The sequence below is a fragment of the Chinchilla lanigera genome, unplaced genomic scaffold, assembly GCF_000276665.1.
Source record: "Chinchilla lanigera isolate Chin_1 unplaced genomic scaffold, ChiLan1.0 scaffold00038, whole genome shotgun sequence".
Lineage (NCBI taxonomy): Eukaryota > Metazoa > Chordata > Mammalia > Rodentia > Chinchillidae > Chinchilla > Chinchilla lanigera.
Window position 1 is genome coordinate 13,804,205 of NW_004955439.1, and position 144,179 is coordinate 13,948,383.

General features: G+C 36.6%; 1 long non-coding RNA gene across 1 annotated transcript; it reads left to right on the forward strand.

Moving 5' to 3' along the window:
- The first annotated feature begins 21,553 nt into the window (after positions 1–21,553).
- On the forward strand, positions 21,554–78,554 carry LOC102018860. The gene is made up of 3 exons (XR_001235173.1): positions 21,554–21,649; positions 65,734–65,826; positions 78,468–78,554. It is a non-coding gene; the product is annotated as an uncharacterized LOC102018860 (long non-coding RNA).
- The last annotated feature ends 65,625 nt before the right edge of the window (positions 78,555–144,179 follow it).

The following is a 144,179-nucleotide window of genomic DNA, read 5'->3' on the forward strand; positions in this document are numbered from 1 at the left end:
AACATGACATCCAAGACTAAACCTGACAAAACTATTAAAATATATATTTTCAGGACTCTGGAAAGTAGCCAAATTTTGGTAGCAACCCGGAAAGCTTTTGTGCAAGACAAACTGCTGAATATTGGTAAGAACCGCAAGCTTTGCAGTGTTTTAACTTACCTTAGTCCCTTGTCCCAGTCCACAGCTTATCCAGTCCTGGAGGCAAAAAAAAAAGGAACCTACACTGTCAGTACCAGAAGGCCCAGACTAGAACTTCATTCCCCAAGAGGTAACATCATTTGATTTGTCTGATGATTCCCTGTAGACCCAGTTGGAAAAGCCTGTCCTTACTTGACCTGACTCAAGCTTGCCCAGTGCCAAAAGCCTTTCCCCAGAATAGGCATTTACTGAAAATATTTGCAAGCAGGTGTTTAATATCATGATACTGGAGGCAGTGGCTAACAGTTGAGAGAAACAGTAAACCAAAGGGCTTATAAGAAGAAAACTGAGAAATGAAGAATCCTCAGGGGCTTTGAAAACCCTCTCACATTCTTGGGCATCTAGAAGGTAACATACATGTTTAGGACTGTGTGCTTTCTTTGGAAGGATCTGAAAAGGACTTGAACTCCTAGCTCTGGCTCCCTAGAAGCCCTGCAGAAGCAGGAGGTAGAAACAAAGACAGAGTTGGAGATGTGTCCTAACATATGCACAAAGCCCCTCAATAAAGACTGGTTGGTTTATTGATTCTAGGTATTTAAGAAATTTCTATCCAGGGCTGGGGATGTAGCTTAGCAGTGCAGTGCCTGCTTGGAAATCATGAGGCCCTGAGTTCGATTCCTGATACAAAAAATAATTCTGTCTAATCTTTAGCTGATCATTAATCTAGCTGAGTAAAGACATTATTGGCCATACATGACAAAGAAATAAGACTTTACAGAATTAGTTCAGAAGCATTATTAAGCAAAAAATAATAATACATGGTGAATTCTATCAAACATTTAAATAATCATTAAAATTAATCAGACATAAACTTCCTTACCCTTCCCCCAAAAGGGAGAAAATATTCATTCTGAGACAATTCATACCCTGACAACAGAACCAGGCCAAAAGAGCACATGAAAAGCAAACTACACACCAATATCTTTTATAAATATAGAAACAACATCTCTAAGAAAATGCTACCAAACCATTTCCAAAACATATAAGAAGTATAAACCCTGACCAAGTGAGATTTATATTTACAACTGTTTTGACCTATGAAGATCAATCAATATAATATTACTTATTAACAAAATAAAGATGACAACAATATGATTGTCTTAACAAAAAAAAGTAGACAGTTGAGGCAATCTGATGCCATTTTAGGATAAAACATTCAGCAAACTGAAGATTGAAGGGAACTTCCTGAACTTAATTTAGGGCATCTTCCCAAACTTGTATTTAATACAACAGTCAAGATGAAAGACTTACTCTTTCCCTCTATAATCAAGACAAGGTTCTCTACTCTCACAACTTTCATTTAACATTGTATGAAGTTTCCAGTCAGAGAGGTAGAACAAGAAAAAGAAAAGTATCTGATGGGAAAAAATACTTCTCTTTACAAATGACATCATCTGGTACATAGAAAACACTAAAAATGCACAAACAGTTTAAAGCTATGAAAAGAGCTCAGCATTGATATGTAATACAGGATCAATACACAAAATCAATTGTATTTTTATACAATAGCAATTCAAAATCCCAAAATGAAACTCCATTTACAATTGCATTGGAAAGAACAAATATTTAAGATCAAGTTTACCTAAAAATGTATTTAATGTGTACAATGAAAACCAGAAAATATTGTTGAAAAATAAGGAACTAAATAAATGGAAAGACAAACTATGTTCATGGGTTATAAGGCTGGCTATTATTTAAATGGCTACATTTCCCAAACTGATGTATAGATTTAATGCAGTATCTATCACACAGCAGCTCTTTTTTCTTCAGACATGTAGAAGCTAATTCAAAAGTCCACTTAGAAATATGAAGGACCCCAAATACCCAATAATACTTTAATTAAGTAAAATTGGGGGTCTCATGCTTCCTCCAGGATTTACTACAAATTGAGTTTCATAATCTAAACACCGAAAAACCAAAATACTCCAATATCTGAAAATTTTCTTAAATGCTAGCATGACATCACAGGCAGCCAGAATGTAAGGATACTAAAAATATTGTTCCTATGTATGTAAGGTATATATTAAATAAATTTTTTGTCTAGAGTTGATATATTTCAAAGATGACACATTGTATAAAAGCAAATATTCCAAAATCCAAGGAATTCTCTTGTCCGAAATACTGTTATTTCCAATATCTCACATAAGGGAGACTCAATCTGTGCAAAGCTATAGTCATTAAGATGGTAGGGTACTAGTTAAGTGTAGACACTCAGATTGATTCTGTTATACTGAGACTTCAGAAATAAACACACATATGTAAGGCTAATTCACTTTTGATAAGGGAGCCTGGATAATTCAATGGGGGACAGGAATTGTATTTTCAATTGAAGATCCTGGGACACATGGATTTTCATGTTTTAGAGTATAATTGATCCCTTTGTTACATCACATACAAATATTAACTTAATATGGAGCAAGTCTATAAGCAAGAGCTAACATGGTTGGTCACTTAGAAGGAAGCATCGGAGTGAATGTTCATAATCTGAGTTTAGGCAGAAGTTTCTTAGCCATAATACAAAAGCATGAATCACATAAACAAATACATTTGATATTATCAAAATTTAAAAATTTGCTCCAAAAACATTATCCAAAAATGAGAAAGAACATGGAATGATATGTGTATTATATGTCTGATAAAGCCATTGTGTTTAGAATATATGAAGAACTTATGCAACACAATAAAAAGACAAATGTCCTAGTACAAATATGGGCAAAAGATTAGAACAGATATTTTCCTAGCAAACTTTGGCAAATGTCTCATGAGCACATAAAAAGATGTTCAACACCATTAGTCATCAGGGGAATATGGATCAAAATAAAAATGAGTTTGCAATCACTGGGATGGCTATGATAAATAATAATGATAAAAGGAAAAATAATAAGTGTTGTAGAGGATAAGGGGAAATTGAAACTCTGATGTAATCCTAATACAGTGAAAAATTATGATAACCACTGCAGAAAATATTTGGCAGTTCCTCAAACTTTGAGCACAGATACTTAGTGAAATATGTGTATATATATATATGATCTCTAAGAAAATGAAGAAATTGTATTCATATAAAAAGTTGGGCAGGATCATTTTAATTGTTTTTCATTTTCTTTAAAATAAAAAAATTTTAAAAGTTGGACATGAATGTTTATAGGAACATTATTCATAATAACCAAAGACAGAAAAAACCTAAGTGTCTGTCAACTCAAGGGTAGATAAATCTAAAAAATGGTATGCTAAGTAAAACAATCCAGACACAAAAGGGCACACACTACATGATTCTGTTTCTGTAGAAGGTCCAGACTGGGAAAATCCACAGAGACAGAAAGTAAATTAGTGTCTACCAGGTCGGAGAGAAAGTCAAAGAGAAAGGAGTACTAACTACTAACAGGTACAGAATTTCTTTTTGGAGGTGTTTAAAATGTTCTGGTATTAGATATGGTTGTCCAACTATGACATAGAGAGTGAAGTATATATCTTTACATCAGGATTACAGTATAAAAAACCTGCTACTTGATATTCAGGCTGATTGAAATGAAAGGTTAGATACCCTTTTTAGAATTGCAATAGTATCTCCAGTATTTTTAATATTTACATAATATTTAGTTTTTTTCTTGCTGTTTTTCTTTAGCTTGATCTTGAGATTCATTTCATATTTGTGCCGACCCAACTAGGACTTTTCAAATTGTTATTTTTAACATCTGTTTATATAAATCCTTTCATGCTAATAACAAAGAATCAATGTATAATTATGTATATTTAAGAAACTGTTATACAGTAGATTTTTCTGTCTATAGTTTGTTAAGCATAGATTATAATATGACCTCAGTTTTAAGTGTGACATCAGGTTTCAAAATTGTGTTTAATTAGCAATTCAGATTTTTTTTGGCTTGTATAAAAAGCTTATCCCCAATACTCAGTGGCTTAAGCACAAAACAACAATTGTTCCCTATGTTTCTTTTTTTTTTTTTTTTTTTTTTTTTTTTTTTTTGTGTGTGTTTTTTTTTGGTTTTTCTCCGGTACCGGGAACCGAACTCATGGCCTTGTGCATGCCAGGCAGGCGCTTTTGCCGCTGAGCTAAATCCCCAGCCCCCCCTATGTTTCTTTGAATGGTTCTTAGTCTGGCATGGTTGGACGGGGTTAGAACTCATTTACATACCTAGGGTCCCAGGGACAAAACTAGCTACACAGTCTGTCCCTGAATGTGACCTTTCAGCCACCAGCAAGTTTGATGGTTAATCTTGATTGTCAGCTTGATTGGCTTGACATATGTGTAGGAATTTAGGAAAGTATACTTCTGGATCTGTCTGGGTAGGTCACGGGCCAGTGACTGTGGCGTCTATATCCAGTACTGACTCCTTCCTCTCTGGTGCTTTTCCTGCTCTCTGCTTCTTGGCTGTGATGAGGTAAAGCAGCTTTTCTCCACGGTGTTTCTGCCTTGGAGCCAGCTGCTCATGAACTTAGAAGTCTGAAACCACGAGACACAAATAAACCTCTCTTTCTTTAATTTGCAGGCATCAGGTTTTTTGTCCCAGCAATAGAAAGCTGACCGGTAACATAGACTCACGTGTGTCTGTTGCGATCATGAAGGAAGAGTATGGTAGAAAGAGAAAAGAACCCACTGTATGAGCACTGAGATGGCTCATTTTATGTGACAGTGTGACTGGGATTTGGAGTGCCTCTGTGTTTGATTAAACACTATTCTGAATGTGTCTGTGAGGGCATTTACAGGTGACTTATTTGAATCAGTGGACAGAATAAAACTGACGGTCTCTGCAGTGTGGATGGGCAGAATCCATTCAGTTGGAAACTAGAATAGAACAAAAAGTGGGGTAAGGGAGAATCCTCTTTGAATATATATATACTTATAATTATTCTTTTTCTACTTGTATCACATTTGCTGTTATCCCACTGACAAAAGTCAGTCATACACCCAGGTGCAGAGTCAGTATGAGGGATTGTCCATTGGAACAGGAGGGATACTGTCAGCTATATTGTCAACAGTTCAACAAATTAGAGAAGAAATCCTATTGAGGCTCTGAGACTGAAAACTAACTCCTGCCAGGCCAGACTGTCAGGAAGATAGGGCCTGCCACATGAACATGCAAAGAAACATACAAAATAATATCGGGGCAATAGAATCTTCTACTAGGTTTGTCACTGTGAGGATGTGTCTTAGTATTGTATCTTTTCTCAGATATACAGATACAAATTTGTCATGTTTCCAAAATGGAAGGGTAGTGGGTGAATACTCTTACACTGAGTCCCATTGACAATATTTAAATAAATATATATACCATTGGAAAAAAAATTGGTCTCCCCCAATTTCATTGTCTTATTAATTTCTTGAACTTGTGTATAATTTTAAACTTAGAATTTATTGAAGAAAATCATACACAGATTTGGAATAACCCATTAGAATGTTACTTTATGTTAATTTGTAGAATGGACTTCAATCTTACTAGAATTGAATTAATACAAAATAATTCTGTACAAAGTACCTTTCTAAGAAGGCTATATTTAAAAATAAATATTTTCAATGTGCCTGATGTGGAGATATAACTGGCAGAAAAAAGAAAAAGAAATATGGGTATGAGCTCAGTAGGACGGATTTATTTTAGAACAAGATTGAGATGGACCACTCTGGCACTACAGGCCAAACCAGCTAACTCTTACACAGGCTATAAGACCTTTATAGGGTCATAAGTATAAAAGAGGCTAGTTATGGCAGGAAAAGGTCGATGGGACTTTCAAGCGGGAGGGTTCATTACGAAGGAGTTGTGGCTATCTGCACGGGACAGGGCTTGTTGCATGCCGTTCTTCAAGAGCTGAGCTGAACCACGAATGAGAATTATAGCATATTGCTGTGATTTCTGGGCCTTATCAACGCATGACTATATATCTGCATAAAAGCATGGCAAGGGGAAGGGATTTAAAATGGTCTCTGCTCAGACCAGGGTGGCTGTGGTCAGATTCCTTCAGGTACATCTTTTGAGCTTTACGTATCTTTAAAGCTCTATTAAGACGTCTTCTGTAAGTATAATAACGTCATACTGTTATTACTGAGAAATGTAATGAAAGCACATCAATTATGTTGTAGATGAAAACATAAAATTACAGAAGTTCATTTTTATTACATATAAGTTCTGAAATGCTGCTTCAGAAAGATCAGTCTAGATTCATCCATAACTGGAGTACATGTTCCTCCAAATATGAAATATGAAATTGTGTTCTAAAGTTCACATGCATTCAAGAGAATTAAAATAATTGAAAAATTTCAAATACCTATTGCTTATTTGATATTACATTGCATACCTAAACTGTTTTTCTAGTAGGGGAAAGAAACTTAAAGGTCAAAGTTAAATGTAGAGCCACATATCTGTTTTAGCAAAGCAAATATATGACTCTATTTACTAAATTTCAGAGCAATATAAAGAGTTTTGCTTTAGTTTGCTTTAAGGCAGGACAGTGAAGAAAGAAAGTGACAGTCCCTCACCGGGGAGCCAGGTGGATAACTTTTGTAAAAAATCAAAGAAAACAGTGCAGAAGGGAAACATTATACCTGGAGGGGAGAAATAGAGAAAGATGAAAATGGAAGATACAGGAAAAGCCAAAGTGAAACAGGAGAGAGAGCAAATAAGGAGAGTGATCCATACTAGGGCTAGAAAGGGAAAGGAATTTCATGGGGAGACAGAGGGGAATAAAGATGAACAAAAAAACCAATGATATCAGAAAGAGGTGTGGAGGGAAGGTCCTTATCTAGAAATCTACATTTCAACTTCACCCTATAAGGAAGTTGATCAAAGTATTACATTTATATGGGAGAAAGGACAGTCTTTTCAATAAATGGTGCTGGGAAAATTTTATATGCACATTCAGAAGAATGAAACTGAACCTGTATCTCCTGCCAGTTATAAAAAAGAAATCAACTCAAAATGGATTAAAGACTTAACTGTAAGATCTAAAGCTTTGAAACTACTAAAAAAATAAGGAAATGCTTCAGGATACTAGAGTGGCCAAGTGTTTTTTTTTTGGATAATGCACTAAAAGTACAGGAAACAAAAGCAAAAATAGACAAATGGCATTACATCAAAATAAAGAGCTTTTGCATAGCAAAGGACATAATCATCAGACTGCAGAGACAACCTACAGAATGGGAAAAATATTTGCAAACTATGCATCTTACATGGGATTGATATCCAGATAATAGAAACAACTCTAAAAACTCGGTAACAAAAATACAATTAAAAAGGGGCAATAAATCTAAGTAGACATTTTTCACAAATAAAACTATACAAATAGGCAGCAAGAACATAATAACCTGCTCAGCATCGCTAATCATCAGGGAATGCAGTCTAAAACCACAAAGAGATATCACTTCACCTCAATAAGAACAGTTGCTATCAAAAATATTGACGATAAAAATGCTGGCGAGGATGTGGACAAAAGGGAAAGTTTTGTTGTTCTGAGAAGAGAAGAGCCGATACACTAAATAAAATGATGGCTTGTGTCACCAAATTAGATCAAAGTTGGCTCAGCCTTGTACAGACACACAGACATTTGGTATGGGGGAGAATCACTGGATTTAGGAATGGATGAGTTTGCCTTTGAGCCCTGGTTCTGCTACCAAATGCCTGTGAGCTCTTGAAAAGTAAAGTTTGTCAGTCCTTCCTTCTGCATTTTCATCTGCCTAATATAAGTCCACAGCCATGTCATTATGTATCTTAGAGTGTTGTGAAGAACAGTAAAATTCTAAGTTATGCTGGCATTATACTGATAGCAGATTCTACATAAGCAAGACCTGAGAAAAATGAGAGGAGATAGAAACTTGGTGGATTAATAAGTGCCGCCCTAGATTAGTAAAGCACAGTTCTAAGTTTGTCTCTGTGCCAGAGACAACTGACAGGTAGGCAAACAAATCGAGGGCAGAGGACCCACTCTGATTGCGGATGGCACCATCCAATGGGCCCACGGGCTGTATGAAAGGAAAGAGGAAGGAAAAACTCCACTGCATTTTTGGAAGCTGCATTTTACTTGAACGGTGCCTTTTGCTGCTGCTGTTTCCTGTGTATATCAGATTCTAGCTTCTTCAGCCTCCAACCCAGACTCATACCAGTAACTGTGCAGGGAGCTGGGCCTTCAGCCTTAGACTGGTGGTGTGTCCTTGGTCCCCCTTATTCTTTGGCTTTCAGCTTCTTGGGCTGAGGAGCTACTGGATCCTCTGGCTCTCTTGCAGGCAAGTGGTCGTGGTGGGCGCTCCCACCTCTGATCTTGTAAGCCTAATAAATCCCTTTGCATAATTATACATATATTTTCTACTGATTCTGTTCCTCTAGCGAACACTAACCAATACAGAAGTCAGTTTAATTTGTAATTTCTTACATTGTTGATAGGTTTTCACTAATTAAAATGGGTAACTTGACCGCTGGCCTTCATGTTAAGGAGTGATGAATGATAGGGTATTTAGAGCATTAGGAACTGCTGATTAAATGTAAAAGCCACTGCCATCTACAGATTTCCTTTAGGTAAATTGAAGTGAGTGTAATGCTATTGAATATACCACAAGCAATTCCAGGAAGTTCCAACTTTAAGAAGATTCAACATGAATTAAATCAAGGGTATGAGTTAGACTAGGGTAACTTGAAGCAGTCACTGGGGACATTCGTTTTCACCAAGTCCTAGTGATTAGTAGGTACTTCTTGTTCTAATGGCCAACTAAGTTAGAAAAACTTAGTAATGTTGGTTTTTATGTTTAATATAATAGCTGTCATTAATTTTTCTACTTTTCTCTATTATTAACATCTTCCATTTGTACATTTACATGGTTTATCTGTTACAGTTATGAAAAATATTGATAGTGTTTTAAATAAAGGCTGTAATTTTTCTGATTTTTTCAAGTTTTTCCTGATGCTGTTTGTTTGTTTGTGAGAATCCCAGGTATGACATCTAAAGTTCTCGTGACAGTTTAGGCTCTTGCTGGCTATAACAGTTTCTCAGACTTTCTTTGCTTTTTTTTATGACTTTGACCGTTTCAAGAGTGCTAATCAAATATTTTATACAATGTCCCTCAATTCAGATTTGTCATTATAAGACTGGGGCTTGTGGTTTTTAGAGGAATATCAAACAAGTAAAATATCATTCTATTGACATGATGTATTACTGTTGATGTTTACTTTGACCCGCTGGCTGGGTCAGTGTTTGTCAGATTTCTCCAGTGCAAAGTGATTCATTCCTTTCCCTTTTATTTTATTTTTTATTTTTTTTATTTTTTGTTTTTTTCCGGTACCGGGAATCGAACTCATGACTTTGCGCTTGCCAGGCAGGCACTGTGCCACTGAGCTAAATCCCCAGCCCCTTCCTCTCCCTTTTAATACTACTCATTGAAAGCAGATCACTAAGTGCAGCCCACACTTAAAGAGTGGGGAATAAACTCCTAACATTGCTGGGGACTAGGCTACATAACTGAGGTCTCACACCATCTCTTTCAGAGCAGAGTGATTGCACAGTTATTTTGAAATTCTTTTTTGAAGAAGATTTTCCCATTCTCCATTATTTATTTATTGATTGATTGAATTATTTATCATTATCAGCATAGACTCATAGATACACTTTTTACTTAGGATAAGTGAATACTATATTTTATTGTTTAAAATTCTGGTTTTGAGATATTAAGGCCCCTCTTAGTTGACTACTATGTGCATTCTACATCTCATTCACTGTGGTTTCTGTCTTTTTTGTTGTATTCTTCCTTTTTTTTCCTGAGACCACAGGTACTAGAAACCAAATCCAGGCCCACTCTACCACTCAGCTATAGCTACATGCTCTTTAAAATTTCTTTATTGTTATTATTTAGAATTTCTTTATCTTCTGGCACTATTTATATATTTCTGCACCATTCTAAGAGCCAGCCATTTCTCCAAGGAGCCCAGATTCTTTTTTACTGGAAAATAGTATTAGAAAACAAGATCTAGGTGTTAGATTTTCTTCATGAGTTTTCATTACCTCTTGGCCCTTTTCACAGACAGATATAGGAAATGTGTGTGTGCATAATAATTAATATATACACACATTTCATAATTGTTTCTATATGTGACCATCTGTATTTATACTAAGCTAAATGTTGGTTCATACAATGTCTTAGCTCTAATCCATTCTCCCGTGGATCATTGGTAGCTTCTTCACCTTGCTTGTCTGTAGTCTATTACTACAGCAGCAAAAATCCTGACTCGTGCCATTGTTGGGGATGAGGCTACATAACTCAGGTCTCGCAGCTTGGAGGTTGGTGTTATCTTGCTTCAGGAACAGGGAAGTATACAGAAGGCTGCCTGCCCCTGGGTATGGGCAGAATGCTGATACAACCCAGCATCTGCTGAGGACAGTTGTCAAAATACAGGCATCTGGGTACAGAGAACCTCTGATTCCTCATTGATTTATTCCTTGTCTACCAATTCTCTATAGTTACTGTTCCATTATACCCATGCTACCCCTCCCCTTGTGCTTTTTGCTGGCTAATGATAGTGGGTTGACCCTGAGGTAGTGAGTCAGTCTCCTAGAGGCCAGCTCTCCTGGTCCCCTAATACCCTGAAAATTGTCTCTGTGTCTTTCTTTAAACCCTGTTGCCCTCCCTACAGGTATTGGGGTCTGATCAGCCCCTGGAATATCATCTTGTACTCATTTACTGAATCAGTTCTAGTAAATATGCATAACAGTATAATTATTAGCCATATATCTATGAAGAACAATTTTATCAACTAGATTGCATGGCTTATGTACAATTTATTTTGCTTTTTGTCTTATGAGCTCTATTCATTTCCAAAGTTATTTGGATCACCCTTCTTCCCCCTTCATCAAGGTTATTTCACACATTCTTAATACCATTACATTTATTTTATATATCTGTCATCCAGTTTTATCACATTCCACATTGTATCCTAGGATACCCTGATCTCCCAAATAGTTTTCATTTTAAAACTTACATAGAATAAGGATATAATAATGTTCACTCTATATTCCCATTCTGTGGGTTTTGGCAAAAGTATAGTGCCATGTAGCCATCATTACAATATCTTACTACCCTGAAAACATCTCCCATACTTCACATATTCATCCATCATCAAATTCTGCTGAAAGCCCTAGAAACCACTGATACTTCTTACCACTGCTATAGCTTTTAATTTTCTAGAATGTCAGATGATTGGTGTCTTTTTCTTCAAAAGTATAATTACTGGATTACATTTATTCTGTATTCACTATGTGGGTTTCACTATGCTATGTGTTGTTCAGGCATTATCTTTTTTTTAATTCTCTGACCAACCATAAAATAGAGATACAGCGGTAACATTAATTTACAGGCAAAGAAACGTAGAATTCCTGTATACTATTCCTGAAGTTGTATACAGCTACTAAAAGGATTTGTCATTTTAAAAAGAGGGCCATTTGGATCCCAAGCTTGTATCCAATCAACATGTTACGCTGTGAAATTTAAACTTGGAATTGATAAAATTAGAAACACAGTGACTGGCTTTGCAATGCTTCTTTATTTTGTGTTATGGCTTTTATCTAGATGTCCCTCCAAAGCTTTATGTGGTCATAGGTGGAGCTTTTCAGAGGGGGATAAATCTAGAGTCTGCGATGCTTGTTTAAGGATATGATGCTGGGATTGGTTCATGATATGATGCTAGGATGGAGGGTGCCCCTTTGAATGCTACCTGCCCTGAGGGGGGAGTCCTGGATAGAATACAAGGGACAGAAAGAGGGCTCTTGTTGTCATTGCTCGTTCCTTGCCCCTTGGTGCGTTCTCATTACTTCACTGCTTTTCTACCTTCCTACCTTCTGCCTGCTATGAACTTTTTCTCCTCTGCCATGCCCCTCTGCCATGCCATCTGCTTTGGAACCAACTGATTATGGATTGAAACCTCTACAAAGTGGGAGCTAGATTAAATATTTCCTCCTTTATCTTTGGGTGTTGGGTATTTTGTCTTAGCAATGAGAAAAAGTAACTAAGATGGTTTGTTAAACTTTGATAGTTCTGTATACAAAACAAAGGGACTCCTTTATAAACCCCAACATATAATACTGTGCTTTGTGGGGAAAACATATCAAGGTTAGAAAGGGAAGAAGACAATAAGGGAGGGAGAGAGGGAAAGAAAGAAGCAAGAACGAAAGGAAAAAAGGAAAGAAGAAAGGATGGAAGGCAGGAAAAAGGGAAGCATGTTGGGTCCAGAACTGAGTTCAGTGGCTCTGTTAAGTATCACTGAAAGAAAGTCATGCTTTTCCCCAAATAATCCACAGTAGAGACCACTCTGCTGGCTCAGAACATCCCTCGGGTTGCACTTGCTCTGGAAAAGGTAAGTCCAGAGGCACACATTTGTTTTAGGACTTTTTCCTTAAGGGGATTGGACTGTGGTATACAATACTAAAATATTTTATTCACATGGTCGATTTACTCAAGAACAAAGTAAATGTTTAATGTTTTAGTTCTCTACATTCTTTGGTACTGTGGCTATTAATGCTGATCTCAACTATGATTCATGCCATGATTTTGTCTTCACAAAACCTCAAATAAGGTTTTTCCACCACACTTCCCATCAAAGCCTTTAAAATAGGCCAGTAGATGAACTATTGATTACTGTTAAAGCAAATCACTTTTTTGATATTTGAGAACATTTCAATGTGAATTTGACCTATGAACTGATAGGTAAACAATCATTCTGAGTATTTGGACATGCCCTGGAAGCCAAGAATAACTATATTAAATGATCACTTAGGAATCTGGTGTTAGGTTTTTTATAGATAAACCAGCATGTTCCCTAGAAAAAAAAATAGCTTTTTAGCAAAAGCATATTAGGAAATACAAAATGTAATACCTATGCAAAACTGTTTGCAAGAATTTCATGTGGGGCTATGAAGTCACTACTAGAAGATCAATCATCTAGCTATTGTCATTGTGAACTCGTTCTGAGGCTGTATAGCCATCACACCTCATGAAAGATACTGTTAGATTTACCTTGTTCATTAGCAAGAGGCTTGGATTATTGTAAGATTTCTTGAAAATACTTGTATTAGTTTTCTGGGACTACTATAAACAAAATACTACACACCAGGTGGCTTTAACACAGAAATGTATTATTTTCTAATTCTCGAAGGTGCTAACTGTGTTGACTCCTTCTAAGGGCCTGTGGAGAATATGTTCCATGCCTCTTTCACAGACCATGGTAGTTTAGTGGCAATCTTTGACATTCTTTGCTTTGTAGATGCATCACCCTGATTTCTGCCTTCATCTTTATATGGCCTCTCTGTGTCTATCATAATGTCATTCCTCTGTCATGTCAGTCTCTGCATCCAAATTTCCCTTTTCTTAAACATATCAGTCTTATTGGATTAGATTCATTAAATGATGTCATTTGAGCTTAACTACTCCTTTAAAGAAGCTACTTCCAAATAAGGTGATTTTCTGAAGAACAGGAAGTTGGAAATTCAACATGTATCTTTTGGGAGTCACTATTTGATCTATAACAATACCACAAAAGTTTCTGTTGCTAATACAAAGCTCAAAGCCTACTCTTTGCCATAATTATGTTTTTTTTTCTGATTCTCATTCATTCTTTTCACAAACAACACCTCTTTTGAATGCCTGGCCAGCAGAATGAAGTAGGGGAGAATGAAGTTTGTATTTATATCAAGCAGAAGGCTGAGACAGTATGAGGCTAATTAAAAACTCAGAGAACATAAATTTACTGGAAATTTATATTAATTTGTGCCTGGACAGGAAAAGAAGTAATTACTGAAAATACTCTGTAATATACTGCTAAAGAGGGCACATTCTGGATTTGGATCAGTTTGGTAAAAAACAAAATGTACCATTTCCTTGGGAAGATTATTTAGCAATCTTGAATTTCAGTGCCCTCATCTTTAAAACTGGGATATTGATATTTATTTCATAGACTTGTTTTGAGAATTAAATGAGGTAAGCTATGGAAAGAAATTAGGACAAACTTTTTTTATGTAATAAATGCTCAAAAATGGTTTTCTGTTATTGGTATTTTGGGGAGTGGTGATGGGAATTGAACTCAGGACCTCACACTTGCCAGGTATTTTATTTGTTATTGAGGATTTGATTTTTTATGGTGCTGGGGATTGAAACCAGAGCTTCATGTGTGTTAGGCAAGTTCACTACTGAGCTACATCCCCAGCTCTATTTCATTTCTTTCTTGCTATTTTTGTTGCCCAAACATAGACTCAAATTTCACTCTTAGATAAGCTTACATTTTATGAACTACAATTTGAATATAGATATGACATTTTCTTTTAATTCTCCTTTCTCTCCTTAGTCATTATTTCTCACTTTTCTTGATTCTCTCTCTCTGTCATCAAAAGCTTGGTCTCCTGTGTTTCCACTGCTTACATTGTACTTCTATATGTATTACTCCCCATTGCTTACCTTTAGATCTACTTTTGTAATACATATCATATCCTACCTTGGATCGGCATTATCTATAGCCACACACATTTCTCATTATGAGGAATCAAAGTAAATAATATTTGAGTCACTCACCGTAATTAACAGTGTACTGGTATGCAGTAGGTGCACAGTAAATACTTGGGTATGGGTGGATGACTTAATGTCTCAGAATTTAGAGTCAATGTAGATGATTTAGGACTCCAAGTAACATTCTGACTTAAAGGGATAAATGACTATCTTTCCTTCCCTATGTGCTTTCTGTCTTTTGACAAGCAGCTGGTCCTTATTTTTCCTCATGTTTATGTAGTTATGGAAGCAGAGGCGTTAAATGTTTTTCTCCTACCCCCTTGACCACAGGCCAAGGTTTGTTTTTTTGTTTATTTATTCACAGGTGACTTTTTAAAAATTGCTGTATTACCTATTTAGGCTTCAACAATCTTCCCTGAACTTTATGGACATAGAGGGAGAAAGAAAAGAAAGAGTGAGAAAAGCAAGCAATTGATAGATACGTATGGTTAGGTAATTTTTACTTGATTGGGGTGCCTGATCTGGTGTAATGGTGGAATGGAAATTACAGGTGGTTTTGTCTTTACCTACCACACAGAAGTAGGCTGTCTGCAGTTATAGAAAATCAGGCAAATGCTCAGGGAAAAGGAAAGTGAGTCATCTGGATCCAGCTGTGACTAGAACTAGATTTAATAATAGTCTTCCCAATTATATCAGTCAATGAATTATCTTTAATTTTGCTTAAGCTCGTTGTGAGTTAGGTTTTTCCCATTTACAATTAGAACATTAATACAAATAAGAACTTTTATTTCTTACTCTCTTTGCCTGAATTATTCCATTGAAAGTCGCATATATAACAAGTAAACTATTTCTTCTGTGCAGTCAAGTAGCAAAATCTTATTCTTTGCTGTGTTGTTTTATGAGTCTTTAGTCAAAAATAGAAGGATCCAAGTCTGTAATGTTTCAATGAAACCATATTCACGTAATTACTGTTGAAAATATTTGCTTTGTAAACTATTTGAATAAACTTTCCTTGTCCTAGGATGTGGCGTCAACAAATTTTACTAAGCACCACATACATATGTGACCTAGAAGATGGCCTGTTCTTTCAAGAAGCTCACAAGTTAGCTGAACATACATACACGAGAAAATTAGACTAGTACAGGTATCCTATCAATAATTCATGCTGGACTTAGAATAGAGTTTAGAATAACAAAAGGTAAGAGGAAGTGTGGAAAGGGGTTAGGAAATTTCAGTGGTGACATGGCACACACAAAAGCAAAAAGATGGAAAAGTAAAAAGCAAACATATATTTATAGATCACTGATTCATCCATTTGGTTTGAGAAGTTATTCCAGCAGGGAAGTGAAGTATCCTAAGGCTGAGCAGTTAGACTGTGGTCAGAGTTTAAAAGCTTGGCCTTGCAGCTAAAGAGGCAGATTTCATCTTTCTGGCAAGGAGATTAGCTAAAGTATTTGGGTGGGTGGGAGCTGTAGATCCATTACAGATTTTTAGTTCTTATTTTTTTTCCCCACTAAAAACCCTACTCATGTTTTCAGTTATCAGTCTATACTTATCTATCCTAGGAACTCTTACAGTAGAATCTGAAGGAGCAAATTGTTGCAGGAGGTGTTAAGATATTTGAAGCACAGAGGGATTAGTTCACAAATGCAGTTAGTGGCAAAGAGAAGGGGAGGAAGAAAATACAGGAGGAAGGGAGGTAAATTTGAAGAAGGGGTAGAACTGTGAGCTAGACTGCATGAGAGAGGTGAAACAGTAGGTTCTTAGCCGAAATGAAAGGTAGAATTTCGGAGTGTGAGAGGGCAGAATTAAAAAATTTAGGAATTGTACTGTCTGACTAGACACTGCTGCAATTTTACATTTATTTGTGTTGTCCTTTGATGAATGTCTTTCTCCCATTATAGACTAATTGGAGGATCATTTTAGTACTTGGTGTAGTTCATGCCTAACATTTTGCACAGTGCCTGAGCCACAATAGAGGTCAATAAAAATTTGCCACATGACTGAATGTTTTGCATGATTTATAAATGATGATGACAATACACATTAAATTATTAATATATTTATTAGAGCTGATATAATATAATAATTTAGAATATATTAGAGTATTAAAGCAAGTCTCTAGGAAAAGAGCTAATATCTTTTGAGCTCTACTGATAATGACTGACAAAATTTGCATTTGTTTAGGGTATATGTTGCAATGTTTTCATATATGTATACATTGAAAAACAATTATTATCATTAGTTCATGTAAAATATCTACTACCTCATTTTTTGTGGTAAGAACATCAAAGATCTACTCTCAGCAAATTTCTAGTATAAAATATGTAATAATGTTCATTCACATTTGTTAACATAGAGTTATTATTAACTCTAGTCACCAGACTATACAGAATTTATAACTGAAAGTTTGTACTTTTTAATCAATCTCTCCCCATATCCCCTATACTCTAGGAGTATCTCCCCTGTATTTCTAGGAGTTTGACTTGTGTAGATTCTACATGTAAGTGAGGTAGTACAGTATTTGTCTTTCTGTGTCTGGCTTACTTCCCTTGGCAAAATGTTCTCAAGGTGCCTTCATGTAGCAATTGACAGGCCTTCTCCTTTCTAAAGGCCATATTAAATTCCATTGTACACACAGACACACACACACCCCCAACACATTTTCTTTATCCATTTACCTGTCCACAGTTTGTTTCTATATCTGGCCCATTGTCAACACCACTGCAATGAATATGGAGCTGTCTCTTTGAGATACTGATTTTATTTCCTTTAGAAATATGCACAGAAGTGCAGTTATTGGATGGTATGTATGATAATTAATCTTGGTTGTCAAGGTGATTGGCTGGAAAAGTTAATAAAGCACATTTTTGTGTATTTCTAGGCAGGTCATACAGGAGAAAACTATATTTGATCCCTGGCCCTTTCCTCTCCAGTACTCTTTCCCTGTGCTTTGCTCCCCAGCCACCATGAATGAAATAATTTTGCTGTCCCAAGCTCTTCTACTATGATGTTTCTTCTTTGGAGCCAGCAAACCATAGACTCTAATCTGTGAAACTGTGAGCCAAAATAAACCTCTCTTCTTTAAACTGTAGTGTTAGATAATTTGTTACAGCAACAGGAAAGCTGACTGACTTAATCATGATATATAACCTTCACTGGATTAAGAAATGCCTATCACATTAGTATAGTATTCTTCTGGATGTTTCTGGGAGGTCATGGAGGTGTGACCTTGGGTACTATATACAGACTCCAGCTCCTCCCTCTCTGGCACTTTTCACCTGCTCTAATTTCTGACTACCACGAACTGTACATCTTTACCTTGCCATACTCTTTCACCATGATGTTTCTCCCTTGGAGCCAGCTGATCATGAACCAAATCTCCTGAAAGTCTGAGCTAAATTGAACCTATTATTTGAACTGTGGGTCTCAGGTATTATGTCTCAGTGACATGAAAACTGATATAGAAAATTTGTATTGGAGAGAAGTGGTCATTGTTGTGACTGTACCTGACCATGTCACGTAGAAGTCTTTGGAAATGGTTTGGGGAAGTAGTTTGGAAAGTTTGGGAGATGCAGGTTAGAGAAGCCTAGGCCCAGAACCTGATGGATGATTCTGGCCAGAGCCCAAAGGACTAGTGTGCTGATAGGAATGGGGGTCGTAAAGGCCAGGCTCAGGAGAGTTCAGTTGGGTACAAGGGCTCCACTGGCATTGCACAATGTTAGGTAAAATTACCAGCTTATTATTGTATATGTGAAGATGAAGTATGATTTAAGGAAGTGTGCTTGGTTGTCAAATTGACAAGGGGTGGATTGTGACCATTAATTGTGATATGTAAATTTGACTGGATTAAGAAATGCCTAGCAATTAGTAAAACACAGTTCTATGTGTGCCTGTGAGGTGTTTTGAGAGATGATTAACTTGTATACTGGTAAACTGAGGGGAAAAGAACCACCCCATTTACAGGTGTGTTATGGTTTTGTTCTGGATGTCCCCCCAAAGCCTTATGCAGTCATGGAGCGGGCTTCTAGAGTTTATGATTGATCCATTGTCTAGTGCTGGGGCAGGTAGTTTGGATACAATATAAGGGAGGGAAAGAGGCTTGCTCTCTGCTGCTCCTCCCTTGTACTGTTATTGCTTTTGCTATCTTCTACCACCATGAACTGTTGCCCTCTGCCATGTGCCACATTGCCTTGGAACCAGCCAAGTATGGACTGAAACCTCCATGAACTGTGACCTAAATAAACTTTTCCTTCCTTAATTTTGGGTGTCGGGTATTTTGTCCCAGCAATCAGAGAAAAGTAACCAAGACTGGGAGACACTAACCAATAGCCTTATAGTCTGGATTGAATTTGTTTTTTAAAAAGGAAAAGAGGAAGAAGTTGTTCATTTGAAGAGCTCCAGTTTGCTTCAGTGGGTGTTTTATTTATGTCACCTTTGGTCACTAGTGTCTGGTATCTTCAGCCTTCCAATGCAGACCAATAGCAGTAACTCTGCAGTGAGTTTCCAGGCTTGGTGCTGCACATGCTTGGTCCCTCTTGTTCTGAGGCTTCCATATTCTAAGACTGAACAGGTTCTGGGTCCTTAGTCTCTACTGCACTGATGACAATTGTTCACTCTTGAGCCTCTAGAAAGCCTATCTAGGAAATCCCCTTTCATAGTTATACATATATTTTTTACTGATTCTGCTCCTCTAGAGAATTCTAATCAATACGCTGACCAATGTAATGTTTTAGTTTTTGATTTTTTGAGTCATCCCTACACTGTTTTCTGTAATACTCATACTAATTTACATTCCCACCTATAGTATACAAGTACCGTTTTGTCTGCACATCACTGCTAACACTTGTTATCTTTTGTCTATTTGATGATAACCATTCTTACTGGACTGAAGCAAGATCTTATTGCAGTTTTGATTTGCATATCGCTTTTGATTAGTGATGCTGAATATGTTTTTATATACTTATTGGCCATCTGAGTATCTCTTTTGGAGAAATATGTATTCAGGTATTTTGCTGGGGTTTTAATTGAGTTATTTATTTATTTACTATTGAGTTGTAGGTATTACTTGTATATTTAGATATTCACTGCTTGTTGGCTATATAATTTACAAATATTTTCTTCCATTTTTAAGTTGCCTTTTCATTTTAATGATTATTTGCTGTGCAGAAACTTTGCAGTTTGATATAGTCCCATTTTTTAGTTTTGTTTTTGTTATATATGCTTCCAGCGTCCAAATTCAAAAATAAAACAATTGTTGATAACAATGTCAAGGAGATTTCCTCCTTTGTTTTCTTTCAGGAGTGTTATTTTCTATGTTTAAGTCTTTAATTGTGTTTTTTTTTTTTTGGAACCGGGAGTTGAATTCAGGACCTTGTGCTTTCCAGGCAAGGGCTTGTGCCACTGAGCTATACCCCTGGCCCTAAGTCTTCAATTAACTTTGAGTTAATTTTTGTGTATGATGTAAGCATAAATGGATCTACTTTCACTCTTTTTATGTGGATATTAAGTTTTCCCAGCACCATTTATTGAAGTTTCTATCCTTTACCCATTTTATCGTTTCATTTCTAAACAAAGAAGAAAAAACTATTCAGGAAAACAGTTTCAGAAATGCTAAATGTTATACAAAGAGGAAAGTCAGTCATCAAAATTGTTTTGAAGTCAATGACAAAATTATCATTTGTATTCTGTTCTGATGACTTCTAACAAGAAATTCTTGTTCAATAAGATTATCATGCAATTTTCAATTTTTCTACTGTAACAGGGAATTACCTTTAATTTCTGTTTAAACATGATAAAAATTTGGAGTCAGCCCGAAGTTTGAATATCAGCTGTGCTCCTAACTAGCTATATGATTCTAGCAATCATTTTATCTCTTGAGGTTCAGTTTTATATGAGATGGGGAATACATGCCTGTCTCCCTCATTTTATAATTTGGAAGATTAAGTGAGATATCATATGTATTGTTTAGTATGGTCTGTGGCATGTGGCAGATACTCAGTATTTTTATTATTATTTGTGCCATTACTGCAATGATTATTACCTTTACGCATGAACTTTTCATTTTGTATCTTATACCAAATGCCCAAAACTTTGTAACACAAATACTTAGCTCAAGGATGTTTGCGAGACTGAACTATTACTGTCCTGTTCATGATGGTAGATTATATAAATAAGAGGTCTATGGAAGAAAGTTTAATCTAATTATTCTGTCATGTGCTTTAAAATTCAGGTAAAAAAATTAAAGGCAAATTCTTTCTAAGTATTATTTACTCAGGGAGGTGTATTTAGCTATCTGAGCTGGAAAAAATATTTTAGGGAAGTAGTGATGAACTTGTGCAATCAAAGAGTGATCTTTACTATTCCTTTAACAAATATAGGCTTCTGATCTAAAAATACTTTCACATATGCACCTGTTGATGTCATTTTATAATTCCTCTAATAAGAAAACTAGATTGGTATCATACCATTATGAATTTATGCTTAATAGGTTGTGTATAGCTTTAATTGACTTATTATAATGGGATCTGTTTCTGCATGGATCACGGATGCTTTTCATCAGGTCAATGGCATTGCTACTTCTATTGAGAAATTTTCATTTAAAAATAATACATGTATTAGAGAAATCACTTTCAATAATGACATTAAACAAAAATGTAAAATTTCTAGGTATATAATAATTACAAAACATTTTTTACATTCATCATTGTTGTCATTTAGGATGAAAAATGCTAGTTATTTTGCTGCTGTGCTGAAGTCCCCTTTTTTGAGCCTCCACTGAACCTGTAATACTTATGGAAAGTTACCATAGCAACCTATATTGATGTCACAAGCTCAGGCTTCTGACTTCATTGCATAATGCAGTAGCAACTGGATTTGCAGCAGAAACACCCTGCTAAAGAGCAAGTATCTTGATTCACAGCAAAGAGGACAAAGGAAAACAGCAAGTTATAGGGCGTTGAATCCTGGATTGTGAGTCAGACTGTCTGAGTTCTTATTTTAACCCTGCCTCTCACTTGTTGCCTTGTTTTGAGTAATTGTGTTTACATGTGTGCACTGAGATTTGAAGGAAAAATCCTCCTGTCTCTGGGTTGGGCATAGCAAAGAAAAGCCCAGAACAGCTAACATTTTGCATTGGTAAAAAGCTCAGTATAGCTGAAGCACCCTAAAGATAACTTGAAAAGAAAGGAATTACTAATGCCTTGTAATAGGTAACTAGCTAGCTCATAAGAAAAGAGGACACTTTGAATTTAAAGGCATCTAGGTAGACTTCCTATTTTTGCTTTTTTAAGTCATAGTGGACACAATTTCTCAGTCTCAATCTTAGTAAGAAATACAGGAAACTCAAATAAATATGTCACTATATCTATATATCTATACTTAATTAAAGATATTTTTATGCAAATGGAGAAGTAAAAGATTAATCTGTCTATTAATGGGTATGATACTTCTCATGATGATACTGCAAATATTATATAATAAATATTTCTTAATTTTCTCATGTAATTATTGATCTTCCTTAGAAAATAACTGAATAAGTGAAATGGTTTTGTTAATTTAAAAATGAATTTTTAAAAAAACGTAATGATACCTTTTTAAAAAGAAATACTGAACCTTTCCATTGGAATTGTATAACCCATCCATTATTTCCATTGGAGTACTATTTATTATTTACTAAGTTTCAGAATGGAGGTATGAATAATTTGGAATTTGAAAAGGCATTTTCCCTTGCTAGAAACTAAAGTGAAAATAAAAACATGATGTAGTTTTAAAATTTTTATTTTATGTAAGGTAATAAATTTGATCATTGTGGTAAAGAAAATTACAACCCTTCTACACCTTCTAGCCATGTGCACAAGCATTCTAAATTACCAGCAAAAATTTATCACTTCAAAAAACTTCATTAGCTTGTTTCCATTTTGAATAACCTTCATGACGGCATAATTTTTCAAGTCTTAGAAATATATTTGAAGTTACTGCTGACAAATGTAGAGGTATAAGTTGTGGGAATGTTTTTGAATAAGAATTTCAATGCAACTGATTTCCATGTACAAGCTGTGTAAGTATTTATACTAGTGTCAAAATCTTGTAGTCTTTCAAAAAACAGTTTGTTTTGTCTTTTTGAGACAGGATCCTGCTGTGCAGTTCAGGCTGGCCTTGAGCTCACTTTGTAGCCCAGGCTGGTCTCGAACTTTCAACAATCCTCCTGCCTCAGCCTCCTGGGTGCTGGGATTACAGGGATGCGCCACCACACCTGGGTCAAAAAACAATTGAGTATTCAGTGTTTTATAGAATATATAAAATAGAAATTATTTCTTTCATTATAGGCATCATGACTATTTAATTAGTTACTGAGATCTTTTCATTATACTGGTGAAAGCTTGTATGTTTATGTGAATATAATTCAATAGATTTTTACTAACATTAGCAACATGAAAGGTTTCTAAATATACATAGTAAAATTTGTAAAAGAGAAATAAATTTCCTGTATCTTTAAAATCCTTAAGCCCAGAGAACAGCACTGGTTCCTTTCTAAATTGTAGTTAGTGCTTTTGCTAAATTCTACCATCTAAGTGCAGCCCCTTAAAATAGCAGAGGTAAAACTTCTACTGCAAAATCATGATGATCAGGAATGATACATATAGAAGGAGCTTAGTTTATTTATTAAGCTGATCTGATGGGTTTAAATAACTTTCCCAGAGTTAATTGGTAGAAGAATTTTAACCTCAACCAAGTACTCGTTTTGATGTGTCAGACCATCTTGGTCCTGCCTGACGGCTTTCGTCCAATGTCACTTCTCTGCTTATTCTCAATAATGTCGCACCATCCATCTCTCAAGATCTGCTCTTTTGGCAGTTTGTGACTATGAACTAAATTAAGATACTGATAGCTGTTCAATTAAAGTCATGCAACAGTTTGAAATGTCTATGTGCAGAGATTTGTGGTATGCGAAAGTAGTACAAGAATATTTATAAAACTTTGCTTGGTTGACATTACTTTGAAAAGTAAAGCAACTTTGAAACAAAATCATGAAAATGCTGTCAAAACTGTATTCATAAGAGCTGAGAAGACTCCAGGAAAGGGTGTAATCAGAGGCTATAGATTTTTCCAAAGATGTTTTTTCCGAAGAAATTTTCTTGGTAGAGGTAATAATTAAAGTGGTATTTGTCATTCTGTCTTTTTTCTTTTTCTCTTTCACGTTCACTCACTTGTTCTCAGTCCATTTTTTCTCAGCACATAAATAATCAGCATTTATTGCTGAAACATTAAGCAGAATAGTTGAGCAAAGGTAAAATAAAAGAATAATCTCGTGTGTGAAAGGGTATAGTATCTTCTACATACCCTTCCTCAGAAACTTTAAGCTTATTTGTAAATTCAAGCATTGAATCTTGAAAATGAAAGCACACTCAGCACATTGCTTTGTAACTTATTCTTCTAACAGTATGGTGTAACTACTTTCCCGTGTTTATAATTAGAGATTTATCTGAATTTAAATTACATAAGATTCTACTCTATGGATATGTCATTATTTATTTAATCATTTTCCTATATTTGACCTTACTCAATCTCCAGTTTCTTGCTAACATAATACATATAATTAAAATCTACATATACATATATATAACCATTCTTATATATACAATCTTGAACACATCCAATTTTTTTACTTAATTGAAAATAATTTTGTTCAAATTTATTGAAGTATAAATTACATGAATTACATGTGAACATATTTTCTGATTGTAAAGCCTGAGAAGTGAAAAGCCTGGGTCAAAGGATGTAAACTGTGGTAAGAGTTTTAATGCATGTTGATAAGCTGATTGCTAGAAATGTGTTAGTTGATAACATCTAAGAATGAGAATGAGATTTATGTGTTCACTTGCATACTACTACTGACTATAAGGATAATTTTTAATCATAGAAAACTATTAAAGAAAACAGTCCTTTTAAAGTTTCTGTTGTTTATTTGGGTCTTGAGATGTTGAACATCTTTTCATATGTGAAGTTAATCCAATTCCATTTAAAGTGCTTCTTTTAATTGACTATATATGTCCTTCAATTAGCTACCAATTGTGCATTATTAGTCTGTTTCTTATGGTTTTGTAAGGATTACTTCTATATTAAAGTCATGATTGAGACATACTGTGTTAATTCTTGCCCTCATTAGTCATTTGCATGGTTTTTAAGTTCTTTTCATATGGCTTTCATTTGTTTTGTGTTGTTCCATATTTTTGATATATATAGTCTGTTAATTTCTCTTACAGTTTCTGCTTTTAGTATTGTACCTCAAAATGTCACATAAATGCATGCCATTTGCCTAGTAATTATTTTCTTTTCATTTATTTTTTCTGGAGTTTATGTTGACTTAACAAGTGAAATGAAGTTAAATTTTATTTGAAAAATTTCTCAAATGCTGTATTTTTCCTTACTATTATCGCAGGTTTTATGTAGTTTTTATAATTTTGTTATAATTTTGTTCAATGGTAGAACTAATGTCATATTTTTCTTATTAATTCTTGTTTAAAACTTTTAGTACCATACTTACAATAACTTTATAACAAGAGTTACAAAATGTATGATTTTTTAATGAGTATAGAGAAAGACAATATTGTACTCTGCACTTTGCTTTGACTTGCTATTCTTATTCAGGACACAGAATTTTCTGTTGTATCTAGATGAAATTAATTGATTTTAACTGCTATATGATATTTCTTTCATTAAATATAAATAATTTATTACCTTATCTTTTTAGTAATTTTCTCAAGTGTATTTCATGCATCTAGAAAGATGATTTTTCATTTTTTGTTCTTAAGGGATTAAAGCACTAAATTTCAGTGGCAGACATCCTATTGATACACTACTTGCATTATTGCATAAATTGAACATAGTCATGATATTATTTTCTATATGACTGTGTTCAATTTAATGATATTTTATGGAATATTTTTATATCTATATTTTGTAGGGAGGTTTTCTGTTCCATAATACCCTTAATTTTTGATATCAGGATCATATTTTCCTTAAGGAATAAGTTTGGATCACTCTTCTTTTTCCGTTTCCTGGAAAAGAAATTTTAACTGTTGTCTGCTCCTTATTCATGTTCACATTGCCTGTGAAATAGTGTGTGCTTTTATTGTTGTCATTTGTTTTGGAGAAATGTGGCTCCTTGAATTTTGGTGGACTTGCCTGTAATACTGTGTAAACTTTTGTTCTGGTTCTTGTTTTGGGATGGAATGAAAGATTATTTAAATTACTGATTTGAATTCCTTAATAGTTATAGTTCTACTCAAGTGTTAAATTTTTTTCTTAATCAGCTTCATTTGGTAAATTATATTTTTCTATGATTGTCTATTTTATTTGTTTCAAGTATTAATTTTATTTTTTGTAGTTTCATTCATTTTTCTTAGTACATGTTTGCAGTACATAATGGTTACAGTCATCATGGGGAGTTAGTACCTGTACATAACACATCGTAATCTTTTAAATGTCTGATCTATAGCCTTTTATTTAAAAAAGTCTTGATATTTGTGACGTGTGTTTTTAAAACTAATATAATTTGAGATAAGACACAGTTTCATGAGGCTTTTCAGAGAACAAATATTGGCTTTGTTTGCTGGTCTTTTTGTCTTTTGCCGTCTGATAAAGTACCCTCAAAATTTAGTAGCTGAAAACAGCCTCCGTTTCCTTATGTCTCATGATTTCGCAAGTCAGGAATTGTGGTACGGTTTTCCTGGATCATGCTTTTGTTTCATGTGCTACTGACTGGGTTTATATGATGGCATTCAGATGATGACGGTCTCATCTGGAGTCCAAAATAGCTTTCCTCCTGCACCTAGTGCCTTGGTAAGAACACCTGTAGGGCTGAGCCCAGCTTGGTTCCTGCCTCTGTCCATGCAGCACAAAGCCACTGCCAGGGCCTCTCCCACACAGTGGTCGTCAGGCTTCTTATGCTGCAATCAGGGCTCCAAGAGTAGTCCAAAAATGGAACGAACTTGCAGTTTCTCAGGACACAGAACTGGCAAAACATCCCTTCTTGGTCAAAATAGTCACAAAATAAAGATTCAAAGGAGCATAAATTGATCTCTCTTCCCACTGGGATAAGAATTAAAGAATTGGGGCCATCTTCATTCTTTATTTGACCCTATATTATATTTTAGCTTTCTATTGCAGTAATCTGCTCTTTTCTTTGTTTTAGAATTCTTCTGTTTTCTTTGCTTATATTCTGTTGACCCTCCATACCCCAACTTTTTAAAATGGATGTTTGGATCATGGTCATCGTTTCTTCTTCTAATATAGTATTGAGATATAAAATATCTGTCTGATTACTGTTTTAGTCACCTTGCAAAGTTTTAAGCACAGTGGCAATTTCCTTCTCATTGAGTTACAAGTAGTTTCAATGTCCAATTATTATTTCCTCTATGACCTACGAGTTCTGTAGAAACATGGTTGTAAAACTCCAATCATGTAGATTATTAATAATGTATTTCCTTGTGACCTAAGAGAAATATCCGTGAATTGCACTATATGACAATTGTTTGCATCCTGATTTGAATAAACAAACAAAACTATGACATCATCAGGGAAATTTGAACACTGTGACTAGCTATTTGAAGAATTTGTTAGAAAAGACATTGTGGCCATATTTTTTTAATAATGGTCTTTCCTTTATAGAATGACAGAAAATTTGATGGGTGAATTTGTTATATGGGTGGAAGTAGGTATACAAAGTGTGCCATATTGCCTAATTTAATAATTGTTAAAGCTGGCTAAACAGTACATTTATAGGCCATGTACTATTTCATCCACTCCTGAATGTGTTAGAAATTTTTCATGAGAAGTTAAATGTTTATCTCATTGATAATGATTTCATTTAATTGCATTGTGGTTAGAATCTATACAATGGAATACATACATATGCACACATATAGATGTATAGAGGTACATGTACATGCATATAAATGAGATGGCTTCTTTATAGCTTAATATACTCTATTTTGATAAATGTACCATGTGTGCTAGAGAGTAACATGGAATACATCTATGTATGTCAGTAACTATCATTTCTCAAATCAATTTATATATGATCATTAAATTTTTCACCTTAACTTTTCATGTTTTTAAAGATTATTTTCCTGCTTGAACTATTAATCAATAATGTGCTTTATTTTCATATTTTTCAATTTTAATGTGTTACTTTCTGTCTGTATTATATGAATGTTTTGCATTATATAATTTAAACTAAGCTCTAGGTTCATATCAAGTATCTAATTATTATATCTTATTGATGATTTGAAACTTTAACTTTTAGTGAATATCACTTCTTATATTTTTACATTGACTATGTAATATAAAAATAGCTAGTCTCAGCCTTTTTTATCCATTATTTGCCTGATGTATGTCTTTATGGTTTGCCTTATTTCTACAGTCTTGTTGTTTGTCCTTCTGTTTGTCCATTTTTTATGTTGCTTTCCTCATTTTTCGTTTTTCTTCTCTCTCTTACTCCTTCCTTCCCTCCCTGTTTTCTTTTTCCTTCATAGATTTCACTGTTTTCTTATTCTGTTTGTCTTCCTTTCTTGAATAGTTATATATTCCACTATATTACATTATTCCTGAGTAGTTATATGTTTCCCTATATTTTATTTTTGATTTCTTGACATTATTATTTGGTATCCCTTAACTTAATCATGTCTAAATTTAAATAACCATTTACCACACCCTTCCCTTTTGTGAAAATATAAATGTACTGTAAAAATCCAATTTCTTGCTATTATTTAAATTGTCATTTTACTTAATTTCTCCAAGTAGACATTTAATTATTATATAATAAAGTTTATTTAAATTAACCTACATGTTTACCAGTTTCTGTTTACCTTTCTTGTTAGGTCTTCGGGAATCACTTATTTTTTTTTATTGAAGTAGGTTTTGAAAATACTTATTTTGAACTTATATTATTTGTGTCTCAGATTTTGTATGAAAGTATTTGAAATATCTTTAATCCACTCTCAATCTTAACAAAATTTTTCTAGGTATAAAGTAATAGATTAACAGTTACTTACTTCAAATAATTTCTTAATAAAGGTACTCAAATTATTTCTTCAATAAGTTCTTAAAGAAATTATTTCATGGTGCCTGGCTTCTGTTTGGTATTGAAAAGTCTACTTCTAGAGTGCTAGTTCTTTACAGGTGATTTTTTTCCTCTTAGGTTTTGTTGTTGTGGTTGTTTTCAGTTATGGCATTCTACATTTTATATGTATATAGGTTTTAATATCCTTCATATGTCTTTCCAGAACCTTTCTTCGATTCGGGACAGTTCTCAGATATAATGTCTTGAGTATTTCCTCTCATTCATTCTATATATTGGTCTTTTCTGAGATCTCATTAGAGTCATCACCTCTCTTTCACATGTTGCATCTCCTCTCTGATTCATTCTGTAATTTCTTTAGATAAATCTTCCAATTTCATAATTCTCTTTCAGCTCTAACTCAGAATTTTTTCTGAGTTAATTTATTATATTTATTATATTTGTTTTCATATTTATATTATCTATCCTAAAATTTCTATATTTAAAGCAGTAGCTTGATCTTTTTCAATTAATTTATTTCTCTAAATATTTTGTTTATTTTACATTTTGTACCTGATAATTCTATAATTTGAAGTTATCGAGGACCTAAACACATCTGTATATTTCTAATTTCTATTTATGGTTGATTGACTTGTGTATTAATTAACTTTTTATGATGACTTTATAATCTGTGGTAATCTTGCAGTTGAAATTGAAAATGCTTCTCTGTAGAGAGAATTGCATTTAGTTCATTTGAATTCAAAGATTGCTGCTAACCAGATCCATTTTGTTCACTATCAACTTTTGTGCACTATCCATTTTGTGCACTTAGCTGAAGTCTGCAGTTTCAGATTCTGTAACTCAACATTAAGGGAGCTATCTATACTACATTTTATAAAAATTTCTCAAACTTTCCATTATTTCAAGGGAAATTTTCTATATCCCTTAACACAAATATCCTGTGCATTTTACCCTAAAACTGTTTTCCTTTGATGTCTTAATAGTCTTAGTAATACAGTTGTTAGAATTCAAGTAGGAATCAAATTGGAAGTCCACCAATTGGGTTTAAGAATTTTTGTTTGTTTGTTTGTTTGTTTTTTTCTGGTACCAGGAATTGAACTCACAACCTCACACTTGCCAAGCAGGCACTGAGCTAAATCCCCAGCCCCCCACAAATTGGGTTTAAAAAAGAAGATTTAAAGATGAAGTTCTATGGGGAAAAATAGCACAAAAATATTAAACGAACTTAATATTTATGGATTTATGGGCAGGGAGAAAACCTAATGTTTTACTTACTCCAAAAGTAACAGCTATTCCTTTTCTTGTAGAAGAGAAAATATGAAAGTTGCTAGATAAAAATGGCAATTATAAAATAGATGAACAAATGTACGAGGAGACTAAGATTAGGAAAACCAGTTTAGAAGCTCTTTTATAATAAACAAAATATGATAGGAAAAGGGCCAAAGGAAAATGATGAGTAGGATCTGCAAAGGAAAGCTATTTTCTAAGAGATGAAGTGTTTGTGGCATTCTGGAGTAGAATATGAGAAAAGAAATCCACATGCCAATAATAACGCTAATGATGTCATTACTGCTGTTGGAAAAATAATGTAATCTGGAAGGCTCAATGTTATTTTCTAATATATAAGAACATTTTTATTATTATTTTTATGCCACTGAGAATAAATTTAGTAGCGATGGGTCATAAAACTGAACAAGCTATGTCCATTATTGCTTTTGTATCCAAACCCTCTTCTACACCAACTCACAGTCTTTTAGCTTCATGTGTCTTGTTTCAACTGCTACTGAGGTAACCAGCTTTGCATGGGCTCATAGTGGTTGCACTTAGGCAGCAGTGGTAGTGCTTATTTTTAGGCCATTTCATTTGCCTCTCACTTTCCAACCTGGGAGTTCACTGTTGACACTGAGGTATAAATTATCTTGCTTAGTATCTGAGAGTCCACAATCTGTGTCTTAGTTACTCTTCTCTTGCTGAGACAAAATACCTGACACCCAAAGTTAAAAGGGAAAGGTTTATTTAGCTCACAGTGTGTAGAGGTTTCAGTCCATAATTGGCTGCCTCCAAGGCAGGGTGGCATGGCAGAGCAGCAACTGCAGTGGGGGAGCGAGATACCAAATGCAACAAGAGAGGAGGGAAGTGCAAGCCTCTTGGCCTGTCTTATATTGTATGCAGGCTACCTGCCCTAGAGCAAGGGTAGCCCCAGCATTAGGCCATGCATCAATCACAAACTCTAGATTCAGGCACCTCAGAAAAGCCCACCCCCATGACCACTTAAGGTTTTGTGGGAATATCCAGATACAAGCCATAACAATCTGTAAATTTAGAGGATTTAAGTACAGGAGAGTAAACCTTTGACTAATGTGTAATATGAAAAATTGATACTTCTCTCTCCTCACTTTCTATGGTCCTGAGATGTAGTTGGTGCAGCTTTCATAGCTCAGTCCTATGACACAAAGCCATCTAGATTAGTGTTAACTTGTGCAGCAACACATTCTCCAGCTTCCTCTTCCTTATCTCAGTTCCTTTTACACTCTGTCTTTGTTTTTGTTTTGTTTTGTTTGCAACAGTGTCTCACCATGTAGCACAGGCTGGCCTTGAACTTGTGTTCTTCTTAACTCAGCCTCCCAGTTACTAGGGTTAGAGATGTCACCTTGACTCCCTTAGTAAAAATAGTAGCTCTTAAATTCTTATGTCCAGACCTGCTTTCTGTGCTACTCAGGGTAGAGCATCTGCCCATATCCTATCCTATACTAAGGGGATGTGGCCATGTTGACCTGAAGTCCTCCTCCACACAGGGATGGGCACCAACAAAAAGACTGCCATCTCACTGCTTCAGCAGTAATTCCACTCTGCCTGTGGAGATGGGAATCTGTTCTTTCCTGTTTTACTTATCACTTCTGGATTATGAGCATCTAGCTAACAATACATATGTATGTAAGCTTTTTGAGATAGCAGGGTCCTCATACTCAAATCAGCTGGTTCACCCCCAATTTAGCTGAAGAATCACTGATTTGTTTCAATAATGGACGGAAAATGGCCTTCCTAAGAGATTGTTCTAGTGCAACGTCTTCCTATGGAATTTTCATAGCCTAAGAACTTCACTTTTAATTCCAACTTAGGGCCCATATGTAACTTGTGTGTAGAGTTTTGAGACATGAGAGGATTTCTACCAAAAAGGGTAAATGTTAAAAGAAAGAGATATGATCCTGAAGTCAATGTCACAATGAATTGCCTTATTTTCAACATTGGGAAAGGACAGAAGATACCCTAAGTGGAAAGGTATCATAGTTATTTGAAGACCCAATACTTTTAGGTGGAGAAATTCCTCCCTTTTCCTCCCAGCTAGTTCTTGATGTCTAGATCTTGCTTGGACTTCATTTTTGGATCCAGGTGAAGGCATTTGAGTGTCACCCATTTTCCAGCCTTTGGGCTAAAAGACTTTACATAGTTTATCTCATGAGAAATTCATAGCACCACCAAGAATTATTTTTATTACCAATTTACTGACTCAGAAATCAAGACTCTGAAGTATAGGTTATTTGCTCAGCTTAGGAACTCATCCTAAGGAGGAGAAGAAGCTAGGATTGGAATACAGATAAGTCTAATTGTGAAGCTTGGCCTCTTTTCAGCACACAATATTCTGTCTTTAATTTTTGAACTCTAGTCTTACTGGTTTCTCAGGGTTGACTTGGAGTTTCTTTTACAGGCCAAAAGGGGGTCACTTTCTCTTGTTACAGGAGAGCTCTTTCCCGAGAATCCATGAATTATGACTGCCAACTCTTTCCCACAGCATTGCCAAGAGGAGAATCAGATGGAGGGCTGGAGGCAGGGCCCTGCACTGAAATGTCTGCTACTCTTTCCTGGGTATTGATTCAAACCTTCTCAAAATTGTTTTTCTTACAGTTTTGGTGCTATTTACGTTGTTGCTATTTAGTTAAAGCCTCAATAGAAAGTAAGCGGTTTAGTTTTCCTGATGGAAGTTTTAATTCAGCTCTTCACCATGTTGCCATTAGCTTGTTTGTAGATATAATCATTTACTTAATGAGGATGCACCCTTCCTTTCTGAACATTGCCTTTAAAATGAATTTCCATAGATTTACATAAATTCCCTGGAGATCACTATAATGTGAGCAAAGAAAAAATTGCCCAGCTGTGCACTGATTTAATGGAATTATGAAGCTTGAGGGTGTGAGTCCTAAAAAAATATATCCAGGGGGAATAGTCACTGGAACTGTTGGAGAAATGATCCCTTAAATGAATTTACTCTCACTTCCATGAAAGGTTATCTCTGAAACCAGCATCAGCCCAGGGTTTTAAAAGAACTCATCCTAAGAAAAGCTTAGGAAAATGCTGTAAATTTCAGAAATCACTCCTTCTATTCAAGAATGATTATAGCAATTTTTTGAGGAGAGGCTTTTATTTTAAAATAGTTCCATTTAAAATGGAGAGAATTGTCAAATCTCTCTTGTCTCCTGCTGCCCAAACGAAAAACTAACAGCATCATCAGATACATTCTTTAAATGTAGTAGGAGGTCCCCAACCTTCTCTGTGCCAGAGTTTGTTACTAGTGGTCTCTATGTCCTTTATGCATTAATCCATGTCAAGAATTGGGAGAGACTTAAGGTATCAGAAGCCTCTGGAGTGCAGGGATTTTGCTATCGATAACTCTGAATCTTTCTGGATATGGTGGTGTTCCAAAGAATTATGTGGTTTCTGTGGCTGGATCTATAGGTTGGCTAGAGTAATAACAGCATGAGAAAGACCTTATGCTTTCCCTAGCTTTGAAATATAGCAATGTGAATTATGTTCTTTTCAAGAAAACACTTCAGCCTTAGCCAACTGTCTATAAATGCATATCTTTGCTCTAAGGAGGCTTATTTGAGAATATGAAGGAATCATTACTAATTTATAATCTGTGTTCAAACAGCAACCACTGATAGTGAATCAGAGGTTCACTTTTGGTATGGATATCCAAGTGAGTTTATCAGTATTTAATAATATATTTTTTTAGAAACTTGGGGAATGCAGGCAGAGATATTTTTCCACGATGTCAGGAGTGTTTACTGTCTGTATCAAAGAAAATAACAACAACAATAACGGTAGCTAAGTGTCTCCTACATTCATTAGGAGCTTTCCTTTGATTACCTCTTATAAGTTTCACAACCACCGTATAATGTAGACACTCTATCGCATTTGACAGATGAGAAAATAGAGACACAGAAAGTACAGAAAGGCCAAGTTACTTGTTTTAGAAGAATATGAGAGTGGTAGCCTTGACAATTTGACTCCAAACTTTATGCTGTTTTTCAAATCAAAGTTGTAATGATAAAACACACATTCCACAAAGTTTTCCATTTTAAGTTTTTAGTGTACAGTTCAAGGGCATCGAATACATTCACTCTGTTATGTGACCACCACAACCTTCTATCTTTGGATCTGTTTTCAACTTTCCAAACTGAAACTCTATGACTATTGAACAGTAACTCCCCACTGCCCCTGTCTCTGTAGCCCTGAAAGGCACCATATGCTTCCTGCTTCTATGAATTTGACTGTTCAAGTTACCTACATAAAAGTGGAATCCTGGTATTTGTTGCCTGGTTTATTTCACTTCATGTTTCCCCAATTCATCCATGTTGAAGCATTTATAAGAACTTTGTTTTATAACTCAGTAATATTTCACTCTCTATACAGACTGTATTTTATTTATCTACTCATCCAAAGATGGACTCTTGGGCTGCATCCACCTTTTGGCTCTTGTCAATGATACTGCTATGACCACGAATGTTGAAATTTCTACTTGAGCTCCTATTTTCAGTTCCTTAGGGTATCTACCCAGAAGTGGCATTGCTAAATGCCGTATTAATTCTAGTCTAGTGGTTTTTTGAGGAACTGCTATACTCTTTCCCTAGTGTCTGGACTACTTTACATTTCCCACCAGCAAATCACAACATTCTTACCACTTTGACAATCATCCTCTTAATGGTTTCTCATTGTGCTTTTGATTTGTATCTCCTTAATGAGTGGTGATTTGAACACCTTTTATTTATTTATTTATTTTGTTTTTCTTTTGTTTTTGTTTGTTTTTCTTCCGGTACCAGGAATTGAACCCATGACCTTGCACTTGCCAGGCAGGCTCTGTGCCGCTGAGCTAAATCCCCAGCCCCTGAGCACCTTTTACTGTGCTTACTGGCCACTTACAAATCTTCTTTGGTGAAACATTTATGTAAGTCTTCTGCTTATTCTTTTAAGGTTTTAATTTTTATTATTTTATTTTATTTTGGTAGCACAGGGGTTGAACCCAAGGCTTTCATAGTTAGTTAACATTCTCAGCTATTTTATTTTGTTTATTTATTTTGAGATAGGGTCTCAGTAAGGTGCTAAGTTGACAAAATTGGGCTCAAAATTTGGATCCTCCTGCCTCAGCCTCTCAGAGGAGTGAGATTACAAGCATGTGCCACCATGCCTGGTGACATGCTGAATTATTTGGTACTGCTCGTACCTTTGGATGAGCTGTGACTAAAGGTCTGCAGTATTAAGGGATGTGTAAAAGAAGCTGAGAAACCAGCACAGCATGCATGGGCTTAGCTCATGTTTTTCTAAGGGATTTTATTTTTTCATAAGAATTGATAGAAAAAATAATCCTGAGTGAACTGTGTGGCATCTCTATGCCCTTTTCCCTGTATTTCTTGGGCAAATTAAGGAATGGGAAGGTTGTGGAGGAGGTAAGGTGCCTGGTGGCAAATCCGGGTAGAGCCATTAATCTCTTCATTGCAGGTGCCTTGCCAGGATGTTTTCAGGCAGAAGTTTTAACGTGGTGAAACAGAACTTCTCTTCCATTTCCTTCACTGCCTGCCACTGGAAGCTCACTTTCTTTTGGATATTAACTAAGATAGAAAGTAAGAGAGAGAGAAAGAGAGAGAGGCAGAGAGAGAACAAGAGAGAACAATCTTTTCTCTTTCCTTTTTCTCTCTATCAAAGGCAGCATCGAACCCGGTTCCCTTGGTACTTGGGGCAGGGGATGGCTGGTGACTAAGCCTACACTATGCTCCTCCACCTGAAACGTCCTTGGATGTGTCCTGTGTCTCAGTGACTGAGCAGTGCTTCTAACTGCTTTCCGTGTTTGTTTTCTCACTGCCTTATAACTTAGCCTCTCTGGCTCTTTCTTTTTTAGTTTTTGAAATTGGAATGCCCTTCAGATGACTATCTTTTTCTCTCTATCATTAGTGAGGTATTAGTTGCATATCTCGGGCTCAGAAATTGGGCACAGACACTATCACAATAACAATTGGTATAGTATAAAGAATGTCTTCCTTTCTTGCAGTACATGAAGGTGCCTCCAACACTCACAGCACAGGAACATGTTTACTCTGCACTCTGAAACTTCTTTGTGTTTAAGGCAAACATAAATGGCATTTGCAAGTGCAATTTTTAACAGTTGCTGAACGGTCAGGAAGTTTGCAGTCAGAAGAGCCTTTTGTAAGACTCCTCAAAGCCTTCACAGCCACAGCATTAGATGCAATAGTTTCCTCTCCTTGCAATGGATTGGCTAATAGGGAGAGTCAGGCTTGAGTAATAGGGAGCACCATAATGTTGCTTGATGAGGAGGTGGTGTTGGGGTGATTATGAGGTGTGTTGGAACATAGGAGGGGCTTTGGCTCACCTGACTGTGATAACGAACTCCTAAACTGGAGATCCTGTGTTCCAGATATCACACTTTCCTCTACATCAGGGTCACCATGTTCAAATCATCTCCAGACACCAGATGACTTTATTCCACCTTTCAAGCACATTTCTAGCTTGATTTCTACCCTCTTGGGATCTCTGTTCTAGCTCAATGGTCAAGAAGAACATAGATTTTGCAAGATAGTTTTATTAGACATTGGATTTATATGGTATACTGGGTTTTTACCTATTTCATTAAATTCTGATCAGCACCATAGGCAGATTTTCCTATTGTTTTTTTGTTGTTGAGAGGAAACTGAGGCTGGGAAAGAGGAGTGAATTTGCTTATGGGACCTTGATGGTGGCAGGGAAAGCTCGTAGTCTGAGCAGGTCTTCCTGGGCTCAGAGCTCACCCTCTTCACTCCAGCTCAGCCTCTTCCTAGTTTTCTGTTGTTGGCTTTTAGTGTTACTTTCTTTTAAACTCATTAGATTTCAGTAAACAAAGGAAAAACAGGGATGATTCACATGAAACTTGTTAACTGAAATTAGAAACAGTTACCACCTTTGGGAGTAGAGAGCTGCTGCTTCCTCGGCATTTAGAATGACAACGTAAGACCAGATATAATACAAACATTAGCTGATGGTCCTGTTCTAGGGTAAGTGGATCTAGGAGCACTCCTGCCTTTGGTGGAATTGTTTTCTCTTCTACTAGCACAGTAGACTTAGGAGATGTTAGAGGCAGTTTTCGGCTGCTTATGAAAAGCACTGGGTGAAAGAATTGCTGCACAGGTGGAGATAATATCATTCAGCTTCTATGAGGGCAATTTGCAAGAGCATTGCTCCTGCTCATGCTGAGGCCAATGGCTGAGCCTTCGCTTCTCATTTTGTGGCAGAAACTACTTCCTGATATATTTTTTTCCTTCTGCATCTCAATTGTTGGCTTATTCTTGGTTATCAGAATAATGATTTCTTATGTTGGTATGCTTATTCTTTTGCCAAATCCAGTAACTATGGCAAATTAAGAGCATTATTTATTGACTTTTAGAGAAAACAGGTTGATTGTGCCTTAATTATTCTTGTACAGGTTAATTTGATGCCCAGAAAACCCCACTAGGTCAGAAAATACCACTAGTTATATATAGTTTGTGTAATAATTTAGGAAAAAAAAGTTATTTTCTTAAATATGGCAAACAAAGACAGGGTAGTAATCATTTTCAGATGATGTTTACAAAACAGCAAGGAAACACTAAAATTTGCCTGTTTGAAAACTATAGCAGAGGCTCTTGGCGTTAGCCTTCCTGGAAAAAGTAGTCAGGTGGAAAGTATTTAACTTAGCACCTGTCCTCAATATCCAGCACAGGATGTAAAAGGGGCAACCATGTACTGTTCTTAGAGGTACCAGCAGATGTGGCAAAGGGCATGTCCTTGAGCTGTAAGAACTTCTAAGGTTGGTGCCTTCGATGGGGAGTGAGCACTATCTTCATGAGCATTGTAACAGTAATGGCAAATATCTATACCAAGGTAGGAGGTCTTATTCCTAGCAATTCAAATGCAGTAATTTACTTCATCCTAGTGGCAACCTGAAGAAGTAGAAGTTATGGGCAGATGAGAATACTGTAGCAGAGAGTTAGATAACTTGCCCAAGATTACACAGCGATTAGGTGGGATGATTGGAATATATATCCAAACAACCATGTCTGAAGTTCATCCTCTTAACCACTCTCCTACATGGCAACATGTATTGAGGAGGTACTGTGCTATATGTTATCCAAGACACTGTGCCTGGCGAGGTTCCCTGAGGGGTAGACAGTCCAGTGCTCATAGATACAAGTTTATCTTCTTCCCATCTTGAGAGGTCATTTAAAAACCTCCAGGGGCATGGAAAAATTTCCCCTATTGCCAGTGATTTTTATGGCCACTAACTAAGAAGCATAGTTCTCTCCAGGAAGGAAGTGGCCCAAAGATGCCCTTTACTTAGAGTGAAGTGTACCATTTACTACTTAAGGAATGCTCCCATAAAGTAAGCATTATGCTAGGTGCTCATATGTGGTCTCAGAAAACACTCTTCCATAAAGTAAGCATTGTACTTGGCACTCACACAGTATTCTTCTGTAAAGAAAGCATTGTGCTGGATACTCACATATGGTCTCCTGGAGTGTTCTTCCTCAAGGTAGGTATTGTGCTCGGTAATCACATGGGTCTTCTGCAACACTGTTCCATAAGGCAGGTATTGTGTTGGGTACTCACATATGGTCTCCTGGAAGGCTCTTCCAGAAGGTAGGTGTTGTGCTAGATATTCACATGTGGTCTCTGGGGATACTCTTCCTAAGCCAGGTATTGTGTTAGGTGCTCACATATGGGCTCCTGGAGTGCTCTTCCATAACACAGTAGTGTGTTAGGTGCTCACATGTGGTCTCTCGGAATGCTCACAACTGTGTGGGCTAGCTCTTAGTCTGAATGGGGTGCTACTCTTGCCACTACCCCTGCATTTTTACTGTGAGGTCAGATTGTTGGTCTAACTCTCAGCGTTCTTGCCATGTGCTTGAGTCACAGGGAGGCAATGGGTGCTCCCTTGTTGGCTTCAGGAGTTCAGCTGTGAAACACTTCTTCTCACATAAAGCCCAGAAATCACACCCCACACTCAAGCTAGCCTGTTTTTATGAATTTTGTGGGGAAAGAAATCAGCTAATTTCCACACTCCCCTGCTCCTGTTATTTTCACTCTCACACTTCCCTGCATTTCCTTGTTTCAATTAGGCTGCAAACAATGTGCCAAAATTGCACAAGTGTCTATTCTCAGAGCGCTCCCTCTCCACCTCCAAGAGGAGGCAGCTCTTCCTCTCTCTCAGGAGCCCCAGGAGCTCAGCACACTTCTTCCAAACTGATCAAGCTTTGGGAACCAAGCTAAACACTGAGGTAAATAAATAGAACTTCAAAAGAAGAAAATTCAAGTGTTGCCTATGGATGCTTTTTTGTTGTATTACAGTGGCTAGAACTATGAAATATTAAGTTGGAGAGAGAGGGCTGTAAATAACTATGATTCATATTTGAAAAGCTAAAGATTTCATTATGATAGAGCCAGTTCTGTTAGACCCTCCATGAAATTAGGGTAAAAATATCCTAATTATGAAGACTCCCAACAACTCATCTTTACCTGTTGTAAAATCTCTGTATCAGGACTTTTTTTGTTTTCTGGTTGCTGGGGACTGAACCCAGGATTCTGAGGATGCTAAGAAGGTACTGTACCACTCAGTCACCCCAGCCCTCTGTATCAGGACCTAGCTTGATATATGAAAAATGTACACACTCAGGTAAAAGACATACAAAAACCAGAATTGAGGGAGAGTAAAAAAAGTGAGCATATTCATATTTTATTCTATATTTTTATGTATTGGAAGTTTTTAAAACAGTTACGTATGTCTTTTTAAATTTTATAGATACTTTAAAAATAAAGTACATTGTTCTAAAGTACTGTACTCAAAAGGAAAGGAACTTATACTTCTTTTGTTGAAAGTCAAGAACAATACACTCAAGGAATATAAGTCATTCTGGCTTAGAGGTTTGACCTTCACTTGAACAAATGCCTACATTTGCATAACCAGTTGCTAAAATAATTCTCATATTAAAGCAACTATTATTTACCTGCCACAATACATGACAAATTAGATTCAGAGTGATTTTATAATTATACTTTTCTGATGCTATGCCTTTGGCTGCCAAAAGTCAAATCTGACAATCCAAAGAACATTTTTATATTATTTTTATAGATAAGCAAAGACTAAAATACTGGATTTAAAAAGCTTTGTCATTTCACTGTCTCAGCCTTAGGCAAATCATAGCTCTGGAATGGATATTATAAAAACATTTTGATAGGGTATTTTTCTATAGCAGTATTGTATTCTTTTTATGCACATATCAAAAATATTTGGATCATTGACAGAATTTAAAAGGAAAAAATAACCTAAATCCTTTGTAATATTTTAATCAGATCTATTTCTCCTGATTATACAAATTCAAGAATACACAATTTTAAAAAAAGATAAAAGCAGGCGTTAAGTGTAAAAATTCCTGGTCTTTTCTGCCAATGTTGGGAGAAATCTTTAGCTAAGAAGAAAGTTTTGATAGTTACTCTTTCTGGTTCTAGGGTATTAATGCATCTGTGCATAAATACTGTCTTTTGAACTGTCCCTGATAACCTCATTTCCACTTAGAGTCTCATGTGGTATAGCATGTTTTCTTCCCAGGGAATGTATATATAAGTTTAAGGAATAAAGCTCTGATGGCTGAATATTGAACATCAAGAATCAGGAGAAAACTAGATCTTTTCCCAATGCCTCAGAAGAAATAAAATGAATATTTCTTATGGTCTATCAGTCTTGGATTTATCCACAAAATACACTTTGATAGTACTTTTAGAGAAAGAATATGAATAGTATGGGTTCTCTTTGTATTAAATTCTGGTAGTAACATATTTTGATATTCTCTTTGTTTCATTAATTTTTGTTCAAACCATTATCGTCATTTTAAAGTTCAGGTCTTAAGCTCTGATGATTTAAAATTAATCTGAATTTAATGAAAAAATAAAGTAGCTTCAATAATATTTTATTTTAATATATTAGTATTTAAAACATCTAAAAACTTGGAATCAACAAAGAATCTTTTTGAAATATTAAATAGTATACACAATAGCAAAAATATTTATTTAATACTTCAAATGTGCCAAAGGCAGGTTTCCTTCATGGATTTGATTTTTCCTTTTACAAGAGTCCTATGTTGCAGAAACTAATTTCTTCCTTTTAAAAGAAGGAAGCTGAGGCTGAGGAAGCCCAGATCATTGGTTTAATGGTCAGACTAGGAAGTGGCAGAATCCGAATCTGTACTTGGTTCTGTTTTGTTCCACAGACTGTTGTGCATCATTACACTGTGGCTCTGTTTGTGTGACTCGACCATCTTGTTAAATGCTGACTGTGTTCCAGGCTCTGACCTCAGATATACACGTAACATTACCCCCTCATTTAATCATGCTGAAGTGGCCTGGTCAATTTTACACACTTCATAAGTGGAAGATCCGGGGCTTAGATCCAGGTCCTGTGATCTCAAATTGAGCAGTATCTCTCCCACACGCACTCTCTCAATCAAGGCAAGCGTAATGGTGAACTCCTACCATCTTGTCTAGTGAAACTCTATGTTACCTCTAATGTTTTATCTAATAATTATTTTGTTATTCTCTTTAATGGTTTGAGCAATCTTCCATTCTTACATCTGGTAATCTGAGCAATGTAGTTGAGGATAGCGATATGTAATGTAACAACCGCTGTTAATTCGTATTATTTTGTCTTGAAACCCTGTAGCACTTTAAATGTTCTTGCTTTGATTTGTTTATCTTTGTGATACTGGTATGCTGCTGCTGTTCTATTTTTTTTGTTTATTTGTTTCTCACTTACTACTCTCTTTAAAATAAAAAAAAAAGATGTAGAAAAAAATAGAATTTTTGAGATTGACTGTTCAGTGACAATTTACTCCCCACCCCAAACCCCTCAAAACTACCAAAGGAAGTAATTCACTATTTTGCACTTACTGTGTCAGGCATTAATTCAAAATCATAACTGAACTTTATAGCTGCTTCATATCTAAGTTAAATGATATCTAAATTAAATGATATCTAGGCTTCATTTTACAGCACCTTCAAAGCAGTTATTTTGTTTTTAGCTGCTGGAAACTGATAGAACTACAAACCAATTCCTCCATTGATTAAAGCAATGTATTGGACATTAAAGTTGAGCTGTTTAGGGTATTTTGAATAAAGGATAAGGAACAGGAATATTCTCGTGTAATGGTATAATGAGTGAGAAGTCATTCTATGAAAAGGAGGAAGGGGGTGCTGAGGATTTAGCTCAGCGGCAAAAGCGCCTGCCTGGCAAGCACAAGGTCGTGAGTTCGGTTCCCGGTACTGGAAAAAAAACAAACAAAAAAAAAAAAAAAAAAAAAAAGAAAAGGAGGAAGGATTTAGGAAAGAAGGTGTCATTTTTCTTAACTAAGAAGCTAGCTGAATGTGGCAGTACAGGAAGAATAAAAATATTATAATAGGAGCAGATTGGTGACCCAAAATATCCCAGGTGCATCATTATGTTGATACTCATTCTCAAACTGGAAGACCGATAGCAATTCCAAGACCCCAAGCCTTCCTTCACATAATTGTGTGTTATTAAAGTTCCACTTTTTTTCCCTCTTGCATGTTGTCTCCTTTGTCCTCAGTTATTCACTTCCACTTTCCCAGCAGCTTCAGCAAGAGCCTCCACCTCTACCCCACTCATTCCCAAGCAGGTGTTGCTCTACTATGCTAGATAGCAGTTATGGTGAACCTTTTAGAGCTCTCAGTGATACAAAGAGCCCACTGCAGCATGTGTGCCACAGGTTCGCCACCCCCACTGTATACTAATGGATCTTCTCCAGCAGCCTTGGCTAGACCTTGAGAGCTCTCTATGGGAGGAGCAGGTAAAGCTCACATGGTGGAGGGCACTCTTGTGAAGGACAGAAGTAATGGAACATGAGATTTCTAATGATTCAATTGTTCAGATTAATTATATTCCAGGACATACTGATCCCTTAAGCAATCATACTTCCTAATGCAGTTTAAAATGTAGTAGCCATTGTGTTAGTTTTACAGGGTTCCATAAACCAGTACCAGAACCTGGATGGCTTAAAACAATAGCTGGAGAGGCTAGAAGATCAAAATCAACTTTTCATCAAGGCCATGCTTTCTCAGAAGGCTCTTGGGAGAAATCATTCCTAGGCTTTTCCAGCTTCTTCTTGTTCTCAGCCATCCCTGGCATCCCTCCTCATTCCTCAGCTTAGAGCTGTTCCTCTCCAGTCTCTGCCCTCTTCTTCATGTGGCCTTTATCCCTCACATCTGTGTGCCCCCTCTCTTCTTCTTACGGGGACATTATCGGTGGATCTGATGTACTCAATTACGTACATTCCGAGGTTCCAGGAAGACATGAATTTGGACACACTAACTGAACCATTGCAATGTGTTGGTTTAGGTCTGGCATTTACTTGGCACTGCAGACATGATGGAGAGCAAAACCTAACATGCTTTCTGTCCTTATGGACAGTACAGCCTAATCCAGGAATTAAGTATTCATTGAATGGTGTTAGCAAGATTGTTTAGTATTTTAAAGAACATAGAGTAGGAGAAATTGTGTCAGAAAGTTGAAAAAGCCTTCCTGGATAGTGAAGTTTGGGTTGAAATAGGAAAAATGAATGTGGAGTAGTTAGGAAGATAAACAAGGGAGAGAAGAATGTTCTAGGAAGACAGAATAATGGATGTGAGTGACCCATGCTGGGAAGGAGTACATTTAAGAAAGAGGAAAGAAAGAATGAAAGAAAGAAAGAAAGAAAGAAAGAAAGAAAGAAAGAAAGAAAGAAAGAAAGAAAAGAAAACCAGAAAAGAACAATTAAAAATTAGAGTATTCCTGAGCTGTGGCCTTTAAATACCATATACATACTGTACTACTAAAAGAAGCTAAGGTACTATGGTGAAATGTCTGGTTCCTGGTTTGGAATGGGAAATATTCTAGATAATTACCTTGCTACACAAAAAGTAAGGAAATCAACAAAGACTACTGGGATTGTATCAGGAAGACTGAGGAGGCAACATGAAAAGGCACCTACTGGCCAAAGATGAGACAACTTGAACACCAATAGGTAATTGATGAAACAGGTTAAAACACATCATGCTAAAATATATGAGTAAAAAATGATATTTAAAACTTCATTTTTAAACTTGCAAGGTATTGGCAAACTCACTCATTATTCAGAAAACACTAATAATTAAAGGAAAAAATCAAGCATTTAACTTGCTTTTCTCATATGAACTATATTCAAGATAACCACAGAGTTGAAGAAAGATTTCTATCCATAATCATGTCAGCTATTACATGATGAAGGAATAACAAATGTCACTAGACTTTAAACCCCTCATGAAATAATAATGGACCTAGGCATTTGTCATTGATGCCTAACACCATCAAAAGAGAAATAACTACATATTATGTGCCTCTACAAAATGTTCTACCTTAAATTTGAACCTGAATTAAATCATGCTTCTCTAACTACCAGTTTACAGGGATGCACTAAATGCATGGTAAAGATGCATTAAGCAGAATCTTAGAATATAATGACTCCTGCTGGAATATTCTGCTTTTCTTATCAAATGATTTGCCAAGAGAAAAATTGGGTGGAGGAAACTTGCAGTGAAATTGGTTAAAGAAACTGTCAAACAAATATAGTATATGGATTGTGTTTAGATCCATATTCAAAACAACCCAATGGTAAAAAAAGTAAGACAAATTTGGACATAGTCTGGGTTATTGCTGATATTAAGAGAATATTACTTTCTCTTGGGGAGGGTCAAGGATGCTGATGTTTTATGTTAAAACTTCTTATCTTTCTTTGACATGCACACTGAAATATTTATGGGTGAAATATATAATAACAGCTTTGCCACAAAATATCCCAGTTGTGGGGAAGGGTACAAGCGAGTGGGAGAGTAGGTGAGAAAAGCAAGTTCTCTCTATTGAGTTTGTAGCCAGCTGACAGGTGCAGAGGGAAATCATACTCATATTTCATTCTCTCTTTTTTTTTAATAAAAAGTAAAAAAGAAGAAAACACCAATCAGGATATAAGAAAGAACTCTGCTTTGTGAATGCCTGCTTCTCTTCTATGTCATCCCATAGAAGACTCTAGTCAACGCTTGCTGCCTCTAGCGTGGTCACCAAGGTAACCACTTTGTTGTGTCTCCAGGCAAGGATCATGGCAGAGTTATGAGGTCAGGATCCCTTGAGGTCTTTCAAGTGTGGGATTCCCGAGTACCACAAAAAACTGTGAAAGCAGATGAAGACCATGGGAAACTGAAGGAAGCCGCGTACCTTTTTCCATTTTTTTAAACTTACATGCTTCTTAAAGGAAAGATAATAGAGAAATCCACGGATTGATATACATGGCATACTACTTCAAAATGCAGACCATATTTTTCTCTCTGAAAATAGAAAATTTAAGCTAAAAAATAATTCAATAATTTCAAAATTTACTACTTGCTTAAACATTGTGTAAACACTGTTTTCGGGGGTTTTTGTTGTTGTTTTTAGTACTGAGGATTGAAGGTGGAATTCAGGGCCTTCACACAGAGCCACATCCCTACTCCTTTCTTTATTTTTTAGTTTTTATTTTTAGACAGGATCTCACTAAATCCCCTAGACTGGAGAATCCTCCTATCTCAGCTTCTCAGAGTGATGGGATTACAGGCATGCGCTACCTTTGAGAAAGCAACTAGTGCTTGCTTACAACACTGACTATATAATTTTCAGTGTTTTCCTTAAAATTAATGGCTACTTAAAACCTTAGTCAAATTAGAATTGAAGATCTATTTTTAAATCGTTTGCGTTCCTTCTACATTGTTTGATGAATCATTAAGAAATTAGATTTATTGTCATTTTAGAGTTTATCAGAAATATCTCTTACTGAAAAAAAATCCCTTATGGGTTTGTATACACTGTGAAAGGCAAAGAGGGAATGTGGTAGAAAAAAAATCAGTATTTATTATTACAATACATTAGGCACACATGGAAAGCAAAAATAAGTAAAATCATAAACTTATAAACTCAGATATGCCATCCATCTCTCTCTCTCTCTCTCTCTCTTTCTATCCTCTGTCTATCCCTTTATAAAATTTAACTTGAGAAAATTGTCAAGAAAATAAATATGCTGACAACATCCAAATATGTCTGCAGCTTTAACCTTTCTCTTGAGCTCTTAAATGACAAATTGACTTCTGGACATTTCCACCTGGGTGACCTTCCAAGAAGCAACTAAAAATCAATAGCCTTAATTGAGTTCAATTCAACATTTATTTATTGAACCCTTTTTAGAAGATGTATTGGAAGCTAGGAATATAAAGATAACTAAGATCCAGCCTTTGATCCAGAGAGGTCACAAATATATCACGATTATTTTTGCACTAAATATTTCACTTTCTTTTGAGCTCCGTTTCTTTGAGGATGGCAATATACAGTCCCCAAAGCTAGAAACATTGGAATAATTGACACATTCCCCCATAGCTGGCATTCAACCTATTTCCAATTATTTTTAATTCTACTTCTAAAAGTTCTGTGCTTCTGTCTCCTCCCTTGCAGTCCTTCTGTTAAGGATTTTGTGATCATGCTCCTGCAATAATGTCCTAATTAGTCTCTCTGCTGTCAAATTGTTCCCTTTCTGCCGTGCCCACCCATCACCTTTACCACTAAAGTTGCTTCATGAAACAGAGATTGGATTCTGTCACTGTCTTGCTTTAAAACCAGTTTTAAATTCATTATGCCACTTTAAAATCTCTAGTGCTTTCCACTGGGGCTGCGTGCTACCCTATGGTGACATGCATGCTATGTAAGGGAGAGAAGACCAGTGGGGACAGCGGAGGAGACCCCACGGGCTACCTAACCAGCAGACCTACTCAGTGCCAGTCCTGGCGAGTGCAGGCTGAGTTTTGCCTAAACTTCCACTCCTCCACACATCAGAAACTAGAACTCCTGGTTTTTAGGTGAAGTCTCTTGGTTTAAAATATTGGTTTATATTTAATTGATACCACTTTATGGGCCACACTGTGTCCTCAGCTTTTGTGCTTTGAACTTCTGGTCATTTTTTTTTTTCTTTTGCTGTACCAGAAATTGAACTCATGACCTTGCACTTGCAAAGCGGGAGCTTATGCCACTGAGCTATACCCCCAGCCTGAACCTCTGGTCATTTATGAGTAGCACAAATGCCTATTCATTTATGAGAACATAAATATCTCTCAGTCTCTGAGTCCTCAAAATCAATACCTCTCTACTCTAAACATCTGTACACTTTGACTGAACTCACCTTTAATAATAAGTGTAGTGTCATTGTTTTACACAATAGATTCTTATTTATTTTAAGAGATTTTTTACCGGAGAAAAATTCTGTCAGTGTCAAAGGAAAAAATAATTTCAATTTTCTCAATGTGATTCAAATTTATATGGATATAAGATCCAAAAGGTACAATAGATATTGTGAAAGGAAAAGAAACTGCTCAAAAGAAAACAACAACTAGGACGGGGGAAAGAGAAAAGAAGAAAGGGAAAGAATATGTATATGTACATACGTACAAGATAGCTAAGATAATTGTACTACTAATTTCTCTTAGTTCATTAAAAATGAATGGTTAGTGTTACATTCTTTGATCAAAGTTGCATGCTTGTATCTGGTAATATGAGCAACTACTTTGAAGATAATAATATGCAATATAATAACCATTGTTAACTTCCTATCATTTTGTTTCACTTTTATTTTTCTCTTTAAAATAAAAAATAAAATTTATAATCTAATGAATAAATAAAAACTTGAAAATAAATATTTTGGGAAAACAAGAGTTTGAAATAGGAGTAAAGGGTTCCACTGAAACAGAGTGAATCCTTGCTTCAAATGCCCCATCCTTGCCAAGCACCATGCAGTACTGGATATGACTTACGTATAACGACTCTGACGGTCAGAGGTGACGGCAAGCTTCCTGTGGGCAGAACGCTGAACGATACCTCTGGTAGTCTGCACTCTATAAAAGGAAAAGCCATTTTAAACATGGATCTGCAATGAGTTATGAGCTTGACTGACCGGGTATGGTTTTAAAAAGAAATAGTTTGGAAAATTGGTGCCTGGAAGGTCTGGGAAAGAGTGAATACCCATCTACTGGCATGGTGCAGAAATGAGGTGGCAAGATGACTTCTGCTGTGAGCACCAGCCCTTTTTACCAGCAAACGTGATGCTGGCCCAAGGAGCTCATTTGTAAAGTGGGCATGGCATTGGGGCAGGGGTGTTGTACAGTGGCTCGATGGCATGGATTTCTCCTTACCAAGCTAACTTGGCTACCACTATTGCTAAGTGACAATCTCTATAGCAGAGCCCCATACTACTTTCCACTACCACTAGTCTTTTCAGGGGAACCAGCCAGACTCCTAGCAATATGTTCCATATATTGTTCTCCTACCATCCTGGAGGGAGAAGCTATCCTCACATTGGATATACACTGGGTGCAAATTTGCCTTCTCTTCCTACATTTTTGTCGTTAACCTTGCCATCCATGCATCCCAGAGGGACCTACAAAGTGCCACATTGTTCCTTACAACATCATCTTCAACTACAAAACTTACTTCATAGTGCATAAAGTACAAGGCTCAGGTCCATGGAACATACTAGTCTTCTTACTTATTCATGATCTGGCAGTAGCTAGCTTGAAGGAGTAATTCAAAGGTCTAGTAAAGCCTGAATTATGATATCAGCTTGGAGACTGCCAGTGTGAGACTTTAGTGCTGTCCTATAGGAAATATTACAAACTTCATATCAGCAAGGTTTGCGATATTTCCCCTTAGCCAGAATATGTAACATGAGAAGCAAGGAGTGGAGTGGAGAAGAACCCTTGTTACTTAATCTTGAATTTCTGCTTCTCATTTTGGCAAACTTGGTCTTTGAGAGTTGGAATTTTTTCCACCTAGAGAGGGGTGTTTACCTTAGGTTAAGCAGTTTTGTTGCATTAAATTAAAGAGAACATCCACTGACATTTGCATTTCTCCAAGGCACTGAAGCAATAGGCAGAGAAGCAGAGACTAATCTTTATTAACAAATAGAATTTGGGTTATCGTTATGTAAGGGGATAAAAAGGACTAGGCTTGATATGTAGTCATGGGCACTTCTGACAGTCTTCATACTCTGGCATACTATTGGCAAAGGATAGATTTTAGCATGTCAATATTTTAGAGTGAATTTGGGCAGGTAGTAATTCATGAACCAGATGGTTGCAAATCAGTAGTGTTTCAGTGGTCCTGTGGTGGTGGTTGAAGGGAAATACTTCATTGGGTGAATGCAGAAGCAGAGCAAATAAGTGCTTTGATTGTTCAAGCTTGAGCAATGACCTCATTTGGATTATCCTAACAGGAAGATTAAAGCAATATAACTAATGCCAAATTGGCTGTCTGTGACTGGCTGGGCTTTAAGTTTCATTTTGTTTTAAATTAGTAGCTTAAAGAAAAGAAATCTTAGTGAGGGTTCAGTTTGCTTATTTAGGAATCCAGGGGATTGGAATCACCTCAGTTTAATGGCCTCCCACTGAATTGTTTTAACACTATATATTTGTTCTCGCTCTGTTAAACAGCAATCTCTATGAAAGTGGGATTTTGTCTATATTTTTCATTGCTATAGCCCTGATTCCTGTAATTTAATAGTTGCTTTATAAATATCAGTTGAGTGAAAGAGTGTGAAATTAGTTTATCAATTGAAAGTTAGAATTTTAGATGCTAGTCTGGGTTTGCACTTAAGTTCTGTTACTTCCTGCTTATTAGAGCTGGAGTACTTATGCCTTGCATACCAGTCTCATATTCACAAGTCCCAAATCCAAAACACTCTGCAAACCTTAAGTTGTAAATTTGGCACAAGGTCATCATTTGGCACAATCTGACCTGACTTGAGTTGATATGAGTTATGTATGGAGATTATTTTTCCAACTTAGCATGACTACTCATAGACTTCGTATAAAATATTAAGATGTTGATGTATGGGGTGCTTCTCCAGACCTAGTGGATTTTTTTTTTTTTTTTTAGTTTCTTTCCAGTAACAGGAATTGAACTCACGACCTTGCACTTTCCAGGCAGGCACTGTGCCGCTGAGCTAAATCCCCAGCCCCCGGACCTAGTGGATATTATACCTTATATGGCATATCTATTTTATTCCCTTTCTTTAAAATATCTGAATTTCAAGACACATTTAGTTTTAAGATCTTGAGTGTGAAACTGTGTTAGTCAATTTTGTATTACTGTGACAAAAGACTTGAGATAACCAACTTAAAATGAAGAAAGGTTCATTTTGACTCACAGTTTCACAGGTTTTAGTTTATTGACACTTGGCACCATTGCCTCTGAGCCAAGAGCAGGGCAGCACATAATGGCCAGAGGCCAATGTGGAGTGAGATACTTCTTTGTGACTACTAGGAAGCCAAGGGAGAGGGGCAGGAAATGCCAGAGTCTTAATATCCCTTGTAGGACATTCTGCCAATGTTGTAACTTCCTCCCATCAGTCCCTACCTCTTTAGAGTTTCTCAGTGACCCAGTTATGCCATGGAATGACGACCATGCATTTTTTTTTTTTTTTTTTTGAAGATAGGGTCTCGCTACACAGTTCAGGCTGGACTTGAACTCATTTTGTAGCCCAGGTTGGTCCCAAACTAGCAAAGATCCTCTTGTCTCAGCCTCCCAAGTGCTAGGATTACATGCCACCATGCCCAGCTCAACCATGCATTTTAAATAGATGGCCCTTTGGGAGACACTTATCCAAACCATGGCAAACTGTATGTCAATAATAGTACCCATCTCATTAGTTTGCTGTGTGGACTCAGTGAAAGAATTTATGGAGAACACTAGTGCTTGGCATACAGTCAACAATAAATGTTTTATATTTAGAGCTTATCACAGGGCTGAGCAATGTGTGTTGTTCTTGTTTTCTATTGCAAGAGGGTCAGGCAAGAGAAGAGCTTTTCAGGACTCATGGGACCCTACGGTTTGTGAACCTTTGGTCCAACACCTTTCTTGAAGTTTACCACAAATGTCTGAAGTCTTGTTGGAGGCTGAGGGAGTCGCCCATTTTAAGGTTGAGCCTGGAAACTGAGCTTAGGGTAGAGCACAAAGACAAGGTGTACTGGGATTTTACTTCTGTTTTGCTTGCATCTACTCAATTGTGATTCCTGTTTTTTAAAGAAGTAAAATATGAGGGATGAACCTATGACCTCATCATTTGCTGGGAGGGCGTAGCTCTACCACTGGGCTCTTTGTAGGTTCCCACCCTGGACATCTTCAATCTCCAAAGTCTCCTCTATTGATATTTTCTTTTCTTTGTTCTGCTGTTTTCCCAGACACATGTATTTTGTTGGGTATAATTAACCTTAGGTGATTGTGAGTATCCTGCTTTGTCTTTGAAACTTAGTTCTGTGCTGGGAAAAAAAAAATCATAACAAGACACAAAATAGTAAAGTCTAGAAATATACTTTCTGACTCCAGGAAGATAGTGGTGGGTTTTTATGTGTCTTTTTTTGGCACTCTATATACTTTCAGTAGTCTTCCTGCATTGGAAGGGGTGTGTGTGTGTGTGTGTGTGTGTGTGTGTGTGTGTGTGTGTGATATTGAATGCGTGGCATGCAGTCCCTCTTACCAATGCTAATTTAGCCATTGTTACTACTGTGTCGAACCTACCCACAGCAGAAGCCAAGACTTTGCTCTCAGTATGACCCTACTCTGAGGCAACCACCAGACTCCTAATGGTGAGTTGAACATGCTGTCTTCCTACCATCATTGAGGGGAAGCTATCCTTACACATTTCATATTCTAGATATACATTATGGTTCTCACACAGTAAGCCTGAGGCTTCTTCTTTTGTTTGTGTGCTACTAATTTATTTTTATGTCTTGTAAAATCGAAAGTTTATAAGTTTCTTTGGCTGTGGTGAGAGAGAGTCTGTGATGTTTACTCTGCCAATTTAGAAAATTCCACCTACTGCATCATCTACTTTAGTAAGAAAGTATGTTGCCCCACAGGGAAGTTCATAGGAATTCATGGATAAGGATAAATAGGCCGGGGCTAGTTCAGTTCCATATGCAGAAGAAAGCAAGGAGAAATTCCTAGAATTGGGCCCTACCAAGTACTACAGTGAGAAACCCTCATCAATTAAATTACACCCATCACTTCTTATGTATGTTAATTTGTTCTATGCAGAGTTCTTGAACATCTACTCTGAGCTGGAGTCTATTTTATAGTTCTGGAGATTGAACCCAGGACCTTGTGTATTGTAGACAAGTCCTCTACCATTGAGCTATACACCCAACCCAGAAGGTGACTTCTGAGAAAAAGTTTGAAGCATAGAGGAAGTAACTGATAGGTATTTCTGGGGAGAATAATATGGTAGTTGGAGGAATTAACAGGATAACCTTTTCCCCTGCTTTCCTAATCTTTCTTCTAGATATAGAATTCTTTAATCATCTAGGATGTTCAGAAAATTGTTTCCATTCTTTATTGCAACTTCTATTTGTAACATAGCCTGAAAAGACTGCATATTTTAAAACAATTATTAACTGTCAACAAACATGCTTTCTAGTAGAGTCAAATTGTTGCTTCTTCTCTGAATTAGCTCCTGTAGGCAATCAGAAGCCGAGGCAGAAGAGCTCCATGAGTTAACAAAACATTTGCCAGATTCTTTCAAGCAAGAGCCTCCTCCTCTTTGCTACTTGCATTCTCCCCTTCTTTTAACAGCCAAATAGTGGCCTGGGTTTGAATTACGATTTCCTCTCATCTCTAGATTGATCTGCTTCATAAAGCAGAGGAAAATGATCTAAAAGGAAACATAAACTTTTGCTTAAAGGGGCCGGATGGTTTTATTAGGTGATTTCAGTCTGAAAGCAAATTGTACTCTGGAGAATATATGATTATTGCCATTTTTTAAAACAAGAAAATACTTAACAAATAACTTTTAACATATGCCTAGTTCCACTTGACAAAGACATTAGTAAAACAGTATGTGAGATTTAGAACAATGAACTAAAAGTAGCTGAGAGACTATACTTCTATTTGGGGAAAAAACGTCTTGAAATTATTTATATTTTTATGAGCATTGCATAAAGCAACACCAATTCACAGTAACTCAGTATATTCACATAGAAATCTCCTGTCATTTTCAGCTCAGGACCCTGGAGACCTCATTATACTGCATTACAGACAGACCTGCAGCAAGCTGTTTGTCTTTGTGCTGTTGAGTTAAGCACGTGGCAGAGGGATCGCTATGCGGACACATTCACTAGTTGCTGGCACACAGGCAAACTTGCCCAGTTTACCACATTTTATGGAATAAATGTGATTCTGAATGGACACACTCTCTGCGCAGGTTTATCAGGATCTGCGACATTGAGAGTTCTTTGTGGAAATTCCCTGTTCCATCCCATCCCTATTTTGCTTTATCCTTTGAGGGGGAATGTGAGTGCTTTCTACCCCTAACCCACTTGCTTCCTTTGCGGGTAAGACTGTCTGCTGTGGAGAATGGCATTCTTGTTTGGAAAGTGTGTTGGCCCTCAGTTTGCTGGAGTGAGGGAAGTCTGAGTACTGCTCAAAGGCTTTCTTCCTGTGGCTTTACAGAATCCAGGCTGAACTTCAGTCTGTGGCACTTTCCAGAATGCTTTTCAGTTCCTTATCCTCGTATACTTTCCTACTTGGGACCTGTTGAAGACAAAAGTGATGACTATTTTATAATACCTTTTATATCGCTACTATTGGAGTAGATGGGTGAATGATTTAAAGACACTGTATGTTGAGAGATCAAAGTAATATAAAGTACGCTGGTCCTCAGGGATTTAAAATCTAATTAGCAATGGAAAGCTTACATAGGTAAGGAGGAAAAACAAATCTTTTATTAAAACAACTGTTTTCTAAGGAGAAGATACCTTACTCAGTGAGATACTATTTTATTTTGCTAAGCACCTTCATGAATGTGTATGTGCAAATGTAGGACTGATGCTGGTTTTGAGAGTCAAGACTGGAGGAAATGGAATTGCTCTGCAAAACTGAATTTTAAAAACTGGAGTTTCTAGAAGTTGCTCCAAAAGAGAGGAGAGAGGAGTTGAGGATGACAAAGGGGAATGGGTAAGAGGAGAGGGACATAAGCCAGCAAAGACACGAGTAAGGCTGGGCTCAAAAGTCCAGTGAAACTCTCGTCTCAAGTCCCCAGATTTGACTGTGAATTGTGCTGCCCTTTAGTATTATTGGGATGTAGATTTCTGCTTTATCTTTCTAGTTTTTCAGTAATGACTGTTGAATCCAGATCCAGGACTACAAGGCATATACATTGCTTTTAGAAAATGTATACGCTTGCATTTCTGAGTCAATGTAGTGCAGAATAGCAATTGACTGGACACTTCTGAGATTGTGATTAAATTTCTTCTACTTTCCAAACTTTCGGTTAAATCTATTGTTTACACAAAACCTTATATAAACTGAGTTGATTTTCTTATTATGGATTGGTTTCCTTTTGTGGACAAGAGGAGAGGGCTGACTGGAGAAAAGGAAGATAGTCCACATACTGAATTAGTGCCATGGAAGAAGTAGCTATGGACACATGTGCCCTCCAGACATTCTCTAGAATCTTGTTGCATGCGAAGGATTGGCAGAAGTGGGGTTGGAGACACACTTAGATAGATCTTAGTGATTAGACAGGCTCGGGCTGACACCTGAGTTACAGATACATGAAAAGAAGAAATTGAAATTGCAATGCAATATATTACAAATGTCAGATGAACGACAGATAAAATAAATAGTACAGAAGTTCAAAGTGGAGGATGTCGATTGAGCTGAGGCAGATGGAAAACTTGCTTGAGGGAATGTGGACTAAATATGAGTCTCATGAAAGATTTCTGATGGGAATTATTATCCATTTTATTTATTATGCCAATCCTCCCTTAATTTTCTTTTAAATATTTATTTAGCTTCTAAAAGATGTCAGACACCATGAGGGACTGTCCAGATGTAAAGATCAATGAGACTTGATCTTTACCCACAAGGAACAGAATGCCTACGAGCAAAAACAATTTCATAAGCAAGCAGTGATAATACCTTACAGTGGCATAAGCCTTATACTGGTGTATGAACAATGTCCTACGAAAGCACACAGATGGGGTTGATGCTTCCTGCTTGAGTTATTTCAGGGCAGATTTCACTGCGAGCATGGTATTTGAACTGCACCTTGAGGGATGCATAGACTATAACTAGGTAGTGAATAAGGATATTTCAATCAAAGAGAACAATGTGTGAAAATCTAGGAGAGTCAAAGTAGGTAAAATACAGCAAAGTTGAACATAGGGAGTTTGGGGAAGTCTGGAAGGTGACCTTGGGGAAGGGAGGTAAAAGGTTTGAATAGAATTATTTGCAGACAGCAGGGAGCCATCACAGTTCTTGAGCTGGAAAACGTGATTTGATTTATCTTGAAAAAGTAATTGCATAGAGAGGATGCCAACCAAAGTGGAGAATTTCATGGCTAACATTTGCCCAGTTACATTTACTTACCATACTTTGTGGTAGGTCCTTTCTCAGTGTTAGACACATTTCACTTATGATAGTAGGTTGGTCCTTTTATTAACTCCATTTTAGAGAAGAATGTGCTGCAGGTTACATAGCAAAGAAGTGGCAAAGCCAAGTTTAAACCCATTCAGTTGGACTGCAGAGTACATAGTCTTAAATGCTACTGTACAGCCTCTTAAAATTATGAACCAAGGCAAAAACATGAGGAGATTTTTAAAATAGGAAAATATGTACAAGAATGGTAACATGGAGACAGAGCCCCAGACCACTATGGGGGTGTGAGAAAAAGCAGCAAAAAGATAAATCAGCTTTCTGGTTTGGATTGCAAGAATTATGGAGAAGCCATTAAGTACACAAGACACAGCAATTTACTAAGATAATAAGGAAAATATAGCAGTTTTTCATTATATTATATTTTGTATGGTCTCAACAAGCATCTAACCAAATGGTGGCACTGACCATTTTAGTGGATATGGACAACATCAAATTAATGAAAAAAATTTTTGATGTTACAAACTGCCATATAAAATTTAAATATTATTAAATATTATGTAACCTACCAATCACATGTGCTTTCTAATTCCAATTATATTTCAGTCCTGTATAGTGGCAAGTTTTTCTGTTCAGCATTTTATATATTCTTACACTAGTGACTATATTAACTTATTATGGATTGGTTTCTAAAAATCTGGAAAACTGAATGAGTTTCACTTTTAATGTAGTTTGTTTGCCAATATGTAGCTGCTACATTTAAGAAATGAGGCCAGTCTCAGAGAAATGTATGCAAAAATGCAGGCAATAATAGCATCTGTGGCTGTTTCTGGATTGTAAAAACATTCTTAGCCTCTGGCATGTACATATAGATTGCTGGATTTCATGCAATAATAAAAATTATAATGCTTTGTATTGGGATAATAATTTGCAGAGTTTTCAACATTTTCTCAGAAAAAAATTACAGAACCAAATATGCATATGTATCTAACACGATTAGTTACATAGCAGTATGTTTGATTCTTTAATATTTCTTTTTGTGTCTTTTGAATGTTGATAGTGTATTCAGAATGGAAATACAAAGATCACAAGGAGTTCAGCAGAGTCAAGTTGCACATGTTTCGTTCCTTGTATATTTTCTAAACCAGCTGGGAGAATGTTAAGATATTTTATTTCTTACAGGCTGACCTATTTAGAAGACAGTCTCCCTTTGCTGAGCCCTATGCTTACACATTGCTAATACATTTTCTTCTTATTTAGTTTTGTAATTTGCTTATGCATTCAGTGTTCATTCTGTTGTGCCTGAATGCACTATTATGGTGTTTCATTTGAAGCCACAGAGGACAGAGACACCGTCTGCTCACCCAGGATGCACAGCATGCAGAAAGAACAGAGATGTGCTGGCCGAGTGACTGTTCAGTGTCAATGAGACAGTGATGATAGGTGAATACTTTTGAGGATGCCTAGAGAGTTATTTGGAATATATAGCCTACTGGTGTTAGCCATGGTATTACATGGTATTGCAAATATATCATATGATACAATATAAGACAACTGAACAGAAAGATACTTTTGTTTCAGTTCTGCCCAGGAAAGGGTAGACAGGTAAAAATCTATCCTGAAACATTTAAAGTATAGTACCTGACAGTTGTGGTTTTTACATAATGCTTGCTCCGCTAAGTACATTATAGGTCAAAGTACTAAGGACATTTAAAATTTCTTCATCTAATGTAAGATTACCAGCACCCTAAAAAGCGTGATTGCTCCTCTCCTTGAACTTAATACCTGTCATTCTGGGGAAGAATAGACCGGGGGAGGGATCTTTTGTCCCTCTTTTAGCTTGTTCTTTAAGCTTACTTACTCAGCTGTCTTGAAGCATTTGTACTCAAAAAATTCTCAGCCAAAGGGGCTGGGGATTTAGCTCAGTGGCAAAAAGCGCCTGCCTGGCAAGTGCAAGGTCGTCAGTTCGGTTCCCGATACCGGAGAAAAACCAAACCCCGCCCCCCCCGCAAAAAAAAGAAATTCTCAGCCAAATCATAACCTTTGGGTAAATTTTTTAGTTTGGGGATACACTTAACAAAAGTGAATACATGAAACTAACATACAATGGATAGATCTATTTTGAGGAAATAAGACAACAGATTACAAATATAGTCACTAGTGTAAGAATATATAAAATGCTGAACAGAAAAACTTGCCACTATACAGGACTGAAATATAATTGGAATTAGAAAGCACATGTGATTGGTAGGAATTTTGCAGAGAAAAAACTTGAATTTACTACACAGATACTTCATTTTTTCTATACAATCTGAGGTATTTTCCATTGTTTGCTATTTGTATCAGATAGAAAAAAACTAATTTTGCTGACATTCAGGTAAACTTGTTAAAAACCAAGTGTCTGTTACTGCTCTCAGTCAATTCACTGTTCTTCCTGTGTGTCCTTCTGCGTTGTGCTTAAATCCCAGGAAGTTTAGCAGTACTACAACATTCTTGCAGAGGGAAGGTCTGTCTTTATGTCCTTCTTGGACACATCATCTGGTTCTCATTGTTGGCTACTGGGATCTGCTCCTGATGTGACCAGCTCCAGGGGTCAAATCCAAATACTCTGGAGTTTTCCTCCTCAAAGAGTAAGTCCCACTCACCCTTACCTGCTTCTTCTTAGAGGCTCAGGAATGTTTCCTTACAGCGCTCTGAAGTACCCACGACTCTGCTATAAAGACAAGGTTTTGATGCTTAAAAATCTTATCCTTTAAAGAAGTTTGATTCTTGCACATCAAAAACACCTTGGCTTTCAAAACTATTGTTTTTGTTCTGAGTTTCAAAAATCTATTTATAGACTCAATTGACTTTTATACTCAGCAACATCTACCTTTCCATGGAGGAAACAAATGCCAAGTGATTCAGTGGGTAAAAATGTAGCAGAACAAGTAAAATGCTGAAAAAAAAATGCTTGATTTCCTCAGGATTTTATTTCTCCACAGTCAACTCCATGCTAAATAGTATTTCTGATGGTAGAAAAGTCAAACCACCTTCCTGCTTACTTCTCCACCCACACCTGAGCATCACTTCCAGGAAAATGAGGTCCTGGTGCCTGTCCAGAACTGTTTCTCCAGATGTGCACTCCCACACACAGATGTGGGACCATCTCATTCTCTGCCCTTGGCATTAGAGTGTCTCATAGAAAACCTGGTTACTGGGTGAAGTGCTCACTGCCCTCAGCCAAAAGCACTCTTTCCCTGAAAGGCCTCCTTTAATTCAATATGTTTTTCTAGGCGGCATAGACATTAGGGTAGGAACAGCTTCTCCACAATAGGCAAAGTGAAGAACTGCAGGCTTTTTGAAAAGCTGTTGTTTGGACCATCTCATTTGCAACACTCCTGGTCTTCTCATGCAATATCTTCCTCTACAGAGAGTTTGAGTCCGCTACACCATCCCTCCCTGGTACGGTGAACCTCACAAGGCTAATAAGATCTGTAGAATGATTCACAGTATTCCTATAGGCAAAGCAAAAACAGGAACTTGCCTTTCAAAGAGCCTTTAGAGGCTCTTTACATTTCTCTGGTAGACTAGGCTTTGCTCAGTGTTTACTGTGGGAACCAGGGATGTTGTACTTGTTCAGTATCATCTAGGGAGGAGATTTAGTTCTTTTTACTGTTACAGAGTATTTTGGATGCCCAGTTAAATGTAAGCTTCTCTTCACTTTCTCCCATCTCCTGAAGAAGAAGAGAAAGGAATATGTATCGTCAGAGCATCAAGAGTAGTAGTAGACTTGGCACTGGGGAGAGGGATCTGATTCAAGGTGTTGGAAATTTGAATTTGTGCATGGAACTTCCAGGGAGAGTTGCAATCTCTACTGGCCTTTGGTCTTTGCTATCCATCCAAGCTGGTGTCTGAGAGGTGATGGAAGATGCTTATACTGTGCATCTTCTATGTCACACCTACAAGTCCTCTTCAAGTCCCAGGTCTACTCTGCACCTCCTAGGAGTACAAGGATTTTCAAGTTTTCTAGTCCTTTTTCTTTCTTTCCCCTACATGCCCTCCATTTTTTGAGGAAGTTCAGTTTATTTTTCCTGTTGTGTTTTGTGCTTTTGGTGTCCTATCTAAGAATATCGTGCCAAGTTCAAGGTCATAAAGATTCACTCATTGGTTTCTTCTAAGAGTTTTATGATGCTAGATCTGATTTTTAGTCATCCATGCATTTGGAGTTTATTTTTGTATATTGTGTGAGGTAGATGTTCAATTTCATTCTCTAGAGTGTGAAATTCAGTTGTTCCAACAGAGTTTGTTGAAGATATTTTTATTTCCTCATTGAATAGACGATACAGATGTTAGACATCAATTGGACATAGATTTATGTATTTAGTTTTGAACATTTCATTCTGTTCCATTAGTCTATATGTCTATTCCTTGCTGCTGTATCTTCCCAGTCTTATCTCGCCATGGGCAAACAAACTACTCTTAAATCTTTTTGCTTTGTTTTCAACTCTATTGTTTACATGTGGGATTTTTCCTGGTAGCTTTAGTTTTTGTCCCTAATGTTCCAAGGCAAAATATATAAATTCAGTAATCTCTCTATTTCTGAAAACAATCTGGCTCTTTCAAGTCATATACTGTGTTCTCTATAACAAAGCTATGCTTTCCACTATAGTTGTTTTTAAGTCTATCAATAAAATAATTTAATTCTTTTAAAAATCTGAATTTAAGCATTTCTAGATTGTCTCTTGCCCTTCCTTCTTTGAAGCAAAGGAATGATTTGCAAGGCAATGGAGGCAATTAGAAGGGGAGAAGAAGCCATTAAAAAAACTGTGAAGGAGGTAGTGGTAGAAATTTTAGTAATTACTGTGAAGTTTGTCCCATAATACTATCATTTGCTTTGCTTTGATGAAAGGCCATGGGGGGGGGAGTGAGAAATAATTCCGTAGGACAAAATGAAAATATTAAAAAAAAAATAAAAGAAAAGGAAAATAGACTATTCTGTAGGATAGTCCATGAACAATAGCATCAAACTTTTAATATGAAGTGAAAATCATACCATTGTATGCCATATAAAGTTTAATAGGGATAAAACCTAATAGTATTATAGTTAAGAAATGACTATTGAAGAAGAGCATCAATATTTGCTTGATCTATTTGGGCAGAGTTTATAGCCTAAAAATATAACATTATATTTGCATGTATATAGAATACCCAGTTTGCCTGTTAGACTATAAATTATCAATGGATTAATTAGTACCTTTGTATCAAAGGCATGGTCTGAGGTCATATGAAAGTCTCAAGATAGAAATGAACTTTCTCAAAGTACTTGTGATACTTCTAAATGATAAAAATCTGAATCCAGAGTAATACTTAAAATTTTTAAAGAAACAAGGTTAAATTGTATTTTAAACCAAAAATACAATAAGATCTTTGATATTTCTGAAGGGTATTTGCCTGGTCCTTTACAACTGCTGACCTACAAGCAGGGTGTGTTGTCTGCACACATAGTTGTCTCCACCTCATCCTGGAGATGTGGGTGGGGCCTCAGAGAGTACCAGGGCAAAGACACTCCAGCCTGAGTGTGACTCAGTCACACTCACTCAGTCACACTCACTCAGTCACACTCAGGAGAATGACTTTTTTGGCACTTAGAAAAAGAAACTGCTCTAAATCTTAGACATTTATACTAATGTACTTTAAAATTTTGTATGTTTATATGGTGGGTGGGAGAAAAGATTTGGGAAATTTTGTAAAGGAAAGTAGAAATCAAGTGCTAGTGGTTTAAAAACAGATTTCCCATTATCTCCTGAATTTTTTAGAAAATACACTATCCAGAACAGAGATTTTCTCATGAATTGATGAATCTAAAAAGAAGAGTAATGGATAAGCTTCAAGAGTACCAACAATTACCTGAACGAGTATGAAAACATTTTGTTGCATACATGAATCTTTCCAGAGAGAAGGTTTATAGCTTTCACAGGAGATGAGACTACAGTAAACACAGCAACAAGGCTTTATCTTAAGCATCAAAGGAAATTTTTAAATAATGATTTCAGAGAACACTGCATTGTAGTCTCACAGGGAAGGATGACAAGGAATATCTATCAAGAATGTGTTAGGTAAGGGAAATGTTTGCTCTCCTTATCTTAAAGTGAGGTTTTACGCAGCACTTATCAAGGTTCTTACAGGGATTATTTAAGGCATATTACCTAGGATCTAAGGACAGTGTCTTATAAAAGTAATATTCCAGTTTAGCCTGTAAATGAATTTTAAGTTTGTCTTAAAAATATTTGCACATGGATTCAGGTTTTTACACAGTTTTCATTTGTTGATATTTTTTGCATATTGGAACCAGTTGTACTCCTTAAGCAGTATTTAAGGCATGTACAAATGTAGCATCAAATTAAGAAATATTCCATGGGAGCAAATTCAGTTGTTAAATGCATGAACACAGCTCTTGATTAGTTTAATGTAACTGTGAGGATGCATTAAAGAACAGAATTTGCCCCTTTGTGTCCATGACTAAGAGAAACACCGCGGATAAAATATAAAACTAAAACTAGCAATAGGAGGATTCATATTTGAAATAAAGTGATCTCCACACTTAGTACTGGCCAAATCACTGTCTGCTAATCATTCAGGGACCTGGGAAGTCCTTTGGAGACCTGGGAAACATAAGCAAATTCTCATCTCTAGTCAGTGCTCCTTCTTCCTTAATGCCGTAGAGGAGCTCAGATCTCAAAAAGGAGAGGCCTCTACCTCCACCCTCTCCTCTTAAGGGAAAGGGGAATTCAGAAGAGGACCAATGGAGACACAGCTTATTTTTAACTAAGGTTAGATTACATCTATTACTAATAAAGATTCTTGCCAGTGGCGGAGCACTCTGGAGATGCCAGTTTCCATTTAGATTGGAAGGGTGAGCACACTGGTGAGGATCTGGGGCAGCGGAGGCAAACCATCCATGTGAGATGTCAGCCAACCCACAGACACTCACTCATCACAAATCAGAGGCAAGACACCGGATTCGGTGCTGGGGACACAAAGCAGATGTAGACACTGACTTCAAAGCTTTCATAATCAGTAGGAACCCTAAAGGTGTATCCAGTAGGCAGCCACCATGTGAACTGCTGCCAGAGTTCAGTGGAATGGGACCTCAGAGCACACAGGTGCCCACCTGTCCTGCCCATTTGTCACTGGCTTCATTCCTTCCAGCCTGTGCTGAGGCCATGGGGGACTCCTCCTCCATTAAGGAGTTTGCAAAGTGGTCTCTGTTTAGCTGCCTAAGAAACCAGAGAGCATCCTCTCCTGCACCTTGTAAGGGAAATTGAATTCATATTTTTAGGCATTACAAGTATCTTATATAATTTGACTATTTATTTAACATAAGCACTCTTGAGTTCATCTTCATGGCGGAACATTTTAATGATTCATTGTCTTAATGAAGTGTCATGTTAATTTTATTTCCAGCACAGCCAGGCGTTGACTTGCTGCTCCAACAATAAATAAGCCTCTCCTAAGGATCAGTCAAATGGAAGAAAAAGTTTTATATATATAAAATTATATTTCTCTATATAATATTCTGTCTATATAATATTTAGTATGCATATGTATTGGCATGGTGGGAAGTGCATGCTAGTTAAAATGTATTTTATGCTTTTGGAAATGTCATATATCTTATCTAGTTAAATGCTATCAATTTGAAGAAGGCAAGGGAAAATCAGAGAAGAGTCAAAGACTTGTGGATATCTTGAAATAAAAATGTTTCCCCTACTAATTAGAAATTATTAATTAAAGTCTAGCAGTAATTCCTAGCTAGAAAAACAGGATGATTAATTACAGTTTTCAGTATGAATCTTATGTAATATTTTAAAAATAGTTCTTGAATCTATAACAATTTGTTACTAGACTAGTAACCGAAGGAATTCTACATGTCTCAAACCTTTTAGAGGATCTTGCAAGGAGGAAATTGCCGCTTGCGCATCTAGAGGTAACTGACAGCCACTTCCCTTTCACTCTAGGACACTTGGGGAACACTAGGGGTTGGGGGGCTGATATCTCTTCTAACCTCATGTATTCATTTCCTTCTTCCTCCCCTTGTCTTTCTTACACTGACAACTTTTCTGGATCCAGCCTTTTTTGGAGGAATGCAGGCAAAACCAGTTTTCAGAGATTATCAAGTATGTTTTCCATCCACCACGACCTTTAGGAGTTACATGTGCATTGAACAGTTAAAATGAACAGAGTCAACAGTGTGCAAATAATGCACTGCAATTTGGTTTGGCTGTCTCTGACCTCCGTCTGCCCCATTTCATTATTTAGCTTCTCCTGTACACAAAATGTAGCCAACCATTCATGCATGCGCATGGAAAGAAATAGGTTTGCAGCATGTTTGACAGCTCAGGGAAAGTGATGAAGCAATGTTGTCAAACAGCTACACAAAAGGCTTCAGAAGCTCGAAGGGAGTCTTCAATGAGTGATAACATCACTGTAAATTATCAAATCAAAACATCTTCAGTGTGAAATCATTCAAGTTCTACAATTCAATTACTTATAAGCCTAAGGATTTATTTAAAAATTAAACAGCCAGACCAACTGGAAAGAGTGCTGCTAACAAGATTTGTATATGCTTTCTACTATTTGTAGGCTCTGTGACATGGATCAAGTCACTGGGACTCTTTTTTTCCTGTTCTGTTAAATGTCACTGGTGTGACCTACCCACCTATCTTTCAGGTTTGCCATGAAGGTCAAACAGGTTGTGTGGGGAAATTTTTGTATACTTTAAAGTACAGTGCAAGTACTAGTCTTTCTAGCCAGACTTCTCTTCAGGGAACAAGGTCTCAATAAATGGTTAAGAAATGAATACAACTAGGTTCAGTGGCATAAGCCTGGGTGCAGTGGCACTCTGAGAGGCTGAGGCAGGAGGATTTCAGCTTGGGAAATTTAGCAAAATAGTGAGATTTATCTCCAAATTGAAAACAACAGTTAAAAAGGCTGGGATTGTAGCTCAGTGTGAAGGCCCTGGGTTCAACCCCCAGTATCAAAAAAGGAAAAAAGGTGTAATGAATGTATAGTATCTTAACACATTTGAAGTTCTGAAACCATTAAAAATCACAGTAGTCTCAATCATCATCATTCTGACTTAGAAAACCAATTTAACGTATTTTCAGGGAAAAATGAACAGGAGCAGCAAGTGGAATCAATATATTTTGGTTTCTCCAAACATCGTTGTTATAGATCATAGATCAGAAGGTCAATCTGACATGCAAACTTTGGATAGAAAGTGCCATTGTAACTTTGCAATGTTTCAACACAAATCGTGAAGTTTCTAGTTCCTGTACAATTTTTATTTCATTTTCTCATGGGTGAAAAAAAATCTAATTTGATCTACAAGTCAGCACATTTTCTTCTTAAAATTTAATTTTTAGAATATTTTATAGTTTTTTATTAGTACACATTTGTGATATGTATTAAGACATTCATCATGAGGGGTAATTAATACATTCACCATGAGGTACATACCTATCCCATCTTAGTCTTTTTTTACTTCCCTTTCCCCTTCACATTTTCAGCTGCATGTAAATTATTTTGCTTGGCTTTTTAGAAAATATGGCTTCTGGCCATTAGCAACTGGAAGCATCCCAAGCAAGGCAAGATATATACATTATTTAAAAAAGTGAAAAGTTAATTCAAACAAGTAGAGTGCAGGGATGATGGATACGAGGTCATCTGGAGAAGGAAAAGCAGCACAGATAGGGTTTGAGCTGAGGAGGAAGGAGCAGGGCTTGAAGAGGGTTGAACAAGGAGTCTGCTTCATGCTACTACTTCACGATGAATCTTCAAAAATATGTGCTAGGAGCATTGATACCTAGGAACAGGACAATTTCATGGTTCTGTGAACACTCCTGCTAACTGTCTTGCCCCTTGTTTTCACACTGGATAACTTTTTTAAAATTTTGGAATCAGTTCATAGAAATGTATGGCTTTGATTGAGTTTCAGTTGATCCAAGTTACTGGATTGGGATTTTAGAATCTTATCAATACTGGCATTTACTAGTATTACTGTAATACTGATAATATTGAGGCATTTCCAACTTTTAAAAAGTGTCAGTTTCATGTCTTCAGGGCTAACTTTACCAAGTTTTTCTCTGAACCTGAATTCATTGCTTAAAACTTCAGGGAGAAATCCGGAGTGAATGGAGGCAGCGCCCTCAGCAGCCCTTGCCCTTTGTTCTTCTGAGATTCTCTGGGAGCTCTGCTACCCTTTCAAAGGTATGATAGAACTCTAAATCATGGCAGTCCAGATGGGTGCTCATTACCTCTCTGGGAAAATAAATGCGAAATGGTTTGATTCTATTTCATGAATTCAACTTAAATTTGTGCAGATTCATTTCAATTCTGAGTTGTTGTATTGCAGTAAAAATCACTCTGGGTGTTTCACTGAAAATTCAGAGTAGGTACTCTTCTCTCCAGAAGTTCATAGCAACTGCCCACCACTCCTTTCTCCAAACTGTGCCCCACTGGCCTGGCAGGTTGCCAACTGCATCTCTCCACAGGGAATGCTGACTTTCCTCCTCCAAAAATCAGGACTCTCTTCTTTAGTAATTCTAGTAATCAGTTGTTCCTTATGTATGAAAGGACATGGCACAGAAACACCTTTTATTGCCAATTTTAGGTAAATCACTAAACTCAAGCACCAGGGACTCGTTCAGGTGGGGGAAGAGTGAGCAGGCAGTTAAGTCGAAAAGTACAAAAAGAACCTTAAGAGATTGAATCTGAAAGGGTCAGAGGCCCCAGGACAAATCAAATTCATGTTGAGGAGGATTGCTCCAGTTTTTCTTAGCTCCAAATCTCTCTCTCTCTCTCTCCTGTCTCATCTTTCTCTTGCTGCCTGCTCTGGTTCTTTGTAGATTTTTCATGTTTATTTTGTAATCTTTCTCTTCTTGCTTCTTCATGACTTGCTTCTCAGAGGCTCTTTTCCTGTAGTGTGAAAAAAAATCTCATTTGAATTTTAAATAATTATATTTTTAATTGACATTGTTGAGGTTACCTATGAAAGTTATCTTTAGTAAGAAGGAGGTTTGATCCTATCCTAGTTAATGATCTTGGTTCTCAGTGTCCTTATTTGTAGATGACACTACAAATAATTCACAGGGTTATTGGGAAGATGAAGCATCCTAATATATGTGAAACTGCTCTGTACGCTATAATGTGCTAAATAAAACTTACTTATCTGTCTAAGGAAGGCAGGTTTAGCAGTTGCCAATAGCTTTTGCTTGAAGGAAAAAGTCTGGCAGTTCCCTGGGGTTTTATTATTTACATGAGAGCAACATAAAGGGATTTGCTGGCAACACCTTTTAAATGGGACAGAACATGCTAGTTGAAATGGAACATTTCCCTGAGATGTCTCCCCAGGGCAGGCTGGTTCTGTTGTGGGAACGCATTGCCTACACAGGTTTCTCCTGTCACAGATGGCCAAGATACAGAAAGAGACTGAAGTTTATCTTCCATCAGTCTGGTTTCCTGAATACACTTGTTCAGTTCCCGTGTCCAAGCATTCTCCTTTGAAGTTAGGGGGCAAGTGGAGTTTGTGCTGCACAGATGTCCTGATTCTCTCTTCCTGGATTTAGACCTGTCTGCTAGTGACACAGTGTTCCTTTACCAGAGCTATGCTGGGCACACTGACAGCGCCAACAATGGGGGCACAAGGCCAGCCCTGGGAGCACTTGACCTACTTTGACTTGGCTTCAGTGACTGTGATTACCTGTTCTGCCAGTGGCACCTCAAGGAATATTAATGTTTCATTTTGTTTTGACTCTGTAGTTGAATCCCTTAACTTTCGTATTTTTTAATAGCTTTCTAAAACTAAGACATTTTCTTCCTAACTAAATCACGTGCTGTGTCTATGCAGTATTGTGTAGCTTGAGGTGTACAGAATATTAAATATTCTTGCCTGTACCTCGTGTGCTGTCACACACCCTTTATGTTCAGATACAAAGTGTTTCCAGGAGGTGACTTTTTGGGGCTATAAGGTTACTTATTTTTTAGGTACTGGGTCCACTCAGATGGCTTATTTACTATTGGCTGAGGTTGTTTTTTAGTAGTGCTTTTGAAATCTGACTCCCTGGATTTGAATCTCAGTCTTATTTCTTACTAAGAAAAACCGAGACACAGAATATAATGAATACAGCTCTGAAGTAGAGAGCTGGTGTCCTGACAGAAGGAAAGTTTAGCAATTTCTAGACCTTTCAAAATCTAAGTGGTCTTTTTTGTTGTTGTTTAATGTGGTGGGGGGGTGCTATCTATTTGGGATGCCTGAAAAATGTTATAACTGTATCCATTGCTTTCAAGTGTTTGGTGGACAGGAAGCTCATAATTTGAGGTGGATTTAGGAAGCAAATTCACTTAATAAACACAGATCAAGGGTGCTTTGTGCCTGCGCAGGCACTGTGACTCAGACGTGAGGAATATAAGATCCTTCTTGCTTGCCAAACTTCTTGCTTACCTTTGGGACACACCTTCTCCTGGAACCTTTCTGTGGCTTTGTCTGTCCTAACCTGCTGGGTGTTTTCAACTGTAAATGCAGCACTGTGAGGACAGCCTGGTGATTCCTACATTACATCTCTCCTTGCTCTTCAGACTGTAACCCACTATGTGATGTGATGCTGATATTCACATACAGTGTTTGCCAGTATTTCTTCCTTGATCTAGGGTGCAAAGGCCATGGGGAAACAGTGCGTTCACTTTTGCACACTACCTGTATGTGCTGTGAGTGCCATAATGAACTCTCAGTAAATGTTTTCCCAATGAAAGGATTCCTTCTTGTAGATCACAGCTTTCCAATGTGGGGTCAGGTGTTGTCACCTTTCAATATGTGCTTCGTGTACCCAGCTGCATTCTCTTTCTTAATGTGACCCTGTCATCCCAGGGCTTCTCTAGTGCATTCTGTGTTTGAAGCCACATGTGCATTGAGGTAGATGTTTATTCAGGAACTTTCCTTGACCTGAGGATCAGAGGCTTTGGCTTATACAATTCTATTATGAAGTGCTGTTTCCTTGGGAGGTGTTGTGGTCTACTTACATGATCATTTGCACTTAGAAATGAAGTCTCATTCTATCCATGTCCCATGTCAACCTAGAGCTGAATTGTGAGGTGCACATTTCCAGATGTCCCTTCCCGATGAGAATGCTGCCCTGGCAGTCCACACAAGGACAGTTCTGAGGACAAAAGTCGACTCTGATGAATTCCTTTGTATCTGTTAAGCAGCTGAGATGGTTTCACTTTGGTTGTGTTTTGTATTTCCATCACTTTCTTCTTTATGAATGGTTGTGAATAATTTTTGGTTGGGATTTCATGAACTGAAGTCTTTCATTCCTATTTTTATTCCCTCAAGTCTCCTTTGTTCATTACAAGACAATTTTGTGGAGGACAGGAAATGAGAAATGAGCATGTGGGAGGAAAGTAACAGTGAACCTCCTACACTAAAATTCTTATTTCCTCTGAACTTCATCCTGTGTTTGTTATAAAAATAGTTTTCAGACATCATTCCCTGTGGTGATGTTAATTACCGACATTTGTTAGTGTTCATCGTGTGGTAGTAACCACTAAATGTTTTACATGTATTATCTCAATTAATTGCCACAATAATCTGATGAGGCAGCTTATTATTGTCCCCATTTTAAGGATGGGACACTGCACAAGTTTGATGATCTAGTGACTTTCCAACGTTGCTTAGCTAGTTAAGTGTCTTGCTGGTTCTACATCTGTATTCCAACAAGTAAACTATGCCGGGACTTCTCTAGAGCCCACTGATATTCTCATGTATTTTAGGTGAAATATCGGTGTCAAATTAACTTTTGTGGTTCTCTTGAAGACAAGTATATGTTTTACGCCAAACCTTGTTAAAAAGACTGTTTTATAAAAGCTGCCCTACTTCCTATTAAGACAAATTCCTTAACAGCTAAAGCATTGACCATGAAGGGTCATTTTGTCTTTTTAAAAATTTATTTATTTATTTTTGTCTTTTGGAGACAAGGTCTCACTCTGCAGTTCAGGCTGGGTCTGAGCTCACTTTGTAGCCCAGGCTGGTCTCAAACTTGCTACTGTCCTCCTGTCTCAACCTCCCAAGTGCTGGGATTACAGTTCTGCACCACCACACCCAGTCGGTCTTTTTTATTTTTTCATTAATTTTTCTGTCAATTTTTGTCACCTCTACTAAAAAATTTAACTGAACAATGTAAGTAGAGCAATGCACTTAAAATGTAATTTTAAGGTTTCTTATCTATTCATATTTTCTAGAAGCAGCATTGGTTATGATGATCAAAGCACCAAGTATGACTTGGGGGCGGTGTTGTGCAAATAATCTTTACATGTGAATTTATTCAATGCATCACTTTAAAAAGTTAAATTGTAGTAATTTCAATTTACTTCTGTTTTAATGAATTTATTATGTACTTGCTCTGCACTAAATATTCTGCTTAGAACTCTGTGAATATTAAATAATCTATGTCATAGTCCAAGCTTCAAAGGAGCTGAAAGCCTTATTAGATAAGAATATTTATAGAGAAATTATAAGTTACAAACTTATAATTAAAAATGACAAAGCAATTAAACTGCAAAACTATCAGACAAAGATGTTTTATTTTTCAATATCTTCAATTTTCTTCTGAAAATGATTTGAAATATCTAGGATCCAGTATATTATTTTCACATCTCCTTTTATAGTTTTATTGAGCAAATATGTGTAGATGACTATAAATTCTTTGAAGAAATCCCAAGATTCTGTGGAGAAGAATTTTATAGCCATTTGATAGACAATAAAGATGAGTGCTCATTTAGAATATCAAACAAGTTGATGACTTCTGCTTCCAGGCAAGAATTTTTATCTTACTATCAATGCATATTAATTTTGCATATTAATGGAACTCACTATGGTACTCCCATACACGCATATATCATGCATTGATCATGTTCCTCTACCTTCTTCACCAGCCTGGGACGCTTCCCAGTCCCTAGTAATCAATCACTCTGCTATTTCAGGTCAACTTTAAAAAGAATTATTTTAATATCAGGAAGAAGTTTAGTATGTGATACTTATTCTTCTGTGTCTATGTATTTCACTTAATGTGATATTTTCCATTTCCATCTATTTTGCTGCAAATGACAGGATTTTATTCTCCTTGATACCTCAATAACACCCTTGTGTTAATATACACCATATTTCTTCACCCATTCATCTGCTGATAGGTACCTTTGCTGGTTCCACGTCTTAGCTATTGTGAATAGTGCAATAGTAGATAAGAGCATGAAGGTATCTCATTCGTACACTGATTTCATTTTCTTTGGATGTGTGCACCCAGGAATGGAATCCACAATGGCTCTACTAATTTACATTTGCATCAACAGTGTATTGCATAAGGGTTCTTTTTCTCCATGTTCTTGGCAATATTTGTTATTCTTTTTTATAATAGCCATTCTAATTGGAGTAGGATGGTGTCCAGCTGCCGTTTTGATTTGTGTTTTCCTGATGGCTAATAACATTGAGGCTTTTTTCATATACTTATTAGCCATTTGTACTTCATCTTTTGAAAGTGTCTACTGAGATCACCTATTTTTCACTGCATTATTTATTTTTGGTTGTTAAAATTTCCAAGTTCTTTTATAGTCTATATATTAACCATCTGTCAGATAAATACCTAGCAAATATTTTCTCTCATTCTGTAGATTATTATCTACTTTGACATCTTTGGAATGTGTTTCTACAGAGTCATGGACTTTAGAAGGTATCACATTAACATGTTTTTCAAGTTTCTTGTGTTTCTATGTCGAGTCTGTGCGTCTAGTGAACTGGATAACTCTCCCACTCTTATGAGATGGCCTTCTCGGTAAGCAGTTTTCTCTTGAAGATGTGCTTTAGCATATCAGTTTGCTATACAACATTGGCTTTGTTTTCAGCAGGTCACCCTGGCTGGCATAATCTCCCTGTACCTTTGGCTGTGAATAGCCACTTTAGGCACAGCATGTGCAGTTGGAAAGACCCACTATCAATGTGGGTCATGGAAGAGTGGAAACCTAGCAGTTCAGGCATGGTGGTATAAATAGCAGAGTGTATGGGCTACACTTTGTGTGGTGACTCCTGCCGTGGGGATGGAAGCCTCTACTGGGTGAGGTTTCGTTGGGCACTGTTTACACTGCCCTTGTTACTTGGCTGTGTCTCTGATACTGGCTGCTCTAGTAGTGGTGAAGAGCTAAAGCACCCTGGGAGTGGCATTGTTAGAGGTCACCGCAGCACCAGAACCATGAATTCTTTCTCTGCCTCCTTGGTGACAGATGCCCTTAGGAGCTACATACATAACTGATGTAGGATAGAAAAAAATAAAGATAGGTACAAAGGAGACGAGGAAAATCAGAATTTTAAAATTATACTTTTAAGAAAAACTGCAGCTTCAGGGCACAAAAGTTACTCAAATCTTTTTCACCTTCCAGGAAACTCACTCAAAAAATTCCTAAGAATTTTAAAGACACAGCAAGCCCTGTACATTAAGTTGGGCTCTGGAACAGTGATTTTTATCTGTAAGTTGCTCTTCCCCCCATGGAAAGTGGGCAGCAATCTGGGCTTTAAACAGTTGTACATGGGTCGCAGTCTAACACAGCCCACCCAATGAGGAACCTGACAGACAATAAGAATGTGCATCCTGCATCACCTGTCTTGAGGACATCCCCATGACCACATAAAAACTCTAACCCCATATACACCTACCATATACACCTCTTTCTTGAGGGCCCACACTTGATTCTCTCTGAGTGTATATTTTTAAATTCTGCCTGAAATAAAGACAGATGCATTCTTTTCCTGTGAGTCAATGCATCTACAATGGATTCCATGGATGGGAAGAGTTGAGATTTCCTGTCTTCTCCTTGAGGAACTTCCTCAGACTCTGGCAATACAGACCCCTTAGATTCTGGCACCTGCACAACATCACACACTACTGTCCACACCCCTTGTTCTGACGCAGGGTAGAGCCCCTGACTTTACAGGTGGTATCCTTCTACCTACTACCGTCCTGTAGCAACATCCTCTCAGCACAGCTTGGGGCTCACAGCAGGCAGAATCAGAGTCACTCGACTGACTCAAGTGTGTACTTGACGCAGCTACCTGCTAACGTAGTGCAGTGAGATGTCTGCTTCTGACCCTCAGAGCAGTCCAAAGTCAGACAATACATGTCTTAGTAAGATGGCTCCCTGTTCCAAACACCCCAAGGATTTGCTGGGAGATTGTTATGGCTTATGTCTAGATGTCCTCTCAAAGCCTTGTGTGCTCATAGGATTATGGGTGTGTGATACTGGATCAGTCCACTGAAAAGTTTATAGCTGAGTGTGATGTTGAGAGGTAAAGCATGGTGGGCAGAGGTGGGTCACATGGGTTTTGCCTGGAAGGATACATACGTATATCCCTTGATGTATATATCCATCCGTCCTCCCTTTATACCTCATACTGCTTCCCACCTGCCACTCCATGAACTAATTCTCCTGTGCCGTGCACCTCTGCCATGCTGCCTTGCCATGGGGCCAGCTAACTATGGACTGAAACCTCTACAAACCATAAACTAAAATAAACCTTGCTTCCTTTAATTTGTAGATATAAAGAATTTTGTCCCAACAATGAGAAAGTAAGTCGGAGATAAAGTGATTTTTTTCCCCCAAAGTCAGGCAGCTGTGCAGATTTCAGGTTTCTTATCTAATTAGACTGCAAACCTGGATAGGTTGTAAACTTTTCAATAGCAGAATGGCCAGTATCTGCATTGATAGAGTTTACCTGGATTCTCCCTTTCACCTTTACCCCACAGAGGGGCAACCCCCCCGCTCCACCTCCAACGATGGAGTCAGAGGGATAGGCGCTGGAATGTTTTGTTTCTCTTCTGCTGCTGTTATTGCAGGTTTCTGGATTTCACAAGGGTTCCATTTCTTACTGTTGAATTCAAGTGTCCTCTGCAGTTGCTCACCTAAAAAGGAGAGAGGGAGTAGGAGCAGAGGACTCCAAGTCTTTGGGTGGAGACTCTTTGTGAGATAGAAAAAGAGAGATTGTGTGTTGAGGGGAATATTGGAAGAGATTATTTATATTGAAGATTTAGATTGAGTTACTGCTTTGAAGCACAGAAACGGAAAATTACTTGAGTCACTGTTTTCTCCATTCTCCCAAAGACAGCACATAGCCAATGCAGTACGGCCTTTTTATCCAGTATCCCTGTCTGTGGTTCCACTTATCTGAGGTCAACTACAGTTCAAGAACAAACAATTGATAGAATTTAAATAGTGTTTCAATCTCAGGAGCATGATAGAATCTTGTGACACCTTGCTTCATCCTGCCAAGGATGTGGGTCATCTCTTTGTCCAGCACATCCACGTTGTATACGCTACCTGCCTATTCATGTGTATGTACAATGAGAGGTTTGGGAAGAGAAAAATTCATATAACTTTCTGAAGGTATACTGCTATTTTGTTAATTATTTATTATTCCATTTGATTATTAGTTGTTTATGATAAAAACTTTTATTGTGCCCACCTTATAGAGTAAACTTCATCACGTATATTTATATAGAGGAAAAGGCACAGTGTAAATAAGGTTTGATAAACATCCATAGTTTTGAGCATCCTCTGGGGGCCTTGGAATAGAGGCCTCAAGGAAAAATGTGGACTAGATGCAAAGGAGATGAGTTAATTCACATAGAGTGAAGGTGTTAGAAGATATTGCTTAAGTCTCTGTGTCGCTAGGTCAGATGGACTTCAGGCACTAAAGTGAATTATGATTGCTTTGGTTTTCTTCTCAGCCCTTTGAGAATTCTATAAAAATTCATTGGAATTTATTCCCAAAGACTTGTGTTGAACAAAAGAAAGACGTCTTGTGCCCAACCTGTACATACTTCCTTAGCCATAGCTTTAGGACTTCTTTGTTTTGTACCTATGTCCACTAAAATTGTTTACTTTTAGCTGCTTAAAACAGTAATTGGCATTCATGATACAGGTGTCACCTTTTTACAAGTCTCCTTCACACACTGATTCTCTAGTTCCAACTTTAAATCTGTCTGCTGTTTTTCCTATAACTGTCAATCATTTTACCAGAACATAGCTGTGAAGGTGATTATTGAACACGACCCTTTAAAGTTTTTAAATTAAGTACTTTCACATTTGGTTTTGGTCAGATCTCTTCCTAGTAATTATACTAAATTTTGGAGTATTTGCTCTTTTGAGTTGCCTTCTCTTTCTCCTGTCCTTTCCCTCTCCTTCCCCCTCTCCCTTCCTTCTCTTTTATTACTTTAGGAGAGTTCTCCAGATGATTGGCAATTAAAACTTCCTTTTGTGTGGACCTAGAGTTTTTGTTTGAGATTTAATATAGAATATAATATAGGATTTAATATAGAATTTAATATAGAATATAATATTTAATATAGGCTTTAGTATAGAATCCTGTACTGTTACATGTATTTACATCCTTTGCATTATATTTTAAACAAAATTTTCATAGCCCAAATCAAAATCCTGGTCTCTGTTGAGGTAAAGATGAGGTATAAATTGGCTCCACAAAGGTAGCTTTTAAGAACTGTCTTTTCAAAAGGGACTGATTTTTCAAGGCAAATTTCTGTAACAATTTTCTAGGTCTTTAGGATGAAGGAAGTTTTTCTTTCCCTCCTCCACCTCCTCCTTTTTCTTCTTCTTTTTTTCTTTCTGTAAATGTTAACATCTTCATATATCCTCCAAACTAGATGCTTTGTGAGCTCTCTTTTTACACTTTTGCAGCTCTGATTCCCTTCCTACTGTAGCTGGTAGGAAGTTAATCGGCATCTCTCCTAAGCAAGAAGTCGTGCTTTGTGAGGACAGAGCCTCTGTCCTTTGACTCTGCCAGCACACCTCATGTGTCAGGAGACACATTTTCCTCTTAGGAAGCATCCAGGGCACTGTTTCTGAGGGTCTCCCGGCATAGGTTAGGAATAAGCAGGGCTAAGTCCACAGAGGGTGGCCCACGTTGACATTCTGTTTCTCCCTGCTCTGTGCAAGCCAAGAAAGGCAATGTCTGAGAGCTCCTTTTCATTAACACACTGCTCCAAAAAGTCTCTTCTACACAGACGCCTGCTTCTCCACCTAAGCCATACTTTCAAGTTCTACACAGTATGAAGCATTGTCTAGGAAACTGGAGCCCTTTGATTTATTTGAAAAATCAGGTTAAAGCTACCAAATTTCAGGGCTTGAAGAGATAGTGTGGCCACCCTAGAGACACTGTCAACTCAATAAAAATAAGGACAAATCATGGCTCATTTTGTGGGTCAGTCCACATATTCCTCTATTACTGTTCCTCAGAACATGCTTTGATTAGAAGGGGGAGGAAGAGTAGAAAAAGGAGGGAAAAAAGGAAGAAGAAGAAATGGAGAAGGAAGAAAAGGAAAGAGGAAGAAGAAGAGAAAGAAAAGGTGGAGAAGGAAAAGGAGAAGAAAGACCTTTAACAGTGGAATAAAAATATTGGAATAGTAGGTGCAAAAGTTTTCCACTTGGTGATAGAGAAACAAGCCATTTTGTCACATAGATAATGTATTGATGTATTATTAGACAGGGAAGGCTGGTTTCCATAAACTTACCATGAAAATTCTTATTCTGCTGTGTAAAATCAGTCTGCTTTTAAGGGTCTGCTGTAGTGAGATGTTGGTTTGGCTTGATATAAAATGAAATCCACATCCCTTTGTTTTTATCTTGACAGTTTCTGGGGCTACTCTTGCTTCTTAGTGAATCTCATTATATGATCTGAGCATTTAATGAAAGGTTCTTTTCTGCCAGCATACTGAATAAACACTACTCTTGCTTCTGGAATCCTTATGAGCTCCTCTGAGCATCAAACAGCTGCATCAGCTTTATTGAAAATGAGTTTGTTCCGAGGCTGGTATTTCTCAGTGAAGGCCATGTTCAGAAGGCAAGGCTAACTGTGAAATCACTTTGATAACCAACACAAAAAGCCTCATAAAATAATAACTTCCAAGGTTTCCTTCATTTCAAAAGCAGACAAGCTAGAGCCAGATTTTACAGAAGTAAACTATTTGCTTTTTAATTTTTGAAATTTTGTGCTGCACAACTCCTTCACTATTCTCAAGATCAAAATTTCTTTTTCCATTTCAATCACATTTTCTATCAATTTGTCAGGAATTCTATATACAAATTGAAACGGGAATCAAGGTTGCTGCTATTAAATAATTTTTCTGAGACCATACCTGACATTTAGATGTGGAGTAAGTTCTCAATGAAGGGCTACATTCAACCATTTTAGTGAAAATAATAATGCCACTACTTTAACACACAGATATTTTATGCTAAATTTTCCTTTAATGCATTAGATTAAAAATATTGATATGATATAATAGCAGTAAATTATTGTGATTTTACTTATAACAACTGATAGCTACATATTTTTATTCTTTGGATTTTAAAAATATATATACCCTGTGTTTCAATAAAAAAACTCTGACTTCCACATTTTCACATTTACAACTTATTGTACTTCCGTGCCTTCAACTGGCATTTAAAAGCAGCAAGGGTCCTGTAGTTTAAAGTAGTGAATCATTTTTATCCACAAAAGAACCCCATTAGAGGATGTGATAAGATTTTGAAAATTATGAAAAGAAAAGAAGAAAAAACCCTCAAACCACTGACTCATAATGGCTCACACAACAGGTCACATTAGGTGAAAGATACTTGAATCTTACGCTTCAGATCTGAGGTTATTATTTGCTCTACCAGACTTCAGGAAGGCAAAACAAATAAAGTGAAATGGGAGATAGGAGAAGAGCACAGGGAGTAGGCCTGCAAGGACTACAGCTCTCCCATTCTGAAGGGCGCGGTCATGTCCAAGGCGCTGGGTTCTCCATCTGCCCTCTGGGTTCCAGCTGCACCCGTGACACCCATCGGGGGGAAGAACTGCCTTCATGGGCACAAAGGCTCCTTGCAGCTAGCTCCCATGCTGCTAAACTTCCTCTTGGTCTTGCAGCATGATTTTCATGATTTATGCACAAATCAGTGCTTGGAAACACATCTGAACTTTGACCTCTTGGTTTCCTACTGAGGTCATTTGCCGTTTTCACCATATTCAGTGGCCAACTGGTGAAAAAGGAAGAGATTAAGAGTTTGGTGATGCTACTGAGAGTGGAATTTTATACATACTCACTCTTTTTTCCTTCTTCACTTTCTGTGCAGTGGTAGCATGGAAATGAGGCTGAGACAGAGTGACTTCCCATGCTTCTGGAGGAAACTCTGGGTGGCTTGTGGGGACAAGCACAGATCATATGGTAGCACTGAGGGAGCACAGAGCAAGGTCAGCTGAGCTTGGGTAAATCAAGTCAGGATTGAAGCACTTTTATATTTTAAAAAAAGGTTGTGTGAGAAGAGGAATATATCCTGATTATCTTCCCTTCCTTTCACATATTCAGTCTGCAGAAATCATGAGAACTGTATAAATGCCCTTCAGATTTGCTTTAGGACAAAGGTCAAGAATGTCAGAGTTGAGATGAACTTATAAGTGGCACAAAATTGCCTATACCTATGCTGTGTCCTCTGCTTTTTTAGTAAAAAGCATCATAAATTTAGTTACCACTAATCTTATTATATACACTTATTAAGGAATACTACCCATAAGTCATGTACTGTCTTGTGTGTTTTCTGAAATATATGTGAATTCTTGTACAATTCCTATTCAGTAATAGCTCGTACTACCCTCGTTTAGAGATGAGGAGACAAAGCTCAGAAGCGGTTGGTAACTTGCTGACTACTCCAGAGCTGGCTGAGGGTTGTGTGGGAAGTTGCACTTTAAAATAGATGCTGACTTCATTTCTTTTTTGTTCATATGTTAAAAATAATTTTAGACCATCCTTCTATTCCAGTTAATGGTCTGAACAATAGTATTTGGCCACTGAATAAGCAAACACAACTGTTCCAGGTGTGATATCGCAAACTACAACTATCCAGGAAAGCTGAAGTAAGTAGTCAATAATGATTGAGACACTGGGGATTTTGTAAGAAGTATTGACTAGTTAGGGGGAAATAAAGAACCAAACTGTGTTACACATCCTAGAAGAGGAAGAAGAAGGAGAGGGAGAAGGAAAAGAAGGAGAATAAGAAGGAGGAGGAGGAGGAGCAGAAGAAGGAGGAGGAGGTGGAGAACAAGAAGAACAAGGAGGAGAAGAAGAAGGAAAAGAAGGAGGAGGAAGAGAAAAGGAGGAGAAGAAAGGGAAGAAATGCCTTGTTTTGAAGTCATAAAGTTAATACTCCAGCTTAAATATGAGTTTTTAAAATAAACTACTTGACTCTTCTTGTACTTCATGAACAAGGGAGCTATAGGGCAGAAGTGTCCTAGAGGAATTTGTTGCAGAGATTGCGGATCTCAACAGCACAATATGAGATGAAAATTATACATGAGTGAAAAGGGAGGTGTATGTTGCTGTCATAAAAGCTGGAATTTACCCATCATCCCTGTTCAGCTGCAGAATGGTGCAAAGCACCACTATCCAGAGAATAGTGAGCAAAGGTAGAGGCCAATAGTGAGGTAGGGTGGAAGAGGGGGAAAGGAAGATGGGGTTTAGAAAAACGGAGTTTCAAAGGAAGCAGAAAGAATTGGCAAAGAAGAGGAAATGAAGGGAAAGTCAGGAAGCACGTATAACTTCCGGGGTTCTCACTTGAGCCCCTTGATGGTTCTGGTCTAATACCTTCCCTGTTTATTCAACAGTCTTCATAGACTGGTTCTTCCCTTCCACACCCTCTTTAAACACCCTAACCCATGCCACACCCCCGGGTCCTCACCTTCCCAAGTCATTTCCATGCCTATCGGAAGCCAAGACTTGAGCCACCCCGAAGGCTTTCAGACCATGCTGTGAAGTAATTATTAAAGCAGAAGGAGCACTGGTGCCAAGCTCAGCTTTTCTTCTGCAATTCTAGGTGGCTCAACTATAGCTTTGGTCTGGCATACCACCCTCAGCAAAGCAGCAGCCCCGGAAGTCATCAGCGCCTCCTGCACAAAGACCCTGTGCACACTTCCATCTGGCCACTTGAGCGTGGCCTTCCTACAGAGAGAAAGGTGTCTCACTTCTCTCCACCTCCAGAAGCAATCAAATCTGCCTTCCTACCATATATGTTACTGCAGTCTCTCTCTAAGAAAAGCTTAGGTAAAAGTCATTTCCTACAGTGACATTTTAATACCTTGTATAGATTGCCTCTGGCAGACTTTCACCTGGCTTTCTCTATATATTACACTAACCAACTGGGAAGTTCCTCACAGTCCATTCTCTGTTTCATCTTCTCAACTCTACCCCCTCTCTCTCCCCCTTTCCTCCCCTCCTCTCCCCTCCTTTCTCTGTCTCTGTCTCTGTCTCTCTCTTTCTTGTTCTCTGTCATTCATGGACATTTCTAAACAAAATCTTTAAGAATCAATTCAAACTTGTCATATACGTTCTTGACTTCATTCTTTCCTATGTCCTCTCATATCCTCTTGGCTGTGCTCAATCATACCTCATTTTTGTAAACACTAGTCTATAAACAGGCTCACTTTTCAAAATTAAAAACAATATTTTTCTCTAGCTCTTGCCTTATTGTATCCATAATCCCACCTTCTTGTAAAGCCACAGTTTTGATGACTATAATTTATACTGATTATGGCATATTTGCTATGCATTGAGAACTTTAACATCTATTATTTTCTTTTAATTTCATTTTAATTATAACTAGTGTAGTTTCTATTTTACACATGGAGAAACTGCCACCTTTAGTAAATTAGGTCACACAGAAAGGAAGTGGCTAGGCCAGGATTTTAAAGCCAGATGTGTCTGAATCCAAAGCCTTTTAAAGAATTATGGTACAGCATCCTGACGAGCTTCTACTTGCTCTTTGTAGCTCCTTAATTTCTAGAAACAGCAAGGACAGCATCAGTACTAAGTAGCCATGCAATGGCCATCTTTCAGTATTGATTGTTCTTGATGTTTCTGGAGTACTTACCTCCCTGAAACACACCTTTCTTTTCTTTTCCATCACCCCATTGTGTTCTGATTATTTCTTATTCTGATCTCTCATTCTGTTTCTTTCACTGACAATTTTTACTTTTTCTCCTCTATGAATGTTAGTGTACCCCAGGCTCCAGTTTTGACGACAGGATCGCATTCACTTTTACGAAGCCAACTGAGCCACTCAACACTGTATCTCTGTCTTAGACCTCCCATCTGAATTTCGAGTCATTATTTCTATCCACCTGTGAGATATTTACACATGAACATTTCACACCGAAACTGGAAATACAAATGGTTAGGACATTGAATCCATAATATTCCTCCCAGAACTGCTTTTCAAATTTAATTTAATTTTTCTTACTTTAAAGAAAATAATAAAGAAACCAATAAAAATGATACAGAACTTCAAATCAAGATGATTGGAAATTAACAATGGTTATTATATTGTATATTGTTATCTTCAAAATAGTTGCTCAGATTATCAGATTGAGGCATGTAACATTGGTCAAACAATATAAGCACTAACAGTTCCTTTCAATGAACCAATAGAAATTAGTAGCAGCATTATCTTAGCTAATATATATATAAGCTAATAATATCTATCTATATCTATCTATATCTATATCTATATCTGTTCCTTCCTTCTTTTCTCCTTTCCCTATCCCACTTATTTTTTCCTTTTTGAACAGTTTCTTCCCCTTTCAAAATGTCTGTTATACCGTTTGGATCTTACTACTCTTTCAGTTTCTTACACTAGGGAGACAAGATGATATTTACACATTTGAGTATGATTTATTTCACTAATGAGTATGGTCTCTAGTTGCATCAATTTACCTATAAAAGCCTCAAATTTATCTTTCTGTATAGTGGAGTAATACTCCATTGTATAAAAATACATCTTTTTTATCCTTTCCTCAGTTGATGGGCATTTGGGTTGTTTCCAAGATTTAGCTATGACAAATTGTGCTGCTATTAACATGGGTGTGCATATATCGCAGTGGTAGGATGTTTTTAATTCTTCTGGGAAAATACCCAGAAGGGGAATAGCTGGGTTGAATGGGACCTCTAGTCCCAGCTTACTGAGAAATTTCCACACTGATTTCCACAGTGGTTGTACCAGTCTACACCCCTACCAACAGTGGAGTTTTTCCCCACAGCCCTGTCATTGGTTGATTATTGTTATTGGTTGATTATGTTATTGGTTGATTTCTTGATGATAGCCATTAGCCACCTTATCTTTGACCAAGGGGTCTAACATATTCACTGGAGGAAAGATAGCCTCTTTAACAAATGGTGCTGGAAAAACTGGCCCTCCACATGCCAAAGACTAAAACTAGACCCATGTCTATCACCATCCACTAAGCTAAAGTCAAAATGGATCAAAGATCTAAATATTAAAACAGAAACACTAAATCTACTGGAAGAGAAAGTAGGTAGCAATCTTGATGACACTGGGGTAGGCAGAGAGTTCATGAACAAAAACCAAACTGCACGGGAAATACTTCAAAGAGTGAACAACTAGGATTTCATCTTATTAAAAAGTTTTTGCACAACAACAGAACTGCTTTTTCTGTGAAGAGGAATAGTGTCATTCTCTAACTACATTCCCAAGCTTATCAGCTTCAGAGATTCCTTCTTGATCCCTATAACTAATAAGTATTTTTCATATTTTTGCTATTTGTTCCAACTACACATTTGCTCTGTTATTCTGTATTTTGTTCAGACTTCTCTCATCTGTCTCCAGAATGGTTGCTATGGCCTTCCTGAACCCTGTCTTAACCCCACAGTTGTCATGCCTCCACTATTAAAACCCATCCTTGAAACAGTTGCCTGAAATAATTTTTAAAATAAGATTTTGATCATGTCATGGTAAGCAAAACAAAAAACTGTGCTTAAAGTCTTTGGTATGCTAAAAATCAAGACTTGTTTTTGAATAACCTCAAGTACTTGGCTATTGATGGATGTGTTATTTCTAGAAACTTCATTTTCTTGTAGATTTTAGAAAAGACTGTCAACTGCTTTAAAAATGCCTCATGGACTTTTTATTGGAATAATATTGAATTTACATATTAAACTTGGTAGACTGGGCATCTTAATAATATTGAAGCATCAAATCTATTCCATTTATTTAGGTTTCCTAATTTATCTTTATGTTTTATAGTTTTGAGTATAATGGCCTTCCATATCTTTCATTAGATGTGTTCTTAAGGTATTCAGTATTTTAAATGCTATTAAAATATTACTGTGCCAGTGATATAGCTCAGTGGCACAGCGCCTGCCTGGCAAGCACAAAGTCCTGAGTTCGATTCCTGATACCAAAAAAAATTACGTTTTATAAAATTTATTTTATAGTTATTGATTGATTTTTATAGGTGTGTGTGTGTGTGTGTGTGTGTGTGTGTGTGTGTGTGTTCCATCAAAATCTCTCTGTGCCCAATCATGTCTTCTGTGAATAGTGGCAGTTTTTCATCTTTCTTCCTAATACTGATGCCATTTCTTTCTTTCTTTTGTTTTATGGTACCGTCTAGGCATTCTAGACAATGTTGAACAAAATTATAATAACAGACATCCTCTCTTTCTTCTAATCTGGAGACATTGTCCTAAGATTTCACTGTCTACTATTGATGATCGAATATCATCTTTAAGTATCTTTTGTCAAACAGAGAAAGCTCATAGTTTAGAGTCCTACTTTCATGATTTTTTATTAGAGATAAGTGTTCAATTTTGTCATAAGATTTTTTCATATTTATTAAGGAAAGTTTATTCTTTCTGCCTTTATTCTATCAGTGTGGATGTTTTCATTGACTTACACGTAATTATTCATGTAGTTGGATGTAAGTTTACTGTCTTGGCTTCAATATTCTCTTTTACATCTGTCATTTTTTCTTTCTCCCACTTCTGTTGTCTCTGTAGTTAAGTACTCTTAGTATTCTAACTGATCTCTTCTATTGATCTTTCAATTAGATATATTCATGTCTTTCTTTTTTAATGATAGTCTTAAATCTAATGCAGATTTCATTCATCACAAACTGCTTTTAAATAATATTATAATGCTTTATGTAAAGTATAAGAATCTTTACCAATAGAATTCCACTTATCTTTCTTCCTACATGTTTTTCAGTATTGTTCTTATATATCTTACTTTGAATATACTAAACACTACAATATTTTATTCTTGGTTTAGATAGTCAGTAGTCATTTAAAGGAATTTAAAGTTGCCTAATATAAAAGATCTTATATCTATCATTATATCTTTGCTAGTGCTATTTTGCCTTTTTACTTTATGTTTTATGTTATTTCTATTTATTGCTCTTCTAATTCAGTGCTCTTTCTTCTGCAGTTTTATTTACTGCTAACCCCACTAAGTAATTATTCATTTCTGATATTGCATATTTTATGTCTAGCATTTCTATTTTCTTGTTTGTTTCTATCACTTGGCTGAAATTACCCATTCTTTGATTTATTTTGCCTACTTTTTCTACTTGATCCTCATCTATTATATTAAAATCTCTGTCTTATAATTGTAACTTTTGAGCTATCTCTAGGTCCACTTTTATTGTTTTTTTTTATTTTCTTAGCAATGGAGTACATTTTCTTGCCTTTTATATCCTGTACTTTAATTTTATTCTGAGAATTGCATATAAATGTAGAAATCAGATGAAACTGTATTTACCACTGGAAAATGACACACATACATTTTCAGGCTTTTCACGATGTGTGGGGTGAAGTAGTGTGGGTATAACTACGGTGGAACTGAGGGCTCCAGCTCTGCCCTGGCTTCAGGGTCTTGAAGGAAGGATCTCTTCAGCAGAGTCTAGGCCTGGGATCCTGTGGTGCTCCAAAGATCTCTATGTCCAGCTCCACAGACAGCTTTCCCAGTTGCAGGAGCTCTGTCCTTTGAACACCAGCCAACTTTCACTTTTGGCATCATTTTACCTCTGGCTTTTTGTGCTTTGTAAGATGTCTAAGTCTGTCTTTGACACTATAAATGACTACCCCATACTAGGACTTTCATGGAGAAGGAAGGTTTAATTAGCTATTCATCTTGGAGGCTATAAGGTCTAAGGCTGAGGAGTGGTGTCTGATGAGGGTGTTCTTGCTCTCCAGAGTCACAGAGTGGCTCAAGATGCAAGGGAAGCACACCCAGAAGGTAGAGATACACTGGCTTTTATAGAATACCTGCTCTGGAAATACCCAGTGATTCATGAATGTATTAATGCATTCCAGTGTCCTCATGACCGAATCATCTCTTAAAGTCCCCACCTGGTCCCACTTCTACGATCTCACTGTAGTGATTCAACTTCATCACGAGTAGTGGTGGGATATCCCAAACCTACTATACTTCCCCGTATTGCAAATGCTTGCAAACTAAAAAATACACTAAGCTCTTTTTTGTAGCCAAGATTCTTAGCTTAGGTTTGGCGAGTTAGATGCACTTTCATAAAACATGAAGGGAGGGGATGAGGTGAGTTGTCTCTCCATTGCTTCTCTTGTTTCTTGCTGTCAAGCATGGTCACAGAGGCCAGGGCTGTGTCTATGACTGTGTTAACATAGGTCCTGGGGCCCAACCTTAGATTTTTGGTTGTGGACAAGCAGGTAACAGTGTAGGAGGCATCTATTTATCTATGTGGCAAGCTCCAGAATGAACAATTCTGCTGGTAGTTTTCTGATTGTTGGATTGTAGTTAAGACAGTGCACACTTTTGTAATGAACTTCTGATTGCCCAGCTTTCTGACTCTTGTGAAAGCAGCAAATGTCCCAGAGCCCAGTTTCATCTCGATCCTCTGAGAGTCACTCTCAAAAATGTTAGCTGGATCCTGCTGTTCCAGGTCTCTCAAAGATTTTGCAAGAACCTTGAGAAATCCCTTTCAGTTTAACATAACTAGAGTTCTGCTTAACTTAATTATCTTCAATTGCTTCCTGACAAGGTCTCCTTATCCACTTTTTCATTTGTGTCAACATTTGTCAATTACAAAGCACTCTTTATGAGGTGATCGTCCCTGACTTTCTTTGCAGGTAGGATGTTGCACCAACCTAACATGGCACAGATTATAAACACTTTTAGAAATGTATCACCATTGAAGAAAAAACCAGATTCTATTTAACCATAACCATACGCTTTTAATTACTTAGAAGTTTTACTTTGTGCTTCTGGTAAATGTGTTTTGAATCTTGCCCCCAACCCTCTGTGAGTTTCCTAATTATTCCTTAGGTGGCTTATAACTTGGAGTGTCTGCGGTAGGCATGTGATCATAGCAGACAGGTGATAGAGCTAGATAATAGATTAAGGAAATCTACCTTGCTTGTATTTCACATTAAATCTCCTACTTCCCAATGTGGAAACTTCCAAACCCAGGTTTAGCAGAGAAATTATTTAGAAGAAAAGGACTGTGTGAATACAGGCAGGGAGAAAGGGGTATTGAAAGCAGCCAGAGATTTATAAGATGCACCTCAATTTCAGTTATTACTGTGGAAAAGAAATGTGCATCTAAAACTCAAAATGGTATTTTTATTACTTTTATATAAATGAGTGCATCTAGCCTCAGCAATTTTAATGATTAATAGTAGCTAGTAAGAGGCAGAGCCAGGGATTAGATTCGGTCTTTCAAAGCTAAATTCTGTGTTCTTTAGACCCATTAGATGCCTGCCTTGTATATTCAGGCTACAGATCTGAAATTATAAGCTAAATTACCAAAGGGAAGACCAATATAATTGGTCTAGATCTTACAGCAAATCCTTGTTATTTTTTCTTAGACAAAAATTTCTTAACCTGCAGGGCTCAGCACAAAACACTCAGAGGGATAAAGATCTGGAAAGTCATTTTCCTTGTGCCTTTTCACATCCTTCAAAGCCTACTTCATCCAGTCCTGTGTGCATGTGATGACATCACCCCACAGCTAAAAACAGTCTATTCGATAATGCCTTAAGTTCACAGAAATGAAACAAAATCCCAGATCATGGCAACCATTTTAGAGTCTGTGTCCTCCAAGGGCCAAATGAAGGGCTCAACAACATGTCACGGAGAGGGACTGAATTGAGAATGAAGCAGATTTAGTGCTACCTTCTTCAAGTACTGATGAGACACTGATTTGTCTAATCTGTCCCTCAGCACTGGCGATAGTAGATCACGTCTAATTACCTCTCCCTTTCTGAGCTATATATAGATAAATACTTGGGATATTAAAATGCCTTGTGGGCTGGTTATTTAATTGCTATGGAATTGATTTCATGAGGGAAAAAACAGATTCGATTCTAAGATGTAAATGTGAAACCTGACAGACTGTAGTGTGTTGCTCAAGTCTATCAATAGAACTGTCAGCCCACAGTTTCTAGCCGGCTATTATGGATCCTTGGAATATGGGAAGAACACATTTGACAACTATAAGCGCAAATGTAGCTGCTCTTCTCTCCAAAATAAAAAAAGTGTATGTTTATGGTTTTATTTCCATGCCATCTAATGTATTATATCTCCAAATGAGTTTTAGATTGGAATGGCTTTCCAGTTTGCTCATGAGATAGTTCTGTTTTCCTTTTGCTCTTTTTTCTTTTGTTTATTCCTCAATTAAATATCACAGGTGGTGACGGTGTGCTCTATTTTGGACTTTAGAGAAGTGAGTTTTATATGCTTGCTGTGTCTCGTGACTATAAAGTAGGAAACACACAAAATACATTCTCTTTGATTTTTCTTGCTTCCAAAAACTCTCGCCATTTCAGACTAGGGGAGGAATATCCAAATAACAAATAGCAAATATCAGTTTGAGTATCTACAGTGTGTCCCTGCTCTATGTGTTGCGGATTTACACATAGAGATTCAGTGCTAACGAAGGTCCTTGCTCTCATAATTCCTCCTTTCTAGAGTGAAACACAGTAAAAGCAGAAATGCAGGGCTAAGTCATAATAGGTGCAATGAAGATATATTTTATTGATATACTTTAAAGTATATTTTTGTGAAGGTAGTAGAATACAAGCCGGCTTGGACAACCTTAACCAAATACCACAGACTGAGTGGCTTAAACAACTTGAATTTATTTCTCATATTTTTAGAAGCTGGGAAGCTTAAGATCAAGGTGCTGGCAAAATAGGTTTTATTTTGCAGACTCCCTCCTTGGCCATATGTGGCTGCCATCTTGATTTGGGCTCACATGACCTCTTTGTGTGTGTGTGTGTGTGTGTGTGTGTGTGTGTGTGAGAGAGAGAGAGAGAGAGAGAGAGAGAGAGAGAGAGAGAGAGGGAAGGAGAGAAAGAGAGAGGGAGAGAAAGAGAGATCTGGTATCACTTCTTATAAGCATACTAATCTGTCAAACCAGGGCCACACTTAATGATTTTATTTAATTTTAATGAAGATGGAGGCTTCACCATATGAGTTTGGGCTGAACACCTTCATTCAGATTACAATAGGTAGAATAAGGGGATAAAGTGTGAGTGTAGTTGATGCCAGGTCTGTTGGAGGGGAGAACTGTTTTATAAAGATCATTGACCAAAGCCTCTCGGATAAGAGCCTTTGAGTGGAGATCCAGATGAAAGGTATGGGTGGGTAACAGGAGGTATGTCTCGGGCAAGGGAGCACTAAGCACAAGCATCCTGAAGCAGAAGCAGGTTCCATATGTCTGAAGAGCAGCCAGCCAGGCACAGGCGATATCATTCAAAAGAGCGGTGGGAGACGAGGGCAGAGAGGTTTGGGCCTGATTTAATTCATGGTAACAGTCAGCTTTATCAATCTCCATGCCCATTTTATGACAAATACTTTATAATGACCATGCTTTTCTCTGGAACTAAAATTCATAGAAAATGTAACCTACCTTTATTAATGTATTTAAGAAGACAAGATAAGAGGTCTAATACAACATGTAGATTGTAGTAGTTTAAAACATGCACCAAGTAAAAGTTGACAAATCTGTGTCATTTTTTCCTGAAACTTGGAGTACTTGCTTTCCTCAGTTGCTTTGAGGGAAACATTCTTACTGTACTTATCAATATTCTTTAAAGTCTATATATAAATAGATAAGTACAAAAACAATCTTAAGATACAAGCAGTTGAAAATTTCAGACAAAAGGTCTGAACTTATGACATTTTCCTGAGTGAATTTCTTTGCAAAATGTTCAGAAACATGCTGGTAAACCAATTATTGTGTTCATTACACATGTGCTGTTCCTCACAGCTGCACATACTCCAGAAAAATGAGAGCAACATTGTTTTTTCTCTATGTTAGGTTATGGGGAAGCTGCACATTTTCTGCATCAATGGGGGGAAGCATTAAATTAGATGAAACTCTGAAGTGAAATTCTGAAGGGAATTTCAGGAAAGATAAATGAAATTTCCTAAAATACCTTAAAAAAAAAAAAACAGAGAAAGTCACCTTGTAGGAAAAAGTTAGATGAGCTCAGATGGGGAACAATATTATACACAGACAGCCTGTGGCTTCTGAGGTCCTTTAGACACTTTGCAGGGCCCTAACATGTGACCTAGACTTAGAATAGAGGAAAGTATACAACAAGCACCTATAAAAAATAGATGGTGCCTGAATACACATAGACATTTCTGGTCTGTTCTACCATTGCCTAACATACTTGGTTTACAGTAAAAGATTTCATAATACCCATGTTCCTGGGATTTCTGGGTATTATTAGTCATGGGGAAGATGATGTGGTTTCTCAACGGATATACATTCTTTTATTTGTAAATAGTTTTTGGAAGTTTATCCTTATGTTCTTTCAAAATTTGTAAATGATAATTGATGAACCATTTTTCTAATAGCTGAGTTTTAAATTCTCTCACTATACACTTAGTTAACGTCCAAGTTAGATGTTTAAAGTTTTAAATTCTTTCACCCTGTATTCAGTTAACATCTACTTGGCAGCTAGACCTGAAAAAAAATCTGCTTCATGAATAGATAACAGAAAAATCCGAATTCAAGTCCAATATACAAAATTTACACCTGTCTCTTTGCTTATCTATCTCTCATGATGCGTGAAATCTAAACATGATCATGTTTTATACCGGTAACTAGATTAGATTTTGAATATACTTTCACACTCAAGGATAGTTTAATTGATGTTTTGTTCCCTGCCACAACTTTGTATTTTAGAGCTGGAGTATTAGGTTTTATTCAGTGAAATGAATATATAAGGAGATATATTACGTAGTGAATATGTTTTTCTCTTCAGAAACTAGATACTGACTCTTCTGTAGCTCGTACCAATTCACTGTGACCTTTGACTGAAATGTACAATCACTCATTTAGATGCCAGTTTTTGTGCCCAGAATCTCAGGTGACCAAAGCTCAGGTACAGAGCAGGGGTCTGTCTCAAAGAGAAAATGGGAAGAGGGGGGTTGAATTTTGCTTTTAAAATTTCTGCTTCAAGAGTAACAAGGTGGACTTAATCTTGCACCCTTGAAAGAAGGGGGAGAAAGGTGGTGAGGAGCAGCTCATTCAGACACAGCCTCACAATGAATGTCTGCAGGGCATTCCTCTTTCCATGAAGAGGAACTCTTACTGACTATAATTTGTGATTCTCACTTAGGCTCTGCTGAAAAGTAACGAAATTATGGGGTCAGTCAGCCTTAGTGAGAGTCAAAGAAGGACACAAGATAACAAATGGATCCTAGTAGCAGGAATATAGTAACTTCTCCCTGACAGGAGAATTACTTATTGAAGGCATCAAATTTTATTTCACAGAGATTGAATCCTGATGAACCGAGAGGACATTCTGAGTGCTGAGGATTTTGCCTTGAGGACGTCATTCCAACTTGAGCAGATTTTGGATGGATCAGTTGTATCAGAGCCATTTTTTTTTTTTTTTTTTTTTTGGCTTGGTCATTAGATTTTGTATTACTGCAGAGACAAGTAACACAAAAATCATTTCAGAAGAAGATTTTTGGGCTTTAGCATTTTTGTCATGAGAATCTTCCTTTACTAAATATAAATTTAAATGACTATAGAATATAAAGAAGCAATATTAACTTCTGGTGATTTCTGATGTACAACTAAAAGGCCCCCACCCCATTTTTGAGTAGTGGTCATATTAAGATTAAGAGAGAAAAGCTGTAATGCATTGAAGAATTTTGTGTCATCTCATTTTTTTTTAATCAATTATAGTGCTGACTAATGTAAATAGCTCAGGTTTGGAGTATATTTTCCTCCTTGAATCTGTCATTTCTTATTGCTATGTTCCATGGTCAAAAGTTCTATCCTTTTCATCTCATACAGCTATCTTAGAGTATGTTTCCTTGGTCATAAACGGGAAAAAAACAAAGAGGAAAAAAAAGACATTGTTGTACAATAAAAAAACATAAGAATTGAAGTTAGCTCAGGAGGAAAAGAGACATGGAAAAGTGTCCCTACTCTGCACCAAGCGTCTTCCCAGGAGCTTCCTTGCTCAGATGCGTGTGAATCTTAGAAGCAGTGGTAGCCAGGCTCTGGGTGTTCACTGATTTGCTCTGGGCTACAACAGGGACCAGGATCCAAGTCCAGACCTATCTGATGCTAGAATGAATGATCCGCATGTTACATTGCAGGTGCTGAGCTCTATGGGGTAGACCTCTTAGCAGTGATATAAAGTAGGAATAACTGCCAACATCAGATGAGCATCAAAATTAAAAGGGCACCATATATGTGAATGTTCTTTGTCAAATTTAAAATGCAAAAAAATGGAGGTGCTGTATGGTGGATATGTAATTGAGAATTCAGAATGATTCCAAAACTGAGGAAGACAGAATACCTATGTCCACCTTGTGGTACAATTCACCAGAGCCATTTTCTTAGCAAATATGAAAGGCAATGATAATAAAAAATAAACAATGCCACACATTATCTGAAAATATATCTTAAGAGCTATCAGGGATAGCTCAGTGCCTGCAATGTAGCATGTGGATCATTCATTGTCTTCCAGAATCGTGAAGAAAAAGCCCCTGTAGCAATTTTTTTTTGCCTGTTTTTGAGACAAGGTCTTGCTATGCAGTTCAGGCTGGCCTTGGGCTCACTTTGTAGCCCAGACTGGCTTCGAACTCACAACAATCCTCCTGCCTCAGCCTCCAGAGTGCTGGGATTACAGCACTGTAGCAATTATGATACTCGTAGTTGACCACTGGAAACCATTGCTTATCTAGGTATGATTTTCATAGGTGGGACATGTAGCACAGGAAAATATTACTATTAAAATGTAGCAAGAAAAGTACCTTGTCAGTGAATGTTGTTAAATATAAGATTTTTTTTTTTTTTTTGGTTTTTCTCCGGTGCCGGGAACCGAACTCATGACCTTGCGCTTGCCAGGCAGGTGCTTTTGCCGCTGAGCTAGATCCCCAGCCCCAAATATAAGATTTTTTTCTAGGTGCTATCAGAGAAATTTTTGTATTGACTAGTTTTCTAAAAAGGGAGGAGTGGAGGAAAGCACACATATACTTTTACCCTTCGAAAATGCATCCCTTCATTCATACATAGTAATCAGACACCACCATCTATTTCTGGCTCCCAATCCATTTGCAAATTGCCTGGCTACCACTCACCTTGTTTCATCCTTGCCTACACATTTGTCAGGCATCAGAACCACCTACAACGGCTTCCACTCAGAATAGCAGGATTACTAACAAATCCCCTTACAGGGAAAATAAATGTGTGCAGTCAGGTGCCCCCCTTCATTTTTCCTTTCTCCTCCCTGTCGCTGGGGCACAGTTGGCACCTAGCATCATGCTGTCCAGATGGTGCGCTCTTCTCTGCTCCTGCTTGAACATGTTCTCTGCCAATGAGCCGAGTGCCAGTTTTCCAGTGGGAATCTGCTTGTAGAGAGATACATGCCTGGGTTATGTCACCTCCCTTGTAGTCTACATACGAATGGTGCCATAGTGAGTCAAGTGGGACTGAGAAGCAAGAGGAGGCAGGCAGAGATAGGGTTTGTATGAAGGAAATTGTTGGAGAAATGGAATGGTCTCGCCTGTGTGAACTTCAGTAAGTTATTTCAGCTCTCTACCCTTCCATTATCTTGCCACTAACATGCAGGTTGGACTGGGTGATATTCTATTGTTCCTCATCTCTAACAAGCAATAATCTTGTGAGCACTTGGAGTATGTTGTTTTAGGAGGATGCATGTGAGTGAGATCATTGTGTTGAAAATATCCTACATTAAAGTGATGATTTATAGGATAGCCAGCAATTTGAGGAGGAATAAATAAGTTTCAGATAAGTGTGGGAGGTAGTTGTTTATAGCAAAACTAGGTCTGCCTGATGACACATTTCAGCAAGATCCTAAATTCAGAGTCTCATGTTTTTCAATGTTGAGAAGCATTTTTCTAGGCAAGTGAAATTTTTGTGATGTAGACAATTAGTGGGCTGTTCTTGATACAAGAAAGGATGGTCCACTGGATTTGTACTATAATTTAGGCATCAGGGACATAGCTGTGAACATTTGAATCCTAATAGGTATATAGCAAGTTGTGCAATAACCCATACTGGCAGAATATAATCAATCAGTCCACAAGAGCACCAAATTATTGCTACCTGCCCTGTAAACATTTTTGCTGGAGTAGAGGCCACTCTGAGCAAGAGAATCTGGCTTCCTCTTTTTTTTGTCTACTCTTGCTGTCAAGGCAGCTGTGGTAGTGTTGCTTAGGAGCTCAGCTGCTCAGAATTTGGAGCTATCTAAGGTCTGAAGATTCCAGGGAGGAAGGAGTCTGCAGCAGTCTTCCAGCCCTCTGGTTATCGGTCCAACTCGACACTATGCTCTAAATATTTTTTGTAGGTCCCATTATCTACTATCTCAAAATGTAGAAGTCAAGAAGAATGCTTGCAAAAGTTGTTTCTCTTCTATTTAGCTTACTCATATCCAGATTGTGAGTCACTCTTCCATCAATATGTTTCAATAACTATTTTGCATATATAGTTTGAATATACAATAACACTGAATATTTTGTTCTTATCTACCCAGCTTTTCTTCACACTTAAAAGTTTCAGCTTGGGAGAGTGGGTATGGGTGGAGCCTGACAGAAAAACACTGTTTTCTTCTCTCTGAATATGCAAGGGTTCTGTCTAGGATTATGTATGAAAATGGGTTCTTTGTTTCCTATAGTTTCCATTTATCATACAGTAGTTTTTCCAATTGACAGACATGCTAGTATGCACAAGAGTAACTCAGGCCACAAGGGTCACATAAAGTTTACAGCTAGGGAACTTTATGCACCAGGCATGGATTCACCTGATTGGGGTGTGTCTTAGTCCATTTTCTGTTTCTGTAACAGAATAACACACACTGGGTAATTTATAAAGAAGTGTATATGCTCAAGGTCCTGGATCCTGGGAAGGCTAAGAAGTTGGGAGCAGCATCTGCTTGGCTTCTGAGGTTGTCTTTTTGCTGAGTCTCAACATGGCAGAATGTCTCACATGGTGGGAGAGAAGAGAACACATGCAAAAAAAGATCTTGCTTTTATAAAAAGGCCACCCTCCAATAACTAAGCTACCTACTCCCATGAGACTTACCTTATTTGTACTCTTGAGAGATGGGTCTTAATCCATTCATGAGGGTGGAGTCTTTATGGCCTCAAAGCATCCCCTTAGGACCCCTCTTGCAACATTGCTGCACTGGGAATTATAGTTTCAATACAGAACTTTCGGAGGACACATTCAAACCATATCAGGCTTCCGTAATGAAAGACCACAGATTAAACAACAGAAATTTATTTTCCTATGATTCTAAATGGCTGTAAATCTAAGATCAAGGTTCTGTTTGATTCTGTTTCAGGTGAGGGCTCGCTTTCTGGCTTTCAGATAGTAGCCTTGTCATTATGTTATCACATGTTTTTTTTCTTAGTATGTGCTCATGAAAAAAGAAAGGGAAAGAAAGTACTCTGTGTCTTTTTTATAAGCAGGACAGTTTTATTATCTGAGTATTACATAACAGCCCTACTGTTATGACCTCATTCAACCGCAATCACTTTCTTAAGGGACCCAGATACAGCCACAGAGAAGGTTAGGACTTCAACATACTAATTTTGAGCAGGGATGGGTATGAACCCTTAGTTCATAACAAGAACCACATATCTTAGGGAAAGCATAGTGTGGTGCTAAAAGTGTACAGCTTAATGGCAAAGAGTACAGCTTTGGCAATCTTTCACGTGTCCCTTTAACTTATGCTTTTGTCACTTATTGTGTGAACACAGGCAAGTTCATTTGAAAATCGTTTTGTAAACTTTGGAAGTATCTACTGGGTTCTATGCTAGTGTCTGACCATAAAGTTGTAAATAGGACAGAAATATATGGTGTTGTCCATGTAAATGCTTAGAATAGTAGATGGAGGATGGAAAGTATTCGGTAAGTGCTAGTTAGCTTCCAAGAGCTTCCTGAAGTGAGTCATCCTATAGTGAGACTTGTCTGTAGTAAACACTGTGCAGAATCTATAGGATTACTAGCTGTCTCTAAGGTCTCTAAATATCTGTATATGAGGAGCAGAATCAAGGTTGGTCCAAATGACGTGGGAAATATAGCTGGATGTAAGCAGAGACTGGAAAACCCATTTACCCTAATGGGGGTGGGGGGCTTGCCATTACAGACTATGCCGTAGAACTGGTCTCTGATGGTTTCTGAAAGTTAGCTCTGTCTCTGAAATTCTTCTGGGTAAGAAATACGTTCTATGGAGGTCTTCTCTGAAGATTCTGTGTGGGTCTACCTGTTTACTATGTGGCATCTCTTCCATTCTTGGGGTGATACAGATTTTTTGTCTTCTCTCATAAACAAATGCATATATGCTCCTGTGCCTTATGGACTTATTCACACACACACACACACACACACACACACACACATGCATACGAGTGTACATACTTTTACAATTCATGGTGAGGGTTTGGAAGTACAGCGTTGAAGTCATAGACATTAAGATACATTTTGTTTTATTCCAAGGCAAAAATGACTCATCAATGCCTCTTTGTTTGGAATCACAGATATTATTGGTTAGTTGTTTATTGATTTTAAAATTAATTTGTTATCAGAACAATCTAAAGGCATCTTAAAAGCTGTCTCTGGAATCACCAATAATACATCAAGTATGATCACTGATGTAGAGTATCGTCAGTCTCTTAAAATATTTTCAACCTTCAAATTAATTATGGTAGCATCAGAATGCTGCAGGAAAAGCCATGAGCAGAGAGAATCAGGAGGTCAGGTCCAGTTCTCAGTCTGCCTCAAACTAGTAAGAACTATGAGAAAGCCCTGGTCAATCCCCTTAGAGGTGGACTTAGTCTTCTACCTTAATTAGTCTGGAACTTAGCATTCTTATTTGTGAAATGAAGGCACTGTAGCAGATGACCTTAAGTGTTCTTTCTAATTGACACTTAAAAATAGCCGAACTAAAATGCCATAGACAATATGCTCAGAACTTTCCATGCATTATTTCATTTAATCTTCTTGGGGATTATTTTACTCCATCTTGCAATGCTTCAGAACAATACCTGAGGCTGGGTAATATATAAAGAAAAGAAATGTATTTCTTATAGTTTGGGAGACTGAGGAGTCCAGGATCAAGGCTCACATCCGGCGAGGCCCTTGTTGCTGCATTGGAGCACAGTGGAGGGCATCACACAATGAGAAAAGAGGAAGGAGAAAGCTTGGGTCTCTGCTCTTCTCATGACACCAAGGCCATCGGGAAGGCCCCCGCCTCGTGTCTCATTTAAGTCAAGTTCACTCTTGGAAGCCCCCTCTCCACAAACCATAATGAAATATGAATTTGGGGGTTATGTTTCCAGTTCTTGAATACGTGACTTGAACACATTCACATCATAGTAGTGAACCCCATTGCTCACACTATCTTCATTTCACACACAAGAAAGCTGAAACCTAGACAAGCTAAGAAAATTTTCCCTGAGATGTCATAGTCCATAAGTGGTGGCCATCTCCAACCTACCTTTGTTGGTATGTTTCTGATACATAGTATTTATATTCATTTTGGAGAATTTATATATATATATACATATATATATGTATATATATATGATGTGATTGAAAAATACAAAGAGTATTTAGATATTTTATTTTATTTTATTTTATTTTTTTGGTTTTTCTCCGGTACTGGGAACCGAACTCACAACCTTGCGCTTGCCAGGCAGGCGCTTTTGCTGCTGAGCTAAATCCCCAGCCCCTAGATATTTTAAATGTATTATAGTAAAAGACATACTGCCATTAATCCCTCTCAAAATAATTCCCCTCTTTAAACATATTGTCCCTTTGTTTTTGCCACTTTTTGGAAGTCCCCTTTCGTGTCTTTTATTTCACAGTGATGACTGCCTTGATATCCTGAGTTCATTCAAAATACTTACTTTTTCATGGTCATTTTGACTTTGGGGAAGAACAAGGCCAGGGCCAGATTCACTGAATAAGGTGACTAACGACATTTCACAACGTTTTTATGAGCCTTGACAGCACTGGGCAGTAGCGGTTACTGTATTTTTTATTACAACTTGTAAAGACACCCATCACAACTTGCATTAAATATCTTGGTCATTTTTTAGCTCCTTTCCCTTTTTTTTTTTTTTTTTTTTTTTTTTTTTTTTTTTTTTTGGTACTGGGAATCGAACTCACAAATTTGCACTTGCCAGGCAGGCACTTGTGCCACTGAGCTATATCCCTGTCCCTCCTTTTCCATTTCCCCAGATTCCATTCCCCATTTTCAAAACATTTACCTTCCTGTTTTTTTTTTTTTTTTTTTTTTTTTTTTTACCGCCTACCCTTTATTCTGCTCTTTAAATTATTTATATTTTGGATTGTTCATATAAGAGAAACTATACACTATTTAACCTTCTGTGTCTGATTTATTAAATGTTACATTATGGTCTCAAAGTCCATACACTATTCTATGTGTTTCAGATTTATTCTTCTTTATGGCTAAGTAATATTCAATTGTGCATATATACATTTCCTTTATCCATTCCTCTGCTGATGGGCATCTATAATGTTTCCATAATTTAGCTATTGTGAATTGCCCTACTGGAAACACGGGTATGCACATATAACTATAATATGATGACTTTAACTCTTATGAGAATACACCCAGGAGAAGATAGCTTGGTCAAATGGAATTTCAATTTTAGTTTTATTAATTTACTTGTTTATTTTTGGTACCAGGAAACAAACTCAGGACCTCATGCTTTCCAGACAGGAGCTGTGCTGTTGAGCTATATCCTCTGCCCTTTAATTTTAGTTTTAAGGGTTTTTCTCCCACATCTCTACCAGCATTTCTTGTTTTTTGAGTACTTGGTGATAGCCAAAGATACTGAACTTTTAAAATGTATTTATTGGCCATTTATACTACTTTTGGGAAGTTTTTTTTTCACTTCAGATGTGTATTTTTTGTTGGGCCTTTTGTTTTGGGGGATCTAATATTTTAAAGACCTTTATATAGTCTAGGTATTAACCTCCTTTAGAGAAGTAGCTGGCAAAATTTTTTGCATTCTGTTGGTTGTCTCTTCAATCTGTCATCTGTTTCCTTTGCTGTGCAAAAGTTTTTAGTTTGATATAATCTCATCTGTTGATTCTCAATATTATTGCTTGTGCATTTGGGATCCTGTTTAGGAAGTTCTTGCCTTTAAATACATCTACAAGTATTTTACCTATTTTATCTTCCAATAGACTCAGTGTTCTGTTTTTATTTCTAGTGTAATTGACCAATTTTGATTTGATTTTAGTACAGGGTAAGAGATATGGGTCTAGACTGATTCTTCTGCAAGTAAATAATAAGTGATCCAAGTGCCATTTAAGTGGATATCTTTTTTCCAGAGTTTATTTTTAGCCACTTGGTTAAAGATCAGATAGCTAATGGTGAATAGGACTGTTCGTATTTTCTCTTCTATTCCATATTTCTTCATCTTGTAGTCTATCAGATCACAATGGAATAAAACTAGAAATCACCAGCAAAAGAAACCACAGGAACTACACAAACACATGAAGATTAAATAATACACTCTTGAATAATTAATGTGTCACAGAAGAAATCAGGAAAGAAGTTTAAGAGTATCTGCACTCAAATAACAATGGCAACACTATGTAGAAAAGTCTGTGAGACACAATAAAAAGAGTTTTGAGAAGGATGTTTATAGCTCTGAATACTAATATTAGAAAAACAGAATGATTGAAAATAAATAACCTAATGGTCCTAGAAAGGTCCTAGAAAACAATAATAATCTAAATCCAAAGTTTGTTAAAAAGAAAGATATAAAAAACATAGTACAAATCAATGCAATTCAGACTGAAAAAATAATCCAAAGGGTCAATGAATCAAAGAGTTGGTTCTTTGAAAGAATAAACAAGATTGATAAACCTTTAACCAAATTTACCAAACTAAGGACAGAAAAGACCCATGTCAGTGCAATTATAAACTAAAAAGATGAAATCACAATGGGCACAGTTGAAATTCAAAGGAGTCTAAGAAACAATTTTGAAAACTTATATTCCAACAAATTAAAGAATCCAAAAGAAATGGATAAACCCCTAAGCATATATGACTTACCAAAATTGAACCAAGAAGACATAAAATCCCTGACTAGACAAATGGGGAAAAACTGAAAACAGTCCCTCTAAGATCAGGAACTACATATTAACACCTTGGGACAAAATGAAAATAGTTCTGAGAAGGGAGTTTATAGCTGTGAATACCTACATTCGAAAAACAGAGTGATCCCAAATAAATCTCACCATTCTTATTCAGTACATTACTTGGAACATTAGTCAAAGCAATCTCTCAAGAGAAAGAAATAACAGGAATACAGTATAGGAAAGGAAAAAGTCAAATATATCTTTATAGTTGGTACTATCTTTTACATAGAAGAATCAGCAATTCCAGCAGAAGATTCTTAGAATTAATACATAATTTCAGCAAATTGGCAAAAAATCAGCACAAAAATCAGTAGAATTCCTTTATACAGGTAATGAATCTACCCACAAAAAAATCAGGAAAACAATCCCATTAGTGATAGCTTACAAAATTAGAGACCTAAGAATCAACCTAATCAAGGAGGTAAAAGACCTCTATAATGAAAACTACAGTACTCTGAAGCAAGAGACTGAGGAGAACATCAGAGAATGTAAAGACATCCCTTGTTCCTGGAGAGAAAAACTCAATGTTGTCAAAGTGGCCATATTACCAAAAATGATATATGGACTTAATGCAATTCCAACCAAAATACCAATGGCATTATTCAAGAACTAGAAAAAACAGTCTTAAAATATATGTGAAACCAGAAGAGACCCAGAATAACTAAAGTCATCCTGAACAAAAAGAGTAAAGTAAGAGGCGTTATAATCCCTGATTTCAAGTCACACTACAAAGCTACTGTAATAAAAACAGCATGGTATTGGCACAAAATAGACAGATTGCCTTTCTAATCACTGTTAGACTGTTAGACTGTTACACTGTTCAATAAAGAATGTAGCCCTGTCTGTTCAGGCCTGGGTTTGGCTGTGTGAGAGATATAATAATACATTAGCTAGAGTTTTCCTTATTCCTATGCATTTATGTTAAATCTGGGAAGCATTTAAAGAATCAAAAATACTAATAAGCAAAATATTTGAAACCATTAGGTTTTTTACTGTGTGTTTCTGTCTAAACAATTTGTTAAAAGGGGAGATAAGTTTGGATTTGAAATCTTTGAAATGAATATGGGCTTAGGAGCAGTAGTCTTCAAACATGAGAAGAATTTGAATAAACAAGGTATATCCAGGAAAGTGATGATGTACAATGCAAACATATCAGGAGTTAGGCTTTGGTGAGTTGTAGAAGTCTGTGTTAGAAAATTAATATGGAATGATATGTGACTGGTTAAGGTATAAGAGTCCTGGAAAATCTGTGAGTGGAAGTTAGGAACTGCAAGAGAATTTTTAAGGAGGGATATTAGCTAAATAAGCATGTGATTATGCATTTGGTCAACCAGTGAGTGTGAGAGAAAGACAGGAGTACTAGTGGTAAGTTTGTGGAGTTTGGACTAGAGAATAGGCAGCAGGAACTGAGTTCATTCTCAGTAATGACTGAAGGGCAAAAATAGATCCAGGGACAGTTTAGCTATATTGGCTACAACAGAAGGAAGCACTAGAGTGACACAAATTTCTTATTTTTTAGAATTTTCTAATAAGTATTAACATTTCTGTGCTAAAAAATTTTTTTTCCAGTGAATGACCACCATTTATTCCCTATAGAGGTCTTCATCCGTTTTGCTCATTGGTTACTTTTAAAATTCATGTGCCCAGAGGAGTTAAAATCTTCCTACATTAAGTACTTTCCTATCAAGACTTAGTAGGAAGGGAACACAAGAAAATTGTTTTGGGAAGCTCTAGTATGTGAGATAGGAGACACCCATAGAACTTTTGGAAACCACCTATGGAGCTTAGTGGAACAGGATATTTAAAGAGGGGATATGTAACAGTTAAAAGTGTGTGTGTGTGTGCACGTGTGTGCACATGCATAGGCACACACACGTGTGTTGTTGTAATACAAATTCTGTCTCTCCAAAACTTTGGTAAATTGTGTTATGCAATCAAAAAATTTGTGAACATTCCTATTTAATTTTTTACTTTTGTTTTTTAAATAAATCAGGGAAAAGGCTTTATTTGTCATGTGATAGATATTGAACAGTTTATGTGACACTGAGCCAATTTGACACAATATTTTGGAGCCAATTGGGGAAATGAAAACTTACCTTCCCACCCTAAACATACATTTCATCCTCACCCTTGCCCTTCTTAATGGTTGCATTAGACTTCTACAGAATGGGAATCAGAATTTTTACCTAGAATTGATGAAAGTGTTACGTACAGAACTGTAATCCAGAAAAGTAGAAAGGCAAGTTTATTAAAACAATCTAAATGAAGTAGAACAGTTCTAATCCTGCAAAACTCATCACAGTATGATAACGAATATGTTAGTTTCCTAGAATGATCTCTTATGCTCTTATTCAAAGGCCCTTTAGAACTTTCATTTTGAGGAAACTGGAATAAAGATGATTTCTTCTAAAGTGTTTTCCACAGGTTTATAGGGAAGTATGTATTTGCAGTCAATGTTTATTGAGTATCAGTTAAAATCAAGACATTGCATGTAGTCCTGTGCGAAAATAGCAAAGAAGCCTGTGGTCTCTTCCTTTGTGACCTAGTGTTTACTTCAGACATACAGGAATCATTTTCTGTTGACAGAGAGGGCATTAACATGAAAGGTCAGAGTTGGAAAGGAAGTTAGCACTTCCTTCCCAAATCTGCAGCACTTTTGTTTATGAAGAGGATATGTTCCATCAACAGCCTTCAGCCTATATTTTTAACTTGAATCTGAGCAAAGATTGAAGGAATTCTAGAAATATCACTCTGTTGTCTTTATAATTGTTAGAATTTGAATGTGTATGTTGGGGAGGAAGAAGGAAAAGAAGGAAAGTATAGAAGAACAGTTGTCAAAAATAAAGAAATTGGACTTTTTATGATGGAATATTAAACTTTTTCAGCTCACTTACAAAGCTGGAAAAATTACTACACCAGATGAATTTTGGATTTTCAAACTAATGAGTGTTATTATTATGCTTCATCTGTAATATTTTTTCCATGTCCATTGGTACAAACAGCACTTTTAGTACAAAACAGCTGAAGGCTTTAATCTACAGAAGTAAAATATTAAAGCTGGCATAAAATTAAGTTTGTCTAATTTGATCATCCCTATGAATTTTTATTCATTTATTCATTCTAAGCCTTTAAGAAGGAGAGTTGTGTTCCTTCAGTCCAGGTCATCATTGACGGCAGTTCAGGCCATTACTGGAACATATGGACTAGGAAACGAGATTTTGAGTTAAGTTATGACTTGTCTGTAACTTGCATTTATTTATACAAACTGATAATTTTAAAACACAAACAGATTATGCAAACCCTTTTTACTGTGTCAAACCAGCAATACAGTCTCCTCTCTCATCTCCTTTGTGTCTGTTTCTCCAGACTAAGAATATATATTTTCTTCCATTCCTCTTTTTTTTAAAATTTATTTTAAAAAATAAAAGAAGGAAAACATATTAACAAATAGACATCACTTACAAAATAGCATAAGAACAATACAAACAGTACAGAGTTCTAACAAAGTGGTAGGAAATTAACAATGGTTAATTAACAATTAACATATTGCCATCTTCAAAGTGGTTTCTCAGGAAAACAAATAGAGACATGCAAGATTGATCAAATAGGTAATCATTAACTGTTCCTTTCGTAGGGCGTCTTTGAGAAGGAAAAAAATAAAGAAAGAAAGAAAGCAAATGTGCCTATATCCTTGTTCATATCTCACTTCAGGGGTCATTCATTCATTCAAAAAGAGATTTACCCACCCAATCAGGGCACTGTGTTGGGATACTGAGGATAGTGATCAGGATGGAGTAAAATTGTTATCATCATGGAACTTATATTAAAGCAAAGAAGACAGAGAATATACAGAACTAATAATATAATATAAACTAAGTTAGAGAGTTTAGGGGGAAAAGCAGGATGGAGAGCCAGAGAATCCAGTAGATGCTTAATCTGAGAAGCTGGAAGCCACAGAGCAAGAGGATGCAGCATCAATCTAACTGAAGGCCCAGAAGCTTCCTGGAGACTCACAGGTGAGAGTCTGAACTGAAAGACTGAAGAAGCTGGAGTCTGATGTCCACAGATGATGGCAGTAGCAAAGACACACCCACCCACAAAGAATGGAATTTTTCACATGCAGACTGACTTCCTCCTTGTTCTTCCCCTTTCATTCTACCTGGGCTACAGGCCTATTGGAATGGTACCACCCACATCAGGTTGGGGCTTCCCTCCTCAGTCTGCTGTGCTGTATGTCAGTCATCTCTGGAAACATCCCACAGATACACCAGAAGTGGGGTTTACTAATCTGCTATGTGTTTCTTAATACAGTCGAGGTGAAAATCACAATTAATGAATCGTAGGGATATCTGAGAAGAAAGATTCCAGACAGAGGAAACAGTAAGTTCAGAGGTCCGCAGGTGAGAACAAGACTGATGTGTTAGAAAGACAAACAATAGCAAGGAGGCCGGTGTGGTAAGAAAGAGTAAGCTGGAGGAGCACAGAAGGTGAAATCAGGACTTCTGTTATTACCCTAAGAGAAAGGAGAACTAAAGGAACATTTGGAACAGAGGAGTGACTTGAAATTATTTTTAGCAAAAATATTCTGGTTGTCTGTGGTGATTAGACAAAAAGTGGGGCAGGTTGCCCAGCTAGAAGGTTATTGCAATCATGTGGGCAACACCTTGCAGTGGTGTGTGGACTGGGGATAGTGGTGGAATTGGTGAGAAAAAGTCACATTCTGGATATACGTTGAAGCTAGAGCTGACAAGATTTGCTGATGGATCTGAAGTGGGTTGTGAAAGAAAAAGTAGTGTAGAGGATAACACCAAGGTTTTCAACCTGAGTCATGGTTTACTGAGATGAAAAGAGCTGGGTAAGGAGGAGGTTAGTGGGTGAGAATCAGTTTAGCTTTGGATCTGTCAAGTTTGAGATGCCCACAACCAACCCAGTAGAGGTCTGGGTTGGAGACAAACAGGGAGAAATTATCAGCACATGGACAGAATTTAAACTGAGGTGCCTGGCTGATTCTATCACGAGAGACAGTGAGGTAAGGGGAGAGGTTGGAAGCAGCCGCAAGAGCCCCTGGATGGTGGATCCACACAGAAATGGGAAGACAACCTCCTATCCGCCTACATTTTCCCTTACGCTAAAGCCTCCTGCTGATCACATTGATTCCTGCAGCTCCACCATCCTGTAGACTTGTTTTGAAGGTTTTGTTTCTGACTTTTCCACCCTCGCCTCTGAATCTTCTCTTGTGTGCAACTGCTAAGCTTCCACCTCCTCCACCTCCGTCTTCTTCTTCTCCCTCCTCCATGTTGTGTCCACTCTGCAGAGGCTGATAAACCCCCACTAAAATCTGGTTTGGATGTTAAGACAAAAGATACCACACTTACGCACAAAGTTTTATTGCTTACATAATGGAGGTCGCTGAGGAGAGGAGGGCAGGCTTCCTCAGCAGGTCTGAAATGGCTTGCAGTGGTACAGAAAGTTTTCTGGAATGGTGTTTTTATTGTGGCTGGAGGTTGGAGTGCCCATGCATTAGTATGGGCTTCCATGGTTTGCGTCTCCCACTGGAGCCCAAGAAAGATACACTCAGACGTTTTTAGCAAGTTGCCTAGATGGGGAAGAATGAGAGAATCAAATTATATCAGTAATCAGACATCAAAAAATGATTCCAACTCCTATTTTGTTGTCATTGACACTTTGAACTAATACAGGGTCATTGATGTACTTATAGAATACTCAATCTCATTAAGTTCATCTCATTATCCCAGGAAAAATCTTGTATCCTAATTCTATTGAATTCTATTTTTGAAATATTGCCCAGACATTCATCATTGGAAAATGTAATGACTCAAAATTTTTAATGAATGATAAAAACATCAAACATTACCATGGTTAAAAAAAAAAGTACTATGGTAACCCTGCTCAACTATTTCTTCTAGGTTGGCCTAGTCCATTAATGATCTTTTGAATATACTCAACTACTAATTCATCAAGTTAAACTAGCATCCAAGCTTTATTATTCAAGAGAGTCTCACAAAAGGTCATGAAGTTTTGGTGTTCTAATTGCACAATAGAGAGAGTATAGTTAGCAAGAATATATATTTCAAAATAGAAGAGGGGATTTTGAATATTCTCATTACAAATGACAAATATTCGAGGTAATTAAAATACTGATTAGCCTGATTTGTTCATTATACAATATATTCATGTAACAAATATCATACTGTATCCCATAAATATATATAAGTATTGTTTGTCAATTAAAGTACACCATGAATACAGTGGGAATCCTCCTCTAAGCCCAATTGATCTACCAGATTAATAAAGCTTCAAAGGAAGAAATGTGGTTATAGTTGCTTCATCCACTTCGTCCAACCCTGATGGGAAACAACTAAAATATTCGCCTCTCTGTAGTTCTTAAAATTCAGTTTCATTTAATTCTGCACTCTTAATAACTACTCTTAGTACACAGAGATCTCAGCTTACAGCCAATTATTTTTATATTATGCTTTATACACCATCTTAATCAAGAGATAGGAATTCATTTAGAGCAGTTAATGCTGACCTGTAAAATCTTTGCCCTCACTGGGCTTCTCTTCCTTATAGTGCTTAAGCAGAGTTTTGGAGGTTGAACACCATTGTTGTTATATCATCCTTCTCCTGATTAGTTCAAAAGTCATGGTCTTCTCTTACTGTAAATAAACCAAAAGTTAATTTGGCATTTGACAAATTTTGTTCTCAAATCTGAACCTATTTGGGACCTTATTCTCTGTGACCTGAATCAGACTGGCCCTGCCACTTTTATACCCAGTATTCATTTGACAGAGCCCTTTGACCTTTGGCTATGTTCTTGGCCCTATATTACTAAGAAGATGAATAAGAAAGGCATGAATATTTTCAATTGGATTTCTCTTTTCAAAATATCAGTAGCTACATTTTTTTAGTTTTCTTTTTCCTTTCCTCATTTTGTCATTTGCAATTACACTTGAAATTGCATTTTTGAGAACATCATAACACTTTTGAGTCATAATCTCTTTAGAAGTCTCAAGCTATGAATTATGCATATCTTTTCTCTAAACATTTTGCAGACATTCATACAATCTATGGTGTACAATTCATGATGTGCAGTTTTCTTTTCCTTGGAAAAATAAAATTGAAGATGATATGATCACTTTCTCTTAAAGTTCACATTGGTTTCGCTTCATCAATCAATTCTTGTTGCCAGAATAGGTCCACGTGGTCGACTCCTCTGGCTGATTCCTTGTCTTTTTAGAGATTAAAGTGTTATTAATGATATTTAAGAACTTGTTGCATAGTTGGCTTTTAGTCCAATAAAATGTTAGACCTGCTCACGGAGGGTTGCTTTTCTTTTCTAACTGCTGATAAGAATAGGAGCCTTGTGTGTCTGGTTAACGACTAATTCAGGTACCTTGATGGACAGTCTGTAATGCATAATAGCCTCTGATATCATCACTACTCTGTGCTCTCTAAAGCACTCTGTCTCCAGGAAATGGAGATTTCTATGCAGATGTTAATCTCGCCTCTAGCACTACTGTGCTTCTCCTCTTAAAAGTGTGCTTTGTTTGAATAAGACAAATCTTTGTATTTTGTTTTTCTAATTTAGAGAGTAATCATCTCACATCTGAGAGATCCAATGTGTTAATTTTTCATTCACTCAACTGATGTTTGTTGTCTGTATAAAAATAATATTAAAGGTTATTGGGATATGTCAGGCACTTTCTCAGGCATTTTTACATGAAACAATGAAATTTATCTTTATAGTCTGAGACATAGAGATATCAATAGAATTTTCCAAAGTAAAAATTTTAAGTGGAGGAAAGTGAAATATTCTTCACATGAGTGAACAATGGACAAAATGAACTAGATTCCTTTGTCAGGAAATTTATATTCTGAGGGGGAAAGCAAATGGTAAATGAGCACATTGCTTTCAGGTGATGTGTGCTATTAAAAAAAGATTGGGAGTGAGGTAGAGAGTGACTGGAGAAGAAATAATTTTATAAAATGCCAAGAAAGGCTCTTTGGGGAGGTGACAATTAAATGTAAATCATCCAGGGTACTTTCAGGAGCATGTAGCAGAAAGCTGAACAAAGTAATTTAAATAATATGGAAATTCTACTTTACATAAAAGGATCGACGGGCTCTAGGACTGGTTCATTCAGAGACTAGGATTATGAGGGTATGCTAAGTTCTTCAGTGCCTGTTCTGGCATGTGGACTAGATCCAGAACTTTCACACTTCTCGTCCTCATACACCTGAGTCAAAGTCCTGAGGCTAAAAGGGAGTTTCTCCCCATTCTTCTCTTTCTGGTCAGCAAGAGGAGCTTTATTCCTCACAGACTTCGTATTACATCTTATTGGCCAAAATTTTGCTACCCACACGAAGAATAAAATCACCATGGTTGATCTATAGTCTACAGTCTTAGACTAATCAAAATTCAGTTCTGGAAGGTTGGATTTGGGTTGGTTTCTTAAATAGAAGAAGAAAAAGGTTTGGATAAGAAATGACAAGTGCTTGTCATAAGCCTAGGAATGAGGATTAACTGTATAAACATCTGGGGAAGAATAGTCCCGAGAGCTCAAATCCTTAACGGTGGGAACCATGTCAGCATATTTAAGGGGATGATTGCTGTGTGGCTGGGGCACAGTCCCATGGAATCATGGAGGCAGGAGAAGGAGACCAGGTGACAGATGAGACTTGTTTCAGATTGTGCTCGGGAGCTGCAGTGCCGGAGTTCAGATAACACACCTGTGATTCTTATTTTTCATCCAACTGGGCATAAATTACCTCATCTGTGTCTCAATTTCATCTTTTTTGGCTTTTTTGGTACCAGGAATTGAACTCAGGACCTTGTGCTTGCCAGGTAGGCGCTGTGCCGCTAAACTACATCCCCAGCTCAATTTCATCTTTTAAATGTGTACAAATAACAACACATCCCTCTCAGAATTACTGAAAAATTAAAAACAAGATAAGGCATAAAGAGCAATTAGAATGGGTCCTAGAATATGGTAGGTGGATGTTCAATGAACGATACCTCTTCTTGTATTTAGTGTTCAGGTCACAGAGAGTCTTACAGGTATTTTAGTATTATTTAAATTAAATGACAAGCCACTGGAGTGTTTTATGCAGGCAGTGATCTGACATTTAAATGTTTAAAGAGCAGTTTTTTCTTGCCATGTGTGGAGTGTGGGGGAGGGGAAAGAGGAAGTGAATGTTGGTTGATAGGATTTTGCCCTAGGTTAGGTAAGTTTGACTAGGGTAAAATCTCTCAGATAGGCAGTACAGCCAACAGAACTTGTGAACAGTATACTTGAGCTTTTAGTGAAGAGAAATAAGGCATTCAACTACTTCACTTCAAAAACTGAAGAAATGGTTATGCCCGTTAGTGAGATAAGGAACATCACAAATAAAATTGCCAAAGGGTCTATGGAACAAGAAATTTAAGAACAGCACTTTAAAAGTCTTTGTCTACAAATCTGTTTTTGCACATTTTTGAAGAAAACTTTTCTTTTATCCTTTCTGTCTTCTCAGTAACTCACTTTCTCCCAATTTGCATACTTGATCTGATAATAGATAAAACAATTTGTGAGGATGATCTTTGTCAAACTGGTTTACCATGGAGCAGAAGTGAGAACATAATGAATTTAACACCAGCTTGTTGAGTATGTCCCAAACCTTTCAAAGCCCAGCTGTTCAAGTTCACTGAGTCTTGTGAAAAGTGATTTACAGTTATTTTCCCTACTCTTTCCTTCCAGCTGTTAGAGCCTAATTTTCTTATGGGTGTATAATAATTTTAATTTCATTTACTCTGAGCCAAGGTAAAAAGCAGACAGAATAGTCATTTCAGTTTAACCCTACTATATGCCTTTGACATGATCCAGGTGGCCTTCAGGGAGGAGGAACACATACTCCTCTCTACTTGTTTGGATCAGTGTCCTATCAGAATGTGGTCTACACAGGCCCCCATCTTTGCATATCACATGGGGTCATGGTTTTTTTTCTCACATGTTTTGCTGAAGGTCAGTAGCATGTTACAAATGGACTTTGTAAGACTTTTGCAAATAAAACATTTTTATTGCATTTTGATGACAATTACAAAAATGAAACCTTATAAATTATGATTTTTTTAATTGGCAAGGATGACTCTAGTGTTTGGCTCAACAAGTACTGTAGCTCAGAGAATGGATGCATAGATAGATTAGTTAGTTGATTGATAGGTGCATGGATGGATGTTCCTTATACCTATAGATGGTATCACTGACATGCCACTAATATTTGGGCACTTAAATTATGTTTTTTAATAGTAATGGTGAAGTGAACTAAACCACCTCTTTATATTTTTCTTTCTTATGCTAAAAATTACTCTATCAAAAGGGACATTTTTGGTTGCAAAATATAGAAACCCAATTTGAACTAGTTTTGGCAGAAAATCTAAGCTTCAGCATCAAAAGAAGAATTGAAGAAGTTTTATAAGGCAAGAATTAGAGCAATTTCGGTAGTCTTGGAAACAAAGACTGATGTTTGAATCCTCTAGGGCTCTTGCTTTTTCTCTTTCCATCTTCATCTCTATCTCCATCTTCATCTCCCTCTCTTCTGTTTTCTCCTTCTTTCCTTCCTTCCTCCCTCCCTCTCTTCCTTTCCTTTCCTTTCCTTTCCTTTCCTTTTCTTTCCTTTCCTTTCCTTTTCTTTTCTTTTCTTTTCTTTTCTTTTCTTTTCTTTTCTTTTCTTTTCTTTTCTTTTCGCAGCTGAAAGCCTTCTTCCATTGGCAGCTTTGAGGTGGTATCTTTTTAGCTTTAGGATCAGAATGGAAAGGTTTCTACCTCTCAACTCCATATGGAAAAATCTTCAAAAGGAACTCTGGTCAGTTGAGGGCAGAATCCCAGGTACCACCAAATTTCTGTGGCAAAGGGAGTCCAGGTTTCATAGAAAAGTGGCTGCTCCCAGGCCAAGAATCTAGTGAACAAATGGGATAATTCCCTAAGAAGTTGGGCATGTTATTCCAGGAGGACAAGACTACTAGATGAAAACAAAATCAAACAAAAACAATTAAGAAAACAAAGCAAGTGTTCGCTAAAAGGACACATTTGCAAGATGGCCAGGACAAATCAGAGGTTCGCCTGGCAACTGGAGAATTGAAATTTACTGGTTTGGAAGTAACACATGCCTCTCCTGAGTTTTCAGCCTCAGTTAGTTAACTCATTAATGATTTTCTTAACAAATTTAGATATTTAATTCAAGATCATCACTCTTCCAGCAATCAGATCTCACTGAATTGCTTTGCTTTCTTTATGTCTTCATTTTAATTTAAAGCAGTATTTTTTTTATTGTCTATTGTGCTTCAGGGACTTTCTTTTTCAAGTCATCTGGTATGTAATGGATCTGAGCCACATCAATGGTTAGTCAGTGTTTGCTGTGGGTCCTATAACTGATAGACTAGTGCAGAATTATGTGGAATAGATGATAACAGACATATCTGGAAGGAATTTATGTATAGCTGGTGCAATTTCTCCATCTTATGTAATAGATTCAGAGAAGGCAGATGGTATGTCCAAGATCACATCCCTCACCAAAAATGCTGAAGTCCTCAGGCAGCCTGACATCCCAAGTCTGTTTTTTTCATCCTATCAGCTTAGCAGAGAAAAGGTAGGAATAAATTCTACAATAAGAACAAAGGTGAAGATGAAGTTGGGTCCTCACCCCCACTCACTTTGATGAATTCTTCCTGCCACTAGGATTTTGAATGTAACAGCCTGGTAAGTGTGGGGCGGAGAGGGAGCACTTTGGGTAGAGAGACACTTACCTCTCTGCTGCAACCAAGAACGTGGGAATGTGTAGCCAGCAGAGCGGAGGAGATAGGTTAGAACCCTCTCTCTGTTTTCAGTCCATGTCCAATCTGATTCTAGTCTTCATCTCTCTCTCCAAGCAGCCCCTCTTTTGCTTTGCCACTGATGTAGCGGCAGCTCTGGTCCTCATTTTTTTTTTTTTCCAGTACCAGGAATCAAACTCATGACCTCGCACTTTTCCCTGCCTCCTAAAAGGCCTCCTTTCAACCCATCATCATCATAGTGATCTATCTAAAATGCAAGTACAATCGTACCATGCTCCAGCTTAAAGTAGCTCAATGTCTGCCCCTCCCTGCAACCAAACAGGATAATGTATTCCACTCATGCCAATACTTTGCCTATTTAATCTTAATTTCCACTAAACTTAGTCTCTGAATTCAGACTTTGAACTGGCCTAGTAATTAGAGTTCCTAGAGGCTAGGGCCATGAAGACTTATTCATCTGTATGTACTAGTAATTGAAAAATACTTACTGAATTGAATTTCTTTTGAACAAGACAAGGCCTACAAATCAAAAGAAACACAGCCACTTTCTAAATAAGTTCATGTTTTGTGGACAGAATCATATTATAAAGGACAGCTTTCATATTTTATTTCCTTAGTCTTCTAAATCTAGATTCACTGCTAGGATAGTGCTATGAAATAAAAGGAATTTTAGCCTTGCACTCTAATTTGCATCCTGAGGGAATACCTTGGCACTTCATGCAAGGCCAAATATCAACTAAATATAGGCAAAGAAATTTCTTTCTTCTTTGATGGTGCTCTGGGACTGTATAAGTTTTCTGCATTCTTGGAATTCTTTTTCAATTTCTGCTCTAATTTAATTTTTTAAAAGTAGCAAGTCTACTAAACAAAATAGAACAGTTGCTACAGGGGACATAAGACCAGAAGCCTTGGTATACACAGAAACCAATGACTGCTGGAGGACAGGAGTGATTTCATCAACATTGGAGTTCGTGGACTCTCATATCTGAGGCCTCCCCTGAAGGAAAATATATATATGAGAAACCATATGCTATTCGGCTTGTGTGCCTGACTTATTTCACTTAGCATTATGTTCTCAAGTTGGACCTCTTTACCTATGCCTTGTTTATCTTTACTTATGACAGCACCGTACTCCATTGTGTACAAATATCACATTTTCCTTATCTGTTCACCTGTTCATGGACACTACATTGTTTCTAAGATCTAGCTATTATAATTTGTGCTGCTAGAAACATACATATACGCGTATCCCTGTAAAATGTTGATTTTAACTCTTTTGGGAAGATACCTAGGAGGAGAATAACTAGGTCAAATGGGAAATTCTATTTTTAGTTTTCTGAGGGACTGTCACACTGATTTCCATAGTGGTTGTACTAGTTTATGTTCCCACCAACAATGTAATAGAGTTCTCTTTTCCCCACATCTTCCCCAGCATTTGTTATTATTAGATTTTTTGATGATAACTATTCTTTCTAGGGTAACATGTTCTCTAGTGTGGTTTTAAGTTGCGTTTCTCTGATAGCTAGCAATGATGGGCACTTTTTCAAATGTTTATTGGTCATTTGTACTTCTGAGAAATTTCTGTTCATTTCAATTGCTCATTTTTTATCATGCCTTTTATTAAGGGGGAGGGCCTGGTTTTTTTGAGTTCTTTACTCAATTATTGATGTTAGTCTTCTGTCCAAGGAATAGCTGGCAAAATTTTTTTTCTATTCTATAGGTTTTCTCTTCACTCTGTTGGTTGTTTCCTTTGCTATGCAGAAGCTGTTTAATTTGGTACCCGATTTGTTGATTCTCAGTATTATTTCTTGTGCCACTGGCACTCTACTCAATGTCCTTGCCTATCCCTGTGTCCTCAAGAGTTGCACCTATTTAACTTCCAGTAGATAAGGTATTTCTGTTTTAACATTTGAATCTTTGATTCCCTTTTATCTCAGTTTAGCACACAGTGAGAGATGGGGGTCTAGACTCAATTGCCTGCTTATGGGAAGCCAGCACGATTTATTAAAGAAGCTATCTTTCCTCCAGTGTACATTTTGGCTCCTTTATCAAAGATCAGATAGCTGTGTGTGCCTGGTGTTCTTTCTACTTCTTCTGCTCTGTTCCATTGATCCACATGCCTGTTTTTGTGCTAGCACTGTGGTGTTTTAATCACTGTAACTTTATAATGTAACTACAGGTTTGGGATTGTGATGCCACCTGCTTTACTGTGGTTACCCAGGATTGCTTTTGCTACTCTGGGTCTCTTCTGATTCTACATAAATTTTAATATTGTTTTCTCTAGTTCTGTGAGAAATTATGCTGTTATTTTGATTGGGGTTACATTATATCTGGATATCAGTTTTGGAAGTTTAGCCATTTTGATTATGTACATTCTGCCTAACCAAGAACAAGTGTTTTGTTTTTTTTTTTTTTTTTCATTTTCTGATATCTTCCCAATTTCCATTTTCACTCTGATATAATTTTCCTACTTTTTAATTTAAAAAGTGAATATTGTTTTCAAAGTATTAGGGAATATGTTTCTCAAGACATGTATGAACCAGAAAACATTTGCATAACCTTATTACTCTCAGGTCCCATTTAAAATGGTAGACCCCAAAGATGCCCTGATAGGTGCTGTGAAAGGAAATTGAGGAATCTAGAAGAAAGTCAGTCTAGTTTAGGGGAGCTAATGCAGACTAGGAAGACTAAATTAGAAAAGACTATCAGTAGTCCAAATTGCAGAGTCCCAGGGAGAAATTGGGAGTATGAGCAAAGCAGAGTGAGAATAAACATGGAAGCTGAGTGGGACGGGGCCTTTTCACTGTGGCTATAACTTGGTATCAACTTTAAAACACAGGGAGTAACTTTCCTGCAGCAAAGCAGACTTTGGGTCCCACTTCCCTGATACTCACAGCACTGGTCTAGATTGCCTGGGGGACTGGACTGGGTGGGGCTGGGCTGCCATTTCAAGCATGGTGACTCTGCCTGAGTGGGCAAGAGGCAGAGAATGATGCCCTTTCTTCCAATTCACTGGCCTTCTCTCCCATTCCCCAGACCACGTCTGGTTCACAGAGACACATCACAGAAATTTGTTATACAAATCATAACTTACCATTATCATCATATTTGTAGTGCAGAAAACAGATGTTCTTTCACAGATATGATTTCTGAGAAATTCTTAATTTTAAAGACATTTCCTCTCCTGCATTACTGACTTGCGTGATCTCGACATCTCCCATTACGAGCATCTATCCGCAAGATCAAGACCTCGTCTTCTGACTGTCTAAATGCATTTCAATCTGATAGCTCCCATGCACATCAGCTTCCTCTCTGTTTCTCACAGGCAAGCTCATATCTCATCCTGCCTAGTGTAGTTTTTATCTGACTCCTTGTCAGCCCACTCCTTACTCTCATGGACTCTGTTTCTCTTGGGACCCATGGTTCGTTGCAAGCACCACAGCTTATGTAACTTGAAATCCCTTTTTTCTCCATTCCCTCACGGCCTACATCCCCTCTTATCCAGTCTGTTAACGTGACTTGCCCATCTTCCTTCAGGCTCTCTGCTGGTTCTTCTTCTTTTTTACTTCTCTGCAATCATCCTCGCCAAAATCCTTTCTGTCTCATATGTAGGTTATTTCAGCCTCCAACAAGCTTTTCCTGTCTGCAGTCTTTGCTATCCACAAATCGTCTGGCATTTTGATGTAGACATTTTTGCTACACAGATTTTCTCATGTTACCAGCTTGCTGATTTATATACAATTTTAGGCTGCACCACTTTGCAAAATGCTCTGCAAACCAGTGATCTATCCTTTCTGTAGAGGTGTAAAGCAGGATCCTTTTTCTGTGACTTGGATTAGGGTGAAGCTCTTGTCTGGAAGGTGTGACCTTTGCTCTCTTCCACCTGCCAGGGATCAATTCTAGCGCCTTTTACCACATGAGATATTCATGTGACTTTTCCCTTCCTCACTGAGCTGATATTTAGCTACACTGCAGACTTAAGGAGCTGTGCTATTTTTTATAGTTTACTTCAGTTCCACCTACAATAATCTCATAGTATCAGTATGTTGTAAAGTCACTGATGTTAGTGGTCTTGAATTCCACGGCATTGGTAGTCTCCTTGTAGAATTCTAAATATGTATATTTTATGGGGTTAATAAATATGTTCTATACTTTAAAAATATGGTTCATGTATATTATTTTGTCATTTATAATTGTCAAATGACACATTTTTAAAGTTCTGAAAAGATCCTGACTGTTATATGCAGCTACTCTGAGATCTTTACATTCTAGGATCTTTAGGACAGGCCTTCCAAAGAACAAAATTGCTAAAGAGAAAAGAACTCTGTGTTTTAATCAACTATGCTACAAGCATTCTAAGGTAATGTTAATTCCACAATGCTCTTTACAGAAAAAAATTTAATAAGGTTTATTCAATACCCAGAAATTTAGAGTCATCACTTCTATTTTTTCATATGTATAGTTGAAAATAAATGAGCTCACAGTAATTCTCACATTTAGAGTTTTCAATGCTTTGATTCATTAGTAGTTGTAATAATAACAACAGTAACAGTAATAGTTAAAATAGTAGATCTAATAGCATTAATACAGGTCACAGTAACATAGTGTTCATAGGGAATTTATTATATATCAAGTACTATGCTAAGTATGATACATACATTATTTTGTGCACCTTATATAATCCTTTTGAGTGTTGTTGTTCACTTTTACAAGATCTGTAAATTTGCTGATGTCTAAAGACTGTAGTTCATAGTTGAAGGTCTGGAAGCTATAGTGACATCTGTGTAATTTCAAACCTGGAGTCCAGAGTGATATTACTTAACATAGTGAAGTCAATAGAAAGCATTTACTATAAACTTTTTTTAAACTGAAGTTTTTCATCTATATTTTGTTCGGCATTCTGCTGTGTTGCCTGACGTTAATTAAATCTTGAATTGTTTTTAAGGTACTGCTGTGTGGTCTGTACAGTCTTAGAGAGTGAACTTGAGCAATTCAGAGATCCAAAGTAGGATTGTCAGATCTTTAACTTCATTTCCTTTTCACTGGGTGCTTAGGGTTGATCTTTTGAGATATTCACATAAGCTAGATATCTGATATTCTGGACTTCACTATAATTTTGACTTTTTCAATCTTAATAATAAGTCTATTCAAAAAAATATGAAAGTCTTGGACATGTATGGTATAAAGTTGAGTAATTAATGACAAAGACTATGGAACTCAGGTTATTTTGCTGAGTTAGTCTCAGTAATAATTTTATAATTTTTCATTTATTTAGGATTTTAGTCAGAATATGCTCTTTGCACGGTAAGCTGCTGTGTTGGTTGAAGACGCAATGTGTGAAGCTGGTCCATAATCCAACCAGTTGCTGTCTGACAGGCCTTAAATTATTTGTGTTTCATTTTATAGACTTATGTGATGTGTGCATAATTTGTTCTTGACACTGACAGTGAAAAACAGAAACATTTAACATATAAATAAGAGTGTTTTGCGTTGGTCTTTTGGATGTTTTAAAATTCTTTAGCTGGGGGCTGGGGATTTAGCTCAGCGGCAAAAGCACCTGCCTGGCAAGTGCAAGGTCGTGAGTTCGGTTCCCGGTACCGGAGAAAAAAACCAAAATAAAAAAATAAAAAAATTAAATAAATAAAATAAAATTCTTCAGCTGATTCAATGAGCACATTTGGTTTTTCACAAGCTCACACTGGTTGAGAAGCTAAAATAGTGGCAAAATTATAGTGTTTCTCTGATGTCATCTCTCGCTACTACTGCAGACCACCCATTCCTCCTTCAAAGGGGTCTCCTGAAAGGTCTCAAAATACTCCAAGGAAGTTTCTTGCTGAAGTTATAGTGCCAAGAAGGGCAGGCTGACTCTAGAAAACATCTGCAAATGTGTCTCTTGCCATTACCAAAGCTATAACTTCCAGTATTTGTGAATGCCAAGGACACAGCTGTGGGAAAATCAGAAGCTCTTCCAGAGCTTCAAGGCAGATTAGTGGGAAGCACATCAGACCTAGTGCTCCTGAAGACTCATTGAACAGGTACCCACATTAATTGTCGTCTTGTAAGCACAAAGGTAGAGAATCTAACAGGAAACTTGCTCTTTCACTACAAAATCTTAAAAGAGAAACAATGTAACACATTTAATAATACTTTTATCAAGAAAAACTTGCGATGTAAATTACTTTGGATTGGCGTAAAATATTTTCATAGAAGTGCCTTAAATTTTCATATAAATCTACCATTTTATAGGAATCAATCATTTTTATACGACAATAGCATCAAAAATCAGACAAAAATATAAAAACATGAAAATAAAAGCAAAAGAAATCACCAATACAGTGAAAAGACAACCCACAGGTTGGGAAAAATTTTAGCCAATTATCCCTTAGACAAAGGACTTCTATCTAGAACACATAAAAAATTGAAAGAAAATCTGACCCCCCAAATTCAAAGACCCAATGTAAAAATGGGCATCTGAGATGAATAATACATCTCAGCTGAAGAAACACGTATGTCAAATAAATACAAGAAATAATGCTCAACATCACTGGTTATTCACAAGATGCAAATTAAAGAAACATTGAGGATCCATCTCACTCCAGAAAGAATGGCATCATCAAGAAATTAGCCAATAACAAATGCTGGAGGGGCTGTAGGGCAAAAGGAACCATTCCCCACTGTTGGTGGGAATGCAGGCTGGTGCAACCATTGTGGAAATCAATGTGGAGATTCCTCAAAAGGCTAGGATTAGCAGTCCCATTTGACCCAGCTATTATCCTTCTGGGTATCTTCTCAGAAGAATTAAAAACATCATACCACAGTGCTATCTGTGTACCCATGTTTATAGCAGCACAATAGCTAAATTGTGGAAGCAACCAAAAGCCCGTGAACTGAGGAATGGGTAAAAAAGATGTAGTATTTTTATACAATGGAGTGCTACTCAGCCATAAAAAGGATAAATTTGAGACTTTTACAGGTAAATGGATGCAACTGGAGACCATACTCATAAGTGAAATAAATCAGACTCAACCTGTATAAATATCATATCTCCCTGATATGAGAAATTGAAAGAGTAAATTGTGTCTAAAATGTACAGTAGATATAGTGAAATGGGAAGAAATTGTTTAAAAGGAAAAAGGAACTAGGATGGGGGAAAGGGAAAGGAAGGAAGGGAAAAGGGAGAAGAAAATGCAAATTAGTTGTACTATTAGTGTCTCTTAGTTCATAGAAAAGGAAGGTTTGTGCTAATAACAATTGGAGAAAATTTTATGCCTGTATCTTATACTCTGAGTAACTACTTTAAAAGATAACAATATGCAATGTATTAACTGTTATTATTCTCTTATTATCTTGTTATGAAATTTTGTTTTACCTTTTTTCCATGAAAAAAAGAAAAGCAAAATTAAAGAAAATCAAAGCAGAGTAAACTATGAGAAAACAGTGTGTCAAGCATTGTTCCCCACTTCCTCCTCCACCCAGTGCCTCTAACTGTGTATTTAGTGAGCTCCCAAAATGCACTTGAAAACTATAATCTGACCCATAAGAGGCTAGTTTATGTCACCCAATTGACTAATAGCAAGGATCCAAGCATAAAAATCTAGATGAGAATCATGTACTCATAACTGCTACTGCCAGGTCAACCCTTTGCACTCATTCAGGTCAGGTGTATCTTGTCACCCAATTGTATCAGCTCTGACAAAGGAATTAGAAATGGACCTAGCTATAGTCTTCTCTCTGAGAAGACTATAAATAGGGACTATGTAGTAATAAAGTATTAGAGAAGGTATGTTCTTCACCACATTAAGCTAGTCATCATGGTTAGCTTCATATTCTAAGAGTATTTAAATTTAACAAACTATGCACGTAGGAAAAAGAACATTTTTGTCTCCTATTAGATAAATGCCTAACTAAATGGATACACTTTTCCTGATGCCCTAGAATGCTAGCTTATTTGTATGCTTTGGACCAGGAAACAAAAAAGATTTCAGGACTTCACTATATTTCTAGAAGAAGCTCTGTGTTTTAAAACTCACTAAATCCAGTTCTGGAAGTTTTCAGTAGTGTATGGGAGGAAACACCAGTAAGACCATCAGCATCCAAGCCTACTAGGACCACACAGATGAATCGTAAACACCTTGCAGTGTACTCAGTGGGAAATAATTTGGCAAGCTGCAGAGAACAGGTGTGACTCTGATACACTAGTAGGAAATTTTTCAAGTGATTTTCAAGCAAGCTGTAAATATTGTCCATCAATGCAGTCAACAGCCATTTACATTATTAAAACACTAGATATGAAGATTTTATAAGATTTTTTCCAAACAAACAGCACTAGACAAATATCAGGTATTATTATGCTGGTACCTTTGTTTAGATGATTCATATGCAAGTTTCAACTCTGTGTATGTCTAGAAGAAACAATCACTAACTGGGTAAACAAACTTAATGATCCCGTAATTCATCTGTACATCTGTCTGACACATTTCTTTTATTTTTTATTTTTTTATTTTTATTTTTTTTTTTGGTTTTTCTCCAGTACCGGGAACTGAACTCATGATCTTGCGCTTGCCAGGAAGGCGCTTTTGCCGCTGAGCTAAATCCCCAGCTCCTGACACATTTCTTTTAAATTGACTCCTCCATCCACCTCTTTCTGAGCTGTGGACCACATGAGTTACTAATGATACTAATTTCAAAATTTTTGTGTTCTAGGATAGCGCATACTATGAACTTGGTAAACTAGGGAATCTCACACAATATGTGGGTATGTAAAGTGAGTGATTTTGCAAGAGTCAATGTGTCTAAGTAGCAATCTTGCTGTGTAATCTTTGTGCTTTCCTTTTCACAGGCCACAAAGTGGAAAGGGCTTTTTCTAGGAATTTCCCTTTCCAATGCCCTATAAAAGTATTTACTGTTACTATAATAGACACTGGCTTGGAAGTTAAAGACAATAAAGTTTTGTATTCATATCTGACAATTCTTAATTGTTGTCTTTTGGTGATTTTTACCTGTCTGTCAGAATTCACGAATATATACATAACAAGAATTGAAAAGAAGCTTTCAGCTGCACAAGAGAGAACACGAGGTCAGAGAGGTCTGAGCACCCTCTTTTACAGACTGTGACTCCATGAGAATTGCTCAATCCTGAATCTGATTTTTCTAAAATATTAATATTTGGTCTCTTCAAATTATGTCACATGCTAAAAGTTGATTTTATAAAGCACCAATCAACTTTATCACTAAGAAACAAAAAAGGAATTGGGATGACTACTGCTGGGGAGCAGGAGCCGAAAGAGGGTTTGTTTTTCTTTTATAAGAAAAATAATAGCTTCATGTGGATTCTTTGGGAGTCAGTCAGTAATTGAGGAGGAATAATTATGATAAAGACAAAGGGATAAAATACTGGACAATGTTCTGTAGTAGGATTTTAAAAAGGGCAAATTCATGGGGTAGAATGCTTAGCAGAAGGCACACATTTTTCCTGTCTTCCACAGTCTGTCCTCATATAAACTGATTTTTTTTTTTTTAAAAAAGAGTAGTTTTGCCTCCATGACTTTCTTCTTTCTGTTTCCCAGTCCAAGGATACTTCTAACATTATTACTTAAAGATCACAATTTGTGTCAGTGAGCTTTTATTTGCTGTAACAAAATACCTAAGAAAGTCATCGCAGAGGACAGACTTATTTCAGGTCACGGTTTCAGAGATTCCAGCCCATAACCGCTGGTTTCATTGCTGCAGGCCTGTGGAAAGGCCAAGCATCATGGTGGATGGGTGTGTTGGAGCAAAGTGGCTCACCTTGGGGTAGACAGGAAACAGAATGAGCCAGAGAGAAAGTCAGAGAAAAAGTTCAGGACAAGATATAGTCCCTCAAGTCATATCTCACAACCTGCTGCCTTCAGCTAGGCCCCACCTCCTAGGTTTCCATCTTTCCCAAAACCACCATCAAATTATTGGTCCATCAATGGGTCAATTCACTGATAATGACACACTATGCACAGGCAAGCAGTACCTGTGCTTAAAGACATCCAGAAACATGGCACCCATAGAGAAGTTTCTCCCAGTGCCATCTGCTTCTTTCTCTAATATTACTAGTTATTTTTAAATGAGTTATTATTCAAATAACAGAATCATCAGCATATTTTGTCTATTAATTTGGCCACACCCACTCCTGACATTTTGTTCCTTCTTGTTTTCACTGCTATTGCTAAAGTATATGCTTAGCAGCATTCTCAGTGGGACACTGTGAACAATACAATTTTTAGATGCCTCCTTTTTAAAAAGATGATGACTGGTCCATAATTTGACTGGCTACAAACTTCTAAATTAACAGTTATTTTCACTTAGCACTTCATGATTTTCTTGATGGGTGGCTACTCCTTAATGGCAGGCTAGGCACAGTGACTGACCCTGGCATTTTTTGATTTCTAGTTTTCAAGCCTGATGATCTTCCAATTAGTTCTTATTTTGGGGGACGCAGGCATCAGGGTTATTGTTACTACATTACAGCTTTGCTTTCATTTGGTAGCCTTTGAGAACCTCTCTTCATTGTGGTGTTGGAAATAGAGCCCTGGGCCTCACACGGATGCCAGGCAAGTTCCTGCCCCTGAGCAACACCCACCCCCATTACGGCTTGTTTAAGGGGATAATTTTGAAAGAAACCACACAATTTTAACATTCAGTCAGTGTTTCTTTTTAAATTTGAGAAATTAAATCTTTTTCAGTTCTTTAACTTGGTTAATTACCTACTTTAATATCATCTTTTTTATTTCCTTTGCTTCTTACTTTAGAAGGACCTGACAGAAACATACTAGTGTTTATTTATGCTCATTGTTAAATTTTTATCTATATTTTTAATTTTATTTTTAACTTTGCACCTTTATGGGAAGACTTTTTAATTTTATTTTTCACCCAAGTTAAATTTATTTTAACCTGTATAGAGCCCAGCATTTAGCCCATGTGTAGAGATCTTCATTTTAAATGAGAATGTTTTATCTCGAATGTATCCAAATTTTATAACTAACTGTCTTTGTTTTACAATTGTTGATTTTATTCCATAAGAATGGGTCTGTCTTTGAGCTCTTTGGAAATACTTTAAAAACAGCATTTCTCTGAAAATCTTGTTTTACATTAGCTTCAGTTTTGTTTAGATACAGAGCTGTTTACTTTATACACCTGCCATTTGTAATGTGTAGTGATGGATTGCCTTTTTTTTTTTTTACTTCTGTCCAGTTTTGTTTTGTGGGAATTGATACTCATGCAACTTACAGAATTTTACCATTTATGGTGGGCAAAACTCAATTCTAAGCCTTCTATTTCTAACATTGCCCAAAATTTAGAGTCCAAATGTTGTCTCAGCTTTTGTGAGACTTTTTGTTTCATCTTTTGCTTACCTCTGTGGAATTTTCCTTTGTTTATGACACAGGAGTCTTTTCATTTTATTTTAGAACTCATTAGCCAGGCTTGGTAGCACATGCCTGTAATCCCAGCACTTGGGAGGCTGAGGCAGGAGGATCATTGCAAGTTCAAGACCAGCCTGGGCTACAAAGTGAGCTCAAGGCCAGCCTGAACTGCACAGTGAGACCCTGTCTCAAAAAAGACAAAAAAAAAAAAAAAAAAGAACTCATTAGATATTCTTAATTTTTTAAAATTTTATTTGTAATTTTATATATTTTGAGGAAAGAGGTTGCTGTTTCAATGTGAATTTTATCAACATACTCATCCCTTAAAGAAGATTTACAAAGAAAAAACATGATAATAATAGTTAGGAAAGCTAGAAGGCAAAGAATTTCTAGAATAAGAGAGAAAAGAAGTAATAGTAGAACTAGAGGAGAATAATTGGACAAAAGGAGAGGGCAAATCCGAGAGAGAAGAAAGAGGAGGGCCTCTCAAGCGAAGTGGAACTTATGGTGCCCTTGGAAGATGAGGACATAGGTTTGGCATCCACTGAATCCATCGGGATCCTCTGCAAAGTCAGGCGGAGTTATGGCCAGATCATCAGTTCTTTATAGGCAGAACTCCGATTTTATTAGTATGCTTACAAATAACCAATTTCTCAGGAACAAATTCTACTAGTTCAACACTCAAGACTGGTCTATAGGGTTGGGGATTTAGCTCGGCGGCACAGCACCTGCCTGGCAAACGCAAGGTTGTGAGTTCAGTTCCCAGTACTGGAAAAAAAACAAACAAAACAAAACAAAACCAAAAGACTGGTCTATAAACCAGAATGCCATTTTGTTTTACATGTCAATGGGAAATATACTTGTTGAGAGGACTAGAATGTACCTGTCGTAATTTCTAAGAAAGTTACTAAAAAAGTGAAATTTTAAGCAGCAGATTGCTTGATAAGCAAACATTAAAATCCTGAAAGTTAACTGGATGATTTTAATGACGAATGAGCCATGATAGTCCACAGGACTCCGTGTGAATTTTATGTGTCAAGAGATTTGGCTGATTTGGATTCACTGGTAAAGAACAGCTGTGTAGTACAGGGTCCTAACTGCCATTTGACATCAGACTTTTGTGTATCATGCGAGTATGGACATATTAAGTCCAAAAATTCGAGCGATTACTAACCCAGTTAGTGTTGTTTTTATGATTATAACTATGGTTACATCATTTCTTACTGACACTACTCATAAATTCTATGTAGATTTCCTTACTTATCCTTACAGTTACATGTGAAGTATGAGCTATCTACTCTTTGACATGAGAAAACTGAGACAGACAAAAATCATATAAATTGAACAAAATTACATAAGAAGTAGTTTAGTTTGGATTTAAACCAATGTCTGTCTCCAGATCTCCTGTCTGCACAATCCAGTTGATTAACTGCAGTCCTAGGGAGGCTGATGACGCTGCGAGGGCACGAAGGGCATTGAGACCGGATGGATATCCCTGCAACATTCGAGTTGCTCATTCCTGAGGGACATTTCTTGTATCTGTACAGATGGCCAATCTCGTTAATTACATTGGTCGCAATTTCATTCTCAGCATGTAAGCCTGAAGTTATCAGGAGTACTTTGCTGACACCTTGTTACTTTCTTTTAAAACAGAAGTCAGGATTGAAGGGACAATAGTGTAATAGTAAGAAATTTGGGAGAGGACAAGAGGGAAGCCAAAGGAATTTAAATGTAGTGACTTCTATGTTCTCTGTGAAGTAGTAGCTAAGCTCATCTTTTTTGCTCTAACAATAAAATTTAATTTTTAAATTCAGTACCTTTAATGATGCTCATCATTAGTGGTACTAAGAAAAAAATAGGAAATAAACTACAAGTAAGAATAAATTTGTAGAGGTGTGAGAAACAGAGCCAGAAATTCTGCTTTGGAGATACTGAACTGCTAAGGTAGTTGACGGAGTCTTCCAGTGGGTTTATGTGTGTGGTGGACTTCTGTTCTTGGGTTCACAACAGGCATCTGGACTGGAGGTATGCCTGTTGTGTCATCAGTTTGACCAGGAGTTAGTACTTAGGAAATTAATGAATGAGCTGGCTCAGCTAGACTTGTAGACCAAGAATGCAACAGTTAAAGTGGAACCCTGGAGACGAAGCAAGGTGGAGATGGGAAAGAGTAGCTCACAGTGGAGACCAAGAAGCAACAATGAGAAAAGCAGAGAAAAACCACAAATGGCAAGAAATCAGTGTTCAAGGAAGTACGCATGACCTAGATATACACGATACTTCATCCTGTGCACCCTGTAGATAGCACACACATATGACAGATGCTGGATGACATAAATACATCTAGGATTATGTTCTCTGACAAATTATTTATGATGCTTGAGAAATAATCTGGTGGCACAAAAGAGCATTACATGTTAGAATTAGGAGTCCTGGGCTTAGTCTTAGTGTATTAGACACCTCGTATTACTTTGTGACTTACTTTCTCTGAGTTTCAATGTGTATTAAAAGTTTTTATATATAGAAAGTCACTATACACAAATGGATTATTGTTTCTTTACAAGTTGCTTGAAGTAAGAAACATACCTATTTACATTTAACCATCATTATTTAAAAATGTATAATTTGTGATAGGGAAAGAGCTCTTTAATGTATGTTTTCCTAGGTTAATGTGGCATATAAATGACAGTGGAGATAATTTTTATCTTAAAACATTAAATAGCCCTCTCATCTATAAGTTGAATTCACTTATAAATTATCTTTTTTTTTTTGGTTTTTCTCCGGTACCAGGAACCGAACTCACGACCTTGCGCTTGCCAGGCAGGTGCTTTGCCGCTGAGCTAAATCCCCAGCCCCATAAATTATCTTTAATTTGTAGAATATTTTATTCACTATTATTAGAGTTATTTCTCTTTTGCATTTCTGTTTATTTCTGTTCTATTTATTTTGGGAGCAATGTTATCAGCTACATTCAGAATCATTTTCCTAGGAAACTGTCCTTTATTTTATTAAAAAATAATGATTTTCTTTGTCTCTAACAATCTGTTTGCTTAAAAGCTCTACTGCCTGATATCAAAATTGCAATGGTAGCTTTTTTTGGTTTGTCTAGATTCATCTTTTCCTGTTTATTAAATGTAATACCTTTGTACTATATTACATATACTTTTTGTAAACAGAGAATAACTGTTTAATTTTTAAAACATTTCACAGTCTCTATTTTCTTATGGTAGAATTTAACCTAATTTTATATCTTGTGTTTTTTTTATGTCTTTTTGAGACAGGTTCTCACTATGCAGTTCGTGCTGGCCTTGAGCTCACTATGTAGCCCAGGCTGATCTCAAACTCTTAATGATCCTCCTACCTCAGCCTCTTGTGATTGTTGAGTTGGATTAATTTTGACCATTTTAGTGTATCTTCTGCTAATCAGGGAATGCTTTATGTTTGCATTTTTTGTACCTCTGTTTTCCTTGAAATCTTACTTTTGAATAAGTTCTTACTTTGTAAAAAATTATAGGGTGACATATTTTTCCATTGTCTTTGGCCTGTATTTTTGTTCATATGAAATTTGATTAATCTAATTGTCATTCCTTTATTGGTGATCTATGCGTCTCCCAGCTACCTTGAAGTTTTTTCATTTTCTATTTTTTCTATTTTTTTTTCTTCTGGTACCAGGAATCGAACTCACAACCTTGCGCTTGCCAGGCAGGCGCTGTGCCGCTGAGCTAAATCCCCAGCCCTCATTTTCTATTTTGACATGCTAGCGTGCAGATTTGTTTTATATTTTCATCCTACTCAGGATTTACTATACTTACTTAAACTGTGGAATGACTTTCTGTTTTGGAATTGTTATATTATTATAATATAATTATTATAATTATTATCTTTTCATTTTTGCATTGGTGTTTTCTTTATTATTCTTTCTCATATTCCTATTTAGAAATGTGTTGAACTTAACTTATTTTTCATATCTTAACTTGTACTTTTGTTTTTTGATACTTCTGTGTTAAATTCTGCATAATATTTTCCAAATAATTTTTCAATTCACTGTCTTCTCTTTGGCTATGTTTATATACTACTATTTTGCCCACTGCCTCCCTTTTTTTAGTGATAATTTTTAAAAGTCTAGAAATATATTTTTCCTAATCTGCCTTTTGAAGTAATATCATTAATCTTAGTGGCTCATTTCACCTCTTTATTTTTTAATCACTTAAAATACTTATTTTGGAGTCTTTCTGTAATAGATTTTAATTAGCAGACTACTTCCCCTGTTCTTTCTTCTGACTCTGATAGTGACCTGTTTTCTTGTTAGCTCATTTCTTAAGTTTAGGTCATTTTCACAATTATTTATCTGTGGGCATTCTATGTGGTCTAAGTTCTTATAAGGTAACTGTATCTTTTGCTATTTGTTTACTACTGCTAGACTGTTAGTTTCCATCAATCTAGGGTTTTTTTTAATTTCAAAATTTACTCACTTACCACACTGAGCACCCTGCATCCATTTGGTATCACATATTCAGATCTTACATCTGGAAAATTATACATCTTTCATTTCTTGTGAGAAATTTAATTATTTTCCTTACTCAGTGTCTTAAATAGGCTACAGGATTTTTTTGTCAATTGCTAATAACATTTTCATGGAAAACATTGATCTTCTAGGGTCGAGGTTTAAGTACTGTATTTTGATGTGTCTTGTTCCTGGATATGTGTTAAAGGCCTAACTTTTTGCTGTCAGGGTCTGTTTCCCAGTCTGACAGATCTCCTCTCTGTCAGCAGCAGAGGCATCAAGTCTTTTACTTACTCCTTCCCTTATGAACCTGATATTTCCTTTAAGATTAATTTTTTTTATTTTAAAAATTTTATATTTGCCAAAAATTTCTATACACTTGGAATGAAAGTAAAATCCACATCAGTTGAGCCAGGCATATTCCCAGAAGAGACGCTAACTTTAACTGTTATGTCACTAAGAAATGGATCTATTTTAAAATATCTTACAATTTAGCACCTTTATTTAGGTAATTTGTCTTTTCTGGTCCAATTATTCTGAAATAAACATAGCTTAATAGCTTTAGAGATTTTAGGAATATATAAAATATAGCTGTATTTTTAATGGGAAAATGTCAACTTTCATAAGATATTTTGTAAAACTCCCATAGCAACTATATACTTTGGGACTATTTCACTGCTGTTTTTCAATTCTTACCAATTGGACCTTCTGGGATTTGACACTCATAGTTACTCCCTTTCTCTCTTTGAAGTCTAGTAACACCGAACTGCTATTTTTTGATTTTATTTTGCTTTACCCAGTCTACCTGACTCTTCTTGCCTTTCCTCCCAAAATTTAGTCCAATCATTCCATGCTGGACCTTCCCTGACCCCACTACTGCTCTGTGGCATCTCTTAGAGGAGAAAGACGTAGCTCAGGCCTTTTCTTCTTGCAGACTAAATGAACGAGCAGAATGTGCACATGAGCTGCTGCAGTTCTCTTCTGGGTTGAATTGTGTCCCCCATAAAACACGGTGAAGTTCTAGTCCCCTAATATCTGTAAATGAGATATTACTTGGAAACATGGCCTTTGTGAATGTAACTTAGTTCTGATGAGGTCAGTAGAATGAGCCCTAATCTAATATGACTGGTGTCTGTCTAAGGAAATTAAACCACTATGCACAGACAGAGACAGAGAGTGGATTAAGGCAGCTGGAAACCAAGGAAAGCCAGAAAATGATGCCTTCCTCCAAAAGCTATAAGATGCAGGGGAGGAATTTCCTCTGCAGTGCCCAGAGAGAATGTGGCCCACTAACACCTTTATTTTGCACTTCCAGCCTCCAGCACTGCCACACAGTCCATTTCCGTGGCTGTGAGCACCTAGTTACTACACTTTGTTCCATCAACCCTGGGAAACTGTGCAGGTTCTCTTGAAATGAGTTGTGGAGTCTAAGCCTTCCTACATGGCGAAGATCACACAATCCTGTCATCAGACTTGAGAATCTTCTAAGACAAGTGTCCACCTCTAGTGTTGTTCTCTTCTTCCCCCAATGGCTAAGCATCTTTTCATAAACTATATGCATGAGTCTTGTCAGTAGATGAGAAAGAGAGATGGTGACCGTACTTTCTTCACTTATGACAGGTCATTACTGAGGAGAAACTTCAGGTTACTGTGCTGTCCACCCCACTATGGCCTCCTCAGCTCCAGAGGTCAGCAGGAAAGAAAATGCTGAGATACTTTAAAAAGGTAAAGCAACTTATGTTTATTTCCTATCAAATTTTGCCTCAAGATCTTGTCCTCAGAATGTATGCTTTTACCATGTATATCATGAGTCAAGAAAAAAGATCTGAATTTTTCTTTAGACTCTACCACACACATACTTTTTAAAATCGTGCTTTGACCCTTCTAAAACTCTTTTTTGTAGATTATAGCAACTCACTACTCCCTGGTAGAAGTAAACTCTAGATTGGATTGTTTTAAAATCACTTGGAGTGGGAGAAAAATAGAATCATCTTGCTCTTTTTACAAAGTTCAGAATGACTGACTACTTCAAATAATCACACTAATTTACTTAGTCATTTTTTCCAAGCAAGTACAAATCTAGTTCTGATTTCTTTATTTTTCCAGTGACCACCCCCCCACCTACCCACGTGCTGCCTTTTCTATTTGGTGATTTCTCCTTGCTCCTAACCTACCTACCCATCTCCAATCAATTTCCAAAAGAAAGCTGTGCATAAAAGATGCACTAGTTCCATAATAATGTTAACAGCTGTAGATCAAGGGAAGGCCTGGCCAGAAATGAAAGCTGCTGTGGAATGAGTTTGGGGGATAATGTGGCATGCTGAGAGAGAAAAGGAACTGTCCCTTACGTCTGGCATCTAATCCTTATTCTGCCTTCAGTTCTTGCTTCTTAGTGCCGTGATTTGGGCTCTAGGATTTAAGATAAAAACACATCAGATTCCTCTACTGCTCACATCCTCTTCCAGCCACCAATTGTTCCCTCTATGGTTTTTGAGAAATTGAGATTTGTGCTTTTACATCACGCACATGGTAGTGCTCAAAGATGAGTAAGTTTATGTGGTCTTCCCCTTTGACATGAGCTCAAATCCTAATTCTATTCATTGAATTTTCTTAGCTTTTGTGCTTCTCAGTGAGTTTCTTATCTATAAGGCAGGAATAATAATACCTACCATGCTAAGTTGGTGAATGGATTAAAAGACATAATACTCATTCTGAGCCTTAAACATGCACTCATTATATAGGGTAGCTGGTTATTACTGCCAATATTGATGTTTAAGTCTGGCTTCTTGCTTGTCTCCAGGTGACTGTTAATATTCTGCTTTAGAACAGGTTCTTGTGTTGGTATTTTTTAAAAATAGCAGGAAAATAATCTTTGTCTATACACAAACAATTTTGTTATTTCTTCTTGAGTGTTTTTTGGATATAATCCATCTTTAAGAGATAGCATCAAAGATACAAGAGGTGGCACACTTCCCTTTGTCTCCTTCTTGGAATGCAAGTGCAGAGGCTTCCTTAGCAGGCAACTAGGACTCAGGCTGGGTTGAAGGGAAATGAGACCTTAGCCATGAGAAGGCCTCCCTGAGGAGCCTAGGGACCCTTGTCCTAGCAGCACAAGGACATGAGCAGCAATACTTTCATATCAGATCTCCAACTGCTTAGATGCTTACGAATGCATCCATCTCTCTCCATTCTTGTGCACTGGTGTTATACTGATTTTGTAGTTTCAAGGTCCTGAGTTTGGTCTCTCCAAGGCCAGCTGACCAGCCATGTGGCAGAAGAAAGGTAGCACTTAAAGGATTTCTTGCCTTAATCTCCACAATGGCATCCTGCTAATGGGGCTTTGGCAAATGACACTCCATATAGGTCCAAAATTAATTTAAAATTACTCAAGAATTAATAAGGTTTTTGTTTACAATGAAGAAGAAATTTTTGTCTCCTTAAATTGAAAATGTAGCAATTGATGTAAAGTTTGGAAATAAATTTTATATTCTATTTTTCAGTTGATGGGGAGAAATGCTAATTTAATTAAATAGTTTGGATAACCCCAAGTTTATCACCTTGTGAATTTTTCCCCTTTTCTTGAATTTATCCTTTTCTACATCTATTGGCAGCTTTTCCTGAAGTCATGGCCTTCACTCATCTCTTTCACAATACTGTTATTTAAATAAATAGCAAGAAAAAACAAGTAGAAATTTCATTTTCAGATGTTATTTTCTTTCTGCCTCTGTTCACTCAGTGGTTTTCTGGTTTGTTCACTTTATTTTGTCATGAGAAAAAAGTGAAGTCAGTCTTTATAAAGGATAACATAGATTTTATGTAACTCCACAAGTGAACATGAGAAATTCCATTGTCCTGAAATGTCTTGGTGTGCAGAAGTGCCAAGGGAATTTTCACAGGAAACAAAGGGTATATTTAGTCCCTTATTCTTATTTTCTCCCTCTTGTGCACTATGGTCAAGAGAACGTACAATTGGAGACTGGATAACTCCCCTGAATTCTAGAACTTTTCCTTACCATCTATGAGAAACTAGGACTCTTAACTTGGAATTTCAGTTTCTGTCTCCGAATGGTAGAAATTACAACTTCTATCTAGTTGGTTTACTATGAGGAGGAAAAGACTGCATGTATAGTAGAGCTTTACAGATTGATTAGTGAGACTGTTAATTTTATATGTCTGGATGACTAGACCATTGTACCCAAATATTTGGTCAAATATTATTCTAGATGTTTCTATGGAGGTATTTGTAGATGAGATTCACATATGAGTTAGTTGACTTTCATGTTATCTTTCATAATGAGGGTGGTCTCAGGCAATCAATGCAAAGCCTTAATTAAAACAGACTGTCCTCTTGGAAGAAGAGGGAATTCTGCCAGTAGACTGCCTTTGGGCCTAAACAGTGGCCTTGTCTGAGTCTCTAACCTGCTGTCCCACCCTTCATGCTTTGAACTGGCCAACACCTCACAGTTTAAGCAACCAATCAGCCCCCTTTCTTTCTTCAAATCTTATTATCTTGGTTTCTCTGGAGAACCATTACAAACACACATATAAACGGAAAATATTTTTTTTTGTTTGTTTGTTTTTGTTTTTGTTTTTGTTTTTCTCCGGTACCGGGAACCGAACTCACGACCTTGCGCTTGCCAGGCAGGCGCTTTTGCCGCTGAGCTAAATCCCCAGCCCCTAACGGAAAATATTTTGGTTAGGAACCTCTTTTTTCTGACAAAAACATGTTTAATTTCACTTTTTTTCAATAAAATTATTTAAGAAATCTTTTGTTTCTTTTTTTATGTCAATGTTGATTTACATATAATGAAGTTCACCAATTTTTTGTCCAATTGGATGAATCTTGACAATTCTATACTGTAACACAACCCACAAACATCATTATATAGAATTTTTCTCCAATTCTAGAATATCTAGCTCTTTATTTTCAGCCAATTCAAGGTCCTAACCTCCTGACTATATACACACACTGATTTGCTGAGTGTCATTGTAGTTCTGCTTTTCTAGACTTTAACAAACAAAATGATCTCGTAGTGTTTGTGTTTGGCTTTTCCCATTTAATTTTAGGTTTACCAATATTGTTGTAAGTATCTGTAACATTCCTTTTTTATTGCTAAGTAGTGTTCTACTGTAGGAAAATACACTTTTCTTATTCATGCTTCTGCTGATACATATTTGTATTCTTTCAATTTTGAGCTATCATAAAGAAAGTTTCTGTGACTATTTGCATACAAATATTTGTGTGGACATTTGCTTTCTCCTCTCTTGGATAGACAGAGAAGGAATTGTTGGGTCATGAACTCAGCATATATTTATCTTTGTAAGAGATGTAGACATTGTTTTCTAAAGTGCTGTGCAAGATAGTGTATTTCTCTATTCAGTGTATGAGTGTTTAAGTTTGCCTGACATTCTCATAATGTCTTAGCCGGTTTAGTGAGTGTTTCATATCTCATTGTGATTTTGTATGTCTCTAATGATCAACTACATGGTGTATCTTTTGCATGTGCTTATTTTTCATCTATATATCTTGTCTATTGAGTGTCTATTCAAATCTTTTACTCATTTTAAATAAATAATTGCTAATTTTCTTCCTGTGAAGTTGTATAGATTTTTTATATATTCTAAGCACATGTCACTTAATAGATTCATATTTTATTTTTCTCTTACTCTGTAGATTACCTTTTAATTTTCATAAAAATATTTTGTGAAAGCAAAAGTTTTCATTTTCTGTGAACTCAAAAATTCTTGTGTTTTTTTTTTTTTTTTTTGGCATGTGTGTCATATTTAAGCAATGTGGCTGATTTTTCTGTTTCCCTTTAAAAGTTTTAAGTGTTTGTATTAAATTTCTAGGTCTGTAATGATTTTTTAGTTATATTTTGTAAATGTTTAAAGTAAAGTAAACTAAAAAAGTAAAGTTCAAGGGTAAAATTTTTTGACCTTGAATATCCAAATTGTTCAAGCAGCATTTGATGACAAGATTGTTTCACAACCGAATCACCCTGACACCATTGCTGACAATCAGTTGGCTACATAAGCTTATTTCTAAGCTCCATTTACATTGATGTGAATATCTACTTTTTCACCATTTTGTGCTCTCCTGATTACTAAAGTAGTTAAGCAAATGTAAACATCAACTAAATATGTCCTCCAATTTTGTTCTTTTTTGTCCCCTTGTTTTGAGTAGCCAACTAAAAACCGCCTGCGTGTAGATTGAATTGAATTTATATCAGCTGGGGGAGGAAATTATCTTAAAAATATTAGGTCTTATAATTCATGAACATACAATAGTTCTCTGTTTATTAAGGTATTTTCTCCCTCCCACCTTCCCTCTTTCTTTTTTTAAATCAATACCAAGGACTGATTGAAGCCTTGCTCACCCTAGGCAAGTGCTCCACCACTAACATACATCCCTCGTATTACTTGTTAAATTGTTATTGTATTACTTTTTAAATTTTTGAGACAAGGTCTAGGTAAGTTGCCTAGGCTGCCCTCAAACTTGTGATCTTTCTGCCTCAACCTTGTGAACAGTGGGGATTTTAGGCTTGTACCATCTTACCCAACCTTTCCTTACTTTTACCAGTGGTTTTTGGTTTTCAGTACATAGTCTTTATACATATTTTTAAAATTTCATATTTTTGGTATTATTTTAAATGGTATTTTAAAATAAACTTTATTTTTTAATACTTTTGGGTTTACCAAAAATTGCTTATCAAAGTATGGCTTCTTGAGTATTTCTTTTATCCTTTGCACTCTAATCCTACTTTGTTTTGTTGGGGAAGTTTTTTGAGCTTTAGCCATTTGGGAATTCATTCATTTGACTCTTACATTCTCTGTATAACTGTGTGTGTGTGTGTGTGTGTGTGTGTGTGTATTAATTAGCATTTTCTTACTTGCTGGCACTCCAAGATGATCCAGTCATGTACGTTTTTTGTTCTCATCCAAAACTAAGTCATTTCTCCAAGGAATACTGGTTCCTTTTTTTATTTTAAAAATAAAAGAACAAAAACATATTAACAAACACAAATACATTCAGAAAATAATGCAAAAACAATACAAGTAATACAGAATTTCAGACAAGGAGATAGGAAGTTAACAATGGTTGTTGTATTACATATTGATATCTTCAAACTGGATAATCAGATAAACAAATATAGATATGTAAGATTGATCAAACACTTAAACATTAACTGTTCCTTTCAATAGAGCAATAAAAGTCAGTAGAACAACTATGTTAGCTATTCTGTGATACATAGAAATATATTTTTCCCTTTCATTCTTTTCTCTTTTCCCTCTTTCTTTTCTCTTTTCCCTCATCCCAGTTGTTCTTTCCTTTTGACTGGTTCCTATTATTGAAGAATAGTATTAACCCTTAACAGTCCAGTTATTTAAATATGGGATGACCCAAGATTGCATATTTTTTTCTGTTAATTTTTATAAGATGATATACCAGGAAATATAAAATAAATATTTTATCAAATTCATTCAATAATCTTTTTGTGTATGGTATAGTTTAAGACATGCAATCTCAGCACAGCATTACAATCGAGACAGTAGTAGCTAGAATTCTTTTTGCATCATCTTCCTTTTAAGAGCACATTCTACACTGTCATGTTGGCCTTTCCTTTTTTTTCTGTGAATGATATAATTTCACTAAAATACCTACCCACTAAACATAACGGTGAAGACACTGATGATGGACATCCTGGTTGGTGTTTTGCTATCCCGTATTTTTCAGTTATTTGACCTATTATAACCTAATATAAATTATAAATGAGTTTTGAACCCCCTTGTATTGAATAAATAACAAATAAGTTCCATATTGTTTGGTCCAGAAGGTGCATAAATATTTTATAATAATATTTTCCCCTGCTTTTTAATTACAGGTAGCTTGCTGAATCTTGGTAAACTCTGTCAACACCATCCATAGATTTATTACAATTATTGACCACTACTGGAGTACTGTTAGTTTTGTTTCTTCTTTCAAGTGCTCTCATCTCTCTTTCATGAATAGTTGACAATAAGAAGATGCTTGCCTTTCCATTACATAACAGATTTCTCCTCTCTGATCTGCTAACATTTCTTCCGTTCTAAGTTTCTTCTTTTGCAGATCTTTTGACATTTGCTTCAGTCTCAGTGTTCCAAATGTCCATTTTGTATTGTAAAAGAATCTCACTGAGTTCTGGAGAAGTATAAAAATTATATTTAATATAATTTCAATGAGTTTTTTAGATTGTAGCACAAAATTGCAGCTTATTTTTCACAAATAAACATGAATTATGAAAGAAAAATAATCAGATTTTTTGTTATTTTTATGAATAATTCATAATTATGAATTATGAAAGAAAATAACCAGAACTTATTATTAGATTTCACTGCAAACACCCAACGTAAACACAATGTTGTAAATTTTAAAAGTATGCAAAAAATAATGGAGATAAAACAAATAAACAGATACAGACTTTGTCTGCTTGAAACAAGAATCGTCTGGTTGAAGTGACACCTGCCCCACATGCTTGGAATAGTCAGTACTTTAACAAAGGTGCTGCCCGAGTGATGCTCAGGTGAACTGTTAAATGGTTAAAAATAAGATTTGAGGCACTAAACGCTAATGTAATTATGTAAAATGTGATCAAAATATATGGTGAGGACTTAAATTTTGAAAAGCACTACAGCTGCCAAGTGCCATCCATTAAAAAGACAGTCTTGTAGAAGCATCACAATGTGCCCTCATCCACTTAATTCACAAATCTGGTACTGTCCAAATTCTGCCTCTTGCCTAAAGTCAAAATGATCATGAAATATATTTTGAATTGGTTGAGGACATTGAGGCAACCATGACAGAGCACCCAAATACACAAGAAATAACTTGTAGAATTGCTTCAGAAAATTGCAAGATCAAAGGGGATAAGTGTATCCAAAGAAAGGAAAAGCTTGGAGGGGCATTAATGACAATGTGTCTTACTGTAATAAATTTTTGTTTGAAAAATTTAAACCTTTGCTATATTTTTCATTCATATCCTGTATGTCTATGTGTTTGTGTGCTTACAAAAGTAGTTTCAAATTTTTATTCAGTTACGGGCATATACTCTTTGTGATCTTAAATTCTATTACATTGTAGAACTCATCATATATGGTATTTTTTGGTTCCTTGGGATTGTATGTTATCAGCAATCATGTTGTGTGTGGCATACAAATTTTTCTTTTTCCCTTTCCAAACTGTATCATTTTGACAGTTTTTCTTGCGCTATTCAAATGTTTAGGACATCCAGTAGGATGTTTAATGAAAGTAATATGAGTAGACATCCTGATCTTGTTCCTTATGTTAACTAAAAACATAGTTTTTCATTATTCAGTATGGTGTTAAATTTTTACAGATGTCCTTTATCAGACTGAAGAAGTTCATGGTAATTCCTAGTTTAGTACAAATGTTTATCATTATATATTTTAAATTTTATCAAATTCTTTTTCTGTTTTCATTCACATTTCCATATTTTAGTTTTTACATTTTGATATAATAAATTGTATTGATTATTGTGAATGTTGAACCAGTGTTTCATTTCTGAAATAAATTCCATTTGACCGTCATATAATGTCTTCTTTTTATATATTGCTAGATTCAACTTATAATTTAAAGAATTTCGGTGTATTCTATAAGAAATATTTATTTTTTGATATTTTTGTAAATAGTCTAAATATATTTGAAATGAATGTGTATTCTGTTGTTGTTTTATATCATTTGATAGTATTGTTCCTACTTCAAAATTGTTACCAATTTTATATTTTGTTTTATCAAGTACTGATGTGGAAATATTGAAATATTGAACTATAATTGTGAATTTTCAACTTTTTATGTCATCTGTTATTGATTTACTTTAAAGCTCTGTTATAATATACATATATATTTTAAATATTATGTCACTTTATTTAATTTTTTGATAGAATATCTTTATCATAATAATATTCTTTCCTTTACACTGTATTTCTCTGATATTATTTTCTTCATTTTTATTAGTACTTACACCTTTTTGGCATTCTCTTCCTTTATTTTTACATTTAAAGTGAGTTTCTTCTAGAGAAAATATAGCTAGATTTTGATTTTTAAAGAAATCTGTAGATTTCCACCTTTGAATTAGCAGTTTTAGGCTATTTAGAGTTAATATAATTATAGATTAGATTTGTATTAAATCCACATATTGCTATTTGCTTTCTATTTAATACACTCTTTTTTCATCCTCTTCCTATTTCCTATCTTCTTTTAGGTTTGTTAAGTATTTTTAAAATTATTCCTTTTTTTATGCCATTGTTAGTTTATTAGTTATTTATACAGTATTTGTAAATAGCCATTGTTCTAAAACTTGGAATTGAGCTCATCACCATCTGCTTTCAAATAAGGTCATGGCATTTCACACGTCGTATAAGATACATAAATCAGTATATTTCCATTTTGTTTCTAGAATACTTCATTGTGTTCCTGTCATTCATTTTACTGAAACATGAGTTAGGAATACCCACAGAACTAACTACTTTTGCTTTAAATCACTCAGTGAAACTGAGAAAAATATTTTTTATTCACTTGCATATTTCCAATTTTTTCCCTTTTATTTATTCCTCCTGGTAGCTCCGAATTTCTATGTGGCATTATTACTTTTTGCTTGAAGAAATCCTTGTAACATTTCATACAATGCTGTTTTGCTGGAAATGAATTCTCTCAGCTTTTGTTGTCTGAAAAGGTATTTCAACTTCACTTTTGAGACACTTCCGCTGACTACAAAACTTCATGTTGACAATTTTTCTTTCAATATAGTAAAATATGTTACTGTTTTTTTTCTGGCTTATGCAGTTTTTGATTTGATAGAAGTTTGCTATATTCTCTGTTGTTCTGTAAATATGTTTTCTCTCTTTTGAGTACTTTTAAAATTCTCAGTATTTTAACAAATAGCTCCTATTTGTCTTTATATGACTTTGATAATGTTTCTGTTATGCTTTTTCTTGAGGTTCATTGAATATTTTGGGTCTGTCAGTTTTATTTTGCATCAAACATGGTCATTATTTCTTAATATATTTTTCCCATACAACCTATCTCCCTTTCAGAAATCTAATTTCACATAATGTTAGACTACTAGATACAGTCCCACATGTTACAGAAGCGCTATTCATTTTTTCTCATTAAAAAAATTATGCTTCATTTTGGATAGTTTCTCTTAACTGAAATTTCAAGTTCACTTATCTTCTTGGCAAGTCTCCAATCTTCTGGCAATTTTATTTGGAGTATTTTCTATTTCAGATGCTTAATTTTTCTTTGGAAATTTGGGGTCTTTAAAAAATAACCTCAATTTCTTTCATAATATGTAGCCTTTTCTACTGTCTTGAGCAAATGGATTATATTTTTAATAGCAGCTCTAAAAGCTAGCAGCTCTAATATTCTTATCTATTAACTCTATTGACTATTTTATTTCTGGGTCTCTTCTCATTGATTTTTCTCCTGTTATTGTAAGTACTATTTTTCGGCTTCTTCACCTGACTTGCTTGCAATATTTGATAAGATACTAGACGCTGTGAATTTTACAGTATTAGGTGCTAAGTTTTGTTCTTCATGTTTAAATAATGCTAGGAGATTCAGTTAGGTTTCCCTGAGATTGAGTACTTTGAGCTTGATTTTAAGTTTTGTTATGGTGGGTCGAGAGTAGTTTTTCTCTTGAGTTAATTTATGCCCATAACTGAAGCAATATTCATCTCAAGAATGCTCTTAATGTTCTGTCTATTATCTTGCCTTTCTGGCTGGAGAGAACTTGGTGTTCTTGGACCCATGTGAAATTCAGGGTTTTTTTTTTTTCCTACTCCATTCTAGTGATTTTCTTTTTCTTGGTTCCTTTTCTCAAGTACATGTGCCACTCTATTTAGCTAAAGATTTGATGAACCATCTCTGTATCTCTCTGGAGTGCTCTGCAGTTTCTGACTTTTCAATATTGCTGCACAAAAGCCAACTGTTCTAACTTCACTTACTGCAAACCATCTTCTCCATTCTACAAAGCTTTTGGGTTATTTTGAGTTTCTTTCTCTACATGACTTGGAAATTCTTAAGTTGTATGTTAGAGTTATGGTAGTGTTTACTTCATACTACTTTGCTATTTATTCCTAATGTCTAAAAAGATTGTTTTATATATTTCTGTTTCCTGTTGTTTAAAGGAGGTGTGTAACTCTGGTCTCTACTATACCAAATGGCCAGCTATAGGTGTGCACAATTATGTTTGCATGACAATATTTAGGTATACTATCTTATGGTCATAAGCAAATAAATTTACCATGATATTACTGTGCTTGGTTCAAATTCTAGTTTTTCCACTATGAACTCTTTGATTTTGGATAAGCCAACCTACTTCTCTTGCACTTTAATATTATCCCATGTAAGGAAGGAGTTGGATGTGGCACTTTTCCAGACCACCTCCACGTATCTCTATAGCTACTTCCAAGTAAGGCTCCTATCCTTAAGATGCAGAGGGTACAGTACTCTAGATGACATTCCTGAGAGTCAATTAGGATAAATTATGCAATAGCTGGTGTCGAGCATCTCTATAGAAGACACAGAACTCTAAAACAAAATCCTCTGCTAATGATTGAGGCAAAGACCAAACTTCCAAGGGTGACCGTTTTTCACAATTCATGAGTGGTACTCATATCAAAATCAGTGTGTGTGTCATACCTAAAGTTCTGCAACACAGCCTTTGTTGTAATACATGATAGACGGAAAACATCATCCTTTCCTACAACAAAATCTTTATTTGGCTTTTTAGATCTTAGACTGCAAGGCTGGAGGCTAATTCCAATATTAATAAACACAAAGCTCTCCAGGTGTGTGCTCTTCTGTTTCTTCCAGAGTACTCAACCATAATCAAGGGGATCACTGCATCTAGTTCGTTAAAGTCCAAAGAGGGCCCCTCTGGAAGGGTTGAGGGAGAATCTGAAATAATGTCTAATTCTCTGGAAAATAAAGCATTGTTGAAGGTATTACAAACCTTAGAGTTAGGCTGTGAAGGTTTAAATTTTGGTTCTGCATCACTTTAACTGTGTGATTTTAGCTCTTCTATGCCCTATTAGCCAATTTCATAATTATCTTTATTTACAAATTATTGGTAGGTGGGTCCTGTATAACCTTAGGAAGTAAAGAAATTTTTCCTCAATTACATCTGTCTCTGGTCCTTTAACTTCCATTATCTGCGCCCCATCAAACAGGGGTTTGCTGTCAATTAAATTTCTGTGCTGCAAATTGGATTGCCAAAATAATCCCCATAATTGCCTATTTTTCCTTCCAGGAACATTGGTATTTTTATAGAAGACTCTGGAAGACATAAAAGCCTCTTAGTTCTAATAGATTCATTGCATTCTCAGCACATTTAGGCAAGATTATTATAGGATGCCATCCTTGGCACCCAATAAAGGAGATAATTTGGTATACTAATTTTCAAATCTTGCTCACTGGAACCTCTGGGATTATGAAAGGGGTAAAGATGCTCATTTTTCCTACCACCTCCAGGCTTTTTAATGCAACTATCATATTGGATGTCTGTCTTCTTTTGAAAGAAATTTGAAATTCAGGGTTTAATGTAAGATATGTTTCCCAGCCCTATTTTTTAAAAATTGAAAGAATTGGCAGAGTACTATATATATGGAAGACATTTTTCCCCACTAGGCTATCTAAATCTCTGTGTTCACTAAACCTTTGGGACAAGGTGTAAAATCCTCATGATCAAGTGGTGCATTACTATTTGCAACACACAATTTCATCCTTGTCAGGTGACATGAACCCTGCATGGCTTAGTGTAAACCAAATGTCATCGTGTGATTGACACACTGACTCTGAAGATAAGTGAATTCTTCAAATGCCAAAGGTCTCTTGAATTTCTCATCTGCAAATATGTTTATGTAGCACCTCCAAGGAAAGCTGATATAAACTTATTTTTCTGATTATAGAAATGAGAGAACAAAACTCCTAGTCTCTCCATCCTTGACTGTTGATCCTCATGTTCTCATCTATTTTTTTTTTCTGCACTCATACAACATGGCTGCCTCTAAATGTTTAAATATTGCTATTCACTATCAGTCCTGGAAGAAGCCTTACAAGGGGCACCTTGAGCAGCCTCCTACCAGAGAAGAGATTTTTCTTTATCATGTGTCATAGAATCCTACATTTTAAAATTCTATAGATGGAAATATACTGTAAGATATCTTTAAAATACAGAGCACATCCTATAAAGACTAGCATCTGAAAATTGCCTGAGTTAAGTTACATAAAACGCCTGAGGTGGTGTAAGGTGAATGTTGGGTCCTCAAGTGAAAGTGACAGGCTGTATCAGCAGTGGAAGAATTGCTGGGTAGAGAGAACACCTATGCTACCAGGGATTTCTTCCCTGATAAAAAGCCTAACCACCACCCCCATGAGGAGATCTAATTCTCCTCCATTTTCCTCATCCAATCAAAGATGTTTACTGCTTCTCATATTTTCTCTGCTTTACTAGCCCCTACTCTTGAGTCATTAACACAGAATGTAACAAGCTCCGTAAATTCCTTTTGCGGGTGGCTGGACAACAGACCTGACTAGGTCCATGGCTGCATTTCAAGGTAGAAAGAGGCCAAAAACTAGACATGACCCCCAACTCTGATTAATTCTCTAAACAAGTTTCAAAGTTCTATGAAGGGTAATGAACTGATCTAGACTATATGAGTGTGACAGAGTTTTCTGTCTTGCCTTGTAACTATTTTGTAAACATTGATAGGTATGACCTCTTGCCCTTAGAAATATAATTTTATTAGGTCAGCAGGCCAAAATAACCTCACCACAGCTATGCAAGTCCTGTTATATGGGGAGATTGCCCTTCCAATTGGAGGTGGCCTTAGGTCCTTCTTAATATGATGCTCTACGAGGTTGTCAAGAAAGAACAATCCAAGGTGGAACAAATGTCTGAAGCAAATGTCAAGAATGAACCATAGGAATGTATGAGCTTTAAAGTATTCTTTTTCTTTAAAACTCTTTCCTTCCACATAAAGATCTAAGTGACTATTGTCCTTGATCCAAGACAGATCTTCACCTCCTGAATAGTACAAGACTGAGGCTGCTTATGAATGCCCAGAGGGCATAGTATAGTCAACAAAGTTTGCGTTCATCTGTGAGACACTAAGATGAAGATATAGAGATGGTAGCAGAAGTCCTTGTACTACCCTTCCTTGGCTTCTTCCTTCGGGCTCATTTCCCTTTCCCACCCAGCTTTCAAGACTCTCAATCTCCCCCACATTCTCCCTCTTGTTCTTTGATTGTGTTAGCTGCGATCACTTTGTTACCTTTAGCTCTAGATTTACAAGTGAGGCTTACAATGGCTATTAGATATAGAGAGGGCTCCTCATAGTTCAATAATCTTTTGTAGCACTTTTGAAAAATTTATCAGTACTCCATATGTTTTTAACAGGTATTGGAAGAGAAAGGATTATGTGGGGAAATAGGTTTGCTAAAACTATTTCTTACATGTACATGATTCTTCAATATTTAAAATGATTAAAACCCAACTTTCACAAATGTAAACATCAGGATGAGGAAGACTGGTGAGCAATTGCTTGGGTCATATGACCCCAGAGGTGGGGGTGAACTCAGTGATTCTCACAAGAACTCACCAATGACATGAGGTCTTCTTTCTCTCTCTTCAACGACATTTGCAATCTCAAATGTTTAGCTCTGAGTGTGTCTATGAATTTTAAAATCGTCTTGTATGAATGCCTTTTTTTCCATGTTACAGAGTGATGGTAGTCATGGGGCACAAGAAGAAACACATTCACAGGGATTTAAGGCTACCACCACCTCAGTTCTTGACCTTCTCCATAAGATAGAGAATTTTCTCAATCGGGAAAAGGTAGGTGAAATCCATGATCAGCCTTCCATTTTCTTGACTTGGATTATTTAGGAAACCGAGCATATGAGCAAATGGTAGTCAGCATGACTGCAGAGTTGTGATTTGGCAAGATTTTATTCCCAGTTGGCCTTTGGAACCAGAGAATCAGGCTTTTATAGTTGGCAGTTCCACCAGGAATGGGCAGAGAAGTGGAAACTCATCAGTTCTTAGAAGTGGAGACTCATCAAAGGAAAGGCGTTATTGTTGACAGGAAAGAAGGGATGCTGTGTATGTAAAACAGCAGATATTCCTTTGTACACTGGAATCACTTTGAACATTGGAAATATGTAAAACCCTGAGTCTCACTCCCAACAACTCTGATTAACTTTATCTGCAACATGGCCAGAACCCTGAAGTTTTTAAGTCTCACAGCTAATTCTAATATGCACCCATAGCAAAGTATCTCCTGTTGAGTTGCTTTTACAAGTCATTGTTTCATAACATTATTAAAGATTAATCTTTCTAAATCTTAGTCATCTGCTCTGAACAAAGTCCTGGTTCTAAATAAATTCATTGAAGTCTCACTGAAATTTGATTCTAACTTTGCTTTCTAGCCTTGATTTTACTATTTTATTTACACCTTAGGCTCCAGCAAAGTGGGCTTTTACTGGTCTCCAAGTATCTATAGCAGTTTTCCATAGGTGATTATCTCATTTTTTTCAATTTAGAGCACAGCTGTACAACAGAATCTTTTGTGATGATGCAAATATTCTTTTATGAGGTGCAGTATGGGAGCCATTACTAACTATATTGTTCTTAGCTCTGGAGCAATTAAAATATTGCTAGTGTGACTGAATTTTTAATTTTATTTGAGCACAGATTTAAATTTCAACAGACACATGTGGTTCATAGGTCCTCTCATTTAAAGGACAGATAGAAGGCTTCTTTCAGTGTACCTGCCAACATTCTGTCAAAATTTTCAGTCCATGTCTTGATGATTTCTCTGATTTTCCACCTAAAACACTGCCCCTGCTAATTAGATTGGACCTTAGGTATGTCACTTAACTGTGGTACCCTCATGCTATTTTTTCTGCCTTCTACCTCCAGATATTAGTTTCTTTTTGAAAGAAGGAACTGATTTTGGAGGGCCTGGGTTTAATAAAACTCTAATAAGCATGTGTTGAATAAATGCAGACAAATTTGCCCCAAACATAAATTGTACACAATCACACATTGAAGAAGCACATATAGGCACATGTTTTAGTAGTCACCAGATAGATAATACATGGAAGTTTCTATGTTCAAATTGCCACTTACATGAGAGAAAACATGTCCTGGCTGTGAGAGAAACTGGGTCAGTAGAATCGACATCCTCTCTATAAAGTGACCACAGGGTGTTAGCCTATTTTATTTGGCTTGGAGGCAACAACTG